The 121896-nt window shown below is 35.6% G+C and overlaps 1 protein-coding gene across 1 annotated transcript; it reads left to right on the top strand.

Annotated features, from left to right (window-relative positions):
• Positions 1–502: 502 nt before the first annotated feature.
• Positions 503–62107, top strand: LOC145673199 (mitochondrial potassium channel ATP-binding subunit). Its single transcript, XM_081742670.1, has 15 exons — positions 503–733; positions 6014–6089; positions 12769–13114; positions 22041–22196; positions 28399–28544; positions 31412–31487; positions 32628–32768; positions 36293–36451; positions 41969–42172; positions 43818–43937; positions 46931–47034; positions 50214–50388; positions 55598–55776; positions 59006–59153; positions 61819–62107. The coding sequence occupies exons 2-15, from the start codon at positions 6031–6033 to the stop codon at positions 61912–61914; spliced, it is 2109 nt and encodes a 702-aa protein (XP_081598796.1). The 5' UTR covers positions 503–733; positions 6014–6030; the 3' UTR covers positions 61915–62107.
• Positions 62108–121896: the final 59789 nt, after the last annotated feature.

The following is a 121896-nucleotide window of genomic DNA, read 5'->3' as shown; positions in this document are numbered from 1 at the left end:
AAATTTGCCCACTTATTAGAGCCTTCTTGAACTGAACCATCTGGGTCCAAACAATTATATTTAATTAGTCTGTTTTGATCTTGATTCTACCTGAAATTATCTTTCAAATTATGTATTGCACATGTGCATGTTGACATTTGTGTGGAAATGCCCCATAGCAAACACATTCGTTATTGGTTTGCGTGAACAAAAAAAATATCATCTAGTTTGCGATAATGTAAAAAAATATCATCTAGTATCATCTAGTAGCAAAATTTTGTAGATCACAACGGAACATAAAAAGTGGAACGGGGAATTGTAATTGCTATACTGATTATCTGAATTTAGATCACAAATCTTGCATTTCGTTGGTAGACACTTTTATTGCTCATTGCAAAATTTGCGAATCGGACAAGAACCAGAATAATGCAAGAAGTATTTATAGATGCTATTACTCATTACTATTGTCGCAAGCAGTCATTTAGGGGGCGGTGCGTTGGGATACCCACAATTTTGCGAATTCTGGCACGGAATGCGGTCCCAAGTGCTAAGATTATGAGAAGAGATTGAAAAATGACCATTACTATATAAAGAAGAAGAAGTAATATTAATGAACAGCTGATTTTCACAGGATTTTCTGCTAGGATTTGAATAACAAAATTAGCATATATTTGTTGTAGTAGAAGATTGGAATGTTTACAAATGCATGAATGCAAATCATCATGATATATTGAGTTTTACACCTGGGTGTAGTGTAAGTTGCCTGAAGGAGAATATCCTGGATAAGAGTTTAATACTAAGTTGTTTAAATTTCATGTATTAAATTTTGGTACTTTACAGAGAAAGTAATATGTAAACAATTTTTGTTACTATTGCTGAAAGTAAAATAGCTTAGTGATGTTGTACAGGACCTTGCTATCAATATGGGACATATTTATATTCTTGAAAAGGAATTTCTCTTTTTGCAAGAAATTTACTCACAGTGCCTTAGATAATGTTTCGGAAGAAAGAATTTAACAGGTGTAGATTGACTTTAGAAGGGCTGAGCTTAACCCTCGAATAAACTTTAAAAAACACAAGTTAACCTGTGGTAGGTGACCACTTTAAAGCAAGAATGCTATCTAACCGAGTCAGGGTAGGGGTGCAGAAGCCTCAAGTGGTTAGCGAGGGGATGTGTTCGTTTGGTGGAGGCGCGTCAGCGATGGTGGCTATGCGTGTAAACTACAGGGTGGCCCAGAAGTAGGTCTACAGTCCCGTACCGATCAATTCTTGCTTTTCATATCATTTCTTATTGTCATCTATCCGGTAGACTTAGTGTCTTAATTATTTGTTCTTAATGTCTTTTTACTTATGCCTTAAGCTCGGAGCAGCCGAAGCAAATAAACCTATAAGCTAGAATGTTATACTTGATCAATGCAGGGGTGTATACCTACTTTTGGTCCACCGTGTATATATGCCAACACAACTAACGTATCTTCTACTGCGATTTTCACCAGTCATTTTCTCTGCATCTTTTCACTACCAATTTCTTTTCTTTATGTCTTACTTTACCATACCATGTTAAGCCATCAACTGATTCATTTCTCTTTAATATCATATGCTCGTCTCATTTCTGGTATTTACGTCATATATGTTTCGTAAATTTTACAATGCTTTGCTGCCATAAATTAGTATAGCACCTATTGGACGACTATGTGTAATTTTGATTTAAGTTGATTGCGGTCAATGTTCCGTTAAGGGGGTCCAGTGTCTTTGACACCGCTTCTTTCTATTGATTTCCGTTTGTTTACATAATATAACGTTATATTAAGTTAGGTTAGGTCAGGTCAGGTTAGGTTAGGTTAGCTTAAGGGGGTCCAGTGTAGTTTTGGACCCCCTTAACGGAACATGGACCTTGATTGCGTTGATAGGTTTTCTCAGGGTGCTCCGATTTCTCCTACCAATACTTCCATCATCATTTACTTGCCTTAATTATCGTTTCCTTTTGCCTGAAGGGCATTGTTGGACGTTCAACAGAGAAAAAGAAATATTTTAGTTTAGCGTCCCTTTCAGCAGCGAGGATATATGAGAGTGGACCTACAGCTTAATATGTAATCCGCAAACCGTGAGCCCCTGCCAGAAATCCAACACGGGTTTCCTATTCACATTCATTTATTTATTCTCCATTCTGCACAAACTTGGAAGTAATTTTCCAATAGTTCATGGGATTTGTCATGCTTAATTGAAGCAGTACATATGCTAAACACATTTGTTAAGCATAATTCACACATTTATACATTATAGTAGTAGTAGTAGACTTTATGCATTATAGTAGTATATTCAGTTAGCCTACGCGCCTGTGCAGGACACCTAGTTACGATTCACGGTGAGAGTTCGTATAGTTCGGAACCCATGGTAACCTAGGTCCACGTCTGTTTTAGCATCGGTGCTGAAAAGGACGATAAATTCTCAATCCAGCCAACCATCCTGCTGGGTGTTGTCCTATTTTAGTTTCGCATAAATTAACTACCTTTTATTTTATCGTAAGTAAATATATATATATATATATATATATATATATATATATATATATATATATATATATATATATATATATATATGTGTGTGTGTGTGTGATTTTACCTCTTTACGTCACAAGTAGTGTACGCACATACCTACCGTCGTTGACGTGCCTTCTACGCTTTTTCCTGGCTCGATTAGACAGTATTCGTGGTTTTTAGTGGCGCATGTTGGTTAGTGATTTTCGTGCAGTCGTTTTAATGACATCGATACGTATTTATACCCATAACAAGTAAGCCCACCTACAGCGAATCTGCATCCAGTAATGTAACTTGCCCCGTAAGATCAGTTTCTAAGGCACTAAGACTGATTAAAGATGCGAGTGTGCAATAAATTAAGGTATGTGAACTTAAAACTAGGCAGCAGGGAACTATTCATTCTGTACACAATCAAATACGATCAGTGACCTAACCAAGAGTACTGTAAATCGTGGAGATTGCCGAGCTATTGGTAGAAGAAAAATACGGATATGCTTCCAGGATGATGCTTATTCTATTGGCCCGTTTACGTTTCTTATGCCTACGCTTAAACACATTTACAATATGTGTCGAATGTTTTTCTGGATATTGGTGGGATTGTGCTATTACTCACACATTTAATTTGTTCCAATAATATATTATTTCGTTTAAGTTGTATTAGGAGTATGTAGCTAAAAGCGGCTACCAGAAGAGTCATAACTGCTTAAGGCTAAATGTGTGAATATGATCAAAAATTTCATTAAGGAGAATATTTGCTGATGGAGAGTCTAAATCTGTAGTTGCCATATTTAGGTGGAACATTACAAAAGTGATTCCATGATTAATCTGTAACAAGTTCATTACTTTTAGGCAGCTAAATATAGCTGAATAAATAGAATACTGTTTAATACACGTTTTCGGGTGTTAAGTGAGCTTATCCCACTTAATTATGTAGGTATTACGTAAATTCTACTTTATATTAGGTTTATTCGTACCTAGTGTAACTTTCGTCTATTTAGCAGTATTCTGTTTGTTTCCTTTTTTTTTTTCTTTTAATTTAACGTCCCACGTTATACACAGATGTTAAAGGAAACAGTCATGATAAAATGGATGATAATGGTGAAATGACGAAAGTGGGATGAAACTGGAGAGCTCCTAGAAGATCCACACACAATGTTTGTCCACCACAAAGCCTATTTGGCGAGAGCTGGGATCGAACCGTGCAAGGTGTCCATCGGTCAGGAAAGTCACGAAATCAGAAAACGGTTATGAAAGTCAAGAAATTTAGATTTTGGGTCATGACTTTTTTTTTTTTTTTTTTATCTACAAATATAAGTAGAAACTGGAAAATTTTGTTCTATAAAATGTCAAAATTCACCGCCAGAAATGTCAGTAGTTGGCTTTAGATGTTACGAAATCGCAAAAACAGACTATATACAGTGAATATACTGAAAGTGATGTCAGAAGACACGAAGTTTTTATTGCTCCAGAGAACAGCCTTTGAAAGTAGAGATAAGATAAAGATAAGTACTGAAGAATATAGGCACTGTTATTAGATTTGAATGTTACGAAATTTTATGGTTTGGTAAAGAAAAGGTCAGGAAATTTTATTTTGGAATTTTAATAGACACCCTGTCATGAACCCCGCAAGGCAGACCACTGAGCCACTGCAGCCCCTCAACTTGCTTGTGCTAAAAGAAATTCAATGTAACTCGTGATGATTTAAAGAGTTCGTAATCATTGTGGTTCCTCGTGATAATCCTTCGGTTCGGTAATAAAATTTAGGTGTAATATTTCTTTATTGTGCTGTTTCAATGATTCAGGAAGAAAATCAATCTTCACAATACAATTAAATGGCTCGAAAATGCATTGCACTTATATTACTTCATTGATTTACACGACTTTTCCCCCTCTGCTGACACCGTTTTATCTCTAGTTAATGCATACTTTACGATAGTATGTTTTGTTTTGGTCAGTACTAAGCTCGTGGTTTCAGTGTAACGCATCTGTGGTGATTTGTGATTTAGGTATGGCAATTTCTTAGCTATGGTACGCATCATAGGCAGCCATCTTGCAATTTGTCACTCTGCTACGTAGCAGATAAATTTCGAACTACTACGATTGTGAAAAACACCACTCAAGGATGTGGTCGAAAGTATTTCGATGTAGTTTTAATTGTGGATAAGTTTTAAGGCTCATGGAACGATTTGTTGTCGTTCAGATCATTTTGAAATTAATACTGTATTTAATATTAGAAATATCATCTTTACACTCCTGTTTCACAATTTTAAACTCAAACTGTTTGATGGCCTTTCTCAACCTTTCTTTGATTTGTAGGGTACCTTGCGTAATCAGCTTGGTGATGGGATTTTTTCTTTTTCTTTTTTTAATTGTGGAAGATTCCATAAATCGAATAAAATATCTTTTAAAATGAGAGTTGACACTATTTCATTTCATACTTCCAAGTAATGTAGGACTAAAATGTTCATTTTGAAAACCCTTTACTATGTAGATTATGGGCAAATTTTAGCCTTCGCAATTAAAATAAATTTCTCTCAACACATCTACGAATTCTATTACAGTTCCAGAGAAAAATGCAGATTAGCTATTGAAATAATTATCGTTCTCCTTCGAATAATCGACACAGTTGGTAAATGAAAAAAGAATCCGTTAATTTTATACGTAATGTAGCGTGCAATTCACGGGATTGACTAATAGTGCGAATGATGTAGCAAGGTGTATGATATATCTTACAATAAGTAATTTAGCCTACTTCTTTACAACTCTTGATTTGTACAAAATGGAGTGTTTCTGAGTATGAGTTTCTTACGATAAGTACTTGTTAATTTGTATTTTTGTGTACTAGGCCCTGAGTGAAGAGGAAAAGAAAAATACTTATTTACATTTACCACTTGTTACGAACGTCATTTTTGTTAGTTTAACTCCAGTATTATAGTTCTTTTAATTTGTATTTTTATGTGACTCACTGAATTGTAAAGACTTGGGAAGTAGCCGTTGCGTACGAACTAAACAATATAAAAAGTCATTTCCTCTGGTCTAGTGGCTAGTGCGTGCTATTTTGGTGCACGGGTCCCGCATTCGATTGCTGATGGAAGAACCTTAAAATTTGAACGTATTACGATGGTTCGGATTCTCCCATAAACTACAAGAGGTCTATGTCTCATATGACCTGAGTGCTAAAGGGGATGCTAAATTCCAGTTCAACCAACAATTTAAAGTGATATATTCTGATATCAAACTGCCCGACGCATACAAGAGTTTTTACGCTTGTATTAATCCTTTCAATTAGTTAAGCCATAGATGTCCTGCAGTGCTTCTTTTGCCATTTGTTTTTATGCTGCATGAGACGACGGATGTTCCTTAAGTGTTTAGAAATACACCTTTTCTTTGCCACTTTATCTTACATGTTTCTTTTTTCTATTTACATGTTCGTGTTATTACTGCTATGAAATCCCTGTTACCTGTTTGTTTTATTCATATATTTTATTTTATTGCAGAGCTAAGTATAGCAATCATGGCTTCCATTTGGATTATGTCCAGGCAGTGCTATTCCAGTTATTCAGTACAGTTCAGGTAAAGGATTACTACAGACATTATATTTAATTTGTTTAATACATATATACTGGAACTTTCATTAATTCGAACAAACGTTTATTCTTCTTGGAAAATACATTGTGCTCAACTGGTAAAAAATCCTTGCTAAATTGAACTTTTGAACCTCCTATAGTTGCGGTACAAGAATTTTTAATGTTGGACAGATTGCAAACAAAAGAATGCATTTGCATCCATATTCAGTTATAGAGAGGACATCATAGGGAGTGCCACACAAACACAACTACGATACTGATAAAGAAGATGAAAAGACAGGTAGGCGATGAAGTAAAAGGCAAACGTGTGTCCAACTCATTTTAAATTTTCGAAATGGTTAAACTTTTAAAAAGATTTATTGAATGTCAACCAAATGTTATTAAGGAAGTATTTTATGCAATAAATGACATTGATTATATTGTTGATCATGCAAAACTATTTAAATCAAGACAGACTAAAATCACGAATTTCTTTAATCGATAACATACTTAAGGTCATTCATTACTGATATATGTTTTCCATGGTATGTGTGGCTTAAGTTATGTGCGAGTAAATATAATTTATTTATTTGCGGTGTTGGATCACGCACATAATATGTTGCCTTACAGTCTACTGAAGATTAATTATCTTTTTAATGTTCACTAGTTCAGGTCGCTTAATTTTTTTTGATATTTGGAATGTTGGATAATTCGAATATTGTTTCGTTTTCTCTTGGATTTCGAATTGAAAAAAATCCTGCTGTAATTCAAATAAGAACAGTTTTGCCTTGCATCACGAAGTAGGCAAGTTTGAATTAAACCGTTTCAGTGTGCAATCTTTCTAGAGGGAAAGTAACAGTCTGATTTCTCTAAACTGAAATGAACTAAGCCTCGTGAGGAAAGTATGATGGACAGACTGTAGGCATATCACTGTTATCGTTTCATGTCTTCCTGTATGATTGTAATTCTATCAGCAATTAATAAAGATACGAGTAGTCCCGCGTAAAGTAGTCGCTAGTGCTTTCTCCTTTGGTGTGAACGGTCCCTGTTTCGTTTCCCGATAGGAATATTTGGTCGAAAAGTATAACAGCTTTTTCACGCCAGCCATCCTGAGTGAAGTTTTTCCTGGGTTTTTCTAATTTATATTAGGTAGATACCGGTTGGTACCTAACGTACAGGTTCCAGCCCGCTTCGTTCCTTTCCACTTCCCCGGATAGTGTGCTCGCTGAGAGACGTTATTCATCATACATGATGGGTTTAAGGCCATAGATGCTAGTAATACATAGAAATAGGTATAAATAAATATAAATAAAAATACGAGGGCGGATCAATAAGTAACTCACAAGAATTTATGTACAAGAAAGTGTAATAGGTAACACATCAAAAATATATACAAAATAAAGGCTCATATTAAACTTAGCTGCCTAGTTTCTCAACACAATTCTCCCATTATAGTACAAATTCAAAACTATCCTGATCCTAGAAGTCAACCGTTTGTTCATAACCGATCTGAAAAAAAAAAAAAAAAAAAAAAAAGATTAAGCTGAAAATTGTCAGTTTTTCAAAATGTATTCGCCAGTTAGTACGAATTGCCTCTTCAATGGTCGAATCCTCATTCACACCTTATATATTTACGATACTAGTAGTTGTCTACTTCTCCTGGTAGATATGAATGTTTATGAGCTATATAACATTTATACAAGCATATACAGTCTGTCAAAAAAAAAAAAAAAAAAAAGCCACTCAGAGCAACCGCAAGGGTTTCATTATATTTACTATTTAAATAACCATTCGTGACATACTGGCATCTACTTGGTGTTTCTAACAACCTTTAAGTTTGCGGAGGATCTGAGCAGTATTTTGCTTTACAAGAGTTCAGATGCTCTCTGTTTGGTGTCTCGAGTGTGGTTGAGACTTAAAATGCTTGTTTTGTTTGCTTTTCTGGAGCGATGTAAAGTGTAAATTTTAATGAAAATTATGTATTATTGAATGTTTGTTTTGTTTACGTTCTAAGAGGAAGTGCTTCACGTACATTATGAGACGTTGAAGAATCTCATTATTCCCTAGAAACTCGAAATATGAGAAAAGTATGTGACACAAGCCTTTGTAAACAAAGACGAAGTCTGACACTGCGAACTGAGGGCTACTCAAATAGACAAATCGCCAAAATTCTAGGTATACATCATACTATCCTTGGTAGAATAATACAAAATCAAGGAGAGCATGGTATATCTTCTGAATGGGAACGGTGTGGCAGAAAATGAAAACAGCTGCGAGATTGAATCAAGAGGTTTTTCGCTTGGCTGTATCAGACAGAGCTTCCAGGGGCATGAAATGAAGCGGCTATTTATTCTAGTGCAGGTTATAACATAAGCCTGATGATTGTTGTCAGACGATTTAATGAAAAAGGCTTACATAAGAAAACTAAAAAAAAAGGACCCATTTTTAACTGATAAACAGGTGAACGCTAGAAGAGAGTTCATGAGTAGACACGGTGCAAGGAGTGATGAACAGTGGTAACATGTAATTTTCTTCGATGAGAAGTTTATGATTGTTGTAAATGACAATGGAATGAAATTTTGGATGAGAAAAGGAGAAAATGTGAAGCCAAAGTACGTTTCCAAAAGAAGTTTGATGAAAGTGTCATGTTGTGTGGATGCTTTACTTCAAATTGAGTGGGGTGAAATAAAATCTCGAATAAACAAATTAATGCGGCATATTACATTGACATTTTGAAATAGCGAAAGTTACTACAACCATGTGTTGACTGTTTCTCTGGTCTTAATTTGAGTTGATTTATTTTCCAAGACGACAGTATGCCGTGTCACAGAGCACGGAGTGTAGCGGACTGGTTTCAAAGCATGAATTTCCAAAGATTATGGTGACCATCAAATTCTCCGGATATGAATTCTATATAGAATCTGTTGCATATTATGTCACAAAAAGGACATGGGAAGATATATCAGTCTAGTAGACAAATCACTGAGGAACTGGTTCGAATCTGGCACCTCGAACTGGATATTATATTAAGTGAAACACTTGTGAACATCATATCCCGTTGGTTTGCAGCATTAAGAGCTCCTCGTGGTTGTGTAACAAAAGACTGAAGTGTTGTAAAAATTGTGGTGTAAACAATTTTCTTTTTTCATTTACTTTCAATAATTTACCTACCATTAACGATAAACTTTGGACAAAGAGTGTGATGATAAAAAATATGCATTAAACTTGATTTCTGGATTATAAGGTCCCTCAATGTATAAAACTCAGCGTTTTCATGTTATGCTCATATATGTACTACAGTAGTACAACATAAACATTAGAGAATTATTAAAAGATCAGTTGAACAGTGTGTGACCAACGAGGTGTATAAAATAGGGTTGAAATTAACAATGTAACAGTTTTTTCAAAGTGGTTATATTTTTGTGACAGACTATAGAAGTATATAAATTTAGTGTTAGTGCACTAACTTGTAATTAAACCCTGCTAACTTTTACTTTTTAGGAGTCTATTTTGTGAATTTTTTGAACCAAAACTTCACATATCCAACTACCCAAGAACTATTTGAAATTTTCTTACGTGCAACTTATCCAAATCGCACTTTGGTTCCCGTTAGTGTGATCATACGTAAACCCTATTTCCTATTTTTTTAATTCTTTAAATATACAGGGTGTCTCAAAAGCCCCCTGACGTACGGTACTTCTGTTATTATAAGAGTTAAAGTAAAATGTAAAAGGGGAAAGGGGCTCCAAATGTAATGTTTTCAATCTAAAGTGTAGGAATTTTTAAATCGGACGAGCCGTTTGGGCTGTACACTCTTTATGCGCCCAATATTAAATGAAACTACAACGTTGCCATTTACCTGGGGCTGGGGAAGGGAAAGACGGGACAGGAGGTGGACAAATTTTGTAAGAGTATGGTGAATAGGGACATGTTTGAAATTGGGGCTGACCATCGACACGTTAGCATAACACAGTAACTTCATTCACTTATGTTGTGGATCCAGGTAACTAGCAACGTTCCATTTTCATTTAACATTGGGCACATAAAGAGTGTACAGCTCAAACGGCTCTTCCGATTTAAAAATTCCTTCACTTTAGATTGAAAACGTTATATTTGGAGACGATTTCCCCTTTTACATTCTGTTGTACCTCTGATAATAACAGATTTACCCTATGTCAGGGGACTTTTGAGACACCCTGTATATGTGGTGTGAACGAGGAATATTGTTTTGCTTGGTGAATCCTTTTCCTTCAACCTTCAGAAAATTGACTTGAACTATTGCTTTTGCAAAACTTCGCTTTCTTTCAAGCCCCAAACGGAAACATGACAGCAGAAAGTTTCGGAAAGTGTTGCTATTTTCACTGCTAGCGTCTCATTTTAGATAGTTTCTATTTACAACGAAGGGGGAGGGGGTGCAAGTGTATCCGCCGACCCTATATATATATATATATATATATATATATATATATATATATATATATATATATATATATATATATATATATATATATATATATATATATATATATATATATAATTGCAATGAAGTTATTGTATTTGGTCTAGTAATTAATTCGTGCGGTTGATACGCACACATTGAAGCTGTAGTACAAACACAAAATACATAAATACCTTAAGAAAAATATTGTCCATCGCTAGCCACCACTTTCGCCCATCTGTCAGGCAATGTACGGATTCCGTGGCGAAAGAAGTCCTCATCCTTGGAAGCGATCCAGTCAGAGACCCATGTTTCGATATCTTCTGAAGAAGTAAACCGCTGTCCAATCAAATCGTTGTTCATGCAATCGAACAAGTAGTAGTCCGAAGGAGCAACGTCTGGTGAATACGGCGGGTGGGGTAAAACTTCCCATCCGACATTTTCTAAATAGGTTTTGACCGGTTTTGCGACATGTGGGCGAGCGTTATCATGTTGAACAAAAAGTTTATCATGTCTGTTCTCCCATTCTGGTCGTGTTCTGGCCAGAGCTTGCTTCAAACGCATTAATTGTCATCGATAACGTTCTCTATTCACAGTTGCACCCGGTTGCAGCAGCTCATAGTACACCACACCTTTCATATCCCACCATATGCACAGCATAACCTTTGCACAGTGAATATCTCGTTTTGGTTGTGATGGACCTGGTTCACCTGGTTTCACCCAGGCCTTTTTTCGTTTAGGGTTCTCGTAATGGATCCACTTCTCATCACCCGTAATAATTCGATGCAGAAACCCCTTTCTGCTCTGTCGTTGAAGCAGCAATTCGCAAATGGTTTTTCGTCTTTCAACGTCTCTGTCTTTCAATTCATGTGGAACCCAATGTGACATCTTTTGAATCATTCCCATGGCTTTCAAGCGTTTGGAGACTGTTGTTTGATCAACGCCTAATGCTGCTGCAAGTTGTTCCTGCGTTTGACACGAATCCTGCTCGAGCAATTCTGTCAATTCTTCGTCTTGAAATTTTTTTGGCTGTCCAGCTCGCTCTTGGTCTGCCAAGCCGAAATCACCACTTCTAAACCGTGCAAACCACTTCTGACACGTTCGCTCAGCTAGAGCATGGTCACCATACACTTCCACCAAAATACGATGACTTTCAGTCGCACTTTTCTGCATGTTAAAGTAATGCAGCAGGACACCCCGCAAAAAACACTTTATCAGGCACAAATTGCGCCATGTTCACTTAACTACAAAGGGTGTTGTTGACGCTTTAATCCACTGCCCTATACTACGAACGATACGCGATGACAGGGGTTTGCAACACATGTGTGGATACACGGAACTGTGGGACGCTCCGTTCGTTGCGCCATCTCTTGTCCACCCGCACGAATTAATTCCTAGACCAAATAATTAATAAGTTACATAGCTCATAAGCATTTATAATTATCGAAATAAGTAGACAATTACCAGTATCATAAAAAAATATATATGTATTATGCATTATTCATTATTTTACCACTGTTGAGACAAATGAAAAAGAGCTTAAGCCTTGTAATCCTGACGAAAAGTGCCCAAGCGAAACACTTAAAATATCAGAAAGAAATACAGTTGGAACTAAAATTATTTGCATGATCAGCCTATTAATTATTATTCCTTACTTTCAGTTAAATCAACATTTTCCAATTAATATGTAAATAATGTTCGATTGTTAGACTTTTTTTAATTATTTGAAACTGCATATGACCAGAAGTTCGGAGCAGTCCCAGCGATTTAAATGTAGAAAGGAGATAACTTGATTTCAAAGAAAAACAGGCAAAATAGTTATAGTATATTAATAAAAGATTCGTGAAATTAAATGGTGTTTTATACTTGTATATGCTTAAAACATTATGAGATACGTAGAAAAAAAAAAAGGCTTTTAGAAAAGGACAAGAGATAAGCGATCTGTAGAACATTGTGACTAATAAAAGTGATCCCTGCGGAACGCCGGTATAGGTTAAGGAAGAACAGTACTAAATGGAAGTGCATGTTGATGGAATAGAAGAACGAGTTGTGACGAACATACGGCCATGATTTTCAAAGAGCTTGTAATGAATTTTAAAATAATAAAAAAATGTATTTGTAGCTTTCTGTGTATCTTCAGAGGAAATTTGATTCATATTTTATTTAATTGGTTCTTTGGCAAGAGTCTTGCTCGCATTGGACTATTAACTATTTATTTTATTGATTTATTTATTTTCTGTAATTGCAGGTACTATCTGAAGGGAAGTAGCTTACCCGTATTGAAGAACTATGTTGTGAAACCGAATTTGTTATTGAAGAATAACAGATATGTGGAGAGGTTTAGCCAGGGTGTAACCAAAGACTCGTCTTACATAAAGAATAGGACTACCTTTTTATTAAAGCTCTGTTTCGGTATAGGGACAGCAAGTGGTATTAGATTATGCACAAAAAGTTTATCAGTGGCGTGTGATGATTCAAAGTCCAGAGTTGCTGGAATGAAGTTTGATTCAGACTCTCCTGCCTCAAGTTTTGATTGGAAGAAGTTCCTACAGATGTTAATGCCTCATTTTTGGTATATTGTAACTGCCATAATTGTAAGTGATATTTGTTGCTTGATGTGAGTGTTTTCTTCGGTTGTTTGGTGACATTTTCTAGTTAAAATGACGGAAGGGAAAAAATAGGTCAAAATTCTTAATTATTTACTTCATTACACTAGTTAACAAAGGTTTTGTTACATAAAAGGAAATACCTGTTCTTAAAGAAACTTTTTGCGCTGAATTCGAATATGCACTCGGTTTTTCTCCATCACGTACGATTTTCCCGTAACAGAGGGATTTTCGGGAAAATCCCTCAAAAATTTCCCTTTTCGTTTATTTTACACCCCAAGATCTTGTCCCCTTGCATATACTAACATAGAAATTATACCTAAGTATACTTTGATTCATATTTAACAAACCCTCCAAGTTTCGTAATAATCGCTTTATTCTTTCTAGAGAAATAAATATGTTTGTATGTATACTGTGTGTACTGTTTATTGCACCTTATAGTAATGCTTTCAGATCTCTTAAGTTGAGGTAAAACGTTTTGCTTTATTACCACAAACACATATATAAAATATAATACAATATAATTTACAAGTGTGACAATTTACAATAAACAATAATACAAATGTACCAAAAGGTTATGAAAAGACAATCAAAACTATCACAATATATGAAACTTCCATTGGGTTACAAAAACGTACACTACTTCCTTCTTTTGTAAGAAATGTTGCATTCTCTAACAAGACCCCAACAATAGTCCCCCATCATTGAAGGATCCCATCGTCCCTGGTACCTTTTCTCCATTGCCATTATATCTTGGTGGAATCTTTCCCCCTGTTCGTCGCTGAGAGCACCTAGGTTAGCAGGAAAGAAGCTGAGGTGGGAGTGCAAAAAGTGGATTTTTAAAGACATCCTACAACCCAACTCTTTGTATTTCTGTATCATGTCTTGTACGATTTCTGTGTAACTCTCAGCTTTGTTATTGCCCAGAAAGTTGCGCACAACACACTTAAATGCTGTCCAGGCAGCTAGCTCAGCACTGTTTCACTTGCTGTCAAAGCTATCATCAAGCATTAATTTCCTAATTTGGGGACCAATAAACACTCCCGCTGAAATCTTAGCATCACTCAGGTTAGGGAACTTATCTCTCAAATACTTGAAACCTTCACCAGATGTGTCCATGGCTTTGACAAAGTTTTTCATAAGTCCTAACTTGATATGAAGTGGCGGTAGTAATATCTTATTAGGATCTACCAAAGGAGCGTATTTGACGTTGCATTCTCCAGGTACGTAATTCACTCTAGGTTCCCATTCCTTCACTTCATAATGTTTGTCATCAGCTCGGCTATCCCATAAACATAAAAAACATTGGTACTTCGTGTAACCGCACTGCAGTCCTAATAAAATACCAACTACCTTGAGATCACAACTTATTTGCTAACAATGGTCCTTGTAATTTATAAGATTTAGCAAAGTTGACATGGTGTCATAGGATTCCTTAATCTTCACTGAGTGCGCAAGTGGTATAGAAGGTTTTTTTATTTCCATTATGTAAAAGGACAGCTTTAAGGCTGACCTTTGACGCGTCGATAAATAACCTCCATTCTTCTGGAACGTAAGGAATTCCTAGCTCCGCCATCAACCCATTTATATCCGTACATACGCACACATTATCTTGCATTGAGAAATAGCTTGAAAATTGAACATGTCTTTTCCTGTACACTGATATGTTCGTTTCTGCATCCAATAAGTTCCACTGCTGGAGCCTTGATCCCAGAAGTTCCGCCTCTTGTTTTGTCAGGTGCAAATCACGGACTAGGTCATTAAGTTCACATTGCCGGATGAAATGTGGCTCGCGAACACAGTCAGGGATGAACGTTGGATCCTTGGATGTACATGTTGATGTCGATGGTTCATCAAGGTCATGATCATCATCAGAGTCTTTTGGCCATATCTCTTCCCAGTTGGTAGGGGGCTCGGGAAGTGGAAGTTCATCCCCGTGCGGAATAGGTCTAATTGCGGATTTAACGTTGGGACAACTTATTGTGTATTTGCTTTTTTTAGAATGTCCCTTAACTACTGTGAGACAAAAATAACAATCATCCAGATGGTTGGTGGGTTCTCTCCACACCATTGGTACAGCAAATTTCATGAATCTCCGTTTCCCTTTGGCCCATGCAAGTAAAGTGACGTAGCACGACGCACAAATTATGTTGGGTGCCCAAGTTTTGTCGTGATCTCCCACACGACATCCGAAATATATATAATATGCTAGTTTCACCGATGGCGTAATGGATCTACACTGTCCTTTAACTACAAACTGGCCACACACATAACAAAAACTATTTGGTGAGTTAACACACGAACGCCGTCCTCTTGACGCCATTGTACTGATCACAAACTAAACTTCTGATCTTAGTTGGGTATAATGCCGTTAAGATCAAACATGAAAGCACTCTTAGCAGCAAAGACAACTTTGAAAGTGAAGTAGTGTTAAACCACACGTCAATATAAAAATGTACAAAACTCCCTCACCAGGTGTCAAGAACACAAGAAAGAAAGAAATGCGCGGGAGAGGGGGAAACGATACCGTAGTGGAAAATTCAGACTGCATTAGTTCTTTGTTGTCAACAATGAGTCTGTATTCCATTCTTTCTTTCTTTTGCATTCTGTTACATTTGATAACAAATATTGATAACCATTTCATGAACAAAACGAAAAAACTTGGAGAATTGTATATATATATGTATTAAGATATACATATACTGTACGTTTAAAAAAATATACGTTGGAAGTACATTCTATTTTTATACACGTTTCTAATTTACAGAGAGCAATACAAGTGTGTTGTTGACTATTGTAAATATTCATTTTTATGTCTGTGTTTGTAGTAATAAAGCAAATCGTTTTTACCCCAACTCAGGAGATCTGAAAGCATTACTATCAGGTGCAATAAACAGTGCACACAGTATACATACAAATATATTTATTTCTCTAGAAAGAACAAAGCGATTTTTACAAAACTTTTAGGGTTTATTAAATATAAATCAAGGTATACTTAGGTATAATTTCTATGTTACTATGTGTAAGGGGACAGGAGCTAGGGGAATAAAATATCTGAAAAAGGGAAAGTTTTGAGAAAATTTCCCGAAAATTCCTCTGTTACGGGAAAACTGTACGTGATGGAGAGAAACCGAGTGCATATTCGAATTCAGCGCAAAAAGTTCCTTTAAGATCAGGTGATTTTTCTCATGTAACAAACAAAAAGTTTAAATTTGTTAACTAGTGTTATTAAACTATATTGTAGAAAGAAAAGAACGATAACTGAGGAAGCAAAACAGAAGACAAGCGAGGTTATTATTATTATTATTATTATTATTATTATTATTATTATTATTATTATTATTATTATTATTATTATTATTATTATTGTTATTATTATTATTATTTGCAATATACGAGAGTGATTCAGAAAGTAATGCATCCAGAGTGAATGGCACTGATACAGATATCAGTGAAAAGCTTGCAATGTGAGCTACAAATGGTGGCATCATTTTTCGATGTAGTTCCCATTACGGGCAACACACTTGCATCAACGCGAAACAAGGTTTTTCATGCCATCGGCGAAGAATTGCGATGGCTGCTGGTGACACTGTTGCAGAACTACTGCTTCTACCTCCGCCTCAAACTGTAGCGTTGGCCCATAAAGTGATCCTTAATTTCGGGGAAGAGCTAAAAGTCGCAGGGCACAAGATCCGGACTAGAGGTAGGATGAAGCAGAATGTCAGCAACACTTTGCCATCAGATGGGACAACTTTGAATTTCTTTGTCGGAGGAGAGGAAGTGTGGCGGTACTTCATCGACTAGTGCTTCGTTTTCATTTCGTAATGGTGTATCCACGATTTTTCGCCGTCGATGATGTTCCTGGGCGCACAACCTTTCGCAGTCAGAAATTCAGTGTCAGCCCACTGTTTCAACTGGATGTCACCACTGGATGTCATGGATTGTTCCATTACTCTGAACCGAGAAGAGATAGGAAGGTGAAACAAGTGACATTCTATAGCTTAAACATCAGTGCATTAATGATAAACAGTTCAGAGTGTTTGCAGTACTATTGACCAAGTAGTGGGCTTGGAAGCATTACTTTCTGAATCGCCCACGTATTATTATTATTATTAACAAAGAGATCCCTCGTGGCTATATAGTTAGCGTGATAGTTTTGTGTTTGGGGCCAAGGCGCTTAGCGTAGAAAACTAAAATTTCTGTTTCTTTTGATAGCATAGAGGCATTCGTTGGTTGGAAATATTAAATTCCCAAGAGGTTTCTGAGTTTACTTTACTTATTTGAGGTTTTGGTTGATTTGTTGATGGTGTTGGTGTGACTTAGATATTCTTTATTTATGTCGCTTATCAGGAAAGTAAAGATACAAATACATTTGCACGTCAGGGGAGAAGTATGCACCAAAGTTGGCGATAATGGTAGGAGAGTTAAACGACGAGAATTGAGAATGATTCGTCAGTGCTGCACTGAGTCTTATGGGAGGAGCACGCGCTGGAAATTGTAGCTGCAATATCTAATCCCGCGAGGTGTGAAGTGCGCAGCGTAATGAGGTTTTCGCAGGCACATGGAAAGTGTCCATCTGAGATCCATCAAGAAATAGTGTCTGTGTGTGGGAATGTAATGGACCCATAAAATGTGGCGAAGTAGTGTCGTGCGTTCGTAGAAGGATGGTGTAATATTCATGATAAAGAGAGGAGTGGGAGGCCGTCTGTGATTCCTGATGACCTTCGAAATTGCATTGAAGTAAAGATGCGTGCTAACGGGCGGGTGTCAATTAGAGAATTGTGTGTGGTGTTTCCTGCTGTTTCAAGAAACACTATTCATGAAGTTGTGATTAGATTAGGATACAATAAGTTGTGTGCGTATAGAAACAATTTACATTCAAACACAAAACCAAACGAATGGGATATGCACTAGACTTTCGTACGTGCTACACAGAAGAAGGAAATGTATTTCTGGACCCCATTGTGATAGGTGATGAGATTTGTATGTTCCACCATATACCTGAGGCCAAGTAAAAATCATTGCAGTGGCGCCATACCCATTCTCCAAAAGCCAGAATGTTTAAAACCCCATTTTCAACACGTAACAGTTTTTTAGGATTGCCATAGTATCCTACTGGTGCAAATCACACCTCTTGGAGGAACGATTAATGCTGAAACACATCCAAACTTTGGAACATCTTTGGCGTGCAGTTCAAAACAAACGGAAGAGCATGTTCTCATATGGGATCCTCATTATTCATGACAACGCCCAGCCCCATTCAGCAAATATCGTCAAGGAGTTGCTTGTACATTTTCAATGGGATGTCCTTAAACATCTACCATATAGCCAGAACCTCGCACCTAGCGATTATTATCTGTTCCTGGACCTAAAGAAACATTGGAAGAAAATACTTTGACGACTACAGTGAAATCAGGGAAGAAATCACAGGTTCCAAACTTAGACGCGGCGTTTTCACGATTCTAGGATACAAAAACTTGTTTCGCGTTTGAACAGATATTTGGACATGGTGGCACTTATGTGTAGAAATAGCCTTTGTACCAGTGTAGCTTTCTGTGCGCCTGATACACTTCTTGTATATCTTACTTTCGTTTGTATATTTACTTTCATGACAAGTCTTGTAAATGAGAAGCTAATTCCTTGCTTAATAAGGAAAAAGAATCCGTTAAGAAAGAATATGAACTAGCCATAGGAGAATGCTCATTGTTAAATCTGGTTAGCGTAAAGTAGCAATTTTAGATCATTCATTATTTTTTAAAATTATTTTTTAAAATACGTAAATTATTTTTTGTATACCTACTCTTTACTATTTTTAGCAAGTAATTTTACTGTGTATACCAGGGGCAAGCGCATGGCGCGTTGCGGCGTTCGACCCTGGGATTATTGCTGCATTCGGCCGTCCTTATCAGTAACTACCAATTCTCTAAACAATCCAGTAGTTCAACAAATGCATATCTTCAAATTTTTCAGTTTCCAGTATCTTCAAATCTGCAATATGTACTTAATTCTAACTTCATTAGAGCAGGAAGCATTTTCAAAACTAATTTAATGTTGCTAATGCTTTCGTTTCAACTCCCTCAGTTATTTACATATGAATACAAACCTTTATTGAATTAAATTGTTAATATTGTAATAATCACTGTGGTATCTGATAAATAATAGATTGCTCGCTGTCAATTGATAGTAGCGACATCATACGGCCCCTCCTCTGAACAATCTTCTTACTGTTTTGCAAGTTCTTAGTATACAAATGAGTAGATGGCGGGAATGTGCTACCGATAGTATCGAAGTAGCGGCAATGTATGAATACTCGATTCCATCCAAATCTACAGCGACACGGCCAGTGCTGAGCCGATTCTATATAAGGTAAAAAGGATGAAGAAATATAGGCACTTCTTGTAGAACTTTATAGCATTCTCCCTTCCCAAATCAAACTCACTACAGAATTTTAAACAACAATAATAATTTTTTAAGTTTAATCCAATGGGTCGCATGTTTTTTTTTTTTTTTTTTCTGTAGGGTATATGAAGTACATAAATAAACAAGAAAGAACAATTGCAACAAACTTATGAATTAGATTTGAAAAAGGGTTGTACCGGGACTGCACTGGACAAATGGAGTAAACAAATTTTTGAAATTTATTAAAACAAACAAATTACTGAGTAAAACAATCAAAAATGGATATAATTACCCTTATAGTCAAGTTAAACTTTTAAACTCCAGAAGATAACTCCTAAATACTTATTCAAAATCTCCTTTAACACCCTTAATATCGTGTTCAAATTATTCACTGCATAGATAATGTATTTCGTAGAGGAATTGATCAGCTCTTGCTTATGAAGTGAAATGTGATTGTATTCATACTGTATAGGGGTATGACAAAAACAAAATAGAGACCAGAATTAGGGAACATATTCGAGACCCGAAGCTAAATGGTTGTCTAGTGTCAGGGTTGTCAAAGATTTGAGCGATTCTAAACTAATAATTAAAGACGTAAAAGATTTAGACAAAGCATCTTCCGTAGTGGAAAGACGCGTAACAATTTAAATGTTGAATTTAGATAAAGGTAAGTTGAACAAGCAATGGGAGCACATAATTAACAAATTTACCCGTATACACCAAAAGTGATCTAAAAGTTCTTTTCGGCAAAAAGTACGATAGAAATGACTATTCTGAAATTAACACTAGAAAATTTCGATTACTATAAAGAGTTAGCGACTTTCATAAGTGAAAAGGGCTGTTGTTCTTGTACACATTTTTCTAAATTATTTTCTCTACATTTCTCATTAATTTAGTTTATTCTGAAACTTCGTTTGTTTAAAAAAAAACTTTATTAAATTGGAGTCAATTATACTAAATATTATAATAATAAAAAGTGAAATTGTTGTTAAGAAATATGTAGAAGCAATTGGATACTAATTTGCATTTTAATATGTACCGTATTAGGGCAGCTTATAGTTGAAATCATTGTCCAGGAAAATTAAGTCAAGCGGTATCAATGAAAATATATATCCTTTTTTTATCATAATATTGCGAGCGGTGATAATGATTAGAAATAATGAAAGTAAAAGGCTAATAGTCACCGCAAGAAACAAACCTTATCTCTAGGAAGTACTTTCGAAGATCATCTTCATCGTCGGCCTAGGCACACTTCAAAAAGGATTTAAACCATAAAAAGAATTTTAAAAATGTACGAAGTAAAAATCATCTTGTCACTATAATTAGACATATGTTAATAGTAATTCACTTGTCACTGTTCACTGTTGTTTACTGTTTTTTTTTTCTTTTTCCAGTATCTTCCAGACGGCGAAAATAAGTAGCAAAAACATTGCTCCAAATGTCATTTATGTCACCTTTATCTGAATTGAGTGGCGGTTTCTCCTTATGAATGTAATAAGCTTCTTTAATTTTCCGTTTAGTTGCTGTTTTTGCTTTTTCGATCAAATATGAATTAGCAATGTTGTGGTTATTTTCTTTGAGATGTGATGCCGATCCAGATAACTGTTGTAAGCTACGAGATTTGGACGTGCGAATGTGCTCAGCGATTCTGGTATAAATATTCATTTTTGTTTGACCTATATATATTTGATCACATTGACATTTAACCCTGTAGACGCCACTACTTTGTTGGGGATCAGTAAAAAAATAATTTAAAATTTGTAATATATTTTTCTATAGGTTTAGGAGGAACTTCGGAGACCTTGATGTTATATTTATGCAATGCCGCCTTAATTTTTGCATATATGGAACCAGAGGGACACCAATCCATTTGTCTTCTTTAACATTTGTTGTTGGCCGATGGTGGGTGCCGTCGATCTCCCGCTGTACCTGTTTGTACCACTTCAGTAATAAAGACTTTTGATAGCCATTTTATTGTCCAATTTTAATTAAATTTTGAATTTCTTGGTTGAGGTCACCAGGAAGATCAGAAAGTAGAAGAGCTCTCCTGAAGAAGTTTTTCCAAATATTCAGTTTCTGAAGCCATGAATGAGATGATTTAAAATGAATATACATGGTAACAGCATGTTTACGATACACTGAAGTAACAATCTTATTCGCTTGTCTTTTGATGGTAATATCAAGGAAGTTAAGAGCTCCATTTTCTTCAAGTTCCATCGTGAATTTGATTCTAGGATGTATCTGATTAAATTCATCAAATAATTTCTATTTGATGTATATATCTAATTATAGTGACAAGAAGATTTTTCCTTCGTGCATTTTTAAAATTCTTTTAATGGTTTAAATCCTTTTTGAAGTGTGCCTAGACTGACGATGAAGACGATGTTCTTCGAAAGTACTTCCTAGAGATAAGGTTTGTTTCTTGCGGTGACTATTAGCCTTTTACTTACATTATTTCTATATATCCTTTTTATTTGTCTGAAGTAATTGTTTGTAACTAAGATGATCTTTGCAGAGTGCCTTTGCAGTAGCCCTCTTGAATATCTACATTCCCCAAATCCTAGGAAAAGTTGTTGACTCTATTACCGTAATTATCCAAAATAAAGGGACATCTTTTTTGGAGGAATTAAAGGAACCAGGAAGACGTTTGGTTGCCATGTACCTTGCTCAGGTAAGTAGTTATAACATGAGTTAAATGATAAATGAAAGACACAACCCAATTTTTCTTAGGTTCGAATTCAACGAGATTTAATCTTTTTGTGGGAATCTTGAAGTGAATTTTTCGCACTCTGTTCCCCTACGCCCAAAAGTATAGTTTACTGGAGGCTGTAAATAAAAACTTATCTCGATAACACTTCTAACAATTGTGTATCATAGTATTTAATGAATATGTTCTTAATGACCATAGGATGCAGAAAAGTACATCTCTTTCAAATAAATCCAAAGTGTGCTTTACTGCTGGAGATAATTTGACTATAATTGCACATTCTCTTACTAAAGAGTTCAAACAAAACCCATATTGCAAGGAACCCATAATTTTATTTGAACTTTCAAAAGTTGGAAACAAAATAGTTATTTACAATTCTCGTTAGACAGTAAACGTGTTCGATATAGATAGAAGTCCGCTGATAACCCACCATATGAGTGGAGACAGTTAAGATATTTGTTGCTCGTACAGCAGGCAGTGATTACCAGAGTATGATGTATTGATGAGTGCATGTTAAGCGTGACACTAATAACCAGTATCATTGAACGTCCTATTCCTTACCTCATATGTCTATAAATTCGTTTATATATTCTTTAATCTCCTACAGACAAAAGGGAAACACGTTTATCGTTTACTTGGAGTAATCCGCGTTTTAGAATGATACTACCTTCTGGAGGCATACGGAGAATTCGAAATAAAAATATGCGAATCTTAAAAACAAGTATGGGTAGATAAAGGTTAGACAGATACGTCTCATTAATCTCCATAATAGTGCGTCTGTCTTTAATCCAAGCAATCTTTCGATTAATTATTTGACAAACCCTGTATTTCCTGCCAATACATCCAGTGAATATGGGGGGAACTAGTTAGCGTTGCGACTTTGTTTTAGAAACTTGCTTATTACTGCTGCCAAATGACTCGGGAATTATCAAGGGAAAAGTTACGTGTGGCAAGCAGCGGCAACTTGAATGGGTGCTATTAGACCAATTACGAAGTTTTCCAGTACCAAGCTAGTTTTGTTATAAGAATACATTGCAGTACATTTTTCTTGGATGTATGTGTTGAATTTTGACATTGGATAAGATATAATGGTAGTACTAAACGTCGTTGCTTCATAATGATCAAACTGAGATTAATGCTACGCGGTATATCTGTCCACAACGTTTCTGTGACAAACCATGGTAATTCTACTAGGTTTTCGGACGACAGTAAAGGACGCAGTAAATTATTGGCTCTGAAAATTTATAAACCGAACTGTACATACATCGCTGTAAATTGAATTAAGTAACGCTTCTGTACAGTATCTACTGTGCGTATCCATTTATGTTAAAACGCCCGTGTAATTTCTAACTAATAGACATAAAACGCTGAAATTTTGCATCATAATAATATCGACAGGGGGACTTCGACACACTTTGTAACACCATCGCATTAACGGTGCTCCCAACCCAACATGAAGTGGTTTTACAAATGGCACTCTACATATGAAACGAAAACATACAATAACCATACTTAATGTTGCAAACTAAGGAGGCTCCAGTGTCACAAATGTCAAAATTTTGGACTCATCTACAACAGGAATAATGCAAGTAAGATAAACGAGGTAATGTACATCCAAAATACTTAACGTCGAATAATGATATGAGGTATTTTGAATAATTAATAAATTAATAACAAAGTTACGAAGAATTGAAAATTTGACATTTTTTCGAAAGGCATTATTTCGATAAAGTGCTTAGATAAGTTTCTTATGTAATCACGTTGATGATTTTCCATGAACGTAAAGATCATAATCCCGTTTGCAGCAATTTAATATCTCAGACCGATCCGAAGATATATAAAACATGGATAGAAATTGTTATGCTTCTTAAAATGGCGTATTCGTGAGAAATTTTTATAATGATTATTACTTGTGTTTCTTTCTTTGACATTACAACAAGTTTTTGGGAGTTGTACGAGGCACATGTCAAAGAAAAGAAAGAAAAAAAAAAGTCAGATAATTTTTTACACGAGTTTGACAATATTATTGAACTTGAGCATGCCCTAGTATTGTGTACTTGCAATAGAGATATATAGAATCATCCGAGTTGAGGTGCGTACGTGCGTGTAGCAGTAATGGAGAATAACTGCCATAGTACGAAATCCTGCCAAATGTGAAGTGAGATTTCCGAGTTGAGGTGTGTACGTGCGTGTAGCAGTAAAGGAGAATAACTGCCATAGTACGAAATCCTGCCAAATGTGAAGTGAGATTTCCGAGTTGAGGTGCATACGTGCGTGTAGCAGTAATGGAGAATAACTGCCATAGTACGAAATCCTGCCAAATGTGAAGTGAGATTTCCGAGTTGAGGTGTGTACGTGCGTGTAGCAGTAATGGAGAATAACTGCCATAGTACGAAATCCTGCCAAATGTGAAGTGAGATTTCCGAGTTGAGGTGTGTACGTGCGTGTAGCAGTAATGGAGAATAACTGCCATAGTACGAAATCCTGCCAAATGTGAAGTGAGATTTCCGAGTTGAGGTGCGTACGTGCGTGTAGCAGTAATGGAGAATAACTGCCATAGTACGAAATCCTGCCAAATGTGAAGTGAGCTTTCCGAGTTGAGGTGCGTACGTGCGTGTAGCAGTAATGGAGAATAACTGCCATACTACGAAATCCTGCCAAATGTGAAGTGAGATTTCCGAGTTGAGGTGTGTATGTGCGTGTAGCAGTAATGGAGAATAACTGCCATAGTACGAAATCCTGCCAAATGTGAAGTGAGATTTCCGAGTTGAGGTGTGTATGTGCGTGTAGCAGTAATGGAGAATAACTGCCATAGTACGAAATCCTGCCAAATGTGAAGTGAGCTTTCCGAGTTGAGGTGCGTACGTGCGTGTAGCAGTAATGGAGAATAACTGCCATAGTACGAAATCCTGCCAAATGTGAAGTGAGATTTCCGAGTTGAGGTGCGTACGTGCGTGTAGCAGTAATGGAGAATAACTGCCATACTACAAAATCCTGCCAAATGTGAAGTGAGATTTGTCATACGATTTCTGAACGCCAAAGAACAAAATGCAGCTGACATCTATCGGGAAATTGTGTGCCATTTTACGGACCGACAATAATGAGTGAAGGGAAGGTCAAGCAATAGTGCAGAGTTTCGAAAAGAGCGTTCATGACGATGAGCGTAGCGGAAGGTGTAGTGTTCACACAGACGATCTACTGGAACGCGTTAACAAGAAAGTGCAATCCAGTTGCCAGGTTCACAATAACTGAACTTGACAAAGAGTTTCAAGAGATGTCTGCGAAAACAGTGTATTAAATTGTGACTTGACAAGCTAAGTTATCACAAACTATGTGCGAAGCGAGTGCCAAAAATGCTGACAGATTCTTACAGAAAACAAAGAATGACAGGTGCACGTGATTTTTTTTTTTTTTTTTTTTTTTTTTTGAGCGCGCTAGGAGGAGGCTGCGAATGACATTTTTTCTCAGATAGTAATGGTTGAAGAAACCTGAATATTGTACACCGCTAGGGAGTCGAAACAGCAGTCAATGCAATGGCGTCACTCTGGTTCTCATAAAGCGAAGAAATTTAAACAATCAAAACATTAGTTCACAAAATCATGGCAACCATGTTTTGAGACCAAAAGTTTGTGATTCTTGTGGAATTCCTGGGACCAGAACGAACAATTACAGCAGAGGTATATTGCCAAACAGTGAATAGTGTGCGGCGTGTCATCCAACATAGGCGGAGAGGAATACTGCGTTCTGGAATTCTTCTGATTCATGACAACCCCCGTCTGCTACTCGTACTGTTGACACAGTTCAAAGATTTCGATGGAAACTATTTAATCATCTCTCTTACAGCCCCGACCTTGCCCCCTGCTTTTTTTTTTTTTTTTTTTTTTTTTTTTTTTTTTTTTTTTTTGGTCTTCAATCAAAAAGTGGCTTGCTTCAAAGCGTTTGGATGACAGTGAAGTCCTGAAGACATTAGTTCTGGACTGGCTGCACTCTTAGGTGGCCGATTTTTATGCAGAGGATATACGGAAGCTTGTTCCAGGCTACCAGAAATGTCTGGAGGTTCATGGTGACTACGTCGAAAACTAGCCAAGGTATGTTCTTATATATTAATCACAATAAATTTCTTCTTTTATTTATTTTTTATATAAAAGAATCGGCCTCTTTTGACATGCACCTCATAATTACAAGAACTTCTCCCAATTACATTCTTTTCAACAACGTTGCAAACTTCAGCAATGTTTGTCTATCTCCGGAACGGTTTGAAATATGAAATTGTTGTAAGCATCACTATGATCTTTACGTTTTTCGAAAACCATCCCTGTGATTGGATGTGGTACTTATCAAAGAACTTTTCCGTAATAAAGGCCTTTGAAAAAAATCAGATTTCCAAGCCTTTACAATCAATGCCAATCATGAATAGTATTCAACACTAAAGTATTGTGGACTGCATTGCCTCCTCCCCTGTCTTACTTTCGTTATTACTATTGTAGATACTTCCAGATTTTTTTTTAATGTTAGTGATGCTATGTCGTCCTTATTTTGCAATACTGAATAATAAGTATGGTATTGTAAGTATTAGTGTGGTTTTCGTTTAATATATAGATTTGAAATTTCTAACAACCTGGCATAATTCCTTTTGAAAAAAGACAACTTTATGTTGTTTGGCAACACTTTTAGTCTGGTAGTATTGAAAACTGTAAGACAATATCTTTCTGGCGATATTTGCGTGGTGCAAAATTACAGCTTTTTTATTTATAAGTTAAACAGTTAGAAGTTCGTTTCAAGATAAATTATCCATCCTGTATACACTGTAAATCTTCCAAGAATCATGCGCATGTACCGGATTCTGATCCCTAAAATTACAGAAAAGTAATATATGAACTTATACTAAAATTCTTTACCGTCTTCCTTGAAAGTAATGAAAAGTAACTTTGATATTGTCATCAGAAGTCATGTTTGTTTCATTAATCATCATTAGCTGTACTTTTTCACTGAAAACTAATTTTATATATATTACATTCTAAGGATTCCTTAATTTTTTTTTGGGGGGGGGGGGAGAGAAGTACCGTCATAGTATATGATAAATGGAAGAAATAACAGTTTTTTCTTGCAGAGATTCATGTATAGGTGCGGCAACAATGATATTCAATAATATTGAAAAATTGAGAGAATGCATCACTGAGCTGAGAATCCGAATCCGAGTCTCCAGTTTACTGTACCAGTGCGTTAGCCACGACGTTGCCTAATCCTCTCTCCGATTCGATCAGCCGCATACTTGTCCATTCTTGAGGTCTATGCTCAGCCACTCAGACCGCGTGGACTGTACCACAACTCCTCCTATACTTGGACAGTGAGTGTCTATGTGATCTCCAGAGTGGAAAAGTTTGCAGCTTATTAGAAGCGAAGTAAATAGTATAGTGGTTGCAGTAAGCCGGAGATCTAGTCCACCCATGCATTCGTTCACTCTTTGAATATTGCTGAAGTTAATTCTTAATTTATACATTAATATATAGGAAAAGCATAAAACACTATAAGAAAATCATTAAATCTATAAGCAGTTTGTATATTTTTACGTATGTGCGTATAGCTGTTAATCTAGTTGTCACAAATAAAAATACTTCCAAGGAACGCGGTGACACAGTGGTAGAGCGCACACCTTTGGTGCGTGGGGTCCCTGTTTCGATCCCAGCCTGCGCCAAGTGGATTTTGTGGTGGACAAACACCATGTACATACGTTGTCTCGGGGTTCTCCCGTTTCTTCCCACTTCCATCATTCCACCGTATTAGCCATCTCATAATTACAGTCTCTCTTAACCTCGGTGCATAATCACGGGACGTTAAGAAAAGTACATACACACCCTTTAGTATGTTTAGAATGATTGTACCAATTTAATCATATGTTCCTTGATGTATTTAATATTCAAATGTTAATCTTCATATATTTGCGGAATTGATCCATTTGTGTTAAGATTAAGGACAAAAAGCACCGTATACTTTTGTTGTCAACTGTGTAATATCCAACTTTACAAACTGAGTAATTCTGTTTCATTTCAGAAAGGAATATGGAAATGTTTGTTTCGAAGTCTAGAATTTTTCATTTTAATAATTACCTGTCTACAGAAATATAAAAGATTTTCTTACCGTAGATGATTTTCCACTTTCGTTACAGTCGTTTTTAACGTTCACTTACATCTATCTCCTTGCCTGTGTCGGAGAGCGAGTAGCGACTGAAATGAGAAAGCAGCTATTTTCATCACTTATTCGGCAGGATATCCAATTTTTTGACCGGTTGAAATCCGGAGAATTAGTTAATAGGTGAGTAAAAATAATAATACATTCTCCTAAAACTCAGGCAGTATGAACTTTTATAGGGAGATAGCTTGTTTACCAGCGGGGGCTGAGGCAGAGGGGGAAAAATTTTCAACATTTTTTCTGCTTGACTCTTGCGACACTCCCTTACCCTCCTTCTATATGTCAGCGTTGCCAGGGGTAGAAAATTGTCACGTGAATGTCATTCTGAAGTGTTAGTGTAAGTTGGTTATTTGTTGAGTGCTGTTGTAGTTGCGGTTTTGTTGCTTATTATTCATTTGACAATGGCTTCATAGCGTAAGAGAGGCCAAACTATACACAGCGAAGCTAGAGAAGTAATGCTAGACTGCTCCGCCACGCGTTGATTAATATGCAAAATGTACCCAAATACGGTAACTGCTTATGCAAATTTGTAAATGAGTTTTTAAAAAACTTTCGATAGGGATTGCATAATTTGCATAAACTCTTTGAATTAAGTGAATATTAGGTGAATTTTTTGAGAACGCATTGGCAACCCTGCCCAGGACCGTCGAGTGACCGTTTCTTGGTGACGGGGGTGGGGCACCTGTCAATCAAATCTGAATTCTTCAGCCTCGCATTAAAGCCAGCTCCCTATAATAGATTTAATATGCCTACTTTGTTACAAGCTGATAAGCTTACTGCTAACAGTTTTAGTTTATTTATTGAAAATAATTCCTAACATATAAATTGCCTTCTTCTATAAATCAGGGTACAAAATCCAGAGGGGATTAATATCTTTGGAAGAAAATTTCCCCTACTAAAAACTCACTGAAGTTAATAAAATGACATTATTGTCAGAAGTTTTCATATTAATTAGTGTATAATCAACATTGTATTTTATATGTCGTTAGGGTAAACTTATGGTTAGCACTTTATCCCTAATCTTACATAGTTTGATAATTATGGATGTTCACATATGTGAACTCTCTATGTCGAAACATTAGTCCAGAGTTTAGCTTTCTTCCACGTCTGCCTAGGAAAAAAAAATGAGAAGGAACAATTGAAGAAAAAGAATGTACTTTAAAACGTCTAAGGGATGAAGAAGAAAAGAGACAAATATCTGATAGGTTACTGAAGGAATCAAGTTAGAGAGGCCATTAAGAACAAGGATCTTGTTGGAGCCGATGTAGTACAAGTAATGCTTGACAGTACCACAAAGATGAAGAAATATATAGCAAAATATTTGTTATGATTTCGCGCTCGCTATAGACGAAAGAGTGCTTATAATTAACTTGATTTACTGGGCTAGAGCTTTGAAATTTGCGTTTTATAGAAAGCAAAGTTAATTGGTGTATTGTGTGTGGGAAGTATTGTAATTTATTGAAGTAAATCTAGTGATACTGTGCATTGTGGAAGCGAACGATTTTTTTTTTCAGTTCGAGATTTTCATTTATTTATCCTTACCAATTTCATTATATTTCATAAAAATCGGAGAATGTTTGCGAAATTTTCGCAATATAATGCTCGAAAAAAATATTCTGACCTAGGAATCAGTTTTGAAAATTAGGCATCATAAAATACAAATCTAACTTTATAGGTAGGTCTACATGTTTTAGCCTTAATTAGCTAGGCGCCAAACTAATATTTTCAGTTGCTATGCGTACGTATTTATCTTGATACGCCCTTGTAACTTTTAGTTTAATAGATATAAAACACTGAAATTTCGTAGCATTTGTTTACTCGCGTAATAGTCACCTTCGCATAATAGTCGCACCTTAAGTTTGAAGTAAAAATATTCGCCAAAAAAGTTGCCCGCAAAAAAGTTGCAGTCTATGGGAGTTTTGTCTTTGTGAACGAGACTTCGTTTGAAATTGCTTATCTTGCGCTAATCTGAGCAAAAGAACTTTTTGTGTTTACTGATACGTAATATCATGACCCATCTGTCAACAGAGATCAAGCACCCTACTCCCACTCTCTATTTTATGTTGACACAATGCTGTATGTATCAAAATTTGAAATTGTTTTGATCATAGCTATAATTGAACGGCAGCTTTCCTCGCGTAATAGTCGCAGTTGGATTTTCGCATTTAAAAATTGTCTCAAAAAGTGCGACTATTACGCGAGTAAACACGGTGTTGTTGAGGGGAGGACAGTGTTTGACATACACTACAGTGTAACTTGGTCAAGTGTTGCCAATTCAAATGTGATTACATCAATTTATTACATAATCATCCAAATCTATATATGAAATGAAAATTTACAATAGCATACTTGTTACATATAGTGCGGACCATTTTTCTTGATTCACTCTTGTAACTTTTAAACTAACAGACAGAAAACACTGTAATTTTGTACCAGAATTAAGAAATATTAGAAAGGCATCTGCCAACATCTAACTCTTTCACTTATTTCTAGGCGCAGAAAAGCGAAAGTGTTTCTTTAGATTCGAGGAAATTTTCATCTCCCATTTAAAGATATTTTATTTTCAAATTTTACATTCTGATGATAAACCACTTAGTTCATAAGAATTATTTCTGATTAAAGTGTATCGAAACAACTACTCTCTCTCTCTCTCTCTCTCTCTCTCTCTCTCTCTCTCTCTCTCTCTCTCTCTCTCTCTCTCTATATATATATATATATATATATATATATATATATATATATATATATATATATATATATGAATTCGAGGCTTTGTTTTCTTTATCAAGAATAGAATACTGGGTCAAGCACACAGGAAACACTCTTTATGGCATGAAGGGGCACTATAATACTTAGTTATGAATTACGTAGTTTGCAGCGTTTTGTAAGTTAAAGAAAAATTTTATTTTGCCTATATGTATTTCTCTATGGAAGATGCTAGACATGAATTGTTATGAGTGTTTTTATTATATGTATTATTTCCTTTGCAGATTAACAACAGATGTACAAGATTTTAAAAGTTCACTTAAAATGTGTATTGCTCAGGGTTTACGATGTGTGACGCAGGTAATTATGATAGCAAAATTTTTGTTTACTAAATTTAAGCGACTGTTAAATAAATAATAAGTGCATGCTCTGTTAAAAGGCGCAGATTATGTTATGGTGCGCAGATTTGTATGTTATGGCGCAGATTAATGTTATGGTTTCAATCCTTAGGGTGTGGTGATATTGTAGTAAAACCAGTTTAATTATAATAAAATTTAATAAAGTCATATTTAGTAATAAAAATAGATGTCCTCGGAATCTGTTTTATTTGCTAGCGCTCCTCTGATTTAAAATCTATCTTTGATTTAAGGGAGAAATTGTTCCATAATTTGATTTGATTCATATATATATGCACAGGTTATGATATCTTCTGTTATCAAAAGTAGAATTGTATTAGAATGTTTTGAATTAGTACTTATTCGGTTTACTAATTGAAGCTATAGGGTACAGACTACATATAAACAATGGACACGTCCATTGTTCTTTATTACGTGTTCTATTTATTGAAGTATTTATTTCACTAATAACATGTAAGTAGCATACTATAGTCCGCGTCACTCGAATTGGCGTGTGGCATCAGCCAGTAAGCTCACAGTACGCTGTTACTAAACCTTTAAGGAGGAATCTAATCATTCATAATTGCCCACAAATACGAACAAAATAAATTATGAATGATTAGATTTCTCCCTGAAGGTTCAACCTCAGGGTACTTCGAGCTTATTGGCTGATGCCACATGCCAATTTGGGTGACGCGGGACTGACATTACCAAACTAATTGGATAAATCATATTGACGTAAGATTTCCTGTTCTTTTGAAATACCGTGAAGCTGCCATAAGGACTTACCACTTCGATAAGTTTAAATGAACTTTTACATTCGTTTCAACCACTGGCATGCAAAAGGGGGGAGGGTCCTGATTCTAATTCCCCTTTCAGTAAGATATTGTGGAAAAAATAATATTTACCGAATTAAGCCCCTTGTACAAAAATCATTTTTGTCGTAAAACGATATGAGCTCGAGTGTCTGAACCACTCTTGACGAAACACTGTGTACACCACTGGTTTTAGCGTATATTGACTTTCCAAGAATGCCATTGCTGAGACTGAGAAGCGCAGAAATGCATTTTAAATTAAATATTGGTTTTAATTTATTGTTTTTCAGATTCTTGGTTGTGGTGTGTCCTTATATTTGATATCACCTCAAATGACCGGAGCGATGCTTTTTGTAGTACCTGTAGTTGTTGGTATTGGAGCTATATTAGCATCTGCGCTTCGCGCAATTTCAAGAAGAGCCCAGATGCAGGTAACCAAAATGTATTTACCTATTTATAATTGGTCAACTTATAGATCTGCCGAAAAATAAACAAATAATAAATAACGAGCCTCAGTGTTTATAACATTAATTTTTCAGTTAAACCAGTGTTTCTCTTCATTCAATCTATGGAAATGGTAAGGCTCAGTCTTGAAGAGAGCACATGGTGTTTAAATTTCGTGTTATGCTGTAGGCGTCGTCTCATATAGCCTAGACGCTAAAAAGGGATCCTTAAGTTCAAAAAAATCGATTTTTGAAATTTATAAGAGACTTGAGAATATATATCCTGTTTATTTCAAGAAAAGTCAAAAATCGCCCTTATTGACTTAGGACAAGAAAATGAAAGCTAATCTAGATGTCTATCTCTGGTTGTTTAAAAAAAAAAAAAAAAACAAAAAAAAGTGCTTTTAAAACTGGGCGCCAGAGAGCACTTGCGCCAAATTGTTTTTACAGCGTTTCGAAACTTTCAAACGCTTTTGAAAAGTTAAGAATTTTGAGTTATGTCATTCTTGAAATAAACAGGTGATATATAAAACTCTAGATTTTACGGCTACTTCTTTATGGTGAATTTATATGAATGAGTACTTAATGACTTAAGAGATTAAAATGATTCTCAAGGAAAGACATATTTATTATTTTCTTGTATTTTTGAAATTTATCATGTTTCAAAAAGAAAGCATATATAAATATTAACATGGAATAGTATGTTGTGCAAATTCATTATTAGGTTAGGTTTAGGATCTTTGTAGTGGTTAATTATCATTGAGAACATCGGCTTGAAAGCATAAGTGCAGACAAAATATAATATTTCTGTACGTAAAATTTAAGTTCCATGTATGTGCTAGGGAAACTGATATGTGATGGGTGTAGAGTTTGTAAAATGATGTGCAAGCTATTTTCTCAAGGTATTCTCATAGGAATATGAAATATATTATATATAGATAACGGTTCGTGAAAGATATGTCTTACATTGTACTGAGACATGACTTGTCAAGAAATGAAAAGCAAATCAAGATTGCTTTCAGCTTGGATATTAGCATGTAGTGGAAGAAGGAGTATGTATACGTGTTAAATATATTTCTAAAAAACTAACTAAGTCTATGGCCTGTGGAACCCGAAGGTTCAATGACGTATTGATCAAAGCTTTTCATTGACTTCTTTCCTTACCACTTTCTAACTTCTTATGGCATCAAGAAGCCAGATGTACACAGTGTCTAAATTTCTAATCAGATTTCAAAATGTCATAGCTTGAAAACGGCCAGTCATTTTTAAATGAAACTTCTACAATTTGAAAGCGGGAATGTTCAAATTTTGTTTGGTTGGCGGGAGACGTCGCTAGTGTGCAGGAGCGACACACGCTAGTGACATATCCTGCCAACCATCAGTCAACTTGCCAATTCCCATCAGTGTTCAGGGTGTGGATCATCGACTGGATGTGTGTTGTAGGGCCGGAGAAGGCCACATTGAATATATGTGAACTGAAAACTTGATGTAATTGCAGTTATTTTGGATTTTGTAATATTGTGTTTAAAGCGAATACAGCACTTTGAAATATGATTATATGTTGATATGTATGAACTTTATATACACACACATTTTTTAAATTACAGTGAAACCTGTCTATGTTGGCCACCATCGGTTCCGTTGAAAAGTGGCCAACATAGACAGGTGGCCAACTTACAGAAAAAGTGTGATTATTGTATTTTTAGAATAGGATTTCTAGTAATACTTGATTGTAATATTTTAATAAGCAATGACACAACGGCTACTTTTAAATAATGTATATAGAGTAATCATAACAAAATACAATACTAGAAAAAATTACTACAATATGTTTCATATATGTACTAGTCTGGTACACTGATTTATTCGTATTGCAAACACATTAATACATACAACCATAAAATAGAAACTGTACGCAGTTTATTGAAATTGATATTTTAGCACACTGAGTTATTTAGATTGAAAATAAGAAAAGCAAAATTATAAATTGAACAATTTATATGCAGTTCATATGACTTTTTTTTTTTTTTTTTTTGACAGTGACGAATATTTTCTGTAGATACCTTTCGAAAAAATTGCAAATCATTTATTATACAAATTTATTCATGGTGGTTCATTCTAAACGTATTTCTTTTATTCTTTTTGGCACATATGCACATTTTAATTTTGTAGTTAACTAGTTCTTGGTAATGAGCTACAAATGTTTCCGTCGGAACAGAAGATGTTTTGAGAAGGATGTTAAGGAAATTCATATCTCAAAACCTCCACTACCTTTCGACAAGCCGTCAGGTGCCAATAGTTGACAATTGACATGGTTAGCTTTAATCTTGAGAATTTTCCGGAATTACTAAAGCTCTCCATTGATGAAAGGAGCCGATATAGCTAATGGTTTCACCAAAACAGACAGGGTAAACAAATACGTACAACCATTTTCTAGATTCCTGTACGTGCTTTTTCTTATTCACATCTTCCTTCACCACCCCTTTATCAGGGTAGAATAGCGGTATTGAGGAGGGGGACGCGCTTAGGGTTAAATGGGACAATCCCTGTCGGTGGTTCTGGCCATTGACCTCCAAGAACAAATCGTGAGAATCCATGCTTCTTGTCTCCAGTCACAAATACAAAACATCTGCCTCTCATATGGGAATACGAAAGAGTTAATAAAAATAACAGAACAGTATTTTGTGTGGCCAAGATACGCAAGTAAATTTCTTATTATCATCATAGGGTAAACATTGCTTCAATGCGGCCAACTTCCAAGATAGGCAGATGGCCAACTTACATAGTAATAAGTAACGAATGTCTTATGAGAAAATGCAAGTTCAAGACGAACCAGAACAAGATAAGCAGGTGGCCAACTTAGAGAGGTGGCCAAAGGGAGGAAGAGAGGGATTTCCCTCTTGCATCAAGTAATTTCCCCGACTCATCAAAGAATTTCTACCTTACCAGGGAAATATTTCCCCCCATCCCATATCATAACTATGTAAAATAAATAAGTAAAATCTTGGATATAATCTGAAAAAGTTTACCTCCTCGCAAAACAGCTTCCTTCGAGCCTTGTATTAAGGATGGCCAATTCTGGAAATTTTACTTTCCGGAATCCAGAAAGTAAAATCTTAAAAATTCCGGATTTTGGAAAAATTCCGATGTCGAAAAAATTCCGAAATTGTATGATCACTCACACACTAAACAGCTGTCTTACTGTAAGCCAACACACATCTTCTTATACACATCAGAATAACTTCTCGGGCAAGTTCATGTGTTACCATCTTGCGACCTAGTTATGCTACCTGCCTACTACAAACCTGAAACGACCATTATTTTTTTTCTTTAGAATAGTAGTCGTATTTCAGTAGAAATAACCCTAATCCTTAATATAATAAAAATATAAGTTAAAATAGCACTTACGGAAATATAATGTTCAAATTTAAAATGTGCGGTTTAATTGAAAATCAGCAGTATATTTTTTTCTTTAAACTTTCCCCGAAGTTTATGTATTCTTTTTTCATTAGGTGTCCAAAGCAACAATAGTAGCTGGTGAAGCTTTTGGTAATATTCGTACAGTGAGAGCCTTTGCAATGGAAGACATGGAGGAGAAAATGTATGGAGATGAAGTGGAAAAAGCAAGAGCTTTCAACGAACGTTTGGGATTTGGCATAGGTATATTTCAGGTTTGTTAAACACTTGGATTATTCATTTAAAATTTACAGAAGTCCACTTACCACAAAGTATAAAGTAGTTTGTAACTATTTAATATATTTTCAACCTCCGAGAAACATTTAAAATAATAATAATAATAATAAAAAAAGTAAATAACATAGTATAAGGTATTTTTCGCGAGCTCTTTGAAGTTTTCAGGAATAGCTCAATGTGCAGTCCCGTGGGCGACTCCTTTTACTTTCTTTCACGCATTTGACTTGTCTTTAGGCTCACCTTGTACCAATGATATAAGGTTAACAAACCTAGGACAGACATCTTCTACAGTGCATTATGCGGACGTGTGACGGTATTTCATCAAAGGTTCTTTCACTCGTGCACCTCGATCGAATCAGATGTCTACAGCTGTGTGTTTCGCATGACGGACAATACATGAAACACGTCTGATTATTGTACCCGGCAAATGATTGTTAAATGTTACTGCTCAGAAAATTCAAATGAAAACATACAACCTTTGACAATAAAGTTCAGTGAATGAAGTCGCTGCGCTTAACTTGGCAACACTGCCGGAACGAGCCGCCGCATACAAGTAGCGACAGGTGTTTTGTATACGTTATTTTGTATATGTAACAGTGATATGTGGACGTTATTTCGTTGTGAATCAACAGTTTCCCGCGTGGCACGTGTTTTTCCAGATGCTTGTTAGTGCCCGGTTCCTTGAGACCGAAGTCAGTGATCGCAGTAAAATGAACAAACAAAAGAATCAACTGACAATTTTGAATTAAGCTTGAGCACAGAAGCAAAGTAACCCGTGCTATGCTGGAACAAATTTATAGAGATCAAGTCGTGTCATTGAAACGAATTTATGAGTGGTTTGGCCGTTTTTGAGAAAAAAAGGATGGTTGTTTCTGAAACTCCTCATACCAGAACGCTGTCAACTGCCCGCATTGATAACATTGATAAGGTGAGGTCACTTATCACTAGCGATCGTCGTTTATCGGTGCTAATGATAGCTGAGGAACCAAACCTTAGCTATGAATCTGTGAGATTCGTCGTCACTCAGGACTTAGGCAAAACAAAACGTGTTGTTGTCTAGTACCATATCACTTGACAGAGGAACAAAAGAAAGCACGTGTTTATACTTCAGAGTATTTTTCGTTATGGAGGGTGAAAATCCAAATTTTCTGAAATACATTGTTACAGGGGATGAGAGCTGGTAGCTGGTGTGTGAGGTACGACCCTCAATTGAAACACCAAAATATAGAATGGCGTTCTCCTGCATCACCTCGTTGGAAGAAAGTCAAGGTAGAAAGATCACGCATCTAGACGATTTTTTTTTTTTTTTTTTCAGTGATGGAGTTATCCACAAGGAATTCCTACAGGGAGCAGCAACATTGACTGCTGGTAGATATGTTGAAATTCTGTAACGTTTGAATTGTACTGCTTAATTGAAATGTGATAACACGTTTCTTTCTTTTAGGGCTTGTACTGCTTAATTGAAATGTGATAACGCGTTTCTTTCTTTTAGGGCTTGTACTGCTTAATTGAAATGTGATAACGCGTTTCTTTCTTTTACATAATCACAAAACCGTGGAGCACAGTACTCTTTGGGAGAGTGTAAAAAATTAACAAGAGATAATATATAAATAAATCCGTATATTTCCCTGTAGTTATTGCATACCATAAGATTATTAGTCGTCCCCAGTTCCCGGATTTACAAATTGTTTTAATTTATTTTCTTAGTAATATAAGTCAAATCTCCCATCACGCCCCCAGTTCATGGGGAAAAAAGTCTGATAACCTTAACATACCAAGTTTTATGAAAATTTGACATGGAGGAGTGGATACTTCTGAATGTTGTGATGTGGAATTACTCAACATTGACATATACAGAAATGAAAAGAGCACATTTTATTGATAATCAGGTTTTTAAATTATCTCTTATTAGCACAAAGATAACAAAATTGTGTTCTGATATGTGCAGATTGGATAAAAGCTAATAGACTACCATATCATTATCACAAAATTACTTCACTTTCTGCAAGTAGCCATACACTAATGTGGACCTGTGGAATTGAAAGATAATATTTTGATAATGAAATTTAAGATTTATACATTTTGATAATCCTTCATGCAAGGGATCCAATTCTTTTGACCTTTTAAATTACTGTTTTCTCCTTGACAATAATTAGTTCTTTCTAGCGAAAATTGGAATCTAGGGAAATGGCTTTGTACTAGAAATAGGAGGGTATACAAGGTAAGCGACAGTGACAATAATTTAGACTGCTTTCTTGTGCGACTTAATATTAATTGATTAACTTGTTACTCTCAAAAGATACTCATCTTAATACTATGTATCTAGTTGGAGATTCATTCAGAAGTTGTAAACTTCATTCATTTACGTCTGTATAGTCAAGATTGGTGACTTTCTATTCGTATCGTGTTTTCTAAAAATTTCTTGCTATTCTGGATTTATACCAAGAATCTTGGATTTTAACTTTTTTTCGACCTCCGTTCTGAGCAGCTCCGTTTCTATATGGTTAGCCTATACGTCTTTGGCGTGGGAGATCCAAATTCAATTCTCCATGAGAGCTCATGTGATTCGGACTATGTAGCCCATGTCTCTTATACCCTTCATGGTGAAAGGGACATTAAACTAAGAGCTAATCGGTCAGTTTTCGTGCTGGAGACTTGAGTTTCATCCCTAGCAGAATCACCTGTGATTTGAATTTTAAGTTAAACTATAGATCAACATTTCATGTAACCTTACTGCTGACGGGGAAGTTAAACCTCAAGCGACCAAGTACTCTTTTTTTTTTTTAATGTGGTTTTCTCGGGATATCCCCGTTTCCTCCCACTTTCTCATTCGACCAATTCCTCCATCATTCACTTGCCTTAATCATCGTCTCCCTTGGCTTAACAGGCATAATCGTGGGACATAAACTGAAAGATTTTATTTCACTTCATATATTTTTTAAAAAAATACCTTCATAAGAAATATCTCGAAGTAAAATAATACTATTAATTTTCAATCTAGAATCTACATAACGATACAGCGCACTCGTGGCCATATAATCTGTGATTGGAACTTAAGAGGAGGGCACGGTTTCTCAGTGATAGAACACTTACCTCTGGTGCCGGGGTCCCTGGTTCGATTCCCCGGCCAAGTAATTTTGTTGTAAACAACATCGTGTTCGTGGGTGTTCTCGAGGTACCCCCGTTTCCTCCCACATTCCACCAATTTTTCCGTCATCATTCACTTGCCTTAATCATCCGTCTCTTTTAGCCTAACGGGCATAATTGTGGGAAGTCAAGCTGAGAGATTTCATTTTGGAACGTAGGACTCCCGGAGTGAATATTATAAAACAAGTCCTTTTATCATAGAACAATTGTAAACATTAACCCACAACTGAAATATCCTTTCGCCCCCGCCAAGTGAACTTTGTGGTGGACAAACACCATGTGCGTGGGTTTTCTCGGGGTTCTCCCGTTTCCTCCCACTTTCTTCATTCCACCATTTCATTCATTTCTCATCTTCACCGTCTCCTTTAGCCTAACTGGCATAATCGTGGGACGTAAAACTCAAAGATTTCATTTCATGAAATATCTTTTTTTTTTTTTTTTTTTTTTTTTTTTTATCTGATTGAGTGGTAAAGAAGTAAATGATGATAAAATAGGGAGCTTCTGAAGTTGGAACCAGAGCTATGTGAGCTATCATGATTATGGCTGTTAGCGTTAGTCAAGAACGCTTGACATCTTTCAAAATTTTTTATCTTCCTATTTCTTTTCCTCCTAGTTCGATGAAGCATCAGCGAAAGCTTTTTCACTGACATTTTCTATGCCTTTGTGGTTATGTGTTATTTTTCATAGTTGTTCTCCAGAAAGTAAGATTGTTTCCTCTTGTGTTATATATCTATTTAGTATTTAAAGTGAAACTCCTAATTTCTATGTGACCCATTTTTCCTGTATAAAATATCCCCCTTTTTAAGTAAAATATAAAAATTTACATTAAAAAAAGGGTGGCCCGTAATCTAATACTCAGGTGATAGGCTTGTCAATGTGAATGCTTTTCTGTATCGCAGCGTAGTGTGTTTGTCGAGCAATTAAGTTGGAAACCACCGTGAGCATGAAACGTGTAAATATATGGATAAAGTTTTCCGATATTCGTTCACCGTTTTCTGAAACTCTAAATGTATTCTAAGAATGTTGCAGTAATAATTGTATATAATAGAACTAACAATAAAGGTCATTAGCTTTACAGCTCTTCTCTTCAAGACCAAGACTAACCTTGAACCTCAGTATTAAACATCACGGCACTTGTACATTCCGAAATATACAAGAAAATTGCTTGTAGTGACTAAGTGCTGAAATATAAAATGATATAATTGACATTTACCGAATTCGTGTGTCTCGTTGGCTCAGTGAGTGCTAACTTAAATCTTAAATATGAGGGTACATCAAGCTGTCTTTTTGTACTTCTGTTTCACTTGAATCTAAGAGGAAATTCTCTTTTCACACATTAATTGGAGAATGATAGTAATAACATTGTGCCTTTTCGGAAAGTTACAGATAGTCTGGGGAGTTAAAAAAAATTGCTTTTTCAGTATATAGGGGGAATGAAACATTTATGAATACGTCAAAAATTCGAATGTGATTTTTTTATTCATCATAAAACGTTGTTACTCTATTCTCGTTTGAAAGTTGTAAAAATAGACATCGATGGTTCTTCTTGAACTCATGAGTATAACATCCTTCTTAGACTCATGAGTAGAACACAAGCACGAAAGTGTAGTATGTACAGGATGCAATGAAATACCACTATCAAACTTTGAGGGCTAATTCCCTATTCCGATTGTATTGCGAATATTGGCCGGGAAATGCATAATTTTCAGAGGTATTGATTTTTTTTTAACCGTCCTATCTTGAAAATTATGAGATCTTCCTACAGCTGTTTGAGAAATTTTTACAGAAACTAGTTTTTTTTTTTTTTTTCGAACCATGCCATATCTACATAAGGAATTTTTAAGGACTAAATCAAGTAATTGCTAAAAATATTTTTGATATTCTTTTCTTCTGAAGTACATTGCATGGATGCGATATAGTTCATTAGCGTGAATAGTTAGATAACCGTATTTCTGGTTGCTCCTTGTTTCTTTTGATTTGTATTTTCTCGAAGTATTTGAGCTGTGCTTCCATGGTTCAGGCTAGAGCTTGCAGAAACTGATTTTACTAATTTCTGGCAGCTTAATAGCTCTGAAAGGAGTCGTTTCTCATCCCATCTTTTTTAGGATGTTTTATAGATTAGGTATCCGATATTTATTGTCGATGTTTCTCCGCACTCTGTGAAATATTATAGATGTATATTTGATTTCTTGAGTGCCTACCCCTTCGGATACGAGAATTAGTGACCCATAAACACCACTTAAAACCCACTAGTTAGTCGTTGCCTATTGCATGAGAATCACTACTCCAGGTAGATTTTACGCCTTGAAGACAATTGTTTGAACTGTATATCTTCTTTTCTTTTCTAGGGAGGTTCCAACTTATTTTTGAATGGTATTGTGCTTGGAACACTAGCGATGGGTGGTTATCTACTATCAAATCAAAATATGTCACCGGGTGATCTTATGTCTTTCCTTGTTGCAACACAGACTATTCAGAGATCACTTGCGCAATTGTCTTTTCTCTTTGGGTACGTCGTCAGAGGACTTGAAGCTGGAGGACGTGTTTTTGAAGTAAGTGTGACTATTATTGTGTCTACAGAATTCGGTTACATCTAAAACTTTATGAAGAAAATCTAATTTGACATGCATAATTTAATGCAGAATTTAGGTATGTTTTAAATTACATCAGTTATGAACTAAAAGTGCCGTCCTTAAGAAAATACATATTGCGTACTTTTGAGTTGTTGCTGTATGCTGTATGTTTTAAGCAGAAAGATGTATTTCATTTTCTGTATTCAATTTTGAGATAAAAATGTTAATTGCATATTATATATATATTTTTTAAATATATAAAGTTATTTTAGCAAGGAACATATGTGGAGTTACCAATGCTTAACTGAATGCAGAATCACACAAGCATCTAAACTTCCACGATTATGCTCCTAGCTAAGGGGGCAGAGTGACTGTACCCAAACTGCATTTTCTGAATCACTCAACTGAATGTCACTGGAATGCTGTTGTACATCATAAGGCAACACAAAATCGGGGAAACTTATTTAATTGAAATAACCCAATTCTCTCTCAGCGGGGCACGGTGGCTCAGTGGTAGAGCGCTCAGCATTAAAACTAAAACGAGTAGTAGTTAAATAATAATAATAATTAAAAAAGAAAACCTGTAGCAATGTATAAGACGCATTCCATTTTTGGACATTTTCTAAAAGAACAAAGTATACGCTAAAAAATACGCTACTTACACATTTTAAGGGAATAGAGGAAGGAAGCGAACGTGATTACGGTGTGTTTTTTCTAATCCAAATGCACCCGTTCTCAAATATAGAACGAAATCATTTTTTAAAAATTATTTATTTTTTGTTCACTAGTATTAAACTGCAATGTCCAGGTTTATATTTAATCTCAGTACTGCTTCTATCTGATAACGTATAGAACATTTTTAATATTTCTGGTATTCTAGTGTTGCACAAATTAACAAACAAAGAAGTAAGTGACATTTCAAATGAATGGCAAATATCAATAAGAATGATAAGAATGACAAGATTTTGGAGTATTGTACTGGAATACTTGAACTGAAGTAAAATAATCGATCAAGATATTTTAAACCTAGTAAAGGATCTATTATATTCTATAGTCTATATTGATTTTAAGACAGCAATCATCGTCGTAATAGCTACGAGTAATCGAATATTACAGATAATAAAATTGAGATATCCAGAATGGATGAGTCATGTCACTGGAATAGATTTGAATTTTAGTTGGAAAGGTTTTGGGAAAGAAGTATTTATGTAAAGGGAAATGGAAGGATAATATAAGAATCTTATGGAGGTAACAGCCATTCTGACCAGTTTGTTTGGCATATGGTACGATCTAGTAACACTCATGCTTTGTATGTTTGGCCTGGGTTTGACCTCCGATGGGAGTACCATAAGGAAAAAAGTAATGACCTTGCATAAGGAAAAAAGTAACGATTCGGTTCCCCTTAAGCAGTAGTTGAGTCACACATATCTTCGATTCTCACAAACGTTGGGCTTTGAGTAATTAATCCTGTTCCTTCGGCAATGAGCCTACATGTTTCTTGAATTTATAAAGTTAGTTATATGAACTTTTTTTTATCTTTTAAGCTGTGGAATATTAGTAAACATGATGTGATTATGAGTTTATTGTATTCTATTCTAATAAGTTTTTCTTTCTCATTATATAGTACATCAATATGAAGCCGTCGGTTCCATTAAAGGGAGGAGCGAAAATTCCGTATCACTCGTTTCTTGGCGACATAAAGTTCGAGAATATCACCTTTTCATACCCAACAAGACCTCAACAGGTATGTGTGTTTCTATATAATCAAAGACACTTGTTCTACATTAAATAATAATAATAATAATAATAATACAAGGTAACCCAAAAAGTTTTTACCGTTCTAAAGCAGTGATAAATAAAGAGCAATACAGTGGACCATACGTACTTTTAGGTTTCGAAGTAATCATCTCCATCAGCATCCAACACTTTTTTGCCAACGTTCCTGCAGCTGAACAATACCCTGGTGATAAAACTCGGCGGTCGTGACTGCAAAGAAGTCCGTGAATGTGTTCCGCCAGTCTCTCCTTTATTTGCGAAGAACTTTCCACGGAGGTGATTGTTGAGGTCCAGTGAATATGGTACGTGGCACAGTGTTTCCCAGCCAAGTTGCTGAAGGATCTCCGGGCTTCTCTTTGCCACATTTGACTTAGCATTGTCGTGCAGATCCAGCATACCCTTGTGATTCAGCAATATCGGTTCCTTCTGCCGCAATGCACATTGTACTCTTTGCAACTGCTGAGAGTAGAGGTCAGCAGTGATGGTCTGACCAGGTGGAAGGAGCTTGTAATGCACCACTTGCCGACAATTCCCCATACAGATAGCATAACCTTTCGTGGATGCAGAAGTGGTCTTCATGTGTGAGGAAGAGTGTCACGTGGCGACAACCAATGTCTGATTCGCTTGGGAGTGTCATAGAGGATCTACTTTGTCGCCAGTGAGCAAGCGATCAAAGATGGGTGTGTTCAGGTGCCGAATGGGCAAGGACAAACAGGCTGTCACTCGTTCCTTGTTGGCTGCCGACAGTGTGTAGGGTACCCACTTGCTTAACTTGTATGACTTCCCTATTGCATGCAGGTGCAGTCTAACTATTTCAGCGGAAACATGGAACATTTCTGAAAATTCATCATCACCGTTAAACCACTGTCCTCCTCGATGGCTGCTTTTAGGGCCTCGTCATTTAACATATGTGGTCGTCCACTGATAGATTCATCCGAAAGGCTCACATCTCCCGAACGGAATTTCTAGCGGTGCGTTCGTTCACGGTATTCTATTCAAACGCCTAACATGTGCGGCGACTTGATGAGGCAGCGGACAGGTCCACCTTAGTCATACAACAAACAGACCTGAACAAGCTGCTTCGATACCTCCATTTTCCTTGGACACTGGACGAGCTATGACTGCTGTTTGTGTGCAATGTGCTTGTATTTCTGTACTGAAATTCGATGTTTAGACTAACTTCCGCTCGCTTAACAAACGTGCGTCATTTCGTTTCCTCTTTGTGAGCGCATGATTAATGGGACATCACAAATGGCAAGAATGTTTTTGATTGCCGCTCCAAAGAATATTTTCTTTTGTCGTTGGTTCTTTGTGTTTGAGTATCTTATTCATTTCGTAACATTTTTTCTCATTTGTTTGTCTTTTTGTCATACTATTGTTTGAATTTTGTTGCTACTAGTATAGTTTTGAGTTTGTAAAAATGTAGGCGAAATGAATATGAACTGTATTCATTTCAAGTGCTGAGGGTGCTAGAAATGATGGGGGAGAAACGAACAGGTTTAGATATTATTGAGAAGAGGAAGCGAATCTAGTTGGGACATTGACTAAGAAGGAACTATATCATAAGGGGCGTGCTAGAGGGTATGGTGGCAGGAAAGAGAGGGAGGGTACGAAGGAGGCTACAATTGATAGATGATATCAAAGCAGCAAAATCGTTCGTGAAGACGAAGAGGTTAACGGAAGACCGTGGAGCATGGAAGCTTCTCAGTTGCAGCAAGTGACCTGCCAATAATGGCAGAATAGGTATGATAATGATGATGATCTGATTTTTGAGGCTTATTTTGGCGAAATAATTAGTCATTAAGTTTGTTGTCGGGATTCAGAGTTGAAAAATAGGTAAATAACCTATTGAGCCTATAGGAACATAAAATCAGCAGTGACGTAAACATTCACTTTAAGAAAGGCCTTAATATTCTGTATTATTTAATATGTTACAGTTTTGAATTGTTCTTTAGAAATAAGCTATGGCATAATAAGCATCGAAAGCGAGTACTAGAATGAACAAAATGAATACGTCGGATAGGATAGAAATGAGTTATATAGGCCAATTTTTTCCTCCAATTTGTATTCTTCGTAGCTCTAGTCTCTACAGAATTATTTCATGGATAACTAAACACGATAATAATATGCCTGTATTAATGCTTGTTGATATATGAAAATATACATGTTTGTTAAGCATTCAGACAAGGTATATAGCATTTTTCATGTGTCGCTTCTAGTTAATTTAACATTTCTTAGCGGTTAGCGCGTACTCATTTGACGTGGAAGACTCGAGTTTCATTCACAGTGGGGGCTTACGTAGTTTGGATCCCACGTTAATCTAAGGTCTACGTCTCATACAGCCTCGCTACTGAAAGAGATGCTAAACTCAAATCTAACCGTAATGATTAATTGAGTACTGTTATTTTAAAAAAGAACATTTAATACTTGTTACTTGGGAGAGGGAGAGGACAGTGTTTGAATGGTAGAGCCCACACCTTTGGTTCGATTCCAGACTATGTAAGGTTATGATGGACAACATCATGTCCGTGGATTCTTCCGTTTCCTTCCACATTCTGATTTCACCAATTATGTCATGATCATTTACCTTCATTAGTCGTCCGTCTAGTAAAAATGTTACATTGTATTTATTTCAGTGTATTATGCAGTCAGGGACAAAAGTTATTTCCGTTTGGTAAAATTTATTTTGGGAATAACGGTGGTATGGCTGGAACGTACAGAAAATTGTATTCTTTTTAATTTACTGAAAACTACTCAAATTGTCCTTTCATTCTGAAGATACCAAATTAAATTCATGAAACGGAAAGAACTTTTGTCGCTGACGTACGACTTTGTGGTAGTACTCACATTAGTATATATGTGATAAAATTGCATGTATTTTTGAATTTTTTTTGTTAATGAAATGATGATCGTTTTATAGATTTAAATATTATTTAATTATTTATTTCTATTTTTTTAAAGACAATTTTAAAAGACTTTTCCCTTCATATTCCTCCTGGTAGAATGGTAGCTTTGGTGGGGACTTCAGGAGGTGGGAAATCTACCGTCGCAATGTTATTAGAGAGGTGAGTGTTTAAAAATGTATTTATTCAATTTAAACCAAACATCATCAGTTATATTGTGCTGAGTAATATACCGTGAAAATGAAAGTCCCACGAGTATATAATACTAATATAATTAGCTGCAGAAGGTGTATTGGTTCTTTACTTGTTTATACATGATTTCTTCTGTATAAACAACCGTAGTTTTTCCCTCCAATCTGGCAATCAGTTTTTCCTCACTTGTTCTTGTCTAGTGTAAGAGCAAATTAATGTTTAAAGTATTGTAATATTTGTGTGGGTAGAGATAATGACAGTCTGGGGTTCTAGCCCTTCACCTAATCCATATATTAAAATGCTAGAAATGTTTACCTAATTGTGAACGTTTATATGTTTGTGGTCAATCCTTTCGACAGTGAGTTCTCGGGAACCACAGGCTCTAGAAAGATGCCGTTTTCACTGATCGATTGCAAATTTTCTTTAGATTGTTCAGTTCTAATTGATATCTTTTTTTAAAAGGCTGTTATTTCTTTATTACATTTTTAGAGTACATTGTGTTGAAATTTTTAAGAAGTAAAGCATCATATCCTACGAGTTATACATTCAACACCACACCTTTGTATACGGGGTTAGTATATCTCTCAGGCGTTTGTTTTATGGCCAAATGATAATGAAAAACGAATGATAACCATTTCTCCAGTCTAAGTTGAACCTTTATTGTTTGGAGTGTTTTGCCCAATGAACACCATATATCACTGAGATTATAATTAATTGTGTGTGTAATATATTTGCTTATTACATACTGCATGCAAAAAGAAAGAAAACACTGATCATTCATGAATTAGAAACTCCAACAGGAGGTAGGCTCAAATCTTGCAAATAGTGAAGATATTCAAAAAAAAAATTCCCTTTATGGTATCCCTTGCCGATTTTTATCAAGACGTCTTTCACTTGTGTCTGTAAAGAGACATGTACAGATGTTGTGAGGAATGACAAGGAGATTCATGCTCATATGTGAATGATGCGCTGTGTAGAGAGCGCAGGTTCAGCTAGTTTATTTTACAAAAAATATTACAAAATAGTCTTTGTGTCTACAAGGTGAATATCTTAAATCTCCCTTATGACCAGAGAGGCGAAGAAAGGAAATGTTTTATACGAGAATTCCTTTAGCTCATACCAGCATCCAGGGTAGGGTTGCCAAATTTTGTAAATGAAAAACCGGGACACTAATCTCAGACTATAGATAAGGTCAGGTTTCCTACTCATTTGATCAGAGTTAATTAATTACCTGTCTTTTCCCGGTTACTACTCACACTTTTCCAGTTCATTCTATACAGAGTTAACACAAATGCAGCCTCATGAGAGATGTATAAAGAATGAGAAAAGGTAATGTAAGAAGAGCTGTCTGGCGTCCCTTATTCCAAATTCCGATTTCTTGTGTTTAATAGGTTCTAAAATTGCTCCAATTGCGACACCCTCACATTTATGATTTAAGAGATACATTTTTCTTTGTTGCAGCATCACTCTTGAGTCACAAACACTACACTAAAAGACACCGTGTGCGTGGTTTCCTCGGGGTTCTCCCGTTTCCTCCCACTCTCTTCATTCCACCATTTCATTCATTTCTCATCATCACCCTCTCCTTTAGCCTAGCCGGCATAACTATGGGACGTAAAACTCAAAAAAGATTTCATTTCACTACCCTAAAAGAAATACTAATTTAGAATTTAGCAAGAAAAATATATTTATGCCAAATTCAGAATAATAAACAAAAACTAAATCTCTTGATCTTGAAAGACTTAAGCAGGTTTTCCAAAATTTTGGCAGAAAACGAAATCCAGTATCAAAATTTAACAAGATACATACCTTTCTGTGTTTAACTGCCACTTCTTGTGCTAGAGTAAATTGTTACGGAATTTTTGCCTGAAAATTTTATCAGATAAAGGAAAAAATATAAATTCAAAATTATTGAATTCGTACACAGCATCCTTAGAAATATTTATTCAGACATGGGACAATATATTAAAGACAACTCAGTTCTCAGAAGAAATTGTGCCTAAGAAGACGGCGGATGGGGCGAAATACACAGTTTAAATGCAGTAAACATGCAGCGACTGAGAGCAGTATCGCCATTGTTGATTAAAGTTCCAACAATGAAGCAGTTTGCGTTGCCGATTTAAGTATAAAATAACTAGTAGTTAAAGCTCGTCACAGGGAAGAATACGTTCTTTTCACTTGAATGTGACACTTATGAAAATATTTACATAACATATTCCCCCTCTTGAATATTGTTCAAAATCCTCTTTTTCCCCTCTGCAAGCTAAACAATCCATAGGACAAAAGAATGGATGTGATTTCAAACTCCCTGTTGTTTGTTTAGTAAAATTAATTGGCTAAACAAACCTTCCGAAAACCTTCCATTTTTAGGTGATATACAGGTTCTTGCAGGTTAAATATTTTTTAATCTGAAAACGGAAAACCGGGGCAAACAGGCGTCCCGAAACCTTTTTCGGGACAGTTAGTTCTTTCATATAAAACCGGGACTGTCCCGGAAAACCGGGACGTCTGGCAACCCTACTCCAGGGTGTCTTGCAGCGACTTTAGGATATGGTTCTTTTGGTAACATCCTTAGCTCATGGCAGCGTCGTGTGGTTCGGTTTCTGGTTAGGTATCCCTTTCGCTTAAGGTATCCTCCAGGGGTTTTAGGCAAGGTAGTACTTCTTCGTCCAAGGCTACCTTAGGAGCAGATGTAGGTTAAGCGATCAGTGGTCAACTGATGCCTCCGTCTACTTTGGTTCCACCTTTATAGGCCATTTATGGGTGGCTCATTCCTCTTCGGTACCCGTCCTACTGTTCTTCTGTCTTCTTGGTTTTGTGTATTGTTTGCTGCACTGATGCTTATAAACAATAGCACGTGTTGCGTGAATAACATGTGCTCTCGCTGTAAGGTGGGGATCCTTACCCTCTCCCCACACTGAAAAAATCTATAAGATTATTTTTTAAAAACACACTGGTAGTGAACTGTGGTATGGTTACACAAAAGCACTAATACACTTGGATTTTTTTTTTTTTTTTTTTTGTATAAACAACCTAGTTTTGTTTTCCCTCCATTGTTCTTGTCTAGTGTAAAACCAAATTAATGTTTAAAATATTAATATTTATCAGCGTTTTTAAAAATTACTTTCTTAATTCGATTTTTTTTTCAGGTTTTATGAAGTGAATAAAGGAAGAATTACTATAGATGGTGTAGATATTGAGGAACTTGACCCTACATGGCTACGAGGAAGGGCAATAGGATTTATTAATCAGGAACCAGTTTTGTTTGGAACAACCATAATGGAAAATATTCGTTACGGAAGACCAGAAGCTACAGATGATGAGGTTAGTAAAATGCTGATAACCTTTGCGTACATTTTTCTTCTCGCCGTTATCCAAAGACGGACTTTAGAATGGAAAACTTATAAAGCTGTTAATGCGTATACGGTTTGTTACATGTGAAACCATGACACCTAGAGTTATAATTAATATTATCTTAGTCCAATATGTAAAGATACAGGTAATTATACAGTAAATAATAATTCGCTCTTGTAAAGTCACTAATTGAAGCTGTTTGGAATGAAGTAATGAGTTGAAAGTGTATATGTTTTAACATATCTGGTAAGGTCATCAGTTATGTGGATTCTGTAATTTCGTTTCAATAGATATTGGAAATCATGTTAGTTGGAGGAAATAATTAAGTTGTATTCTATTAATGTTTCAGACCATAAAGGAAATCGAACTTAAACAGAAGCTTGATGATGATTCACTCGAAGACAAAGACTTAGATTAAAATTGTTTTTTTCTTTATAAAATAACAGATAACGTTAAATTGTTAGAAAATTAAATTTTTTTAATTAATTTGTTTGTTTAGTGTATGTGTATTCGTGTCTACTGTTGTTCTCAGATGTTCGCTTTCTCGGGACCAAGGTGCGTTTGAGTATATCACCAGTTTAACCAGCTACAAGTCTATGTGGCCATCACAGAAGAATAGCTCGCAACCGGGGATGCACTCACTCGCTCCATAGTCATGGGAGAAAGAATCGAACTCAGAAGACCTGCCCTACAAGTGTATTATCTAAATGAAGTTTGCGCAACGGAAAAAAAAAAATTAAATAAATAAACTCGAAAATTTGGAAAGTAAATAAAAAAAATAAATCTCAGGATTCGTGACCTTCACTGATGGGTTCCCCGTAACGTTTCACTCATATCATTTTCCCCTCGATGATTCATTATCGAATTGACAGGAAGACGCACTATTGATCTCGACTAAATCATGTTTTACTATAAAAAAAAAATCTACTCTACTGTATCTCTGTTATATGGAATAAAACATAATTGTCCACCTGAAGCTTTACTTGTTTTACCGAAACTTTATACAGACGGTTTACATTGAGTTTAGGGGCACAACAATACATCGCATTACACTTTACAGAATCATTTTACCGTGCGTGTCACAATTCGTGACCAACCATTTACAATATCACATGCACACATACTCTCATGACTTTCAAATTTTATTTCACATATTCCCAATATTTATTACTTTTATTAAATAGTTACTCATTCTCGACTATCTTAAGGAAAGTGCCTCTCATTGGCATTCATATCTTTCATTTAAAAAAAAAAAAAATCTTACGTTTTAGCTGTTCACAGCAGCTACAATTACTAGGCACCCTTTTTCTTATATTTATTCATTTCTTGCCTACATATTTTACAACAAAATACACATGAAATCACTAAATCCTTAACCTACACTAACCTAAGACACATTCACACTACACACTCACACCAACAAATTTATTTTATAACGTAAAAACGCTTTGGTTGGCAGTCCAGGCCACATTTCCTTTAATGAGATTCTGTTACAAAAAAAAAAAAAAATGTTATATGAATGTTCGCACGGTGTAGAAAACCAATTGTCCCTATCGGAAATTTATGACAAAACGACCCATCGTGCTTCTTTTATCAAAGTACAGCTTCGGTTTCTTTCTCATACTTCACGGATACGTTAAGGTTAAAAAAAAAACTTTAAAAGAATAAAATATATTGAATATATGTTCTATACTGGAGAACGTCATTCCTATCCTAGTTGGTTAGCGTTGTTCTAATGTACAGCCAAATGATGTATAGCCAAATAAAAAAAAAAAAAAAAATCACAACAATAATAAAGAATACTGCATATAGCCTTTCACAAGATTTTTGCTTTCTTTGAATAACAGGAATTTCGATGGTCACTCTAAATGAAAAATTTACACTTGCATGTATATTCCGTCAGTGTTTGCTCTGCCTGTTATTTCCCCCCCCTTTATAGATAAGCCTAAGCCGTCACATATTGTCTCAGTAATTGTGTAGATCCTACGGGAAAGGAATTTACGAAGACATAGTTATATTATTATGTTTCACTAAACACCATATTCCAACGTGATAACTTGGTGAATTTTGAGGTTAAAAGAAAAATATCCATGAATCCAGGCTACCAAGTTACTTCGCTTGAAACCACTTTTAGAAATAAAGAAAACTTACTTACAGTTCGGATGAGTTTGTGTACAAGCAGAATCCAATGTTGTCCTTACAAGCACCCGTTCCTGTTTACCTTTCTTATTTATTTTGTGATGGATTTCATAGTTCCAGAATAAACAACTATCACTCACATCTTCCACAACATACAGTCCATTTTGAACCAGTTAAAAGACCATTAACTATCACGGTTCTTCCAAAAAATTCAGGATCCAATCATACAGAAATCAGACCTCGTCCATAATGCATACAGACAACTTACAACATTGGGCTGCTTCGCTTCACTAATTCCCCTCGCTACTCGCTCCGTTCCGTTCAATCAATAGCACAAAAATTATCGCAAATGTTGCAATCGAACCTTTTTAAATCTTTTAGTAGTAAAAAATCAGCTCTGGAGCGGCTTTCTTTATCACTTTATGCCGATAATATCGGACGGGCAGTAACTGAGGATTGCTTTCTTAGGCTGACGCCATTACAGTACGACAACAATGTGACGTAACAGTCTGAAGATTGAAGATGAGCTAATTATCATAGAGTTCAAAGGAAAGCGACCAATTATAAATAATTCTGTAAATCTGTGCTACTGACGTCACACAAGACAAGATTGAAGATGATGCACCAAAACCGAGTGAATCTCTATCAATTCTATCAAAATGGCTGAAAATCTAAAGAATTTTATGAAGAATAATTTTAAAATAAAATTTTTAAAGAAAATTTTGGGAGAGTTTTCAGAATGATTGGAGATAGGAAAAGCGTTCTACAGATAAAAATAAAAGAAATAAGCAGAATATTATTAAAGAAATATAGGGAATTAAGATAGAAATAAACAAAACATAGACATTAAATACGAAATAAAATCCTAAACCTATTTTAATGCACGTCCTAACTTAATCCTACCTTTTAATATTACAAGAAAATTAAATGACAACATTACATTCTTACATATCATATATTATATATTATTTTACATTATTATACAGGGCGTTCGAAAATTTTCAACATGATAACTCCATGTTGGGAGGTATCAAAATCTGATGTCAAAATATCAAACACAATCCTACATGCCAAAACAGACTAAAGATTTAATGTTACTAGCTCAACTAAAAACGTACTATGCTTTTTGCCTTATATCTGGAGAACTACATATAGTGTAGCCAAACCCAAACTATCACTTAACTTAGTGTAATGTGCTTATTTCATAAAACATACGAAAACTCAATTTAGGGTCCGTTCAAAAAATTTTGTGGCCGCTCAAAACATTCAATATATTTTAATCAAAAATTTTCTTGTACGCCTTATATCTGGAGAATTACATATAGTGTAGCCAAACTCAAACTACCATTTGACTCAGTATAATATGCTTATTCTGTATATATATATATATATATATATATATATATATATATATATATATATATATATATATATATATATATATATAAAACTCGATTTAGGGGCCATTCAAAAATTTTGTGGCCCCTGATCCAAAAACTAAGATGGCAGTCTTTTGATCCATTTTTTGTATCATTCCTAAATTTCTTGTTATATGTACAATATGTATGATTATGTATATTATATTTTTGATATATATATATATAAATATAATGTAACTTCTAGACTACAAACACGTACAAAAGTAGGTTTTGCAATAATTAGAAATTAGAGAAGTCAAGGTCAGACGAAAATAATTCCATGTTTGATATTTTTTCCTTTTTGTTAAAAAATTTCTTAAATTTCCATCCTCGTGGATCTCTGCCTGTTGTGCTTAATTGCAGAAGGTTCATCACAGATTAAACTTTCAATGTTTACCTGAACGGTTAACGCTCTCAATGAAACAGTTGCATTTTCTTTGTGTCCACCATTGAGTTGTATTTATCTTCCTTCTCTTGTAGTTGTTGTATGTTACAGCAACAGTTTCGTTTATTTTTTTTCCTTAAGTGGAATTATGGCCGTACATGTCACATCTGTAATGATGAGTTTTTCAGTAATGAAAAGTTAATGCTTGTACTTGTTTTTTTAAAAAAAATGTTAAATTGAAATACTGAGCGAAGTAGGTGAACAGCTAGCGTTCTGAGACCTTCATAATTGGGAAGTACCGTACTAGATTCAAATTATGTTGCCAGTCATCCTGACGGAGTTCTCCTTAGGCGCACCAAGCGAATACGGAGTTGGTACTTTTATGTTGCTCTGGACTGATTGCTCTCCACCATTGATAATTAATATTTTCCGCGTGAACTTGCTGCAGATGGCCTGGTGGTGGCTCAGTGGCAGGATCTCTGTCGCGTGGAGTATCTGATTCAATTCCAGCTTGCCGTTGGTTTTCTGGAGGACAAACACCGTGTGCGTGGGTTTTTTTTCTCGGGTTGCTTCTGTTTCCTCCCACTTTCGTAATTCCATTATTATCATCACCATCTCCTTTACTCAGAGTATAATCATGGAACAATGTCGTCGTCGTCGTCGTCGTCGTCGTAGTAGTAGTAGTAGTAGTAGTAGTAGTAGTAGTAGTAGTAGTAGTAGTAGTAGTAGTAGTAGTAGTAGTAGTAGTAGTAGTAGTAGTAGTAGTAGTAGTAGTAGTAGTAGTAGTAGTAGTAGTAGTAGTAGTAGTAGTAGTAGTAGTAGTAGTAGTAGTAGTAGTAGTAGTAGTAGTAGTAGTAGTAGTAGTAGTAGTAGTAGTAGTAGTAGTAGTAGTAGTAGTAGTAGTAGTAGTAGTAGTAGTAGTAGTAGTAGTAGTAGTAGTAGTAGTAGAAGAAGAAGAAGAGGGAGACATGTGTCGTTATAGTGATACGTTTGTAGTTTTAACTACAATGATCTGCATAAGATAACGAACATCTACAACTACCTTTTATTTAAAGGTATATATGCTAATATAGTTTAATAATAATGTGTTTTGTTACAAATTAATTTTAAATATTTGATTTTTGACTACATCAAGCGTTTCAAGTTAAATTAGTCATTTATTTTCTATAGGGAATTTATTTTGAATTTCAGAGTGGATTCATTTCCTATCTTAAAGCATTTCCCTAATTACTTATAGGTTATAGAAGCTGCGAAGCTTGCCAATGCAGATGAATTTATTAGACAGTTTCCAAATGGCTATAATACAGTAGTTGGTGAAAGAGGTACCACAGTTTCTGGCGGACAAAAGCAAAGGATTGCTATTGCAAGGGCGTTGATAAAGAAGCCGTCCATATTAATACTAGATGAAGCGACCAGGTAATGTACATGTTCTTTCTCTCTGTCTGTTTGTCTGTTTATACATACATACATATTCCGGAACGAGAATAATAAGATGAAACTTCAAAAACATACTTTATTTCTCGGAATAATTGGTTGTCAATTATTGTTCTCAGATGTGTAACAGAAAAAGCTGATTACTGATACATCTCATAAAACTGCATTAAATTAAATGCAACTGTTGCTTCTTCTGTCCTTATATATATATATATATATATATATATATATATATATATATATATATATATATATATATATATATATATATATATATATATATATATATATATATATATATATGTGTGTGTGTGTGTGTGTGTGTGTGTGGGAGGGGGGTTGTATAGTAAATTCATAGAGTCAAATACTTTATAACAGAAGAATACCAGAAAATGAGTTACTTACCAGTAAGGCTCGGATTTCTATTACCTAAAAACTTTGAAAATATGCTTGTATTTATGACCTGAAATATAACATAAAAGAACAAAGGCTTACTTGGGACTGTAAGTGTGGCAGGTATATATTTTAATTATCGTATAATAATATACTAATAAGAAGCGTGAAACTCTACTTATATGGAAGAGGCTCCCCCCACACACATATGCAAATGCTAAAATGACGACGCTGGTAAAACCACACAGCTTTACACTACTAGAGCATTTGATTTTAGACAGTAACTCTATACGTAGTGATACGTAATTATATATATATATATATATATATATATATATATATATATATATATACTGTATAAAATTACTGGAGATGTTCGAGGAATGCCTTCGGGCCTCATCCTAAACAAAAGGAAAATTTCAATCTACACCTCGCACGAGAAAGCGAGCAACGTTTTAGGCAGTTAACATAGCTAAGGATCGACTGACTCCCGGGATAAGAAGTCAACTTCTATCAAGCGCTTCTTTGGAGAGCGGATGGAGGTTAGGGCACCTTCTTGTCATTAGGAGGGGAGACTATCCTAAAAATCAGATGAACGACAAGGTAGTCAACGGCATGGAGATGTGAAAAGGAAACGGGAGTACTACCAATCATTTTTTTTTTCAGGAGGGGCGAAGGAAAAGAAGAAATACAATAGTGGTTCTTAGATAAAACTTTTCGGAGATAAAATAGTCCCCCATTCGGGTTTTCGGGTTGGGATTACTCCGGGAAGAATCATCAGGGGAGGAAATAAAAATAATAATAACTTTCATTTTAGTAGGAACGTACAAACTTTACGACGTGCGGGCACATATCAAAATTTAAAAGTAGAAGTGGTTAAAATGAACATAGTGGGCTTGAGTGAAGTGAGATGGTTAGGAAAAGGTGAGATAATTATCGGTAAGTTACACATTATTCTATCCGGGTGGCATTAAGGACGAGAATGTTGTCGCGATAGCAATGAGGAACGAAGTAGCAAGAAGTGTAACTGATGTGGAATGTTGCAGTAACCGCTTGATGTTCGTAAAACTACGTACGAAATCAGTGAATATTGTGATAGTACAAGTGTATATGCCAACAACTGACCATGATGACAATGAAATAAAAGTAATATGTGATGTCATACACCGGACGCTCAAAGTGAATAAATACCTAACGAAATACAACGATCTTCCTGTCCGTCTGCATGCTCTGTATTCTTCGAATCTGACTCAAACTGATTATTGCCTCTTTCCAAAGATCGAACAGTTGTTCAGAGGAAGGAGATTTGCTACAGCCGTACAAATCAAGTCGTATGCGACGCGTCCTGTACGTGGTAACCAAAAATGGTCTGCAGGAGTTTTTCGACAAGTGATGTGAATTACTGTGTCATTACTCGAGTCACTACTTTACAGATAATAGTACTTCATTTGCAATTAGTATCTCTATAAACTTTTGGTTTATTTTTGACTATACAGGGTTATGTATAAATGCTTATCAAAACAATGGAAACTACTGTAATTTACAGCACGTAAGATATGAAGTAGTAATACTGAGGATTCGTATGCAGCGCCTGGCCGTTGTTAATGGTGTGTTAAATGATCGACTGTAATACGTGAGATAAGCTAGAATAGAGACATACGTTGCAGCAGGCAGACAACGTTAATGCTCAAATAAAAGATATCTTTAAGTTTCAAAGAGGCTAAATTGTGATTGCTTGGTCAGTTGGCGCAAGTATTTTAGGTGCTGTATCCAAGGTGATGATGGCCTACATACATCGTGGCAAAACATCATCAGCGTGAAGTAATAGTGAACTGAAGAGAAGCCTCAGAGACAAGAGATCTCTAAGTATTGATGAAGATCGTCAGCATGGGAGTGCAAACTGACTTTGAGATTCAGTCAACATCTGGAACAGCCTATTGTAATAATAACAGTCCAATCTGAAATCTGTGTTTGGATTCCAATTTCCGTGTTTGGATCACCGCCGACAACGCTTTGGCGCGAATAAAATGATGTCTGAAACTTGCCAAGTGGATACCCGATGATTAGAAATGCGTAATATGGTCTACTGTTTCACCTTATTTCCAACAGCATGGTATTTATGTATAACGGATGCCGAAAGAAGCGTATGGTCCGAACCGTCTCCCTAGTAGAATATGGTAGCAGGTCGGTGACCCTGGGGATGGCAATTGCATGTTGTTCTGTGATTACTGTCATAAGACGCAGTGCTTTCAGTGATTATGTGGATCATCCTATGTTACAGATGTTGTTACGCCAATGACGCAATTTTGCAAGATGAAAGTGCGCCAGTTCACGCTGTTGAAACATGGATACGTGGACATCGGAATAAACTATAACACCAATAGCCCGCTCAATAACCAAATCTCAACATTATTGAACACCTATGGTCAGTTATGGAGCTCCAGAGTCCAGAGGAGATATCCTCTTTCATTCTCACTGACACAACTGAGTGCAACATTGCATGAGGAATAGAAGAATATTCCTCTGGAAACCATTTATGACTTAAACCTCCATTTCATGATAAACCAAACAATTCTGCAGGCTGATAGTGATCCCACGCCTTATTTATGAAGCAAGTTGCATTTTCTTCAGAAGTGTACATTATTTCGAAAACCACATATATTTTTCATTTATTTTGAAAAGCATAACAAAAAAATTTTAAATTTTAACATAGATTTGCTTAATTATTATTTATTTGCTCCTTTGCATGAATATATATGTATTTTTGTGTTACGCGAGATTGTTGTGAATGATTTTACTCCCATTTGTGACATTACAGCGCATTGGACACAGAATCCGAAAAAATCGTACAAGAGGCCCTGGATAAGGTTGTGAAGAATCATACAGTGCTGGTTATTGCTCATAGACTTAGTACAGTTCAAAACGCTGACCTTATAGCTGTTATCAACAATGGAGTAATAGTGGAGGTAATTACTTTTAGTATTCTCTGAGTTATTTTTCTTTATTTAGTGATTGATTGTAGTTTTTTGAGCACCAAAGTTATACAGGACTGGTCGTACTGCTTAATGTGAGGTAAAAAGCACTGCTCGGTTTTTTATCCAACGCAAGAACTTTCACTGGGAATTGAACCTGGGATCACGCGTACAAAAAACATGTGCATTAGCCTATTAGCCACTCGATTACTAATAAGCAGCTTTCCTAATTTTTCAAGTTTCATAGAAGATTCTTATTACAAGATTGATAATTAATGAATCCAACAGTATTTTTTATTAATTCGAAATAAAATTTTCTTTCTATATCAGGATACTGAAAAAAGCTCATTTTACAGTAATTAATTTTTCCTCAGTTTTATATGAAATTATTTAAGTACTAGTTCACCTAATTTTCGAATTGATTTGGGTATGAGCTATTTTTTTAATATTATGCAGTATTCTATATACGAATTGAGAAAAATATCTTTTTAAAAAACACAGGTGTAAATAAAACCAAAACTTCTGCAACAGAAAAAAAATTTCCGTCCCTTCTAAAGTGAGAAATATACTGTGTTTCTGGCTTCTTCAACGTACATGGAAAACTTCTTTAGTATTGGTTTCAGTTATTCAAAATATAACATTTTTTTTAAAAAAAAAGAAAAGTTGCATATTCATTCTTTTTCTAAATACGAACTGTCTTTTTACGAATACACTGACTTCTATTTTTTCTGTAATGTTTTTTTCATGTTTTATTGTTTAATAATAATAATAATAATAATAATAATAATTAATAATAATAATAATCTTTATTTTAGTGCCGCGAACAGCTTTTGGCAAAAATACAGCATTTGGTATCAGAGTATGCAATGGAATAATGATACTACTAAAAATAAATAATAAGAAAGAAAACAATAAAAAGAAGGGTACTAATATAAAACACAATGTAGATAAAAGTCAGTTAAGCAGAAATAATTCCTTATCAACGCAGTAAAAGTTATCAAGTTTTCTATCCATCTAAAACAACAAGAAGCTGAGAACAGCAGTCATAAAATTACATTTGGCTTAATGTTTCTAAACGTCATTGATTAAAAACTATCAGTCAGATCACATAAAACTTTCACATTGTTTAATACAATAAGTCTAGAATGAGCTTAAAGAATGTGTCAATCTTTTTAAAATTTCACATTTCCAATAATAATAATAATAATAATAATAATAATAATAATAATAATAATAATAATAATAATAATAATAATAATAATAATAATAATAATAATAATAATAATATATTAAATATTTAGTACAACATAAGGTGTGCCAAAACCGTGAGTACAACATGTTGTGGTTTGAAATTCGAAATGAATTCCAACTACTCTGGTATTTAATTGTGTCTATCAGTTACCCAACTTGAAAATAAAAATTAAATTTCCTTCTATATCCCTTTCCGCCCGAGCCCACACAATCTAGCGGGTAGCTTTTCTGTATTACACAAGCGAGAATTTTTCATTTTTCACGCTCACTACGGCTTCAAAACACTCTCAATTGTGCGGATCCACTTTCTCAGAACCTACGATGGACCCACGAATTTTTTAAAATACAAATGTTCTATACATATTACAGGAAGTATAGGAAAACCGGTTTCATGAACATAATCTAAGAATTTCTACTCCCGTGCGAAAAGGGATATAGAATGCGGAACTGAATCAGACGATTTGATATACTCTATGAATAATAATTCATCGCATTTCTTCAAAATCGCAAATTTAAAACAATATACATGGTGGAAACGTATTTAAGAATATTCTGCATGCTATCTTCAGTTCAAATGAAATTCACATCAACAAATGTGTATCTGTAGAAGGCATGAAGATCTTAATTAGAAGCAGTGAACACATTATTTTATATTTACATTTCCTACCTCTGTAAGTGTTCTGAAATACATGGATATATTTAAGTAAATTGGTCTTAACATCTTAATGAAATAGATCCGCCACAAACCCACTAAGCCACTGGGCGCGTACTGAATTCGGAATGATAGTTACTTAAGGCTTTAGCGTTTCCAGAATACACAGGTAACAAATTTTACATGTATTGATCTGAATTTGAAGGTCCCAGAAACCGACCACCGTAGAGCCCAATCTTGTCATAATTTGAAGGTTGCCAGACACACGGTAAATCCGTTGTGTGTAGAACATAGTTTATATCTACAACATTAGGACGACGCGAGCGAATGCCTATTATTATGCCGCTAAACAATTTGAAGCGTAGCCATGTAGTGGAGATGATGTTCTGCAATATATACTCGATTTGGTTGTGATATTTCCATACTAGCAGACTCTATTGGTGAAAATCAGAAGCATAAATAGTTTTCATACCGTTTTGACTAGTTGAATTTTTATCCATTTGATTTTTCCATAAAAAAATCAGTGATCGTCCTTCATTTGATTTGTCCATGAAGCTATGTATCATACAAAGTCAGGCGAATTTATCCGACCAGGATCAAGCTTGACATTGTGGCAGGGCTTGACCTACTATACAATCTTGTAAAATATTGTAGTCTGTGGAAACCTTAGGCCCAAAGTGAAAATCAAATAATAGACAATTTTTTAAGACTATGCGACAGTTTTACTGGCATGTTAACGTATGTTCTTTTGTGTAGTTGGGGAATCATGACGAGCTTCTGCGTCGAAGAGGATTTTACTGGAACTTAATGCAACAGCAGCAACAGGAAGAGAAGAAGCGGTTTGTTGGTTAGTTGCTAACCTAAGATTCTGTTGAAAAAAAAAAAAAAAAAAAAAAAAAAAAGGAATGATGATTAAAAGACACCGTATTTGAAGTAATCGTGATATAGTTGTATGTTTAGATAATAATAAGGGCTTGCAATTCTTCATTACCCACATTGTTGATTATCATGTTTTATTTGTAATAAAGAGTTTTTGTATTTTGTATTTTATTGTATTGTTTATTTTGTTACCTATCATTGGTTGCTGAACTGTTTTTAACAAATAGCAGTGTATTGTACATCCCGTGAAAGACCTTATTTTTTTTATGGCGAGATATTTTCTCAATATTGAAACCGAAAGCGGTGGTAGATTTCCGGATTTAGTAGAGAGGTTAGAGGGGAGATAGAATATATTCTTGGGACGCTTCACTGATTGCGGAAAACTGCTCTCACCATTTTAACTCTATAGCGATCAACATTAAAACGGGAAGTTGTTGATTTCTGTCACTTTCTGTTTGAATAGGTTATTAAGAGAGAAGATAGTACGTATTCGTAGAACGCTAAATCGATTTAAAAGAATGCTTTTTGCTTTTCTTATCGTTTTTGGTCTATGTAGATCAATATTGAAACCGGAAGTTGTACTGGATTTTTATTACTTTCGATGTTAGTAGAAAGTTGAGGATATAGACTAGATGTGTTCTTGAGAGGCTTCTTCGATTCAGGAAATTGCTTCTCGCTATCTATTACCGCTTTTACTGTATAGTGATTCAATGTAAAAACTGGAAATGGTTGATTTCTACTGCTTCCAGTAGATGGATCTATTACAAACTTGATTCCTAACTTTGACCCTATGCATCTTGGGGCAGGGTGATCCATCAGGTAGCTCTTGAGATTTTGGATCAGGTAGCTTGGCCTAGACCGACGGTCATTGTAAACATATAAGGGAGATTTGGCAAACCAACTGCTTAAAAGTTATTAAATATATTTTGTATTTGGTGATTTTTGTGTTAAAAATACTACATTTGCCTTTACTTTGGAATTTTCTTATAGTCTGAAGTTGGTTGTGTTATTCGTTGTGAAAAGTTCATACAATTGAACACATACGCCCATAGCTCTCGTGAAACAATCCTACATTAATTTTACAGATTTGTCTTAGTATCTAGAAAGGCTTTGACGTGAAGTCTTCGAAGCCAATACCTCGAACATGAAGTAGGAATGCGTATGGGCGAGAAAAAAAGTCGCATATCATTTAAATATATATATTTAAATCTAAAATACCTCCGTTTTCTTTATATATTCGAAATATTTGAAGGTTTCAATAGGGGGGGAAACAGTACTGGCTCGTTTATTTTCAATATTTTTGTTCAGTAATAGCATAAAGTAATTAAATTTGAAACAAACGACTTAAATATGGGATAATTTTCTTCAAGTGTCAATACTGTTATCGAAAAACTTGGAGGGAGTTAGTGCTCCTGAACACTAAACCTTGAAACTTATCTCCGAAAAGCAGGGGTATGTGAATTTAGATCCACGTACGAATTATTTTCTCAAATCTCATCCATTTTCTTTTGGTCATGAAATTATTATAAATATTAGCTGCAGCATGTTAACATTTGTTTCTAAGCATTGATTTACATGTACATAAAACAGAGGAAATTTTCAATCGAATTGGCAACTGCAAACTTCTTTAACTGTCCCCCTACGTAAGACAGCAAATGAGCCTTAATAGCAACTGGATATTTAGTTCAGTAGTAAAATAAAATGGAAGACGAAACTGTTGGGCCAAAGATCGGAGGTTCGAATCCGCGCCAGAAAGAAGTGCTTATTTCTAAGTAATATTATGAAATGAGGAAAAATAACGGCTGATAGCTACACGTCAAACAAGTCAGAAAAAAAAAATACAATATTGAAATAGTTATAAAGTGACATCAAACATACACCAAAAAATACATTGCTTCATGTGAAAATAATTGTGTGAAAATATTTATGTCAGCGTTCATTAGTAGTTCAAACGCAGATAATTCTACATTAAGAAATCTAGACCCTTCAATGCATTTCTTATTCCATGAAAAATGTCGTTTCTTCATTGGTGTACATTGTAAAAGCCTCAAAAAGGGCACAGTTGATGAATGATATTAAAATACAAAAGTCGTGTGAGGACGAAGAGGCTTTGAAAGCTGTGGTCCATAAAAGATTCTCAGTTATGGCAAGCGACCTGCTAATGATGACAGAATACGTATGATGATGATGATGATGATGATATGATGTACCGCAGAAACAAAAACTCCTGAGTGATAAAGCCAGCATATCTGATAATTATAATGATTATAATCTGTCCTATCGTGACATGTAACTATAGTGACTTTATCTCTTTTTCGGTAAACTAAATTTTTTTCGATTTCGAAGATGTATTTGGTCTAGGAATTAATTCGTGCGGTTGGTACGCACACATTGAAGCTGTAGTACAAACACAAAATACATAAATACCTTAAGAAAAATATTGTCCATCGCTAGCCACCACTTTCGCCCATCTGTCAGGCAATGTACGGATTCCGTGGCGAAAGAAGTCCTCATCCTTGGAAGCGATCCAGTCAGAGACCCATGTTTCGATATCTTCTGAAGAAGTAAACCGCTGTCCAATCAAATCGTTGTTCATGCAATCGAACAAGTAGTAGTCCGAAGGAGCAACGTCTGGTGAATACGGCGGGTGGGGTAAAACTTCCCATCCGACATTTTCTAAATAGGTTTTGACCGGTTTTGCGACATGTGGGCGAGCGTTATCATGTTGAACAATAAGTTTATCATGTCTGTTCTCCCATGCTGGTCGTGTTCTGGCCAGAGCTTGCTTCAAACGCATTAATTGTCGTCGATAACGTTCTCCATTCATAGTTTCACCCGGTTGCAGCAGCTCATAGTACACCACACCTTTCATATCCCACCATATGCACAGCATAACCTTTGCACAGTGAATATCTCGTTTTGGTTGTGATGGACCTGGTTCACCTGGTTTCACCCAGGCCTTTTTTCGTTTAGGGTTCTCGTAATGGATCCACTTCTCATCACCCGTAATAATTCGATGCAGAAACCCCTTTCTGCTCTGTCGTTGAAGCAGCAATTCGCAAATGGTTTTTCGTCTTTCAACGTCTCTGTCTTTCAATTCATGTGGAACCCAATGTGACATCTTTTGAATCATTCCCATGGCTTTCAAGCGTTTGGAGACTGTTGTTTGATCAACGCCTAATGCTGCTGCAAGTTGTTCCTGCGTTTGACACGAATCCTGCTCGAGCAATGCTGTCAATTCTTCGTCTTGAAATTTTTTTGGCTGTCCAGCTCGCTCTTGGTCTGCCAAGCCGAAATCACCACTTCTAAACCGTGCAAACCACTTCTGACACGTTCGCTCAGCTAGAGCATGGTCACCATACACTTCCACCAAAATACGATGACTTTCAGTCGCACTTTTCTGCATGTTAAAGTAATGCAGCAGGACACCCCGCAAAAACACTTTATCAGGCACAAATTGCGCCATGTTCACTTAACTACAAACTGGTGTTGTTGACGCTTTAATCCACTGCCCTATACTACGAACGATACGCGATGACAGGGGTTTGCAACACATGTGTGGATACACGGAACTGTGGGACGCTCCGTTCGTTGCGCCTTCTCTTGTCCAACCGCACGAATTAATTCCTAGACCAAATATAACAGGTGTTGTTCTGTGCATAAAGTCGGGTACGAATTATAACAATGTTGCCACTATTTTTCATCTAATCCTCATATATTCAAGTGCAGTAGGGGAGGTGGGATAATGGATATCGCCTAAGAAAAATTTTATTTCAAATGAAAACGAATTTGTTAAATGTAATGCCGATTGTTGCACAATATTCTAGGAATCTCCTTCTGTCTTGGATACACGTAAAATACGATTCAAATTTGCAACATGTAACTACATAAAAAAAAAAAAGAAGACAACTACATTAATTTCCATTCCCGCGTCTTGGGTTATATCTAATTGGGATTATTAACAACTAAATGAATAAAATAAATAATCAGCTTTTTCTTAAACTATAACATAGGAATTATCATTCAATCTAATACGCATATATTAGGTAAAGTTAAGATTATTAAAACAAAGTCATTTGTCTAAATTTCATTTTTAAAATACGTAGGCCTATTCATTTGAAAATGAATAGAACAGAATAATTTTATCTGTGCGATCATTGTGATTCACATTATTCGAAACAGAGGCTTCCAGAAAATTATGTTATGCGTAAATATAGAAAACAAGAATAATCACGTAGCATTTAATAGAAAGTAAATGAAGCACAGCACGGAAAAGTACAACTGAAAATGAAACACAACAAAGGTGCTAGCTTAAGAAGAAAATATAAATTTGTTGTGCAGCGCTGAGAAAAACAACTATCTTCAATAATTTCCCTCTATAGACTGACGTGAGAATAACGTCATTAACTACAGTGTTTAACGTTGTTATAGCCTGAGATCAGGAAGTGCCAGAAACGAGTCTGCGTATGTAGTTTCTATCATACTTGAGTGATCCTCATTAACCCCCAGGCCCGTCGAGAGCCAACTCGGGTCCCGTGGTTGAGTCATCATCGGACCCGGTATAAAAACTGACAACCTATATCTCATATATTTATTAGTTATATTATACTAATTACATTAAATACATATAGTAATTACATTACTAGAGTTACACTTCGTAATTTACAAAACAGTCTTTTTTGCTTTCCTGCTAGCAAATATATCTATGATATCACTAAAGTTTAGCTGACGGTCTAAAGTAGACTCCATTATTAAGAGTTCCCATGTCGGATAATCTTTGTTAGTCATCGATGACCGAAGGACATTTTTTACTCTTGGAAGTGCACTAAACGATCTTTCAGTCTCCACTAGTAGAGTACAAAAATACGAAGAGCAGTAGTAACATTCGGAAAAATGTTGACTAGCTTTTGGTCAAGAATTGTGTCGGAGCAGTACTGTAGTTGGCAGATTGAATCGCTTGTAGATGAACCACTTCATTAATGATATCATCTGATACATCATCACTGTATAGTTCTAACCACGTTCTTACTTTGCCCTCAAGTTCATTATTGCTTAACGTTGTATACTTGCACAAGAAATTGAATTTCGTGTTTGGATCATGTATTGGTTTATAGCGGAATTTAAGGTTGATTGTAACACAATCTAGAATAACAAAATAAAACTGACTGTTTGAAAATTTCTTCGGGGTTCTTTCTTGTTCTTCAACAGTTCCGTCTGCTAAACGTTTCTTGATTATGCATTTTTCTCGAAAATCTGAAGTCGTTTCTAGATTCCTGCTCACAAGTTTACATTCTTGCAAAATGTTTTCCATTTACTTCGTACTAGTATTAGACCTATCAAACTTGTGATATTGTAAACTTCAACATTCACAGTAATTTCTCTTGCTTGTAAGACAACGTTCCTGCAGTTGATGACTGTCAGTATTTTAAACCATATTGATGCATAAGTATACCTAGGTACACTCAAACCTGTTTAGGTAACTTTCAATACCGTCTATGTCATACAGAGTTTCAGCACTCAGTTTGAGCTCTTCCAGATCCCTGATACATTCTTTTACCCCCGGAAGATTAGTCGCAAATTGCTTCACGCATGCTACGCTTGCAGACCAATATATATCTGACATGCTTTGAAGAGAGCATCCAATAGCTTTCTTAATTAAGTCCTAAATCTGAGTACTAGAGCTGAATCGTACAACTTTTGAAGTAAATTATATATATATATATATATATATATATATATATATATATATATATATATATATATATATATATATATATATATATATATATATATATATAAAATTAATAGTTTCAGGGCAACTTTCAGCTGCCTCAACACTACAAAGATTTAAGGTATGGCACGCACAAGGAGAGAATAAGGCCAGAGGATTTTCCTTAAGTATCCAACTTTGTGCACCCTTATACTGCCCTACTCATATTACTTCCATTCCCATAGCCTTGACCTCCGCAGTCACTAACCAGAATGTTATTTTTTTTCTAGGGTAACATAAATAATATCTGCTATTGCATCTCCAGTTTTCTGATGACAATCCACAAAGGCTGGGAAACATTATTGGATTGTATATTTCTGTTTCTGTTGTTCATCAGTCACCAACTTCAGAAACCGTAAAATGAAAACTGCTTGTTCAACATGTGAGGAATCAGGGGTTACTACTGCTTCCTCTTCTTTTCAGAAGGAAAATATTTTCTTTTGATATAGAAAGTGATTTAAAGTATTTCTGTATTTTGTGAACATACAGAGTGTCTTAAAAGCCCTTGACATAGAGTAACTCTGTTATTATCAGAGTTCCAATAAAATGTAAGAGGGATAACCGTCTCCAAATATAATGTTTTCTAAAGTGAAGAAATTTTTAAAATCGGACGAGCCATTTGGGCTGTACACTCTTTATGCACCCAATGTTAAATGAAACTACAACGTTGCCATTTACCTGGGGCTGGGGGAGGGAAGGACGGGACGCGAAGTGGACAAATTTTGTGAGAGTATGGTGAATGGGGGCATGTTTGAAATGGGGGCTGGCCATCGAAACGTTAGCATAACAGATAGTAATGTTCTTCACTTATGTTGTAGATCCAGGTAAATGGCAACGTTTCATATTCATTTAACATTTTGCACATAAATAGTGTACAGCCCAAACGGCTCGTCCGATTTTAAAAATTCTTTCACTTTAGATCGAAAATGTCATATTTGCAGGCGGTTTTCCCTCTTACATTTTGTTGTAGCTCTGTCAGTTACCCTATGTCGGGACTTTTGAGACACCCTGTATATAGCCAAAGAGCCAGGAACTAGCAAACAACCTAACAATCAAACAATAAATAAACATTAAACGATATAGAGGTAAACGTGTTTTTAAAAATACGAAAAATATTTGTAGCGATTTTCTCTTTAGCACAAGGGTTATATTCGCCGGGCCCCTCAGCAATCCGGGCCCCGGGGGGAAAGCCCCGGCTCCCCACCCTTTCGTCGGGTCTGTTACCCCCAGTTCCCTATACACCGGCTTATTCAAAAAGATAGAGCAGATTTAAAATATTGACTTCTAAGGAACGACAATAGATAGACACACACACACAATACATCACTGGAGAGAGGAAAGTTCAAAGTTTTAAACCCCATGTATTAGTTCCATTCAATGCATACAGTGACGTTATGGTTTGTTTACAAGAAAATGGCGACGTCCCAAGAGAAGTCATTTCGTGTGTTGTAGTATGCAAAGAGTGAATCCATTGTTGCAGTACAGCATGCATTTCATTGTAAGCTCAACAAAGAGCCGCCTGGTCAGAAAGAGATTTACAATTAGTTCAAGAAATTTGTAGATCGTTACAACGGGAAAAGCACTGGTCATTCTCGCATGTCAGATGAAAATGTTGAGCGTATTCGAACTGCTGTCGAACGTAGCCTTAGGAAATTCATAAAGCAGAGAACTTGGTTTTGGATTTTCGCAATCAACGGTATGGCGTGTGCTTTAAAAAAAAATCTCCATCTGAAGCCATGTAAATTACAATTACTCCAGACATTACATCCTGGAGATAATGAAAAATTATTAAAATTTTGCAGTCCAATTTTGTAAGCTTTAAGAAATGACGCTTTTTCTGGAAGGTTATTTTTTTTCTCGATGAATCAATATTTCATATCTCTGGTAAAGTGAATCTCCGCAATGTCAGAATATGGGGATCTGAATATATCGGCGTAGTCATCAAACATAAAAGAGACTCTTCAAAGCTCAATGTATTTTGCGCCATTTCCATCTACAATGTATATGAACATTTCTTCTTTACGGAGGAAACTGTGACTGGAATGGCTGGACATACTCCAAGACTGGTTGCTTCCACAAATTTAACAAGCTTAGGATGATTTTCATGCAAGACAGTGCTCCACCTCACTTCCAGCACAAGACACGGTAGTATCTGTATGGCATAATTTCAGGACGATGGATTGGAAAAGGTGGGTAACATGATCTTATTATCTTAGGTGGCCTCCAAGGTCACCAGATTTTAACCCTTGCTATATTTAATTGTGAGGGTATATAAAAGACAGCGTGTATGTACCACCTATGCCTGTTACTTTTCAAGATATGCGAAATCGAATTCTTACAGCAGTGAGTTTAATAACTATGGACCAGTTAATTCCTGTTTCACAAGAAACGGACTACCGATTCAACGTTTGTTGCATTACAAATGGTGTTTATATTTAATGCATAAAATAAAAGTTTATCCATTAATGTATCGTATGTGTCTCTATCAATTGTCGTTCATTAGAAACAAATATTTTAAATCTGCTCCTTCTTTTTTGAGTAACCTTGTACTTTTTAATCGGTATTGTGAGAGTTATCTCCTTGGAGGCGATGGCAGAGCAGTTGTGTTGAAATCATAACCTCTGTTCCGCGAAATTCTCAATTCATTGTTTTTGTCATTTTTAAAACTTTTTCTACTGAACTTTCTGGTTTTATTTTAGACAATGTTTTCCTTTTTCCGATTTTTTTCCCTCTGAGTACGGACTGAAATTTTGAATTAGCACCACCCAGATCGTCACTTCGAGGACCTGCTAAACGATAAAAGAAAGGTGAACCAAATGCTGTTACTGAAGAATTCTTGTGTGCAAAGAAAACCAGCTGCAACTTTTCAGTAAGAATGGTTTGAATGTCGTTGAAACTTCCAAGACAAACACGAGTTCAGAAAGATCTTTGGCGACGCTGCTAGAAGCAACGGACGATTTGTCTTTCAAAGTGACAGCACCGACAACCTGAGGAGTATGACATGTTGTCTTAGATGTGTATGCTTACGTATAAACATTTTCTTCTCTTATCCACGGACGTGGTTAAATATCTAAGATGAGAGTAAATTTAGAATATCTCCTTTTACTTCCTTCTCGCCAAGTTTACTTTGTGTTTACCGACTTTTGCCACACACATGCATAGCTGTTTTCATATCAAAGACACTGGAAGAATTATAGAAAATGTTATACTGAAGCGTCATCAGCAGTATATTTACTGGTGATTAACATTTACTTTGACCTTACTCATGTTAATACTTCTTCATGGTTGTGACCCAGAAGCAATCAGACCTATGACTCACTAGACCCGGCGACAGAGACAGGCACGTGACATGAAGACGACGACATATCGTGGTACATGTAGAGAGAGTATGTATGGGGCTGTTAATGTAATTCTAACAAAACGATTCTTTCTTTCCTTTCCTTTTTATCTTTTTGTGTGTATCAAAACGCCACGTTGAAAGATAACTACAAGGTCTAAATTTTGTTTTTACCTTGTGTGTATCAAAACATTGCATTGAAAGATAACCATAAGCTCTAAATTTTCTTTTTATCTTCCGTGTGTCAAAACGTTTCATTGAAAGATAACTACAAGGTCTAAATTTTCTTTTTATCTTGTATCAAAACGTTGCATTGAAAGATAACTACAAGACCTACATTTTCTTTTTATCATGCATGTATCAAAACGTTGCATTGAAAGAATACTAAAATATCTAAATTTGTTTTTATCTTATATGTATCAAAACGTTACATTGAAAGATAACTATAAGATCTATTTTTTCTTTTTATCTTGTTGTATGTGTCAAAACGTTGCATTGAAAGATAATTAGAAGATGGAAATTTTCTTTTTATCTTGTTGTATGTATCAAAACGTTGCCTTGAAAGATATTAACAAGATCTAAATTTTCTTTTTATCTTGTTGTGTGTATCAAAACGTTGCATTGAAAGATAATTACAAGGTTTAAATTTTCTTTTTGTCTTCTTATTGCGTAGAAAAAATTGCATTGAAACTACACGGTCTACCACAGTAGAAAACACGTGAAAAGCGTGGAAAAGAAAGCTACATTCCTTAAAAAATGAGATTGTCAAAATTTAATCGAGTGAGTCTTTAAGACTTGTCGTGTAGAATATAAAAGATGCTACTGAAGCCAAATAGTGTTTTGTTAAATCTTTTTGTATAGTCTATGTTGAAAAACCATCGCATTATTTTTAATTGGGAAGACGAGTAAACATGAAATAATGCAGACAGAATTAGACACCCTGTTTAAGAAACACCACACCAAGAATCGAACAAAGGTATTTTTGAGTTCGAGTAATGGACATCATGAAACTCAAGTAGAGTCGATATTTCACTGGGTCTGTCCGGTTTACAGAGTCTGAGAAGGGAAGTCCAGTCTCTGAAAAAAGTCGTGACCCAGACCATCAATGCTACTAACAAAACAGTAGGTGAGGTTGAGGACAAATTAAGTTTGTCCTCAGAGAGATTAATAATAGTGTAAAGTACCCAAAATTCAAACATATGTTGTGGAAATTTATTTTGGCTGTTGTAAAATAAGGAAGCGATAATCAAGCTATTTATTTAAGGAAATAAAAACAGGGAACGTAGGCATCACATTCCAGTTATAGAAAGTTTTCCTATAAGAAAATAACAGATTAAATAATTTCATAGACCTGAGCTAAGCTCTTCGTTACAACTAGGAAGCGTCCGGATCCCGGAAAAGGGTCGTGCTGGTAGAGTACGGAGAGTTCACTCGGGGAGTTTGAGCTAAGATCTGATAGTGAGAAGTCAACGTTGGGAGATTCATCAAAGCTGAATTAGCCAGTGAGTATTATTAGTATTACATCTTTTTACGATGTTCGATAGACATAATGGTCGAGTTTCTCTGCCAATAGCTTATGATGTGATATCGAAAATATCCAAAGAAATTGTTTTCTATCATTTCATTTCTTATTCGAAGAAATTCATTAAATACATCCTTAAGTTGTCATAATACACGGTGTTACAAATTTCTGATGAGCTACGATCTGCCCTCAAGCATAAAGGTTTCTAGGATATTATTTGGTTTCAGTTTGAAATTTGTAGCATACTTAAGGTGGAGGTGCCGGAAATGTTTCAATGAGAATCTTCAACAACAGCTACCATCTGCTACATCTTTACTTGTTGTATACATATGGCCGACAGAAAGATATATATATAAAAAAAAAAAAAAAAAAAGCGGCAGGAGAAGTACTTTAAATTACTTGCCCCCTCATCTTTCTTGTTTTCTCGATCATTCAATATCCTATGTTCAGAAAGTCTTACTACGATTTTTGTTAGTCTAGATCCGATGTTCCAGGATCTAACATGTTGTCACAAGTACCCAATATAAAGTTCCTTTCCATGGTTTTCACCAATTTGTAATTTCCATTATGAACAGAGAAAGTTGTACCTTATAACGAATGAAAAATTTATCTATTTTCTATATTATGATTGAGAGGTTGCCGATAAAATTGATATTTATTAATTATATTTATATTTATATTGATAAATATTTATATATTTATATTGATAAAAATTAGAAAATATGAGCCATGGCAACAATTGCAAAGTGCCAGTTGGAGTATTAAATCATGCGGTGAAACTTAACAGTGTTGCGAATTTGAAAGATCGAATAATGGACGTTTGGTACACATTAGAAACAGTCCTAAATTCATACTGGTTAACTATAGAACAGAAATAAACATACCATTGGCTTTTTGGGAAAATTTCCTATTAAAATGAGGTGTCACATGCTATCGTTTTCATTTTTCAAAATTCACTTTAAATCAAAATGACGGATTTCAAGATGGCTTCCGTCAAGGATACCCTTACCCTATCACTTTCCTCTAGGCATAATATGTATTACTGAAGCTTTTATTCACTTATTATCATTAATACGCAGGTTAGAAGCGGAGGAAAGGTGCTTTCGCACGTAGTAAGTGATCAATTAACAACAGTAACTTTTCCCCAAATGGGTGTATCTCAAAACTACCTTCACCATTGTCTTCCTGATTAAATTCTAGCCTGAAATTATGTATCATATTACTCTATTCCTATTTAAAAAACTTGACTTTAATTCAAAATGGCGGATTTCAAGATGGCTGCCGTCAAAGTAATACCTACCATAGAACTTTCCCCTAGGCCTTATATGTATCTACATGGTTGTTCTTTCATTAACGTTCAGTTTACAAAGGTTAGTACGGGACTTCTGCAGTAATCTCTAACAGCCACACCACAACTCATAAAAATTATTTTTAAAAAAATAGAAAACATGCACCATGGCAAAAATTTCTGTCATCATAAATAATCCATATATGACCTCTATCAGCTAGAAAAATTTAATTGAAATCGGAGCCGGACAATTGGGTGATGTCCCTTGTGAGTTAAGTGATAGTTTGGGTTTGGGTTTGGCTATATTATATGTAGTTCTCCAGATGTAAGGCATACAAGAATTTTTTTTGCCTGAAATATATTGGACCTTTTGATCCAATAAGTACAGGTAAATTAAAGTGTTACATATAGAAATTTTGATATTAAGAAATTTGAAGTCACTTTTAAATATTCTCTTAACATTCCCGTTGCATTGCAAGAATTAAGTAAAAAAAATGAATCAAAGAGGAAGAAAACTGATATGATTGCTTTGTTTATTTACAAGGGTGACATAGCGTCATTGTGTTCAATTAGCACAACCCATTTTTGTATTGTGTACAATATGTACAGTATAATCATGATTATTCGAACTCTGACGTACCGAGTTCTGCCGGATCGAACTCCTATCCTTTTAAATAGCACGCGTTGTAATATCGAGGAGATGTACCCACAGAGCACATCACAGCCAGTGGACGTACATATTAAATCCAGAACGTCCAGTTTTAGTACATTGACTTATGCGTAACATCCAGTGGTTGTCCATATTACGTTCGGCAATGGATATCCATATTCTGAACTTGAGTGGACGGTCCATTGGATGTCCATATTACGTTCAGAAGTGAATATCCATTTTCTGGACTTCAGTGGATGGTCCATTGAATGTCAATATTTAATCCACGAATGAAACGTCCACGGACCTACACGATCTGGATAAAAAAGGGACGTACGGAAAACAACATTCAATTGTTAGTGACGGCACATGCGCAGATCCTTGCACAGTGCACTCTATGCCGGTTTCAATTGAGTGTTGAGAAGCGTAGAAATTTCAGTGATATTAATACTTTTAGTTCTATGTTGGATTGAAGAAGGAAGAGAGAATAGGAACTGCGAAAAAGGTAAGATATGATGAGTGATTTGTTTATATAGATTTATTCCGGTGCACCATTTATTATACAACTGAAAGTTTTGTGTATGTGTACAAAAGTAAGTCATTATCAATTATAAAGCAATTTTTAATTAAGAAGGAACAATTCAGGACGTGGATAACTTCGCTATTACGTCGACATGCCATTTCAAATCTTATATTCGGGTGTATTATAATAGGCTGCGGTAACGTAGATGGGCACATGGGAATTGGTAATGTATATAATATGGAAACAGGTAACTTGTTTATAAAGAGGTTTAACTTAATTGAGTTCCCGATCAATACTGATTATAAATCTTACAAACATGAATCATCGACAACAATCGCTAGAAAATTAATGACTTTTTTTTGTTTGACTAGCTAAAAAAATGTCCATAGAAAATAAATAAATATACAATAAAGAAATAAATATAAAAGGAAAAAAGAGACCCTTGATTTACACAACAATCACATTTCGTTTTCCTTTTTGAAGTGAATTTTCATTTGATTTTTCATCTCATCTACTATACAAGCTACGTCTTCGGCATTACCTGAATGCAAAGTTGGAGATGTTTCGTTATGCGATGATTCATGTCAGTAAACGAGTTTTTGAAGGGCAGATATAGGAAATAAAGTATTACACGGCAAATCTTCAAAATTCAGAAAGATTGCTGGATGCTTATCTCAACACTATTCATGAACTGACAAATCGCAACTCGTAAAAAATGTAATAAATTTAGAAAATATGAGCCATGGCAACAATTGCAAAGTGCCAGTTGGAGTATTAAATCATGCGGTGAAACTTAACAGTGTTACGAATTTGAAAGATCGAATAATGGACGTTTGGTGCACATTACAAGCAGTCCTAAATTCATACTGGTTAACTATAGAACAGAAATGAACATACCATTGGCTTTTTGGGAAAATTTCCTATTAAAATGAGGTGTCACATGCTATCTTTTTTTTTTAAATTCACTTTAAATCAAAATAGCGGATTTCAAGATGGCTGCCGTCAAGGATACCCTTACCCTATCACTTTCCTCTAGGCATAATGTGTATTACTGAAGCTTTTACTCACTTATTATCATTAATACGCAGGTTAGAAGCGGAGGAAAGGTACTTTCGCACGTAGTAAGTGATCAATTAACAACAGTAACTTTTCCCCAAATGGATGTATCTCAAAACTACCTTCACCATTGTCTTCCTGATTAAACTCTAGCCCGAAATTATGTATCATATTACCCTATTCCTATTTAAAAAACTTGACTTTAATTCAAAATAGCGGATTTCAAGATGGCTGCCGTCAAAGTGATACCTACCATACAACTTCCCCCTAGGCCTTATATGTATCTACATGGTTGTTCTTTCATTAACGTTCAGATTACAAAGGTTAGTAAGGGATTTCTGCAGTAATCTCTAATAACCACATCACAACTTTTAAAAATTACAAAAAAAAAGAAAAAAAAGAAAAAAGAAAAAAAAGAAAAAGAAAACATGCACCATGGCAAAAATTTTTGTCATCACAAATAATACATATATGTCCTCTATCAGCTAGAAAAATTTCATTGAAATCGGAGCCGGACAATTGGGTGATGTCCCTTGTCAGTATGATGTGCTTATTCCGTAAAAAAATACGAAAATTCGATTTAGGGGCTGTTCAAAAATGTTGTAGCCTAGGATCCAAAAAATCCAATAATTTCACTCTATCAAAACTTTTCTCGTACACCTTATATCTGGAGAACTACATACAGTGTAGCCAAAGCCGAACTATCACTTAACTCAGTATGATGTGCTTACTCCGTTAAAAAAAATAATTACGAAAACTAGATTTAGGAGCCGTTCAAAAATATTATGGCCTATGATCCAAAGAATTCAATATTTTTCATTCAATCATAATTTTTCTTCTTCGCCTTATATCTGAAGAACTACACATAGTTATAACAATGCTTGTATTTCATCACTCTTTATTATATTTTTATTTGTATTTGTGGGCAGAAGTAATTTTAAATTATGCACAAACTGCTCTAGAAAGGAAGAAGAAGATTATGAAAAAAAGAAAAGATATAGATGTAATTTCTTTTCTAGTTGTCATAGCAACGAAGAATAAATATATAAAATAAAGGATCCATCTTGTGTACACTGCATGTACAATTTTTAAAGAGTGTAAAAGTTTAATGTGTCACATACTATAATAAAAGGTAATATCATGATGTCGTGTGTAAATGGATTTTGTTAAATCAGTAGCCTTGTAGTTATATATAAATGTATATGAACTGTGGGGATTTTGTTATACGTTATACAGGGGTGCCCACAAGGGGGGGGCTATGACGCAAACTGCGTCATTGAAATATTTGGGGGGGGGTTAAAATCTAGGAGTGGTCCTCCAGCTTGGGGGTTTGGGTAAGGCTAACACCCTCATCCTGTAAAAAAAGGTACTTGTTCAGAAACATTCACAAAAGCCTCGGACAAGGACTGATAACTTGGCACGACATCAGCAAAAGAAAATGGACATGAGATTTGGAACATGGAATATTAGAAGTCTTTATAGGGCAGGCGCGTTAAAATCTGTAACTAGTGAGTTAGAGAAATACAGGATGGACTTAGTAGGAGTTCAGGAAGTTAGGTGGGAAGGAAATGGATCTGAGAATTCCGGAAATTTTACGTTCTTTTACGGGGAAGGAAATAAAAATCACCAGTTAGGAACAGGGTTTTTCGTTCACAAACGAATATTACCAGCAATTAAACGGGTTGAATTTGTTACTGACAGACTTTCTTTTATTACTCTTAAGGGACGGTGGTGTGATATTATTGTTTTAAATGTACATGCTCCAACTGAAGATAAGGGTGACGATATAAAAGATAGTTTTTACGAAGAAGTTGAACGGATATTTGACCAACTCCCGCGGTACCACATGAAGATTCTATTAGGGGATTTCAATGCGAAGGTAGGACGAGAGGATATTTTCAAACCGTTTATAGGGAACGAAAGTTTGCATAAGGAAAGTAATGACAACGGTGTTAGACTCGTGAACTTTGCAACATCCAAAAACCTAATCGTGAAGAGTACAAAATTCCCACATCGCGACGTTCATAAATACACTTGGACATCACCAGACGGGAAAACACATAATCAAATTGATCACGTTTTAGTAGATAGAAGAAGACAATCTAGCATAATTGACGTCCGGTCGTTTAGAGGGGCTGATTGTGACACTGATCACTACCTGGTAGCAGCGATAATACGGGAGAGATTATCGTTGAATAAATGTAATCCTCAATGTCCGAAAACGGAGAAATTTAATTTAAAGAAATTAGAAGAGAGCAAGGTAAGAGAGGAATACCAGATTGAAGTTTCGAATAGATTCTCGGTTTTAGAAAACTCGGAGTGCACTAGTGTTGAGGATACTTGGATTGAAATTAGAGATAGCATTAAAAGTTCAGCAATAGAAAAATTGGGACACGCGGAAATACGTAGGAACAAACCATGGTTCGACCAAGAATGCATTAAACTAGTAGAAAAGAGAAAACAGGCAAAATTACGGTGGCTACAAAATCCGAATGAAACAACTACACAAAATTTCGCAGATATCAGGCGGGAAACTTCCAAAACTTTTAGAACAAAGAAACGGGATTTTTTGAAAGCTAAAATTAAGGAACTTGAAGATAATAGTAAAAATAAAAATATTCGAGACATGTATAAGGGGATCAGCGAATTTAAGAAAGGCTATCAACCTCGCGCTTATATATTAAAGAAATCTGACGGAACAGTTCTCACTGATACGGATAGCCTCTTAAATAGATGGAAAGATTTCTTTGACGATTTGCTGAACACGCAGCCAAAAACTAATGTGCGTGGAGAAAAGGAGATACACACCGCAGAACTGTATATTCCAGAACCCAATCGAATAGAAGTGGAAGCCGCTATAAAGAAATTAAAGAAACACAAATCTCCGGGTGTAGATGAAATTCCGGCTGAGTTAATTTTAGCTGGAGGCGAAAAATTGTGGAACAAGATACACAAACTCATTCTCCTTATCTGGAACAAGGAAGAATTGCCACAAGAGTGGAAAGAGTCAATCATTGTTCCAATTCACAAGAAAGGCGTCAAAACTGACTGTAATAATTATCGAGGCATTTCTCTTCTGTCAACATCCTATAAAATCCTTTCAAATATTCTGTTAGCAAGATTGACCCCATACGCAGATGAAATTATTGGAGATTATCAATGCGGATTTAGACGAAATCGATCAACTATCGACCAAATATTTACCATTCGCCAAATACTCGAAAAGAAGTGGGAATACAATACCCCCGGTACATCAACTATTTATTGATTTTAGAAAGGCTTACGACTCGGTTAGGAGAGAAACATTATACAACGTTCTTACAGAGCTTGGAATACCGAGAAAGCTAATTAGATTAATTAAGATATGTTTAAGTGAATCCCAAAGTAAAGTCCGGGTAGGAAAATTTTTGTCCACGAGCTTCCACGTCGAAAATGGCCTGAAACAAGGAGATGCGTTGTCGCCATTATTATTTAACTTTGTGCTGGAATACGCCATAAGGAAAATCAAAGATACCAACCAGGGCCTAGAGTTGAACGGCATTCACCAGGTTATGGCATATGCTGATGATGTAAATTTAATAGGGGATGATAGGAGAACAGTAGAAATAAATGCAGAGATATTATTAAACGCTTGCAGGGACATGGGTTTACAAGTAAATGCAGAGAAAACTAAATACATGGAAGTGCGTCGGGACCGTAATACGGCAAATTGTGGATGCGTTAAAATATTAAATAATACTTTTGATAAAGTGGATACTTTCAAATATTTAGGATCAATATTAACAGACGAAAATCATATTCACGAAGAAATTAAATGTCGACTAAAAGCAGGGAATTCGTGTTACTATTCGGTTCAAAATCTCTTGTCGTCGCGAATTCTGTCGAGGAATTTGAAGCTTAAAATATATAAAACGATAATCATGCCTGTTGTTATGTATGGTTGCGAAACATGGTCGCTTACTCTGAGGGAAGAACATAGACTGAAAGTATTTGAGAACAGGATCCTGAGAAGAATATTCGGACCCAAGAGGAACGAGAATGGGGAATGGCGCAAGCTTCATAACGAGGAACTACATAGTTTATACGGTTTACCCAACATTGTTAGGGTCGTCAAGTCTAGGAGGCTTAGGTGGGCAGGTCATGTAGCTAGAATGGAAGAAAGTAGAAACGCTTTCAAAGTCTTGACTGGTAGACCCATAGGAAAACGACCATTAGGAAGACCTAGGCGCAGATGGGAGGATAATATTAAGATGGATCTCGCAGAGATAGGAATACAAAGTAGAAACTGGATCCAATTAGCTAAGGATAGAAGTCAGTGGAGAGCTTTTGTGAACGCGGCACTGAACCTCCGGGTTCCATAGGCCACAGAGTTAGTTAGTTAGTTAGTTAAAATCTATATAAATATGTTTGATGAGGGGGGGTAAAATTAATCGAAAAGAAGATTTTTCATGGAAGAACACCTACGGATAGACAATTGGGGGGGTACGTCATAGACATAAAGGGAGGTGGGCACCACTGCGTTATATAAATTTAGTGGTCCTCGCCGCAGGATTGTCGTTATAAATTTGGTGGTTTGTCGCCAGGACCTCGGAGATTCGTATGAAGTTAAGTAGACAATTTCCTAAATAATATACTCCATGTGTACAGATTGACTTTAAGGCTACGTAATGATTTTGTTAAAAGAAATGCCAAAACGGGGTATACTTTATTAAGGAGTGACACAAACAATTTCAGAAATATCAAAAATGAGTCGTCCTGACATTGGAAACGCAATAGAATCAAATGGTAACAGGGAAATGAACTTTTCTAACCTAGCCAATTTCATTAAACAAAGCAAGATTTTGGTGATCGCATGGATTAACAAACGGAACGAATGAACCAACTTGATAATAAAATTGATTAGCAGTTTGGACAATTAAGGCAAGATCTTGGTGAAAAAAATGGAACGAATGAATCAGCACATGGAACAGATTATACGTAGACTCACCAAAGAAATGTCATCACAGGTTAACATGAATGCTTCAAATGAACCTGAACCTTCCATAGAAACAACAGAAAATGCAGATCTTGAGTTTGCATTGGGGAAATTTGCTGAGTGTTCGCAAAAACATATTGCAGTATTGATTGAATCAGATTATCCCGACTTCTCTCTTCATTCGAATTTTTTTGATTGCCTTACTGATGCTGTGTGTAACGAAGATTTTAGTAGGCTCCTATGTATCAATATGCGAAAAGTTATGGTCATTTTCGTCTAGTGAATGAATTGTTTAATGATATGTACCCGACATTGATTCATGTAGCAAGAAGAAAATTGATTCCAGTATTCGTGAAATTCAGAAAGAGAACGTGTGTTCCCACCAATGCTTGTAGCGATTGTCGATTGAGTTGGAACTGTTGAAATGTTCATTCAATGAAAGGACCAAAATGATTTTAGTAAACAATCCGATGATGCTTTTACCGAACGTGATGCAATGCGTTGACTTCAATCATCTAGGTATGACATTACAAAATTTTGAAAATCCATCAATGGTGTAATACAGTACTAATCTGAACCATACTAACCTAAATCGAAACCAAATTCGAAACATCCATGTGAGATTAAAGTGTGATCCCAATGTAAAAGGTGATGTGAAATTCATGTATACCGGTAATGTAACCGAACCTCATTACAGAGGAAACAAAAACCGTGGTAGGACAAATTACCATGAATATTGTGGAAAGAATAGGTACACATCTGTTAGGAGACACGACATATCGCCACCAGTAAAATGACCTAATTTTACCGGTAAGATAACCGAACCTGACCTTAGTAGTAACAGTAATAGTAATCGCGTAACCGAACCTAATACTAGTGTAGTACGATTACTTACACTTAAGCAGCATGTAATCACTAGATCTAATTTCCCTCGAATTGGATTTCGTAGAAATTTCATAGATGGTACAAATTCTCAAAGTAAGAAACAAAGAACTGTAGTGGAGAGGTAAATAACACGCAATACTGAATTCCGGTTTATGACTTTCACAGCAACTTGAACGAATTCATTGGTCATGTAACCTAAGCCAATGTTATGGCGTCCGAGAAAACCGTATTCAATTGATTTTTGTTATACCTCACTGTAAATACCGTTATGATTTCGTTTGTTATTTGCATTTCATTTAAATTCTATGAAGATAATTCAATGAATCAACAGATGGAACAATTTCTACATCCTTTTGTTCAAACTGTAACATTAGTTTTTGTTGTAATGTTAATCATCGTGTTTTGTTCTGATTATTGTCGATATTTCAATCTTAATTTATATTTTGTTTGAATATATAATATATTTGATCCTTTCTTGTGTAAAAGAGCAACTATGTAAATGTCATAATTAGTTTTGCCCGCTATCTCCAATTTATATTAAGACCACCAAAGGACCTTAAAATTAAATTACATCTACGCCGTAATCAGAATGTACCCTTATATTATCGACGTTAAAGCAGGGTGCGAAATCCCGGGGGGGACGGGAGGGATTTCCCCCCCACCACCAAAAATTTTACACTTGCTTTTCCCCCTCACCAAAATCTGTAAGGGGGGACACCTTAATAGGAAAATATAAGTAGGTCTATAAAGAAAATTTTCAGACAAACAATAATTGTAAATGCATGCTGTTTTAAAAAACGTAGTTTATTTGTAAAAGGATCAGGTGTTTAACTTTTTCGGTTGTTGACGAGATGAAGACCTTTATTTTCTAGCGTACCAGTTGCATGCAAAATTGATAACATTTCTCAAACAAACAGATTGTTTTTCAACTTCAGTGGACGAACCTACAAACAGGTTTGCGGATAAGCACTTGCTTTTATATGAACATATGTGGACGAAGAAAATAAACCTTGTTGTCGTTTTTATAAATTAGTGCCTGTAGAAAATGCCGATGCAAAATCCCTTAAAGAGTAAATTATTCAAACATTTTCCGAAGATGGCATAGATATTTTTAATCTTAAAGAAAAACTTGTTGGATTTAGTTCGGACGGGGATGCAGTGTTTACTGGGAGAAACGAAGATGTTGCTGCTCAAATTAGAAGAAATGTCAACCTGTGCTTAATTAGCGTACACTACATGGCACATCGAATTGATCTTGTTTCTGAAAGAGTTTTTGGTGTTGTGAATGCTGTTCACAACTTTGTATGTTTGTTAGGGGAACTTTACCAGGTGTTCAGTAAGTCATCTACATCGCGACAGTCACAGATGCCGCAGGACAAAAATTTGAACGATTACCGTGGTTCGGATTTCACCTTAAACTGTAAGTCCACATTTCATAGCCTCGCTGCTGAAAAGGGTCATTAAACTTAAATCAGCAAATCAATCGTATTATAGTGTTTGTGCTTTTATTTTCTAAAGTTTAACGTCCTATGAATATTTACCACGGCTAAGGAAGACGGTCATGATGAGATGAATTATAATGGTTGATTAGGATAGTGGAAGGAAGCGAGAGGACTCCGAGAAAACCCCCCCACAAAATTGTTTGTATACCACAAGCAGAATTTGGCGCGAGCTAGGATCCAGCCTATAATTCCACGCACCTGAGGTGAGCGCTCTACCACTGAGGCAATACTGCTTTTTGTTGTCTATCAAATATTTGTATTGAAATCATTATTTATAATAATATGTTCTTGCTAATAATACAATATAGATACATAGTATTATTTAGACTTACAAAGGTGACCGTATATCTGAACGACCAAACTGAAACACTACATACGTAGCGAAGAAACGAGAATTTCATAAATAATAATAAAAACTATACTCTGACTCTACAGCTCATGAAGATCTATGGCTTGCCAGGTGGAGCGCTTCAAGTTAGTAGTTCTAATGCTTGGTTAGGACATCGGTTCTCAGGGACTATTATTTCTGACTTATATATCTCTACTGCTATTTTCGCGAATGTAATCTTCAATATAATGGTAAACACAAGGGTACTGTGCTTCCATTAGAGTCTAACCCTGGACCATACGCACCGAAGTGTATATTAAATGCAGTAGATAAGTTACCAATTTTGGTTAAATAAATAAATAACATTAAAGTATTTTTAAATAACAATTACGACTAGGTTGAACATTTATTATTATTATTATTATTATTATTATTATTATTATTATTATTATTATTATTAGTAGTAGTAGTAGTAGTAGTAGTAGTAGTATTAATAATAATAATAATAATAATAATAATAATAATAATAATAATAATAATAATAATCCATTAATATTTCAATTTTTGGAGGCTCCAGTTCAGCATTAGTGTGGATCGCTGAACTTCTTCCCCCCACCTTTTTCAAATGATTTCGCACCCTGCGTTAAAGTATATAAATATTTGAAATAAAATTAATTAAGAAGATAAAATATAAAAAAATATTGCTATAAACGTGAAATATAATATATGTTTATATGAATTGTAATTCTGATATATATATATATATATATATATATATATATATATATATATATATATATATATATATATATATATATATATATATGAGGGTCATTCGGAAACTCAAGTAACTAGTATGTAATAGTTAACGGTCCAGGATTTCTGTTTTTTTTAAAGGTCCTTTACTTCAAGGCACCATATATAACAATACTTGTATTTCATCACTCTTTATTATATCTTTATTTGTATTTGTGGGCAGAAGTACTTTTAAATTATGCCCTAGAAAGGAAGAAGAAGATTATGAAAAAAAGAAAAGATATAGATGTAATTTCTTTTCTAGTTGTCATAGCAACGAAGAATAAATATATAAAATAAAGGATCCATCTTGTGTACACTGCATGTACAATTTTTAAAGAGTGTAAAAGTTTAACGTGTCACATACTATAATAAAAGGTAATATCATGATGTGTGTAAATGGATTTTGTTAAATCAGTAGCCTTGTAGTTATATGTAAATGTATATGAACTGTGGGGATTTTATACGTTATATAAATTTGGTGGTCCTCGCCGCAGGATTGTCATTATATAGTGTAGCCAAACCCAGACTATCACTTAACTCAGTATGATGTGCTTATTCCGTAAAAAATACGAAAACTCGATTTAGAGCCATTCAAAAATTTTTCAGCCCCTGATCCAAAAAATCCAATATATTTCATTCAATTAAATATTTTCTTGTAGGTCTTATATCTAGAAAACTACATATAGTGTAGCCAAACCCAAACTATCACTTAATTCTGTATGATGTGCTTATTCCGTTAATATATATACGAAGACTCGATTTAGGGGCCGTTCAAAAATTTTGTGACCCCTGATCCAAGAATTCTAGTATATTTCGTTCAATGAAAAATTTTCTGACACGTCTCATATCTGAAAAATTACATATAATGTAACCAAACCAAAACTATCACTTAATTCAGTAAAAAATACGAGAACTCGATTTAGGGCTGTTCAAAAATTTTGTGACCCCTGATCCAAAAACTAATTCTTGGCCAAGATCGTAATCTTTTGATCCATTTTTTTGATCATTACTAAAATTCTTGGCAAAGATCGTAATCTTTTGATCCTTCCTTTTGGATCATTCCTAAAATTTGTATTTTTATATGGCTGGGAAAATTAACGGATTAAAATTAAAAATCAAACACTAGCAAAATATAATTTATTAAGTTAAAATTAATGTAAAAAAACTAACTTAAATTTACTTCAAAATAAATTGATTTAAGATTTTAAATAAAAACTATTTTTTTAAAAAATATGAACAGACTTATAAAGCTACTAAAAGCAAAAAAATAAATAAATAAATAAATAAATAAATAAATAAATAAATAAATAAATAAAATAAATAAAATCACTATAAAGCAGACAATAATAATAATAAATCGCTTAAAAACAGAAAATAATTTATTACTATAATCGATAAAAAAAATTAAAGTCATGGCAAGCCAAACATATTAATGCCTCATAAAATCATCATCGAAATAGTATTATACAGTAAAATTTCGTTAATCTGCACACAGGGTACTCCGAACGCCGCGCTACTTCGAAGGTCTTCAATCGTCGTCTGTACTACGTACTATATTTTTAGATTTTCATGTCGCAACAATGCAACCGTAAACAAATTTAAACAAAGCTGTAGGGATTAGTCAAGTCTGTCCAATTTCAACGATATACATTATGAGTACAAAAGGCACGGTACTTGCGTGCAATCCGGCGTGCGTTGCCAAGATGATGTCGAAAAGGAAACATGTTACTCTAACTTTAGAAGACGAGTGCAAGATTATGAAGCGACTGGACAATGAAGAAAGTTTAGGAAACCTTGCTTCAGAACACGGTGTTGGAAAATCGACAGTGTTTGATATTAAAAGTACGAGAGATAAAATGATCTCTCATTGTTCTCGTACGGAATGTGGCCCAGAAAAACGACAAACTTTGAGAATGGCTGAGAATGTGGATGTTGAACAAGCACTTTACATATGGATAGTGCAGCAGAGGGCCAAACATAACATGCTAAATGGCGGCATTATCGCAAAATGGGCAGTGACAACCACTGTCAGTAAATTTATGTACGTATTTTAAGCTTATTTCGAGCGGTTTTTTAAAGCATTCCTTAGTAATCCAAACTTTTTGATAATCCAAACAGCTCTAACAAACAAATATTCGGATTAATGAGGTTAAAGTGTATTAGGCATTAATTTGTTCGGCTTGGCACGACTTCAAAAACTTGTTATTGATAATAGAAATAAACTATTTTTTGCTTTCAACGATTTTATTATTATTATTATTATTATTATTATTATTATTATTATTATTATTATTATTATTATTATTATTATTATCGTCTGCTTTCTAGCGCTTTTATTGTTTTTGTGTCTTTTTCTTGAAGTAGTTTATATCTTTTAATTAGTTTTTTTTCAATGCGTTTTTGAAGTTGGTTGTTTTCCTTTTAAAAACTTATTTTTTGGTTTTTAGTGCGTTTTTAAAATTGTTATTTTTCATCTAGGTTTTTTTACTCTTTTATTTTTCCGTTACTCAATATGTTACTTATATATCTAAAGAAAAGGTGCGACAAAATCCCTATAAAGTGGATCTTCCTACTAAACATGCGTGAAGAAATGCGTAATAATTAATTGTCAAATTATTGATTTTTTTTAAATATAGGGAACAACTTTTCTTGAAAATAGCCCACTACAATAGTGGAAACTGCAACAAGATATCAAGTAGTGTAAGATGTAGTTAGCCCTTTGCGTATGATATAGCGTTAGTATTCCAAATCGCAAGGTATAGCAGTTGCAGCGGCATATTTTTAAATCACGCTCGACCCTAGTCATAGGAGCTAAATACGCTGTTCTGATTGGTTGAAGTTATGCGTTTCTCGCCACGTAGCATACATATAGCCGAAATCAAAGTCTGGCTACTGTCTATTCTCGTAGCCGAGCACACTAGCACGACAGGCTAGTAATCATAATTGCTTTTGGCGTGGGTTTAAAGCCGGACCAAGGAAAGTTTTTATTTTAAAAAAAAAAAATTTCATAACACTTTTTTCATTAAAATAAGATGAAAATAATACTAAAAATAAGTGATTTACTTACGTTACACGTCCTGTTTTGCTATACGAATTCATAGTATAATTGGTAGAAGTAGTAGTAGTAGGAGGAGGAGGAGGAGGGGGTTGTAGCACTAGTAGTATTAGTAGGAACGGGTTAGAAGCCCCGCAAGGCTCGTTTTGTTCCACCTTGACCCCATATGGCTAGGATCGAGCGTGAAAAATATGCGTCGCAGCGAGTCTGGTCTAATGTCATTCGACAGCTGACAGTTGAGATGAGTATATGTGCAAAAAATGTAGGTGTAAGGTTAGTATGTGTGGAGAAACACCATGTGCGTGTGTTTCCTCGGGGGTTCTTCCGTTTCCTCCTACTTTATTCATTCCGGCATTTCATTCATTCGGGTAATAATGAGAAAATTTCTTTTTTAAAATTGATTCAGCATTTCAAAAATAGGGCCCGTTTACAACTTTGTTTCTCTTCAATAACTAGGAGTGACAAAAATCCATCACTACTTTCGTTTCCAATATTGATTTCCATAAAGCAAAAACTGTAATAGATAACTATTTAGTGTATATTTTTCGTCCTAAAAATATGTATCTCTCGAACTTCATTCATCTATTCAAATGGCAGTGGTCAAAATTCAAATGACAGTGGTCAACCATTGCTAGTAACGTTTTTAGCCTCAATGCTAATAGAAGAAAAGAAGAAAGTAAACTTCACTCCACTCACTGAATTTTAGAACACGTATAACAGAAACTTAATTCTTAGCTACTGATTCATTGTTGAGAAATAACAATGATGATCTTAAACAGTACAAAAAATCTTGGATATTGAATTGTTTCTAATACCTAAGTTCTAATTTAAGTAATTGTGATTTTAAAAATATCTAGTATAGGTTTTATTTGTAAAGTTATTTTTCGTAATAGTAGTAATTCATTAACTAGGCTTATCAAATTACCAGATTTGCTGACAAGGAAACATTCAGATTTGGTGAATTCATTTGCTGAAAATGATTGCTAGCACTGGTTTCGTCATCAAAAGGAACAGAGAAAAAGGTGTTTAGTGGCAGACCGTGTAGAGGGTGGGAGATAAGTGAAGGCAAAGTGCGAAGATAGAAAGTAGAAAATGTCTAGAAATGCCATGTTAATTTTGAAACGAGTGGAAGGCTTGAGGCTAAATGTTGGATATGAGGATTGCATGTAGAGTTCCATTGAATAGGCGTAATGTGAATCACGGGGCACATATGAAGAGCCGCCATGTTGGAATTAGCGCAAGAAGAATATACGGGAAATTGACATATGGCTCTTGACGAAAAAGGTCTATTGAAATCAATAGTGGCCAATGCAATTTGAGACATCTGTAACAGGAGGTGTTCCACGCTATGGCAATGTAGCAATACTGTCGTAACGGTGACGTGAATGAGAAACATTCACGTTTGTGGCCACTTTCCAGCCAACAAACGTTCCGATCCATCCAATATTCGTTCATATGCTGGTAAAAGTGCAAATATGGCCAAGGACAACATGAAAGAGTTCATGACTGACGTTTTCTGGCTTTCTATAAAGCAGATAAAAGTGCTCGTTGATTCATGGAAAATCAATAAAGATGAAGAGTTCGTGCAGAAACCGAACAATGTTTAACTTACTCGACTCCTTATCCCTGATGGTTGCACATCACTCATACAACCGTTGGATGTGTTCTTCTTCCGTCCATATAAGAATATCGTTAAAATATATAACAGACACCATTTTCCTGTCATCTGACTTCAAAATATGACAACGGGACAACTTCATTAACTTGCAATCACTCAGCTACTTCCAGTTTACAGCACCAAAGTTCCAAACTATGATAGATATGCTTTCTACAAAACTGGATATTTGGAAAAAGCGCCTGGCGAATTACTTCAATTTCAATACCGGAGACAGCTGTGACGAGTTCGATTGTCCATCTTTATAGTTTTTTAAATGTGTCCACTGTTGTCTCTATTTTTGTGTCAATCACACAATTATTCTTAGGTTCCATACCAGTTGCAATTAAACAGAGGTCTCAAACTGTATTGGCCACTATTGATTTCAATACACGGTGTGTGTCAAGAGCTATATGTCACATGACCGCTTTTCCGTATATTCTTCCTGCGCTAAGTCCAACATGGCGGCTTTTCCGATGTCCCCCATGATTCGTATTACACGTATTCAGTGGAGCTCTACATACATTCCTCACATCCAACATTTGATCTCAATACCTCTACTCTTTTAAAATTAACATGTCATTTCTGGACATTTTCTACTTTCTATCTTCGCACTTTGTCCTCACTTATCTTTCACCCTGTATATGGTCTGCCACTAAACACCCTCTTTTTCCCTGTTTCTATTGGTGCTGAATCCAGTGCTAGCAATCATTTTCAGTAATTGAATTCACCAAATCGGAATGTTCCCTTGTGAATACCATCCGTTTTCAAGTTTTTCTTTTTCCTTTTTCCGTTTCGTATTCAATATATCAGCGTTTTTTGAAAGCGGTATCGCATCAAGCCGGTAGCCAGCCCAAAGATGCAGGGGGGCCGGTACAAGCTAGAGGGGGGTATATTATAGTTCATCACCATATTATTGTTCATATGCAAGTCTACCGTGAAAATTTTAGGGGGGGCGGTAAAAGGGCCCCGCTCCTCTGCCCCTTGTATCGCATCGCAGTTTGCAACACAAAATCTTGAAATGCGATCCAAACAAAATGTTCTGTCGCAAAATCTCATACATTTATGATCATAATTAATTACTGAAGTAAGCTACTTTTGGTACAACAATAAGAAAAACGAAAAACAAGGTCACATATCCCAGTAAATGTTCAGCGATAATTCTCGACATAGCATTAGCCCAGATATGCTACTTTCGCTAAACCCTCTTGCTTTCTATTGCAAATGGAGAAAGAAAGGTGGATAAACAAACTGATTCCGAGTAACATAAGGCTAGAACAGTGATTCCCAATTACGAAGCCCCTTTCTATTATTAAGGCAAGGAACAGACTTCACACCTCTTAATTTTGGATCTGCGTAGTAGTAGTAATTGAGAGGTAAGTAGCAATATTAATAGCAATTAAATTGCAAATTCTTTTTAGACTATATCATAAGGATATAGGGGGTCCATGACGTTATTTATATCTTTCATAAATTATTAAATGATAATAATGACACAAACTCTGCAGACCACCTGCTGGGAAAGACTGGGTTTCAATGGGCATTTGGAAATGAACATTTTTGTGAAATTAACTTATTGCGTCTTTATCGTAAAACTGAAGATTTACTTCGTAGGATGCGTAATTCTCATTCTCCGTTTCGTGACAGGGTTATGAAACAAATGCTTAATAGAATACACGATATAGGATCATTCAAAACCAGATACCACCGTAGCACTTCTCTTTCAATACAACTGACATTTCTTTGCGTTTCACTTCCTTATCATTATTCTTTGTGATGTACAAATAATAATAATAATAATAATAATAATAATAATAATAATAATAATAATAATAATAATAATAATAATAATAATAATAATAATAATAATAATAATAGTTTATTTCCTATCCATATAAAACAGTAAACCATAATAATAATATTTTCCTACAAAATATGCGATTCAAAACTTACAAATTCTTATGCAAATTTAAATTTGTTTAGAAATTTTTGACATGAAAACCAAAACCGAAAATAACACTAACATCTATCTATCTACTGTATTGATGTAGATATAAGATCTGTCTACCTATAGAAACGGGTGTCCCAAAATTCACGCAATATTTGAATTTTGCACCATTTGTGCGGTAAGGTGCTGCCAAAATAAATAATAAATAAATAAAAAGCGTGACAGTTGACAGTTCAGGATTATGTAAAACGAAATGCTACAAGAAAGAACAACGCAGTTTCATTGTTGAGCAATATTTTAAGAATAACGAGGGTTTGGCAACTAGAGTTAGTAATTTTCGTACAAAATATGGTTGGAATAGTGATTTAACCTCATCAACTGTAAATAAATTAACTTTAAATTTTAGGGAGACTGAATCAATTTGTGTTCTTAAACACTCTGGTCGTCCTCCAACAAGTCGTTCAACACAAAACATCGAAGCAGTTCGTAAGAGTGTTGTTGAGAGTCCCGGAACACCAATTCAGCACCATGGTCAAGATTTGTATGTTTCGAGAAGCTCTCTACAGTGTATTCTCACAAAAGATTTGCATCTTTATGCTTGCAAAGTTCAGTTGACTCAAGAACTGAAGCCTACTGACCACACACAGCAAAAAGAATTCGTTGAATCGATTTTGGAACAACAGCAAGTGGGTGCTTATTTTTCGGACAACATGATCTTAAGCGATGAGCTAATTTTGTGGGCTAGATCTTGATGGTTTGTTAATCGACAAAATTGTTGCATCTGGGGTTTAGAAAACCCACGAATGATAGTTGAGAAACAATGTATTCGCAACGTGTCACTGTTTGGTGCGGATTTTGGGCTGGAGATATCATCGGACCATTCGTCATTGAAAATGAGGCTAGGCAAGCAATAACAATTAACGGTGCTCGCTATTGCGACATTATAAACTTTTTTTTGTACAAACTGTATAGAAATAGTTTGCTATTGTCAGTTTAGCCTACAAATTGAATCATTTTTAGAGAATATATTGAAAATATGCAAGAAATTTATTCACAGGAAGGTAATTATATATGTAAAAAATGAAAAAATGAATAAAATAAAAGAAATTTTTTAAAAAAGGAAAATGGATATGTTTAAATATATATAGGTAACATGTAGAAGTCCCCAGTTAAAAGAGACTAAATTGAAAGAAGAGAAGAGATAAATCGAAAAAAAGTGTAGAGAGAGAAAAAGAATAAGAAGCAGAAGCGACTGTTATATTAATTCTGCATATACAGGCAACGGCTGGAAAGTGAAGGCTTTAAATTAAAAAAAAAAAAAAAAAAAAAAAAAAAAAAAACTGAATTAGGCGAAGGCTATTAAATAGGAAATAAAGGGATGTGGCAACATCAAACTGATCAATCACGCTTATCACCAATCGATATTTTTTGTTGAGTACTATTGTACACTCCGCATCAAAAATTGCGACAGCTAACCCCGTGCAGCTAGGCCACCCACTATGCACCTTTTTATCCCATAATAGTGTCTGGTGAAGAGACTCTCTCTCTCCTCCTCCTCCTTTCTTCTCTTCCATACTAAAATCAGCAAACAACATGAGCGCAATTCTAATTTCAAACTATACATGTATAAGTATCAGTAAAATGAATGAATAAAACCGAGATGAAACAAGATTCATAATTTAATGTAGGGAGAAACTTCAACACACACAATGACAAATTGAAAGCAAGGGATATCTATTACACAGAGGTTCAGAAATGAGACAGGAGAGAAAATGGGAAAGAAAAGGGAATAGAAGAAGAAAAAGAAAAGGGAGCACAAATAAAAATATTGGATTTAAACGTAGTGAGAAAAGAGCCTAACATTATAAAGTTTTGTTTCCAGAAATCCAACAGTAATATAAAAGTAACTTTTTTTATAGTTTTCAGGGTTATTCGAATATATAGAGGATACTTGAAAAACTAATTAAGTCACTTTCAAAATGAATAGCAAACTTGGTGGTCAAATTAAGTACTCAATTTCCAGTGGAACTGTAGAGCTATGAGAGACATCTAGGATAATGTCAAAAGTTTAACGTACATACTTTGTTTCCGCGTGGTTCGGTTGCAAATTTCGTAGTGTTCATTGAACGTACCAATCCGATATACATTCTAATAAACCCAGTGGTAGCGTAGGTCATACCTTCCATTCCAAATTACTAATGCAAACTGAACAAAAAAGAAAATAGGAAAAGAAGGAAAAAGAAAAAAAGAAAGAAAAATGAATGAGTGCTATTTTACTGCTAAATTTCTATCAGAAACATTCTATACTAAAAGTCTAAACTGTATCATAATGAGAAGCTAGAAATGTTGATTCAAATGAAAAATTGGATGTTCCTTATAGATGTGGCATATCTTGCATGTTTCACATTTCAAACGTAAATAAAACACATTGAATTGTTTTGTATAGTAGTGAATAAAACCCTTAGGTTTGGTATGAATGAAATGTCTGGCCAGAAACTTACCTCAGCAACACAGGACAGGGATGGATCAAGGTCACACGACTAACGTCACAAAATCTATACATGACCGGAGGACAGGTAGGAGTACCCAGTCAATCGGGAGACAGTGATTGTTGAATAGGATCGTATGAAAATGCACCTTAGAGCAGTGCTATTCAACCATTTTTCTCGCGTACCCCTAGACACAGTTCGCCATCCAATTGTTGAGTTGAGTTGATTTTGAGTTTAACATATCATTCAGCAGCGAGGCTATAAAAGACGTGGACCTACTAATTAAAGTGGAATCCGCACCACATGAGCTCCCGCCGGGAATCGAACCCAGGTCTCCCACGCCATAGGCGCGTATGATAACCGCTTAGCCACGAAGGAGCTCTGCCATCCATTTGTGTACCCCTGAGGCTGTTTAAAAGAAATTAAATCGAAATGAACTTATTAAACTTAATACACATGTTCTGTTGATTAAAAAGGGGACAAATGGAGACCCAACAAAAGAACAATCAGTGTGTCAATTAAAAGACTATTTACAGATGGGTAAAGTGCACATCCGAAAAAAATCACATGGGACATATGGGAGAGGATTTTCCCCTCATTCTCCCTGATAATTCGCACACAGGATAATGTTGAAAATTAAAAAAAGAGTAACTTTAGAACACGCGTTAATATGACTGAGCTTATTTCCGGGACGCGAACTCCTCGATTCTTGGTCGAATCTTCGAGAGTGTGAGAATCAGAGCTGATTCTGGATTCAAACAATTTCTGTGTTTCGTTTCTATCAGGGGTAAAAGTGTATCTGAAAAGGTAAGGGGACGATAGGTAGCGGCATGACGTCACGCCGTTCCCCTGCTTATCTTTGCCCATTGTATTTTTTTAAGAACTGAGGGGACGCCGTACATATTTTTGGAGGTGAGTGGATGGCGACCCCTGCGTTCCCCCTAATTTTTACTCCTGATGGTTTCTATTGATGTTAACTCACGAGGAAGGTCCATAAACCGTGAGAGTTGAATTTTGATGAAAATTTGTGACAAGATTCAGTTCGAGTTACTAAGTAACGTAGTAATAGTCACTCGATGCGCAAATGCTTCGTTGAGCTGCTACACCGACGCCATTTTGAAATCCTGTAGGCAATGTCCAAGAATACCCTTTTAGCACAAAAATGAAAAAGCTTTTGATATATCTGACTTCAGTATTGTAAACCAAGGTAAATCATCTATATGTGAGAGTACTTCCAGTGCATGACCACCATCTTGAAAGGCGCCATATTGAATCGCCGTCAAATATGATGAATGGCAAGGGGGTCATGTGGGGTATCAAATAACACTGGAATTTACTCCTAAATTCATTTCCGTAACCAAAATATAGATATCTGTTTTCACTTCAGAGTTAAGAGCCCTCTTACCCACAGGAACATATAAAAACTGTGCGAGTTAAACTTGTGTCATGAAACACGGTCGTGCGAGCACTTGCATGATTTTAACTGATGCAGTAGTTAATGCAGTACAATAGCAACTATACCAATCAGATCTTGAGACTAGTAAGACAAATCGTTAATTAAATTGAAATGCCTGTAGTGAAAAATGGAGTTGAGTTGATTTTGAGTTTAACGTCCCGTTCAGCAGCGAGGCTATATGAGACGTGGACCTACTGATTAACGTGGAATCCGAACCACATGAGCTCCCGCCGGGAATCGAACCCGGGTCTCCCACGCCAAAGGCGCGTACGCTAACCGCTTAGCCACGGAGGAGCTCTAGTGAAAAATGGAATAGCAGCACTGTAACAAATTATACCTATTTCAAAATCGTTATTTATATGAGTCTGTGTGTGTTGCGATTATGCATCAGAGATGGGCATTTTTGATAACCCTCACTCACCCTCACCCTCAATTGACTCCCTGACCCTCACCCTCAGCCACCCTCACCCTCAGTTGACTCCTTCACCCTCACCCTCAGCCACCCTCACCCTCATTTGATTCCCTCATATTCGCCCTCAGCTACCCTCACCCTCAGTCCACTCCTTCACCCTCACCCTCAGCCACCCTCACCCTCAATCGACATTTTCACCCTCACCCTCAGCCACCCTCACCCTCAATCGACACCTTCACCCTCACCCTCAGCCACCCTCACCCTCAGTTGACTCCCTCACAGTCCCCCTCATCCACCCTCACCCTCAGTTGACTCCTTCACCCTCACCCTCAGCCACCCTCACCCTCATTTGATTCCCTCATATTCGCCCTCAGCCACCCTCACCCTCAGTCCACTCCTTCACCCTCACCCTCAGCCACCCTCACCCTCATTTGATTCCCTCATATTCGCCCTCAGCCACCCTCACCCTCAGTCCACTCCTTCACCCTCACCCTCAGCCACCCTCACCCTCAATCGACTCCTTCACCCTCACCCTCAGCCACCCTCACCCTCAGTTGATTCCCTCATACTCGCCCTCAGACACCCTCACCCTCAATCGAATTTCTCACCCTCAGCCACCCTCACCCTCAATCGTCTCCCTCACACACACCCTCAGCCACCCTCACCCTCAATCGACTTCCTCACCCTCAGGCACCCTCACCCTCAATCGACTTCCTCACCCTCAGCCACCCTCACCCTCAATCGACTCCCTCACCCTCATCCACCCTCACCCTCACTCGACTTCCTCACCCTCAGCCACCCTCTATCAACTCCCTCACACAGTTCTTTTATGTACTAAATAAACAATAAGTAAGGGTTAATATGATTCTGATTCAAGTGATTGAAATTTATATATTGTAATATACGTAGATATACATTATATCTACGGTATAATATTATTTATATTTCATATACTTTGCACTGGGATCGCTCGCACTCGGGTTCACCAAGACAAGAAAGAATATCAAAGGGTCACGGACATAAGCTCACTGGATATAAACTCACTATTAAAAATATAATTATATTATAAGATAATTCATGCAATAAAGAATACAATAATGATAACTAAATACATTTATAGGTTAACTAATTTAATTGCAAAGGAAAATAAAACTGAAAAATAAAATATTTAAAAAAAAACAACTGAAAAGTGGCAAACAGAAAATATGACAAAAATGAAAACCAGATTTTGAATGTTAATATGAAGTAGATTTTGAATATTAAAAAATAAATTGAAAACGGATTTGGACAAACAAAAGAGTACTAATTCCTTTTACTGAAGAAAGTAATCAAACCCCCTCCTCTATGCTTAAACTTTCGGTGCAGGAAATTTTGCAGCACAGAAATATTGGTAAACGAAATTTTGGTGAAAGGGTGTCTCCTTATTAAGTTTTTTTTTTTTTTTTTTTTTTTTTTTACTATGGCTGAAATCAACTCAGAAATGTTTCATTTTTCTTTAGAAAGAAATGAAATGAAATCTTTTAAGTTTTACGTCCCACGTTTATACCGATTAGACTAAAGAAGACGGATGAATAACGAATGAAATGGTGGAATGAAGAAAGTGGGAGAACCCCGAGGATACCCACGCACAAGGTAGTTGTCCACCACAAGGTTTACTTGGCGGGGACTGAGATGGAATCCGGGACCCAAGCACCAGAGCTGAAAAATCTTCCACTGTGCTACCGCTCTCCCCCTTTTTAGCAAAACAAATGATGGGTATGAAGAGGTATTAAAATCTAGACTTTGGCTAGTAGTAGGCCTAATTCAGTAGAAAATAGAGCTACTAATGCTATATATCAGTTATCAGATAGAATAAAATAATAAGGATGTTGCAGGGTTTAATGTGTTAAACGTGAGTTGACTTTGAGGAACTTGTAATAAAATGCTCCAGATATTTAAATCTGGGCTTTGACTACTTGTAGGCCTACCTTCTCAATAGAAAGTAGGCTATATAACTAACGTCACATAGGAGTTATTAGACATCAGAATAAAATATTAAGAATGTTGCAGAGTTCAAGGCTGTTATTATACTTGCAGACCAATGGTCATCAAATGAATCTCTTTCTTATTTTATTTATTAAGAACAAAACAACAACTTATTAACAAAAAGAAAAACCTTTGTGTTAGTAAATAAGAAAGATATTTCTTTGAGTGTTAGGCTGCAAACAGGACGACAGCACTAAGAAGCAAGGCCTAAATACATCTGAGTATGATGAATTCGTATATAAAAAAAAAAAATCACAAACCAGAGTCATGAATCCCGTTAAGTAATCAGTTTCTATTATGTAAGTATGCATGCCTAATCATGAAAATATTTTAATGCAGTGATGAATTGTCCGACCTATAAGAAAAATATGGTTCCAAAATTTCCAGGGCAAAAATTACGCCTACTGTCGACCATGCTTAACACATTAAACTTGCAACATCCCTATTTTATTCCGATATCTGATAACTGCTGTACAACATAAGTAGCTCTGCTTTCTACTGAATTATTAGGCCTATTTGTAATTGTGGTCAATGTCTAGATTTTAATATCCAGGGTATTTTGTCACAAGTTCCCCAAGGTCTGTTCACATTTAATACAACGCAACTCCCCATATTTTTTTTTTTTTTTTTTTTTTTTTTTTTTTTTTACACCTGAGAAGTGATATAAGATACTAGCTCCATTTTCCGCTTAGGAAGTAGCCAACGCCTAAATTTCAATACTCGGTATGTTTTCTATCGATGAGCTTTTGTCCGCCCCTGTAATATAAGACTACCGGTGAGGTAATGTCCGGTGAGCTTTTTGCCGGTGAGCTTATATCCGACGGGCGGCGGTAATTTTGTCATCGGAAAGTTCGTCACCGGTAATTTTGTCACCAAAATATTACCATATAGGTAATTTCGTCACCGAAAATTTTGTCACAATAATTTCATCACCAGTGTCTTTGAGAACATAATACAAGTACGATGAATGAATCGAAAAAGCTTTTGAAATTGCTTTCTTTAATCTTCAACTGAAGCAAATCGAAATATTTTATTATTATTATTATTATTATTAAATAAATAGTTACATATTTTAGATATTGTATTTGAGATAAGAGATAAAAGTTTCCAGTAATTCTATCACAGAAATACATATCATATAGGAAATTTTGTCACGGTTATTTTTTCACCTTTCTTGATCTAAGTAGAGGCAAAGTAAATGACCTAAACAGCTTACGTATTTTAATCAAACTTGGAAAACAATTCGGTTGATGTTGAACTCTGCAAAATTTAAGTTTCGGGTATTCGACTCAGGAGCAAGCACCAGTACAAGAAAATAGAGCCAGTTTCAGCAAATGTTAAAAGCAAAAAGCGTGGGGAACTAATGGGTTTATATATCACTATTTACAAATATTAAGTTTCGTCAATATCAAAATTTCTGAACAGAAAATTGCAAACAAATATGGGAAGATATGCCAGTCCGTTCATTTTCCCGCAAACTAGACGAAAATTTGCATCGTTCTTGTACCGTTCTCCGAGCCCAAACTCTTGGACCTTCATCCACGTTAACAGAGTCATGTGAAAAGAGTGATCTTTTTTAGGGGCTATTGAAAGAAGAATGTTATATTTCAACTCTGATTAAACATTGGCAAATTGTTATTGGATATATATGTGAAGAAAACAAATTTATATAAAGGAAGAAAAACATATAAATATTTCTAACGTTTCCTTTAAATATAGCCTTATGGAACTATTGAGAAGTGAAACATGGATGGTGGACGGAAACTTTTCAATGGCTCCTTAAAAAAAAAAAAAAAAAAAAAAAAAAAAAAAAAAAAAAAAAAAATCACGCAGGCCCTGTATGTTATTTAAGGTGAGACTTACTTTACTAGGTGTATGCCCTAATGCAGAGCAAGACACAAAATTCAAATGAAGGACTGTTTCGTGCGGTGGTGCATCAGTGCAGCGAATTTAGTGAATAGCCGGACCCTGTAACTGTGGTTATGGATTTCGAGATAGCGGAAATGCAGACTGTAAAAGCAACTTTCGGAAACTTAACTCGTGTACAGCATTGCTTTTTTCACCTGACTCACTCAACATGGAGAAAGGTCCAAGAGATTGGATTCACAGTACGGTACAAGACCAATGAAAAATTTCGTCTATTATGCGAGAAAATGAACGGATTGGCATTTCTTTCCACAGCAGATGTGCATCAGGAATACAAGAGGCTTCGGAGGAAGAGCTGGAACTTCTGGACTATTTTGATAGTACTTAATTCAACAAGTTGAAGAAATAGTTTCAACTTTGCTACATCATGATGCTGTTGGTCAACCACCAAAAAAGAAAACTAGATTTCAGATTTTGCAGAAACGGCTCCAGTCTTCGTGCATAATGTATAACACTGGAATTAAATGTTTGAAAAATTTTTTGCTTGTTGTTTCCTATCATGTTATGAATAGTAGAAAATGAACATGTAAAGCACTTATTGCATTATAACAATTTATATTTTTTCTATTTTCTGTCCTGAAATTTTGAAAAATTTAAAATTTGTAAATTGTGATATATAAATCCATTAGCGGCCCATTTTGCCTGTGCTTTTAACATTTGCTGAAGCTGGCGTTATGTTCTTATTATTGTTTGTTCTTGCGTCGAGTATCCGAAACTTCGATTTTCCAGAGTCGAACACCAACTGAAGTGTTTTCCAACTTTGATTAAGATAAGATTAGCTGTTTTGGTCGTTTACTTTGTCTTTACTTAATTCAACAAAGATGAAAAACGACGAAAACTGAACTGAAACATTGGGGGGCTCATCCCCCTCATCGGTAACATTGGGGGGCCTGAAGGGGACTGAGCCGGCTGAAGGGGACTGAAGGGGACGGTTCCGGCGCCTATGCTTCGAGATACACTTCGCGGGTGGGGTTGGGACAAACTCCCCGGAACTAAGATAAATTATAAATTGCGAACATATGTTACTTTTGTGAACGTTGTTTTAGGAAATAGTGTCCCAGTGTAGCCCTTAACTGATGTTGCCTTCTCCAAATTCTCTTGAAGAAAGACTGATTCTACTAAAATAGGATATTTGTATCATACTCAATGTCTCGTAGATCCACAGATAAATTAGATATTTCACATTTGCACGCTCACTTTTATCCAAAAGTTTGAATTATTTTATTCCTCGAAGTTAACTTGTTTACGGCAGATTAGGCTTTGAGATTCCTAATCAACAGCAGACTGAAAATTAGGTGTTTTTAATAGTTATTCCTCATCACATGAAGGGAAATCTCAAAGAAGGCAACTGGTATTAAACATGGTTATTTTCTTCAAATTTCCTAAATACTGATTAGATTCTGACTTCCATCGTGCCTACTACACAAAACTCGATAAAGTTACTGGTATGAAGCCATATCTCCTTGTTTGTACTGAAAAATATTATTTTCGAGCATTCTCTTTCTCGGAAAGCAGAAATATGTTCTATTTATCATTAAATGCCACTTACCACAATAATAGATAATGTTATTCTACACCCGAGAACATGGATTGGAAGAATTATCAGTGTTGCCATCCATAGAAATTACAATGTGTCCGGAATTTGAATTACGCAAAAAATCTAGGTTAAGACTGCGACTAGAATAATGAACTCAATGGTAGTTGATTACTTATCATGTTGCCTTGGTTCTTTGTTAACTACTTTTTAAATAATATTTGTATTTATTTTGAAATAACTTACACAAGTTATTGCAAAATAAATAAGTTATCACAAAATAAATACAAATATTATTTAAAAAGTAGTTAACAACATGAAAACAAGACAAAATGATAAGTAATCAACGACCATTGAGTTCATTTTTCTAGTCGCTGCCTTAACCTAGATTTTTTTTTTTTTTTTTTTTTTTGTAATTCAAATTTTGGACACACTGTAATTTCTATGGATAGCAATACTGATAATTCTTCCAATTCGTATTCTCGGGTGTAGAATAACATTATCTATTATTGTGTTAAGTTACATTTCATTATCTCTTTTCATTTATGAAAAACAGGCAAAAGAAAAATTGTTAGTTTTTCAAAAATGTTTAATAGTTTGCCCCCCTAGATACAAGTACCATTTAAGGGGTATGTCAATTTGACACCGAACAATTTACACCAAATTTGCTTAAACCGGGAAATTTGCCGGTTCGGACAAATTCCCCCCCCCCGGACGAAATCTCCCCAAAACACAACAGGTAGAACATAACCCCCCGGGAAAATATGCGCCTAGGACAAAATCTCCCTGGGCAAATTCCCCCGGAAAAGTAACTTTTAATGAAGCTTCTCTCACTTTATCAAGATAAAGTGCAGAAGGATTTCTTATTTATGATAATGGACCAGAAAGGATGAACAGAATATTGATTTTTGTGTACATTATGCTTCTGCAGGTATTCCAGGAACAAGACAGATGTTACAGGGATGAGACATTTCAAGTTGCTCCTGTAGTCCTGTGCATTTAGGCTTAAACCTGGACAAAAATAATAATAAAGCGAAACCACTTGGGTTATGTTCAGTATGCGTTCCAGAACAAATCCTGAAATATTCCCATATTTTCTCACTTTGGGAAAATCCGTCATATTGAATTCAATATGGCGACCAGTCCGAGACACATTTTTATTAGACAATTATTATTATCATATTCTATTTTACAGTTACAAAATAATAGGCGATGATGGTTTCGTGGATCAGGTTCTTCAGCAGCTGGAAGTGGAATTAAATTTTCATTGTCCTTTCGAGTGGGATCTAGATTCACTCTGTTCCAATTTTGAATTTGTAGAAAAATTCTTAATGAATGTTGTCTCGCTGCACCTGAGGTAGAAGAAAGAGTAGATAGATTGAAATTTTCAGCAACGCTCTTTTTCAAGTAGGTTTGCACCGCATCTGGTTCAGATTATCAATAACTTTTTCACCGTATATTGCACAAAGAAATTTTTCTCCAGCCTCTCCAATATTATCTGGTGAGGAGTGTTCTTGGCTTTCCCTCTTCCATGCAGTGCCGAAGTATAATGTGGCATCCTGTTGTAGCATGAAGAACCAGCATTAAGTTCTTCACTTCATCCAAAGATTCTTGAAATGCTTTGCTACTGTATATTTTCTGAGGACATTTCTCTTTGCTAGGGATAAGGATGTAAATATCATGCTGAGATGGAGCATGCGTAATTAGTAAAACTAAGAGGTCTCTATAATCTCCGATTATAAACCAGTCTCTTTTCGGTATGTGCGATTTCAATTACAGTCGCCACAATTAATGTATCAGCACCGACTTTCGCTTGCAGCACTTTAATCCCACATCACGAGAGGAATCAGCATATGTATTTATCTCTACAAATATTTCGGAGGATGTTTCACGACCAATGCGTTCACTATCCTCATTACATTATTATTAAAAGTTACTTTTCCGAAGGAATTTGTCCTTGGCGCATTTTTCATGGGGAATTATGTCCTACGCTATGTCTTTTGGGGGGATTTTGTCCGGGAAAATTTTGTTCTAGGCACATTTTTTTATGGAAGGATTATGTCCTACGGTATGTCTTTTGGAGGGATTTCGTCCGGAGAGATTTTGTCCTAGATTCAATTTTCCACCTCCATTCTGGGCAATTTGCCAAGCTTGGGTAATTTTGTCACTGGTAATTTTGCCACCAAAATATTAACATGTAGGTAATTCCGTCATCGGAAATTTTTACACAGTAATTTCGTCATCGGTAAATTTATCACCATAGTATTAGCACATAGTAAACTTTGTCACGGTTATATTTTCCACTTTGTTAAACTAAGTAAAGACAAAGTAAGCGACCACTTTATCTTAATCAAATGTGGAAAACAATTCAGTTGGTGTTATATTGTAACTTTTTTCAATCTATTCTTACATCCATATTAATCTATGTATCTGTATAAAAAAGATGTGTATGTTAGAAACGGTATAGAGACGAGATAGAACTCAACACATTCTCGGTCTCGTCTCGAGCCAAAATAACATTGTATCAGTCTCGGTGTCGTTTCGATCAATGTATGAAGCTCCTTCGTAACTAAGCGGTTAGCGTACGTGCCTTTGGCGTGGTAGACCCGGATTCGATTCCCGGCAGGTGATGTGGTTAGAATCCCAAGTTAAGTTGTAGTTCACATCTGATGTAGCCTCGCTGATATAGTCGAAAGTGACGGAGCAACAGACATTTTGCTTGAGATATCATCGGTATCGAAAACCAACATTGAACCAAAATCAATTAATTCCAACACTTTTCATTACATTATTCTTGACTAGCAGACAGACATACATTATACTACTAGCCAGAGCATGTGCCTTTGCAGCATAGGGTTCCGGGTTCGAATCTAGATGGAAGGTCATTGAAAAGTTTCAACGCATAACGGTAGCTTAGATTCCACCTTAAACCGTAGATCGACATCTCGTATAGCTTCGGTGCTGAAAGGAACGCTAAATTCCAAGCCAACCAACTATGCAATTTACATCTTGATATTTTTAATAAATTCACTGGTTTAATCTGATAGTTTTCCTCTTTCCATGATCTTGCCTTATTCTGAAATTCCTACTCTCTACCAATCTTAGCATTTTATTCTTAGTTTCAGAACAAAGTTAGTACAACACGAGCAGTTCCAGTAATAAATAAAATAAAATAAGCATATCTTTCGAAGGAAAATTTCTAAGCTGCGAGAAAAATTTTTTTGAAAACTGAAAAATTATGTTTGTTTTACAAAACTAAGTTTCGTAATATTTTGGCAATGTAGTTTTTCGGTTATTTCAAAGATTGGAAAGAGAATAAGATATATTGAATCCCAATTTAAATTATGTGTTGTTTAAAACATTTTCGTTATACCTGAGTACCTGGCTATTAGAGGTGGTATTTTCTCCCTCTCTTCCATGCACACGCCTATGACTTAGACCGTCAAAGGGCAATTGTTCCACCAACTAACATATAACATAATAGTAAAAAAAAAAAAAGAAAAGAAAAAAGAAAGAAAAAGAAAGAAAAAGGGTAAGGCATGTAATTTCAGTAATTTCTGTTAATATTCGCCACGAGACCAAGAATTTCGAGATTGAACTTGATCTTGTCTCGGCATATCTCGAAATACAACTGTCGACCTTGTTCACGATTCTGTTTCAGACTCCCGACTAAGGCTCGATATGTTGAATCTAAACTCTGTCTCGAACTCATTGTCGTCTCGAAATTTCAAGACGAGAAACAAGATACTTAAAGCAGTCTCGGTTTCGGTATCATGCCTAGAGTATGTTGTGTATGGTCAAGCATAATTCTGGGACGGTAGGAGCAATTTAAATCAAGTTTGATACACATATGACATAAACTCAGAAAATAATATTGTAGGAATAAGACATCTTCAGTCCCCCTAGCGATGGATAGAAGGAGTGAAATTAATCGAGAACGAACTATATTCATGCCGAATCCACATTTTTAAGAGTCGCTAAGCTGATTGGGAGAGTCCAGATGACATTCAAGCTCAGGTTTAGTCTAATAGAACAAAAGATCTCCGTAGAACCTTATGATAACTTTTAGAGATGAATAGAAATATTGAACCTACCAGAAGATTGTGAAAACAAACAAATATCTCTTCAAATATACATTTCGAATATTTTAATAAATCTCTTATTCTTCCGTGTGTACAGTTCAAAGACTAAACCATATTCGAATGCTCATTAAATAAATACAAAATTAAAAAAAAAAATCTTAATTTAACGTAGCACCATTATGGTCTTTCGGCTGAAGGAGATAAATGGTTAATGAAAGTGAATGATGATGAAAAATTAAACTGTGTGCTCTCCTACCGGGATTCAACCCTGGAACCACGTACAAAGAAGGAAATACGAGCTAGCCACTACACCAGAAGATAGGACTGATTATTGCAATCGTGCTGAGCATCCCTTTGAGTATCAAGGTCATGACACGGCGACTTTCAATTTAAGATGGAATCGTAAGCAACGTAATACGATCAAATTTCAAGGCTCTTCTAATCAGGAATCGAACCCAGGACACGGTGTAAGCAAGGCGCACTTGGATAATTGTAAATATTTTGCCGTAATTTAAAAGTAAATTATTTGGAGTATTCATATAGTTTTTGGCTAAGAAGAAGAAAAGAAAGGTTGTATGCTGTTGTAGTTTCATTCATTGCTTATAGCATTGTTTCAAATTAGAAAAAAAAAAAAATCCACTGAACTCAAGCTACATACGTTAATTCATACTATCCTTCGGTATGGACAACAAAGCAACAAAACCATATGGAAAAATGTTGCTGCTCTGTGACAATAGGTAGCAATTTCCAAGAATTGTCTCACTCCCCTCTAAGCAGTGTGCTTTCAACCGTAAAATACAAGCATCACATGATCTCTTCATCTTTAGGAATGATGGGAGTATTTTGGAATCGATAAGTCTCATTCGGAGCCTAGGAAGTGTCACTCTCGTTTGAACCCGCGAAACTCAAGTGAGATAGTGCCACGAAGAACATATAATGATCACTAGATCGTTCATTGCCTTCGAATAGTAGTGACGAACTGTTTTACGCTTTGCGAATTTTCTTTTTGTTTTTACTTCTCAATTGCTTTTTGTAAATTCGTTGAACGTGAACTTCTATAGGATAATACAGAAGAAATATGTCTGACAATAAAATGCAACCATGTAATCATGAAGAGCAACCTGGACCTAGTGGAATTTCAGGAAGACGCCGTCCTCAACAACGTTCCACCGTTACTGAAAGTCATGAGGAAATATATGCAAAGAGAAAGAAGTCAGATGAGTATATTACAATGAATTACATTCTAAACGAACGATTAAAACATCACTATAGCACACGTAAAAGGAACGAATATTGAGGGAATTGAGGAAACCGTATTTGATTTGAGAATTATCTTTGTCGCCAAGTCTTGAAGTAAATTCAGATTTCAGGTCTCGCAAATAATGTTCTTCTGTGAAACAGGCCCGTATCCACGGGGGGGCTAGGGGGGCCGGGCCACCCTAAACTTTGGCTGGTCCCCTAAAAGTTTCACGGTAGGCTTGCAAATGAACTATAATACAAGGTGACCAGAACTTTTACTTTGAAAAACGGGACGCTTAGGAATCGGCGACGGGGGGGGGGGGACTTCCACATTGCATTTTGGGACTCAGCAGTGTTTTCAATTTACAAAATACACAAGTAAGAGCCATAACACAGCGTTTCTAACTTAAGTACCACCCAGCAATACTTTTAACTACTTCAACACTCAGAATTCCTACTCAATTCCCACTTGAACCACAGAGCACTCAATTCTCATTTGAATATTCAGAAGTTCTAGACACGGCTGAACCTTCCCAATGAGTGTTGGTACGGAAGAGTGTAGAATTAGCATTGACCATTTATATTTTGAATAATAATTACGGGACACCTGGGTCATGTTTGCTTAAAAACGGGACATTTAGGTGTCCCGTTTGAGAATCAGAAAAATACGGGACAACGGTTGAAAATAAGGGACTGTCCCGGCTAAAACGGGACGTCTGGTCACCTTGCTATAATATGGTGATGAAGTATAATATGATTGGGTCGCACTCCCCTAACTTCTACCAAGTAGTCAAACACATACGACAGAAAGATTTTCCCACAAAAATCTGTTCTACATAGGAAAGCAAACACAATCGAGCACAGAAGAAGTCCAAAGTAAATAAGGGGTTGTTTGTCTTATTAGTAATTCCTCACGCGAAAAGCGGACGACAAGCTCAAGCGTCTCGGTGATGACGTCACTATAAAGAGAGCGTAAAAGTAGGTTAAAAGATAGGTACTGCACATAGGTTAAGAGCCGCATCTGGTTGAGTGGGACAAGTAATATCTACTGTACATATTTATGGCAATGGACAGGGGTTCATAACGCAGTTCGTAGATATATTACTGTATATAGACAACAATTATTTTAAAGTTAGTAGTCTTTCTTTCTAAAAACTATCCAAGGATGGAATACACAACAGCCTACATTATTGGTCTGAAATTACAATTTCCATAACATTCATTCAAAGACTGTAGAAACGCAAAATGCTGTAATATAATAAAATTTAAATGCATTAGTACGATAGAATAAGATATAATCAAAAAGAGAGATAGAACAAAAATAAAAAAAGAGTCGAAAAATAATCAACGAAAATTGGATATCCAAATTTCGTACATTGTATTTGATGATAACTATTTAGGCGGAAATCGATATCTTCCAGATATCGCACATTTTCTCTGACGAAAATTAATTTTAAAAATCGACACTCTCCAGGTTTCCCACGTGTTATATTTTATTTAAGAAAGGGAATTATCTACTCCAACACATTCTGTAAAAAATAATAATAATAATAATAATAATAAAGTGATTTGCAGGTCGAGACAATAATAATAATAATAATAATAATAATAATAATAATAATAATAATAATAATAATAATATACAATTGTAATAAAAGAAATGGAAACAACAAAACTCCAAAACATAAGAAACGAAACAAGAATACGCAGCGCCTTGTCAATCACTCACTTTACCTAAACTGTAGAAATGTATCAGATAGCCAGGCGACATTGCCGGCCGTGTGTGCAACCATCCAGAAGGAAGCATTGCCTTCGACAAAGCCGGTTTTGGTAATAACACCGGCTGCATTGAAAAACAATCCTGTGGAGGATCAGGGAGCAGAACTGTCTTCATCTTCAACATTGGGAGGCGGGCAGATTTAAGGCTTATTCTGGGGGAACATCAATTTCATCTCACTTTCCTTTGTGCGAATCGACACAAATCATCACATTTTTTCTAAAATACACATTTCAAATCGGATTATTGGGGGGACAGTCCCCCCAGTTCCAAGATTGGGGGGACATGTTCCCTCATCCCCCCGGGATTTGCGCCAGTGAATGCCGGTGCGTGTGCAAGCTAAGATTTCATTACATTGAAATCATGGCCGTCAACGACATTGCCGCAGCTGGCGCCGGCATTACCAGTATCGTGTGCAAATGCTTTTGTGAATGCCCAGTTGTTTTGAATAAATCACTTGGATTAGTTGAAGGCAACCTACAAGTTTTTTCCGCTTCCAATCTTTGTATTGTCCTCAATACCGTGACCATCGTCTTTATTTGTTTCCGCTTGCATTTGTCATCAACATTTCTACTAGCATGGGATGTTTCCTTTTGTCAAGTACATAACTTTTTCTTGGAAATCTGTTACCAAAGATTTCTCGCAGATTGACGCATGGTTGAGTGCTGGGGGAGGGATCGAATCTTGTCTTTCGCTGTTGTTCTATGAACACTACGAGGAAGATTAGAAGACTTCGGGAGGGAAACTATGAGGCTGTGTTTTTGCTCCTCCTCTGGCAAGTCGCCACCTGCGCATTCAGAAAAGTTCGCTTTTCCCTAAAGAGACTCCTGCTACTTGGAATACGCCCCAGGCGAATTATTTAAACTTGTTTGTTGCATACCAACATCTGGAAGGGAGAGTTGATAGGGATCCGTTCTTTTCCAGTTCTTCCAAAGTGAATCTTTTACCCCTAACATATAGATATTTGAAGTTTTCCATCCTTACGTGGTTCTTGCGCGTAGTGGCGGATCGTGGACATAAGCTCACCTATATTGATGCAGAAGCGGACAAAAGCTAACCGGACATAAATTCAACGTAAATAATACAATTATGTTACTACAAACTATGTCATAACAACGATAAAAATTATGTTTGTAATAACCTAATAATAATCAGCGCCGTTGCTACAGAGGGTCTGAACCTCTAAACTCCCTAAAAAAAATCTATCGTGGTGGCAAATCTCACTATGTCATAGAAAACAGCATGTCAAACAAAGGCACTAGTGTTTTTATATTATTATTATTATTTATTATGAAAGAGAAAACTAAATACATGGAAGTGCGTCGGGACCGTAATACGGAAAATTGTGGAGGCGTTAAAATATTAAATAATACTTTTGATAAAGTGGATACTTTCAAATATTTAGGATCAATATTAACAGACGAAAATCATATTCACGAAGAAATTAAATGTCGACTAAAAGCAGGGAATTCGTGTTACTATTCGGTTCAAAATCTCTTGTCGTCGCGAATTCTGTCGAGGAATTTGAAGCTTAAAATATATAAAACGATAATCATGCCTGTTGTTCTGTATGGTTGCGAAACATGGTCGCTTACTCTGAGGGAAGAACATAGACTGAAAGTATTTGAGAACAGGATCCTGAGAAGAATATTCGGACCCAAGAGGAACGAGAATGGGGAATGGCGGAAGCTTCATAACGAGGAACTACATAGTTTATACGGTTTACCCAACATTGTTAGGGTCGTCAAGTCTAGGAGGCTTAGGTGGGCAGGTCATGTAGCTAGAATGGAAGAAAGTAGAAACGCTTTCAAAGTCTTGACTGGTAGACCCATAGGAAAACGACCATTAGGAAGACCTAGGCGCAGATGGGAGGATAATATTAAGATGGATCTCGCAGAGATAGGAATACAAAGTAGAAACTGGATCAAATTAGCTAAGGATAGAAGTCAGTGGAGAGCTTTTATGAACGCGGCACTGAACCTCCGGGTTCCATAGGCCATAGAGTTAGTTAGTTAGTTAGTTTATTTATTATGAAATGATAGAGAGTACACACTCCACAACATGGGTATACATGATTTTGTATTGTACACAGTTCAAAATATATTATTTCTATTAAATATATTAAAATACTCAATTGCAGCAGCATTGTCGAAGTACTGCATAATACATATTTTTTATTAACCTGTTTGAGACTTACTTTTTTAGGTAAATTTAGACTTTCAGTCAAGCAGCTATTTCGTCGAGACTATTTATCGCAGGATTATGGTTCATACCAGAGATGGGCATTTTTGCTAACCCTCACTCACCCTTAAAACTCAATCACACTCACCCTCAACCACCCTCACCTTGGTCGGGCGGCGGTAATTTTGTCATCGGAAACTTCGTCGCCGGAAAGTTCATCACGGTAATTTCGTCACCAAAATATTACCATATAGGTAATTTCGTCACCAAAAAGTTTGTCTTGATAATTTCATCATCAGTGTCTTTTAGAACATAATGAATGAATGAATGAATCGAAAAAGTTTTTGAAATTGCTTTCTTTGATCTTCAACTGAAGCAAATCAAAATAAATAAATAAATAAATAAATAAATAAATAAATAAATAAATAAATAAATAAATAAATAAATAAATAATAATAATAATTTCCAGTAATTCTATCAGAAATAATATCGTATAGGAATTTTTTTCACGGTTATTTTTTCACTTTTCTTGAACTAAGTAGGAGCAAAGTAAATGAGCTTACGTTATTTTAATCAAACTTGGAAAACAATTAAGTTGGGGTTGAACTCTGCAAAATTTAAGTTTCGGGTACTCGATGCAGGAGCAAGCACCAGTACAAGAAAATAGTGCCAGCTTAAGCAAATGTTAAAAGCAAAGGCAACGTGGGGAATAATGGGTGTATATATATATATATATATATATATATATATATATATATATATATATATATATATATATATATATATATATATATATATATATATATATATATATATATATATATATATACCACTATTTACAAATATTAAGCTTGCAATTAACAGAAAATTGCAAATAAATATGGAAAAACATACCAATCCGTTCATTTTCCCGCAAACTAGACGAAAATTTAATCGCTCTTGTATCATTCTCCGAGCCCAAACTCTTGGACCTTCATCCACGTTAACTGAGTCATGGGAAAAGAGTGATCTTTTTTAAGAGCTATTGAAAGAAGAATGTTATATTTCAACTCTGATTAAACATTGGCAAATTGTTATTGGATATATATGTAAAGAAAACAAATTTATATAAAGGAATTAAAACATATAAATATTTCTAACAATTTCCTTTAAATATAGCCTTATGGAGCTATTGAGAAGTGAAACATGGATGGTGGACGGGAACTTTTCAATGGCTCCTTTAAAAAAAAATCACGTAAGCCCTATATGTTATTTGAGATGAGACTTCCTTTACTAGGTGTATGCCCTAATGCAGAGCAAGACACAAAATTCATATGAAAAACTGTTTCGTACGGTGGTGCATCAGTGCAGTTAACTTAGTGAATACACGGACCCTGTAACTGTGGTTATGGATTTCGAGATAGCGGAAATGCAGACTGTAAAAGCAACTTCCGGAAACTTAACTCGTGTACAGCATTACTTTTCTCCACCTGACTCACTCAACTTTGAGAAGGGTCCAAGAGATTGGATTCACGGTACGGTACAAGACCAATGAAAATTTTCGTCTATTATGCGAGAAAATGAAAGGATTGACATTTCTCCCGCAGCAGATGTGCATCAGGAAACAAGAGGTTTCGGAGGAAGAGCTGGAACTTCTGGACTATTTTGATAGTACATAATTCAACAAGTTGAAGAAATAGTTTTAACTGTGCTACATCAAAATGCTGTGGGTCAACCACCAAAAAAGAAAACTAGATTTCAGATTTTGCAGAAACGGCTCCAGTCTTTGTGCATAACGTACAACACTGGAACTAAATGTTTGAGAAATTTTTTGCTTGTTGTTTCCTATCATGTTATGAATAGTAGAAAATCAACATGTAAAACACTTATTGCATTATAAAAAGTTATATATTTTTTTTCTATATTCTGTTCTGAAATTTTGAAAACTTAATATTTGTAAATAGTGATATATAAATCCATTAGACGCCCATTTTGATTGTGCTTTTAACATTTGCTGAAGCTGACATCATGTTCTTTTATTATTGTTTGTTCTTGCGTCGAGTATCCGAAACTTCGATTCCAGAGTCGAACACCAACTGACTTGTTTTCCAAGTTTGAGTAAGATAAGATTAGCTGTTTTGGTTTTTTACTTTGTCTCTACTTAGTTCAACAAAGGTGAAAAAATGACCATGACAAAATTTCCTACATTCAAATATTTTGGTGACAAAATTACAGGTGACGATATTACTATGTCAAAATTTCCGGTGACGAAATAACCTACATGCTAATATTTTGGTGACGAATTTACCGGTGACGAAATTACCGTGACGAAATTTCCGGTGACGAAATTACCTAAGTTCACCCTGGTCACCCTCAGCCACCTTCACCATCAATAGACTCCCTCACACTCACAGTTATCTTCATGTACTTAATCAACAATAAGTAAGGGTAAATATCATTCTCATTCAAGTGATTGAAATTTATATATAATAATATACATAGGTATACATTATATCTACGGTATATTATTATTTATATTTCATATATATAAATTAAATAGATAGCCATTTTGCACTGGGCTCGCTCGAGCTCAGTTCCCTCAGTTGGGCTCCTGCTCCGGTTCACTTCTCTCAGTTGGGCTCGCACTCATTCCGGTTTGCTCTGACTTATTTTATTAGGATTCGGGCTCGCTCTTAATTATTAAGCGCGAGCTCAGTTGAGTGCGAGTGACGAGCTCGAGAGTTTGGACACCTATGTGCTAAGCCAAATTTGTAAAAAAAAAAAAAAAAAAAAAAAAAAACTATCTTTAGTATCCTTGGATATCTTATGACCCGTTGCTGCTGACAAATTTTTTAAAAAAGGAGACAGATGCCAATAAATATCATAAGTGCTGTTCTTGCCTTCATTAATTGGTATGGTAGTACAGTTGGAATTTTTCTTTTCTTCTGGGAACAATCAGGAGCATTTCAGATTTTGCTTTGGGGGGGGGAGGGCAAGACCCCTTGATATAAGCAAAATTTCGCGTTTTTCACTGATTTATTGCTGTTCTATTGATAAAATCTATATACATCTCAAACTCAGGGGGGCAAATGCCCCTCCCTGCCCCCCCCAAATGAGGCCCCTGGGAACAATACGTGCCTTCGCACTATATTGCACCAAGCTTTCCTTATACAAGTGTATAAATGCAAGTGATTTGGGAACCTAAGACTCCACAATATTGTTCCGAATTGTGCCCCGCACCTTCTGACTGGATCAGATTATCTTCTTTCTCTTACTTTGAGGCAAGAAAACTTTGATTCTTTAACGGTGTTCCTTCAAAAGCAGCCTCCGAATATAAGAGTAGAAAATTTGAAAGGGCGAGTTGATTATAGCCTGTATTTTGCCAAAGGAACAAAAATTAAAGTTAATGAAAGCTTAAGTAAGATGTTTAAGAGTATGAAATTTACCTCATAACACCACATTGAGTCTAGAAGTTATGTGTAATACATTTGAGAATGGTAAGCATAATGTGGTTCTACTTTTCGATCCATCTACTCATTACTTTAAATATATAAAAGCCGGTTCTTAAGTTGCATAATATATTACCTGACCAGGATAGCAGTGTTGTTTTGAAGGGATGGCGCTGATGTTGTGTTTACATCAATTCCAAGGCAATCGCGGTGGGACAGAGGAGCGGAGAGTTTCACCCTGTAGTGTATTCAACGGTTTTCAAAAGTTTCAGTTTAGATGTAATACATAGCCTAATCTGTTTACGCTTAATAAAGAAAGCCATAAGTTATGTAGTTGTAGTGAACCATACCTGCAGTAATACAGATGTATTGTGAATAGTGATATATGAATGGAAATTACCAATTTAAGAACAACATAGCACAATTGACAATTCAGTGAGCTTCTACCGTGTATTAAGCAGATTGTATAAAAATTGATTACGTTTTATTTGATTTCATTATAAAACAGGATCAACCTGTAAAACGAAGGAATGACAATGTCAATGACTAAAAGGTTAATTTAAGGTTGATAGCTTAGAGTTTTGCGAAATGCCTTGTAACTGTAAGTTGAAATCAAATTAAGCTTAAGGCTCACGATGCTTGTGCTTGTTTTAAGTGTATTTTGTCGGTTGACAAATAAATTATTTTCTCGAGTTTTGGCCAGGGAAGAATTCCGATATATGTTTCCACTCTAGAACTGTGAAAGTCCTCTCCGTTGGTCTATTGGCTAGTGCATGTGCTTTTACTGGACGTGGTTCTGGGTTTGATTCCCAGTGAGAGATCAAAATTTAATTTTACAATCCTTCACTTTCATTAATCACCTGTGTCCTCTAGCATAAACAACATAATCATGGGCGTTAAAATAAAGAAATTTCATTTTCTTTAGAGAAATGAATCATTTGAGGGAAAAGGAGGTGAAGAAATTTTTCCTTCGTTTTCTAAAGATTTATGGGATTGGGTAGCTTGCCTTTCGGGATTGATTTGTAAAATTTGATTCAGTACATCCTTAATTTAAGATCATTATAGAAACCCAGGCCTTCGTAGTTTGAATAAAAGTATTGATAAAACATCAGCGTATGAGTAGTGTAAGCGTAAGTATAACTGCTTCAGTACATAATAAATTTACAACTTTTATTTATAAGGAAAGAAATTTCCCCTGGACTCCCTATGAATTTCCCTCAGGTTCTAGTGATCATGTGACAAAGAATTAAATCTACTAACTGCTTTCACACACAATATAAATTTAAAAATTGGGAGCCTAGTGGTATCTTTGTGTCTGTAGTATATAATAATACTGATACGTTGTTTTCTTTAACATTTTAATGGCGTTTGTCGATTGACTTCAGAGGACTGAGTTTAGCCTATAAACACAAGCTGTTTATAGTTAAAACATATCAGATGTACGGTCTTGTTTAATAAAACCTGCCCCTCCTCCTCTTCTATCTGAAAGAACTATATTCTTATTCACATATGAAATCCAAAGACAAAGGCAGTCGTCTTTATCCAGTTGTATTTTTATTTAAAGTGTAAGTATTAAAATGTGCTACACATGGTTGCAAGAGGTTGGGTGACTTTTTTTTTTTTTGTTAATACTGAACTTAGGTACCTAATATTGGGACTCATGTTTTTCATGAATTGATGTAAGAAGCGGCCGCGTAATTTCTGGCCAATTGTTTCATCACTGGTATCATGAGCAATGAGATAACAACAGTGGAAGAAACTTCATTCTTCTCAAACTTGATACTTTGAAAAAACTTATGAGAGGGGTTTCGTTATTCAAATACATATTCATTCTAATCAGTTTCAGAAGTAGAATTAATCTTATAATAACGCAATGACTGTAAGAGTTACCTTGAAAATGTATTTTGTATGTTTTCTTTTTCTTTTTCTTTTTTTTTTTTTTACGTAATTCAGAGATTTTTTCTGAATTTCACTGGAGTTATAAGGAACCTTCAATTATCGGGAACCCCACTTTAATCGCTCACCCTCCGCCCCAATGCAACATTGGGAACATTTGCAGCTTAGTACAGCTTAAAGGAACATGAACGTACATATTTGATTTCTTACTCTATTGCTCATAGCGTTGATCTCGAGACGAGATGAGAATTCAGGTTTCTCGTCTCGTGTCGTAAATTTTTGTAAAAAAAAAATGTGTCCTAATTTCCTTCTTAGTTTCATGTAAAATTTATCAGAATTCTTCCAGGTTACGACGAGTCCACGAAAGATTGATATAACAACAATTAAATCATATTTATTATTGAAGTAAATTGTGTAATGACTTGCGTATCTTTAAACGTTGATAAATGATCTTTACTGGGTTCATATATATATATATATATATATATATATATATATATATATATATATATATATATAGTATGGCGCTAAATTCGTTGTACAAAAGCAGATGAGTGATTCCTGAGAGTAAAACAAACAAAAAAAAAGTTCCAATAAACATAGGGTCCATAGCTTTAAAACTATGGGATCTACTGTAGTCGGGTCAAGACTTCACTTAGGAACTAGTATGTGTTCTATCCAAATATACATATTTTAGAATCCTAAGGTATCCACCCAACACTTTTTATTAAGGTAGTTGGAGAGTACTTTATACCATAAGCCCGTAGTCAAACTTCATCTATAAAAATTGTTGTGGAAGTGCCTCAAGATTCTGAAATACGCATTTTTGGATAGGGCACATACTAGTTCCTAAGTGAAGTCTTGATCCGACTACGGTAGGTCCAATAGTTTTGGAGCTATGGACCTTTAAAATTAATTTTTTCCTGTTTTTGGCAGCCTATAACATGTAAACGATGGGGTTTTCCCCCTATGTTTATTGGAACTTTTTTTTTGTTTGTTTTACTCTCAGGAATCACTCCTCTACTTTTGTAGAACGAATTTAGCGCCATACTATATATATATATATATATATATATATATATATATATATATATATATATATATATATACTAATTATTAATCATTTAACACTAAACAGTGTTTGAAATTGAGATGTAACATTTGGGTGAACTAGTCATACCTACAAGACTCGACAATTTTCTTGACTCTCCTCGATTCACTTCTCACTTTATATGTACGAAAGAAGGAGCATATACATGGATAAGCATACCCTATATTTTTGAAAACGGGAGATCATATGTCTACCGAAAGTTCTAGTGTTTCTTGTGAGTACTCTACAATTTGTTTCCTCCGATGATTTTTTGTCCCGATCTTTGCTTGAATTTGTCCCTATGCATATTTTATAGACTTAAAAATACTAGAGGCAGTCACCAGAAAATAATGAGTACACATCTTACATATCCTCTCGTCAAAAATTTCGGAACGAGTCGAATCGACCAATTTTAATTCGTTTTATTTCCCACAGAGAGCATCTGATGCTTTGTACAATACTGAGATCAGTTTATTGGCAAGTTAATATGGAGGATGTATGTATTTTTCCTTTTTCTTTGCTTGTTACTTAAAATGTTCTGCAAATAACTTCAATAACTTTTGAAACTGTTTGTCTTTACTTGAGCATATGCGTAAAGTGGTTTATTACGAACACGACAAAAAGAACTGTGATAGATTAATTACAGATAATCCGCTTAGAAACACTGCTGCTTGCATTTTAATTCCAAAACCGGCAGCCTGCACTCGTTCGCTGGTCAGGTAATAACGGAAAAGTAGTACTTTATATAAAATGAGTTAATATAAAGGACTCCGTTAAAAGAGAAATGCAATTGTCAATTTACGAAGCTATCGTGAAATTTAGGATGTTTCGTGTTCATTTGGAGCTAAATGTTTTTTCAGCAGCGAGATTGTATGAGACTTATCTCATCCCGAAGGCGAGAACACTCACCACTTTTTTGCAAGGGATCAATACAAATATAAGTTCCCGCAACATTTAGCTGTTTCGTCAGATATGTGCTAATCTTTACTGGAATAGGAACTGATATATCCTCAATAAAAATATTTTGACAAACAACAACAAAATCGAGTTGTGGAAAACGACACACTGTTGTTTGAGAGTAACTTTCGAAAGAAGACTTTATATAAATTTCCTACCTTGTAAATTCAAGAGGTTTCCTTACTCTATGATGTTTATGTTTAAAAAAAAGATGCCATGGAATTTGTTACTGAAACAACAAATACAAATGCCAGTCTCAAACACCACTCATGAAAATATATGGTAAAAACATTTCTATCTCCAAAACCAGCCTGAAATGTCACACACTCTTCAAGTGGATAAATATCACACATTACAAATAATAGTAAGAGACGTTCTATTGGTCCCCAACTGGCTTCATTTGTACTCAAGCAGAAAATTTACCCTAACCGCCCTCGTAAATAACACTCCAAATGGCACGTGTTTTGTGTCGAAATGATACGTGGTTGCCATCACTATAATTATATTATCAATAGATACATTATGTAATAATAATAATATTATAATAATACAATCATTAAAGGAAATCAATATAATAGTATGGACAGCGGCGGTCAAGGACGGATTTCCGGGAGTGGCAAAGGAGGATTTTTTTTCTCATCGGGCTTTTGCGGCACTGATGCCTTACGTGGAGGGGGAAGGAAAGGGGCGAACCACTTAACATGTTTGGTTCGTACAAGCGTTATAGTTGTGGAAGTTACATAATATTAACAATATGATATATTTAAGACTAAAATAAGCACATATCATGAAACTAATGATTGATTTCTTTTTTCTTTTCATTAAAACCTATCCAAATTGAATTCAAATTAAATGAAATATTTCAGTTTAACATTCCAGAACTATGCCCTTCAAGGTAAGGGAGACGAAAGGAGGATGCAACGAAAACAAAAGTAACGAAAATCTAGATAAATCTGTCTTTCTGCGAAGACTACTGAAAAATCAGTAAGTAAGACGGTGAAAATTGCAACATTGCTTTCTTTTTCAGCAGGTCAACTGGAAGGCCACCCTCAACTGGAAGCACTTGTTGAATTATCCCTCCCATGTAACTGTCCCTTCTCATTCAGTCACTGAGTGACGTGACTTAGTTGCGTCACTGCTTGTGAAAAGATAGGCAACCGACTAGCGATGACGAAGGTTAGAAAATAAGTAAGAGTAGTTTAAATTTGGATTATTTAAAATGGACTAACCACTAATTATGTTTCTATATGGGAGTGGGAAAACATGATGTGTACTGTACGTTTAAGCAGGAAACCAAATCTCAAACTTATCAATTAAATTTAAAATAGTTCAAGTTCAGTGGTGAAAACGAAATATATATATATACTGCTAAGCAGGCATATAGAAGCTAATACTTCATTCTATTAAAGTATAGATCATCCGTTACAACGAATGTTATGAGGACTTGTGAGATTGACACGTCTTACAATGTATGCTTTTCCAAGAATTGCAGAATTTTCATTACCTTTGCACCCCTCTCGAGCCTCTATAGTTTGCTTCTGACAAAAGGAAAGTTTTCTGCATCAATAAGTAACTATTCCAAGAAACAAACTGTGTGATTCTAGCGACTGCAAAAATGTTTTTGATATGTTTCGTCAGATATAAATGCCTGTTTTTTGTTTCGTTACATAAAATACATTATTATCTTTTCTATCTATATGATCACTCGAAAAAAATACTAGAGAGAAGAAAAAATGAAAATGTTCTTCAGGGAGGGAATTACATTTTTGTCACACGGAATATCCCATTCACCATCCCCATTAATTCGTACACTGTACCAGCTAATGTTTTATGACCTAATTATGTCACTTTGTGCCAACTAAGTTGCTGCTTTATTTGGAGCTCGCAGGGAAGTGCTACTTGAACCATTTCCCAAACAAATAACTTTCAAGCAAATATCCTTCAGGAATTCATTCTGGTGATGGGCATTTTTGCTACCCCTCACTCACCCTCACCCTCAATCAATTCCCTCATTCTTACCCTCATTCACCCTCACCCTCAATCGACTTCCTCACCCTCACCCTCATCTACCCTCACCCTCAGTTGACTACCTCACCCTCACCCTCAGCCACCCTCACCCTCAGTTGATTCCCTCATATTCGCCCTCAGCCACCCTCACCCTCAGTCGACTCCTTCACCCTCACCCTCAGGCACCCTCACCCTCAATCAACATTTTCACCCTCGCCCTCAGAAGCCCTCACACTCAATCGACTCCCTCACCCTCACCCTCAATCACCCTCACCCTCAGTTGATTCCCTCATACTCGCCCTCAGACACCCTCACCCTCAATCGATACTTTCACCCTCACCCTCAGCCACCCTCACCCTCAATCGACACCTTCACCCTCACCCTCAGACACCCTCACCCTCAGTTGACCCCCTCACCCTCACCCTCAGCAACCCTCATCCTCAATCGACACTTTCACCCTCACCCTCAGCCACCCTCACCCTCAATCGACACCTTCACCCTCACCCTCAGACACCCTCACCCTCAGTTGACCCCCTCACCCTCACCCTCAGACACCCTCACCCTCAATTGATACTTTCACCCTCACCCTCAGACACCCTCACCCTCATCTACCGAAATGAGGGTGAGTGAGGGTGAGGGCGGCCCTCTTGAGGGCAAAAATGAGTGAGGGTGCCCATCTCTGTTATGCATAGCATTTAAATGCTGTAATATAAGTTAGGTGTAACGGAACATATGGTTTTAAAGAATCTGTCTTGAAGTTATTAGAAAATTATTACAAAAAAATATTAGAAAAATAATATAAACTATTGCACATAAGCAAATATTAACCTACTAACCTTTTGCTCTTCAATTGTGATGATGGAGATCCAAAACGTAGTGCAAACACTTAACAAATGCACTTTCGTCACAATCTTCGTGACCACAGACACTATTTTCTACTAGTCTTCAGAACATTTGTAAATGAACCAACTATTGCTCCTGTTACGTACTCACATTTCTGCCATGCATAAGCAAGCATGTCCTTTAGGACTGGCGCACAAAATTGATGATACACAACAGAATGCATTTTCTTTATGAAAATTCTGCCATATAACTTGTACACCGAACAAGTGAACACCTGCTACAATCAGTTATTTATCACAGTTTTGATATGAAAACTAATCTTGCCCTTATTATAAGCAAGTGTTTTATCGTTAAAGGTGGAAAGATGCAGATATTTAATTATTTTATATTAAAGGGAATAGGAAGAAAGAGGCTTGTTTCATGGATTGCAAATTGGAATTGAATCTTGTAATAATCTTTACTGCCACATATTCTTAGCAGTTGTGCATGCATTCACTTATCACTAATAGCAGAACAGACACAAGAAAAGTGAATTCTAAGTTTCCACGTGTATCTTCTAAGAATTGGCTATGAACTGATAATTTAAATCTCATTCATTGTTCAATGTGGTAGCAATAAATCGATTGTATTTAGAGAAACTGTCAATAAATACATTAAAGTATTTTAACTTCGTAATATGCACGGTAAATTATAGGTCGTCAAATATGAGTATTGGAAAGGAACGCAATATTCTGCAACAATGATGGTCTTTGCGTAAGGTTTCTAGATTGGAGAATAAAACTTAACACACTATAATGGACCACGTAAAATTGCCTAAAAGACATTTTTGGTTTGATACAATTGAACGTCCCACACGCCTGCTACGCTAAAGGAGACGTGGAGCTACTGATTATAGTGGAATCCGAACCATTTTGGTCGTTCAACTAATATGTACCAGTTTATATAATTTTTCTAATATATATCCGAACAATCCCTTTGGTATTCTCTGCTTGTCAGTACTATTAGGCATGTGTTTCATCGACGAACAGTCTGTTCCATCGCACTTTGAAATAGCTATAACTTGTAGCATGCTAATATTTCATTTTTCACTACAGAAATTTCAATTTAATTAACAATTTGTCATACTAGTCTCAAGATCTGATTGGTATAGTTGCTATTGTACTGCATTAACTACTGCATTAGTTAAAATCATGCAAGTGCTCGCACGACCGTGTTTCATGACACAAGTTTAACTCGCACAGTTTTTATATGTTCCTGTGGGTAAGAGGGCTCTTAACTCTGAAGTGAAAACAGATATCTAAATTTTGGTTACGGAAATGAATT

Source organism: Thermobia domestica, chromosome 16 (genome assembly GCF_964235325.1).
Source record: "Thermobia domestica chromosome 16, izTheDome1.hap1.1, whole genome shotgun sequence".
Classification (NCBI taxonomy): Eukaryota; Metazoa; Arthropoda; class Insecta; order Zygentoma; family Lepismatidae; genus Thermobia; species Thermobia domestica.
The sequence above is the reverse complement of the archived record's forward strand: the minus strand, read 5'-3'. Positions and strand labels throughout refer to the sequence as shown.

Coding starts and splice junctions, on each gene's coding strand:
- LOC145673199 (XM_081742670.1), top strand. CDS start 6,031: ATGGCTTCCATTTGGATTATGTCCAGGCAGTGCTATTCCAGTTATTCA. Junction 55,777..59,005: donor ATACTAGATGAAGCGACCAG/GTAATGTACATG, acceptor GTGACATTACAG/CGCATTGGACACAGAATCCG. Junction 59,154..61,818: donor ACAATGGAGTAATAGTGGAG/GTAATTACTTTT, acceptor TCTTTTGTGTAG/TTGGGGAATCATGACGAGCT.